Source organism: Bos taurus, chromosome 2 (genome assembly GCF_002263795.3).
Source record: "Bos taurus isolate L1 Dominette 01449 registration number 42190680 breed Hereford chromosome 2, ARS-UCD2.0, whole genome shotgun sequence".
NCBI lineage: Eukaryota > Metazoa > Chordata > Mammalia > Artiodactyla > Bovidae > Bos > Bos taurus.
In genome coordinates this window covers 39,004,205-39,148,383 of record NC_037329.1, presented here as the reverse complement: position 1 = coordinate 39,148,383, position 144,179 = coordinate 39,004,205, and the positions used below count along the sequence as shown (strand labels likewise).

At 38.6% G+C, this 144,179-nt stretch overlaps 2 protein-coding genes and 1 long non-coding RNA gene across 4 annotated transcripts; 1 reads left to right on the top strand and 2 right to left on the bottom strand.

Annotated features, from left to right (window-relative positions):
• Positions 1–74,800: 74,800 nt before the first annotated feature.
• LOC132342967 (uncharacterized) lies at positions 74,801–88,310 on the bottom strand. The gene is made up of 3 exons (XR_009491577.1): positions 87,236–88,310; positions 78,289–78,352; positions 74,801–75,258 (listed from the first exon to the last, which is right to left on the bottom strand). It is a non-coding gene; the product is annotated as an uncharacterized lncRNA (long non-coding RNA).
• GALNT5 (polypeptide N-acetylgalactosaminyltransferase 5) lies at positions 78,543–123,227 on the top strand. Of its 2 annotated transcripts, NM_001143859.1 has the most exons (10): positions 79,262–80,715; positions 94,048–94,214; positions 95,881–96,000; positions 103,313–103,448; positions 104,061–104,180; positions 106,753–106,870; positions 107,863–108,186; positions 113,399–113,479; positions 118,029–118,190; positions 120,559–120,699. In NM_001143859.1, the coding sequence occupies exons 1-10, from the start codon at positions 79,262–79,264 to the stop codon at positions 120,697–120,699; spliced, it is 2,823 nt and encodes a 940-aa protein (NP_001137331.1). The 2 variants fall into 2 exon arrangements, with proteins under 2 accessions (XP_010800268.1, NP_001137331.1); XM_010801966.4 differs by lacking the exon at positions 104,061–104,180 and having other exon boundaries at positions 78,543–80,715; positions 120,559–123,227.
• An 8,380-nt stretch (positions 123,228–131,607) lies between these two features.
• ERMN (ermin) lies at positions 131,608–137,069 on the bottom strand. Its single transcript, NM_001034799.1, is given in 3 exon segments — positions 131,608–132,599; positions 135,841–135,933; positions 136,575–137,069. Coding segments are annotated over 3 exon segments (849 nt in total). The 5' UTR covers positions 136,813–137,069; the 3' UTR covers positions 131,608–132,081.
• Positions 137,070–144,179: the final 7,110 nt, after the last annotated feature.

The window sequence follows — 144,179 nt, the reverse complement described above, 5'->3', positions numbered from 1 at the left end:
AATAAGACTGATCACCATTAACTGACCATATCCGAAATAATTAGTAGTCATAAGCCCCTCCCCCTTTACCAAATACTTAAAAAAAATAATTTTTAAAAAATTTAAGAATAAACAATCCAAGTAACTTTTGTTATCTACTAAACCATAATTTTTAAGTGTTCATGCAAACCAATACCTCCTCAAACTTCTGAAGTAATTGAACAGGTTATATTACAAAAAGTAGGCAAAATCTACTAAAGGTCTTTTTTCTCACCTTCAAAGTGGTTCTTCAAAGAAGATTCACAGTAATAGATAGAAACCAAAAGATTATTTCGTGTGAAATTTCCCTTTTGCTTTATTTTCCTCCATTCAAAAGAACACTCATACATTGGCATGAATATCACTTGTCTCATTATAAACAAGTATCCAAACAAATGATCACATTTTAAAACAACAAAGTGTGTACAAAGATCAGTCTTCTGGAAAATGTTTAAAAGACAGCGTGGATTTTTCCATTTACAGAAGCCTTATTGTTTATTCCTCTCCACATCTGCTGTTCATTTGAGTGACTTCCCAACAATTCAGTGAATAAAGGTGCCAAAATGTTGCTACTAGTAATTCTCAAGAATCTTCTTTCTTTGCTTTGAATAAAAGGTCTTCAAACACATCGAAAATTACTTAGTTTCATGTGGACCAGGATTCTTAACTACAAATCCTTAGTTTTGGTGACCCTATTTTGTGAAAACATGATGCATTGACATTTAGGGGGATTTAATCCCCACAGTGTTTAGTTTGTACTGTCAGAGCAGCTAAACCCAGGAAATGAGGACCAGTTCAACCTGGGTGTCACCAAGATTGCTATGAAATTTAGCAACTTCTCTAAGTCCTAGTTTTCTCATCTGCCTATAATTTTTATAACCATAATTGCGACATAAATGTCTCAAGGAAGCTTACTTACTGAAAAAAAGAAGGCAGGAAAGAAGAAAAGGAGAGATGGAAGAAGAGAGGGAGAGAGAGAGAACGAAGGAAAGAAAGAAAAAGTTTGTAGAAAATCATTCAGTAAAAGACAGTATTTTGTAACACAAATCCCAATCTCTCTCCGTAAATGTAGATTTTTGCATTTTGATTTTCCTGAAAAGAGGCACACCTTTATTTCTAGAATAAACAACGACAAAACTTTCCTAGTTTTGGAGCTGAAAATATGAAAGTAATGATGTTTTTGTCCCACTGGCGCAGATGCTTTAAAAGAACCTCCTACTTCTTAATCCCTCTCTCCCTATTCTTGCCAAGCTCTCTGGAAATCTGAGTCTTGGACACCCTCCAATCCCACATCTCATCCATCTGCCTGCCCCAGAGGAAGACATTCCGCAGGCTCTTTCCTTCACTCTATGAATGATTCATGTGTTAAAATCTTAAATACTAGCCGAACCATGAACCTAATAGCTTGAAAACCTGATCTGACGTCAAGGAAATGTGTTTTAGGTCCATGCTTCTAAAATTGGTTGTTGATCCTCGTTCCATCCAGAACCAGAAATTCCTGTATTAGGCAAGCAGAAGGCATGGATTTTTTTCCCTGAGATTCACATTTCTGATGAGGACGTCAACTCTGATATCAAAGTGGGTCAGTGGGCTTTTGTTGACCACAATATGTTTATGTTTATGCTAGGAAAAGTAAGTGGTAAATTAATTCAATTATTTTTCTCCAAGAAAAATAAGCCATACTGAAAAATCACTTTTACCATGTATAGCAAAATTACAAATTAAAACACATCTAGGGAGAGTTGATAACTAAAAAGAGTAGACAAGTAAGAATGATCCAACTAGAGGGTATGTCCAGTAAAAGGAGGCTGCCTTATTTAGTAGCAGGCCAATGATTTTTCTCTGGACACATGGAACTAGAGATCCCAGAACTTCCAGAACTTGAATAGAAGCTAGTAATCTTTATTCTTACTTGAAATCTCTCAAGTTTAAATTTTGGCTATTAATTGAGGCAAATGAAGACTATATGGGCTTCCCTGGTGGCTCAATGATGAAGAATCTGTCTGCAATGCAGAAGACCCAGGTTCAATCCCTGGGTCAGGGAGATCCCCTGGAGGAGGAAATAGCAAATCACTTCAGTATAAGCCAAAGTCTGGTGAAGACTGTATAAGCCAAACATACACATTTGTAGGGCATATTTGACCTGTTCTGCCAAGCAGCCTTCGACCTATAGCTTACTTTCTGTTATTTCATTTAAAGGTGTTTTAAATGTTGCATTGTTGTTTAGTCGCTAAATTGTGTCTGACCCTTTTGCAACCCCACAGACTGTAGTCTCCAAGACTCCTCTGTCCATGGGATTCTCCAGGCAAGAATACTAGAATGGGTTGCCATTTCCTTCTCCACGGGATCTTCCAGACCGAAGGATCAATTCCGCATCTCCTATATTGCAGGTGGATTCTTGACTGTTGAACCACCAGGGAAAACCTTAAACATTATAGAGAAAAAATTAAACAGAGCCCAGATTCTTTAAATCATCAGTAAAACTCTGTTGCAAGACTATAAAATAGTGAGAAAAGAAAATATTTACTTTGTGGAACAAGGAGAGAGTACAGGCCTCCTGTGAGTTAATGTCTTGTCTTCATCATCTGCTGGCTGAGGCAACAAGAGAATGTGATCTAAACTCTCTAAACTTCAGTTTGAGAAATGGTGATAATGATGAAAGTGAAAGAGGAGAGTGAAAAAGTTGGCTTAAAGCTCAACATTCAGAAAACTAAGATCATGGCATCTAGTCCCATCACTTCATGGGAAATAAATGGGGAAACAGTGTTAGAATTTATTTTGGGGGGCTCCAAAATCACTGCAGATGGTGATTGCAGCCATGAAATTAAAAGACGCTTACTCCTTGGAAGGAAAGTTATGACCAACCTAGATAGCATATTCAAAAGCAGAGACATTACTTTGCTAACAAAGGTCCATCTAGTCAAGGCTACGGTTTTTCCAGTGGTCATGTATGAAAGTAAGAGTTGGACTATAAAGAAAGCTAAGCACCGAAGAATTAATGCTTTTGAACTGTGATGTTGGAGAAGACTCTTGCGAGTCCCTTGGACTGACTGTAAGGAGATCCAACCAGTCCATTCTAAAGGAGATCAGTCCTGGGTGTTCTTTGGAAGGACTGATGCTAAAGCTGAAACTCCAATACTTTGGCCACCTCATGCGAAGAGTTGACTCATTGGAAAAGACTCTGATGCTGGGAGGGACTGGGGGCAGGAGGAGAAGGGGACGACAGAGGATGAGATGGCTGGATGGCATCACTGACTCGATGGATGTGAGTTTGAGTGAACTCCGGGAGTTGGTGATGGACAGGAAGGCCTGGCGTGCTGCAATTCATGGGGTCGCAAAGAGTCAGGCACGACTGAGCAACTGAATTGAACTGAACTGATAATAATATTTACTTCACGCAATTGTTGTAAGAAGAATGCATTGTTTACATGAATCTCACAGTCATAGAGTTCCTAAGACACAGCAGGAACTTAATAAGTGCTACCTACATTCTTGTTAGTGGGCTTCTCGGGTGACTCAGCGGTAAAGAATCCACCTGCCAATGAAGGAGACAAAGGTTCGATCCTTGGGTCAAAAAGATACCCTAGAGGAGGAAATAGCAACCCAGTCCAGTATTCTTGCCTGGAGAATCCCACAGACAGAGAAGCCTGGTGGGCTACAGTCCATAGGGTGGCAAAGAGTCAGACACAACTAGGCTTGCACACATTCTTATTAGCACAATTTTCATGATCATTTTGATAATAAACCTATATAGGTTATTTAGGAAACTAATTATATTAGCTAATATTTGTTGAGTCCTTACCAAATAACAGGCAAAATTCTAATTCTAATACTTTTAATCGTTAAAGCAATCCTACAAAGTAAATTCTATTTTTAACTATACTTTATACATAAGGAATGGCACCCCACTCCACTACTCTTGCCTAGAAAATCCCATGGATGGAGGAGCCTGGTAGGCTGCAGTCCATGGGGTCGCTAAGAGTTGGACACGACTGAGCCACTTCACTTTCACTTTTCACTTGCATGCATTTGAGAAGGAAATGGCAACCCACTCCCGTGTTCTTGCCTGGAGAATCCCAGGGATGGGGGAGCCTGGTGGGCTGCCGTCTATGGGGTCGCACAGAGTCGAACACGACTGAAGTGACTTAGCAGCAGCATACATAAGGAAACAGGTCCAGTTTGACTGATTAACATACTCTTGTGTTTGTGTTCAATCACTTCAGTTGTGTCCTACTCTGTGAACCCAAGGACTATAGCCTGCCAGGCTCCTCTGTCCATGCGATTCTCCAGACAAGAATACTGAAGTGGGTTGCCAAGCCCTCCTCCAGGAGATCTTCCTGACCCAGGGATCAAACCTGTGTCTCTTGCATCAGCAGGTGAATTCTTTATCCACTGAGACACTGGGAAGCCCGGTTAATATACCCGAGATTTCACAAATAATAAAGTGAAAGTTGGAGGCTGAGCAGAATTTAAACAAAGATGCCTGCCTCCAGCATCCATAGTCTTCCCCATTACACTAAATTTTAAAGTACACTATATTCAAATTAATCTTTGAAATTGTTCCAAGCTATAAAGGTCTTGGAATTTGGAAAGGCATTTCAAGAAAGAGTAAATAAGGCTCCTTCTGACTACAAAAGACCACCCCAAGCAATTCAGTGTAAATGTTTCTCTATTAAACTTGGAAGAAAAATCCAAATTTACTCTGAACTGTGCATAATAACCTGGGGAAGTAAGATAAATATCTCTCCTTCGTATGCATGTATATGACTCTAAATCTCTTGTCTTGATGTAAATTGAATCATTCTTTATATATGAGGAAGTTGTAATTAGTTAATAGAATTCTTTGATAATAGTTATGCATAATTAGTTTTATTTAGAAAAAGCACAGGGGCCTGCAAAAAGTATACATTATATATTTACTAAAGGCAGAAAAAAAGTCTCTTTCACTTAAGTCCACATCATTTATCATTTTGAAAAACTTCAGGTATTCAAAATCCAACCATCTTCCATTTCTTCTTTTTTCTGTCAGAAATTCAATTTTGTTCAGCTTCTCACTCCTTCCTATCATGAAAGGGAAGATGAGTTCTTTCCCAGCTCCAGAAAGGGATCCTGGTTAATCCAGAAATGGATTTCTTCTAGAGTTTCCTACAGATTTAGACACAAGCACATGACCTGAGTGGGCCAAGTCAGACTAAAAGCAGAGACTTGCATTCCATGCTAGATGTAAAGAGTGGCCTCTGGCTCCGCTTGCGGGGAGCAAGACTCATATACGTAACTGACACAGGGAATCATCTTCCCCTTGCTACCAGAGAGAACCAGACTCAAAAGAGGCCTCGTGCTTAAGATAGAAGAGAAGTTCAGAAAGATCTGAAGTTTTTCATGAAATTATTCATTCATTAGAGTTCACTGTTAAATTTTGTGTGATAATGCATGTGTGCTGAGTTGTTTCAGTTATGTCCGATTCTCTGTGACCCCATGGACTATAGCCCACCAGGCTCCTCTGCCCGTGGGACTCTCCAGGCCAGATTACTGGAGTGGAGTGGGTTGCCATGCCCTTCTCCAGGGGACCTTCCGACCCAGGGACTGAACCCACCTCTCCTGTCTCCTGCACTGGCAGGCAGGTTCTTTACCACTAGCACCATCTAGCAAGCCCTGATAATATATAAGCTTATTATTATCAGAGGTTTTTTGTTACTTATAGTGAAAATCATTCTATCTGATAAACCATAGCTTTCACATAATATATGATTAATGAATATTTTAAATAATTCAATATATTTGATTCAATATATTAACTCTGCCATATGGAAAACCAAAGAATTAAGATTCTGTGTCTATGGTTCAGTAACAACCATCTTTCTCATGGTCAGATGTAGTCACAGAATCTAAAAGGAACTTAAACAGCCTCTGCAAAGTTATGTTACTAACTTTCAACCTTTAGCCAGTGCTGGGAAATTTCTCTCCTTTCAAACTGATGTGCCCACAATTATAGCTGATATCTAATTTCCTTTGAAGCAAAAATATTTATTTCTCTTAATTAGTAAGTTCCATGAGGTCAGAAATCACATTTGTAAATATATGTCAAATGCAATTAATGTTTTCTCTTTCCTGTTCAAATTAGAAATAAAATTTTCTTAGTCTCATGCAAAATAAAGAGATATCAAATAAGAAATTTATTAATAATTATGTCTTAGTTTAATCCATGGTTCTCAGCTTTAGTAGAACAGTAAAATTATCTCTGGAGCTTTTAAAGAATATCTATGCCTTCCTTCCATCCCCAGAAATTTATTTTTTGTTGGTCTGAGACAGGACTTAGATATAAGGATTGGATTAATGTTTCTAGGTGATTTTAACAGAAGCTCAGGTTATAATGCAGTAGTTTAAATTATCTAAGTAGAAGTGTCCAAGCTATATCACTATTTCTTCTTCAGATGAAATTTCATCAGTGTCTCCAGGTAAGTACAATACATTTCCACATTATATATTTTTCAAAAGTCTCAAATAATTCTTGGTATAACCACATTATTTTCAAACAATTAGTTATAGCATCTGAGATATTATTGTATTATTTAAGCATTAAAGCTTTCTTTTTTCTATTTTGAAAACATAGAAGAAATCCAGAGCAGATTTCATGAAGATTTTCTTGTATATAACTATGTGAGTCATAAAAGAAATGCTTTGCTCACATTCCTGAAAAAAATTCAGAAAAACACTTTCAATATAAACAAATGACTCAAGGAAGTTAAAGTGCAGGTTGACTTTCCAAATCACTTCTTCCAGTATTTTCCAAAGTGTGATCTTCAGCCCACCTGTGCTAAAGTTGCTACAGTCACATCCAACTATTTGTGACCCTATGGACTGTGGCCTGCCAGATTCCTCTGTCTTTAGGACACTCCAGGCAAGAATACTGGAGTGGGTTGCCAGGGGATCTTCCTGATCCAGGAATTGAACCCATGTCTCCTGCATTTCCATTTTTAGAGTCACCTGGGAAGACCAGCCCACCTACAGCAGGTGCTTATTAAAATGCAGATTCCAAAGTCCCATCCCCGATCTACTGCATCAGAATCTCCGAGGAGGGAGCCTAATAAAGACATTTCAAATGAAACCACATGATTCTAACAAACACTAATGAACTCCAAGCTTGGGAATCAAAAATAATGGCATCCAGTCAGATTCACTATTCAAGAAATTGTTGAAATCTTTCTCTTTTTTAAACATAACTCCTTTTGACCCATTGAGATTCTTACACTTGATTAGGGGGAAATGTTTTAAACTTCCCATAATCTTTGCTGATAGCTTGACGGGAATTCAGATAACCTCTTAGTGATATCCTCTGTATTTAACTGTATTTACTACAGTATGAGAACACTACACACGTATTTTTAGATTAGTACCTAGGAAGGCAGTCATTTTGAAAAGACACACAAATATTCAGATCCTAAAGATTTACATTTGTCTCTTCAAAATGTATGAGTATAGACTTTCAAAAAGCATTAAAAATTGGTCAAAGTCCTTACCATGACAAAATTGACTCTTCCAAAATAAGCATTAATATTGACACTTTTCAACTTATAAAGCACTGTGTAAACCATTTCACAACACCCAAGAAGTAGATGCTAGTTTTAGAACATTGGTGACATGACTTGTCTCAAACCATGTAGCCAATGTGTATCAGAGTTAGAGACCTACAAATTCCTGCTTCGTAATGGCTACTGACTCAAAAGTATTTCTCTAATCTTTTGCCCAGAAGCCAAGGATTCATTCTGTTCCCACTCAGAGTTTGCCCTCTCCTCAGTTCAGTTCAGCCGCTCAGTCGTGTCAGACTCTTTGTGACCCCATGAACTGCAGTACACCAGACCTCCCTGTCCATCACCAACTCCCAAAGCCTACCCAAACTCATGTCCATTGAGTCGGTGATACCATCCAACCATCTCATCCTCTGTTGTCCCCTTCTCCTCCTGCCCTCAATCTTTCCATCAGGGTCTTTTCAAATGAAAATCGCATCAGGGTCTTTTCAAATAAAAATCACATCAGGTAGCCAAAGTATTGGAGTTTCAGCTTCAACATCAGTTCTTCCAGTGAACACTCAGAACTGATCTCCTTTAGGGTGGACTGGTTGGATTTCCTTGCAGTCCAAGGGACTCACAAGAGTCTTCCCCAATACCACAGTTCAAAAGCATCAATTCTTCGGTGCTCAGCTTTCTTTATAGTCCAACTCTCACAACCACACATGACTACTGGAAAAACAATAGCTTTGACTAGATGGACCTTTGTTGGCAAAGTAATGTCTCTGCTTTTTAATATTCTGTCTAGGTTGCTCATAACTTTCCTTCCAAGGAGTAAGTATCTTTTAATTTCATGGCTGCAATCACCATCTGCAGTGATTTTGGAGCCCAAACTTTTCATAAAAGGTCTCTTGTTACCACACAATGATTCCTGTATAGCAAAGATAAAAGAGTTCATCTCTGAACCCAGTAGATCACTGGTGATCTCCCTAAGCACTTGTTCTTTTCTGTCACTACGTCATCACCAAAGGCCTGTTTCCTGACCCCAATTATCAGGAATTCCTTACCATACATTTGCACAGTAGGACTGTTTCACGCTACATAAGGCATCATTACCCAAGAGGGCACCGTATCAGTAGGAAATCTAGCCCAGGCCCCTCTTAGCTAACTTTGACTCAAACTAAGACACAAATACCTTTTGGTAATTGATATGCCTACAGAGGGACACCTTTTAAACAGTTTGTTTGCCAGAGGGAAGCGCCTTCTTCTGATTTGTGTTAGAACACTGTATCTGCCTGTAGAGACTCAGACTATGTACATAGTCCGAGAGTAGGGGAAGGCTGGTGCTTTTTAAGGTTAAATTTTGTTTTCTTTTGTCTTCCAGGGACAGTTCTATAGCTTGTGGAGAACTGAAATTCACAAAGAAACATCCAGTTCCTTATATATTGCCCAGTCCAAGCTTCTGATGTAATTGCTCCTTCATTCACTAAATTTCACATTGAAAGTGAAAGTGTTAGTTGCTCAGTCATTAAGGATAATGAAATTAGCCTTTACCCAACTTTTCACAGCCATAAAACTGGATTTGCAGCTACCACTGAAGAGTTGGTGAATGCTATAAGAGCCATGGATAAAAACAGGCATTAAAAAAAAATCTATGTAATAATAAGAAATCCAGGGTTCAATGTTCTCAGACCTTAGAGTTGCATAAGACTCACCTGGGTAACTTGTGAAAAATGCTGATTCCTGATTCCACTCCAGCTCTCCTGATTTGGATCTGGGGTAGGGCCAGCTCTATCTCCAGGATTCTATGAAGTGTAGGGCTTAGGGGAGGCCATCTGGTTGGAAGAGGAAGCTGGGAGCTTTGCCACGAGGCTATGTTTGCAAAGCAAGCACTCTCTTTTTAACTTAGTGTGTATGTTACAGAGCACTATCGATATTAAAGTTTCCTAAATAAACTTCTAGTCACACTTTACATAAGAACGATTAAATTGGACATATTAAAAATATATTTTATTTATGAATGGAGGAAGCTGATGGAAATCAAGGCAGCTACAGCCCTAGGTACTAACAATGAATGGAGCCCAGGCATTTGAGTGGAGCCCAGATGTCTGCCCTTCTAGTCATCACCATGGAAGAGTCTTGTTTACTAATTCACTCATTCAACAAAATATTTACTGAATGTGCCAGGTATTGTTCTAGGTAAATTATTGGGATATAGTGATAAACATAATTAATAAAATAATTACTAAAAGTCCTTCCTTATGGATTATATTTTAATCAGGGAAACTAGGCAATAAACAATAAATATAAAATATCAGATATTGCATGGTATGTTGAAAGATATTTCTCATCTTTGAGAAACATAATCTGAGCAAGTAACACATTCCTCAGTGAGACACCCCATCTCCTCATATATATACTTAGATCATTACTAGGGCATTTCCCCAGGAGACCAAATTACTAGAACTAGAAGCAAACAAAATGTGTTTCCCCAGGCTTCAAAATGACAAATACCAAGTGTGTGTGGTTTGGGAGGCAGGCATGTGTGTGGGGGCTATAAGTGTAAGCTTGAACACCTCTTGGAGAACTATCAAATCTTATCTATATCTCTTTAGATTACAAATCCCACACCCTTTGCACTATACAATGCTGCCTTTCCAAGGAATGAAGCAAGCCTTGTGGAATCTTTGAAGGGACAATTATGAGCTGAACCAGTTGCATGCCTAAACATTTATGCAGTTAACAAACACACACACACATTTGTAAGTATAAAATAGCTCAATAATTCCTTTTTCTACAAAAAAAAAAAGATGCAAAATTCATTTAGAAAGTTAAAGAGAAATAAATTGACTTTACACTAATTCCATTAAATTAATCAGACCCAATGTCAGGACAATGTTATTTAAAGCCCTTTAATGATTTTAAAACAAATGGTCCCCGTAGCAGGAAAATAGCTAAACTAACATTGCTAAAATTAATTTAATTTCTTTGGAATTGAAATATTAAATGAACCCATTTGATCCTATTTACTTTTCAAACAATGTCAGAAAATACCTGAGGACCTCTCAGCAAAAATCTAACAGGATCCTTCAATCTGTTCATCAGTTCAGTGGAACTGTAATTGTATGGGAATTTGGTCGTAAGTCAGTTCTATTTGGTACATAGAAAAGAGTCTATTATCACTATGTATGTCTCTCTACAACCTTCCTTTGTGAAAATTCCAGGCTCAATTTATCAACAGCAGAAACTTACTTAGCATGGTTGTATATTCTATATATATTTTTTCCAACGTTAATGTGAGTCATCATAGCATATCTCCTTAACCATATGTGCTAGAGCTAAGGACAGACAGTTATTTTAATATTCCTGGCCTAGAATCCTTCCCACAACAAACACATTTGATGCTCATACATGGTCCCTTTCTTGCCGACACTCACGCCTGTCAAAATGGCATGGTGCCTACTCAACATATGGACTGCTAGCTTTTCTCACTGGGGCACAGTTGCCAAAGAAAGATGGGTTAAGCTGGGCACCCTGTGCAGCAAAGCAGGTGACAGCTCTCCCGTCCTCCATCATGTAGCTGCAACTGCTCTAGCCACATGCCACCCTCTAACCTCTCTTTCACGGTAAAGAGAAAAGGAGAGGGACCTTGAACAGTAGTAACCTCTTTCAGACAATTTCTGCTTACTGCCTTTGATCTCACTACCTTTTATTCAAAGTGAGGAATCTCTCCTCTGCCAAAAACATGCTAAAATTTCAAAATCATTTGGAAGCACAAAGTTGTAAGAAAACTTGATAGCCAGCAAAGGCTCTAAGTAGATGTGTGTGCATGCATGCAGGCTCACACACACACACACACACACACACACACACACACAGAGGAAATGTGTGTGCTTTCCTCCCCGCTGCTTTTCATTTTCCACCTAGAATAGAACAGAGCTGGGCAGCAATAGCAGCACTAAGTATTAAAGAAAGAACTGGGCGATTGTTTAAGTCTTGCACAAATAGAGCCTATCTAATTACGTTAATCCAGTGAATCATTTCCTCCTGAACCAGACTACATCCTGTTTGGTTAGCAATTTTTGTTTTAAAATTTCCAAATCAATTTTTATTTGTCCAAATGAGTTTGTCTTGGCAATAACAGAAAAGTATCAAGTTTCCCCAAACAAAGGCTTTTCCTTCATGTGCCTTCGTCATTCTACAGGAAACCCAAATAAGGTATTTGATCTGAGTCGGACTTCTGAGGCCAGAGACCACAAGAACTTTTACCAAACAAGTCCATCCGGACTTAAAGATACCTGATTTAAATTGTAGCCTGGAGTTGGTGGCCATGGATTAGCCAATTAATAATCTTTAATGACTACTCTAATGTCAGGTACCTTTACAGGAATGATTTCATCTGACCATGTCCACATCTCTGCAGGGTAGGAGTCATTTTTTCCATTTTAGAGATGTATAGAAATCTGATCAGTATTTCCTACATGGAAGGTGTTTGGCAGTGTTCTCTAATAATAAAAATAGCCAACATTCATTAAAGTCTTACTGTGCACTGTTCTAGAAACCTTCTGCATATCAGCTCATCTACAAAGTTATGAAGTAATCCCTGTCAATATTCATAATTTATAGATGAGGAAAAGACAGCAGTAAGAAGTTAACTGATTTACCCAAGGTTACAGATAATAAGTGGTGATGCCAGATTTCAAATTCAGTTAGTATTACTCTGGAATTATCATTCTTAACCACTGCTCTAACTGTATTGGTGATACTAACATGTATCTCTGACCATTCTTTAGTTTTGCACCTTGTTAATATTTTAAGGTCTAAGGCAAATGTTTCCTTTCTTTAAGGTACTGTTTTCATCTCGCTTCTCCGATCAGGGTCTCCTATGGCTCTGCATTCCCCGCAAAATAAAATCCAGATTGGCACCTTGGCATTCACAGGACTTCAAATATACCCTGGCCTCTATCAAACCCTCCACAGTGAATTTTCCAATTTGGCTATATATGCTTTATTCTTGACCATTTTACACATTTACTCATGTGATTTGTTTTGTTCCTTAATCCAAGATGTCCTTGCTATTTCTCTCTATCCATACAAAGCCTACCTTTCAAACCCATTTAGGTTCACTTCCTCTCTGAGTACCTCCCCTGTCTCTTCAGCCCACAGCAATTTCTCCAACCACTAACCGTCTGGGTTACTGGCCAATGGACCACGTATTCAGAATGCTTAGCCACAATGTCATCACAAGGCTTGCTCAGAATATTTATCACATACCACATACTGTTTTTAGGTGTATATGTGCAATCTCCCCAATTAGTACAGCCACTCTTCGAGGAGATGACTCATGTCTTGTATCTTGATGGTATGTTATAACACCTACCATATCGCTTAAGTGACCCCCATCTTTTGATCAGTCTCCAATAATTCTTTTTTTCTTTTGCCATTACTATATTCTGTACTCCTTGTGAGTGACTCTTAAGACTGCAGACAGTGTAAGGTCCGATTACAGAGTTGGATGTGATTACCTTACAAAAGGTTGCCTGCTAACCAGTACCATTTGCATCACTGTGAAAGGTCAGTACCCACGTGAAGATAAAAGAATTCCATAACACTAAAAGATCTCTCAAAGATGAATTCCTCCCAAACGTTATGTTTTGCAGAAGCTGAAAAGTTGCTTTAATTTCTTAAGAGTTCAGTAACTTATGCTGGGAAATGGAAGACCATTATTAAACTTATTTCATCTTTTAATATTATAGTGCCTGTCATTTGCATGAATAAATACATCACCAAAAATGAAAACTTGCATTATTCTAAGCAGTTAAGATTGTATATTCAACGTTCAACTTTTAATAGCCAATTGTTGCTTAGAATCAATCTAAAAGTTGACTCAGTCATGTGTGAGTAAATGTTAGTGGTATTCCTGGACAGGCTTTTCTGCAATCCTGCCAAGAGTCCAGAAAATTGACTAGTTGACTTCTCAAGTCTGTTTCAACTGATTCTGGGAATCCAGGATTCTTTGCCTGTCTACCCGTTTCTGGTTAAAGGCAACCACTTTGGTCTCATTTTCTCTCGAACACTTTGGAAGGTCTCCAAGTGTAAAATGGTACAACATATGTAGCCGGCAAGCAGGGCAGGCATAAGAAACACCATAAGGATACACTGAAGCAAACCTCAAGCTGTGGGATGCTGGGAAACAATCACAGGCAACACACCAACTTGGCATAAAACAATCAGAGAATGAGGTGGCTCTTTTTGAGCAAAAGCATAATACTGGCTAAGATGCAAAGAAGACCACACAGATAGAAATATTGTACTGAGCCATCCATCCTGCCAGTCAAGGGTAATCTTTGGAGGCGCTCAATGCCAAAAAGCTGATGGTCATTCTTTCTTTCCATTGGCATTCACATGCCCGAAAATACTGCCCCAAGATCAGCCTCTTTGACTGTAACCACATATCCCTGCAACTAAATGAAACTTGTTCTCCTTTTGCAGGCTTTTTTCCCCCTAGTAAATTTCTACTCATCCTTAAGAATGTAGCTCAAAAGCCAGCCCCTCAGTAACTGCTGTCTACCCTCAGAAGAGTTAACAGCTCCGTATTCTGCAGGCTTTCCGTATTTTATGCCATTTCATTTATGGCAATAGCATGTTAGGGCTCCCCAGGTTGTGCTGTGATAAAGCATCTGCCTGCCAGTGCAGGAGACACAATAGATGCGATCCCTGGGTCAGGAAGATCTCCTGGAGGAGGAAATGGCAACCCACTCCAGTATTCTTGCCTGGAAAATCCTATGGACAGAGGAGCCTGACAGGCTATAGTCCATGGAATCACAAAAAGTCAGATGCAACTGAGCATGCACACATATCATTATGCTGTTTTTACTTATATGCTATATTTATATACTTATGCTATATTTATTGATGGACCTGTCTTCTTGAATATACTGCAAACTCCTTTAGAGCAGAATTCATGTCATTTTTCACTATCATATCCCAGGTGACCATTATGATGACTTGCACATAGAAAATACTGCCTAAATATCATTAGATGAACAAAGGAAATTACCTATTTTTCCATTAGTCATTTATTCAATCAATAAATATTTATCAAATGCCTTCTCTGTGTGCCACTCCAGATACTAAAGACAGCAGCAAACAAGAAGCACACTCTTCCACCCTAGAGATTATATTATATTAGAAGAAGACAGAAAATATATATGAAAAATAGGAAGATGTTGATGTTGCATTACAATAAATAGTGAGAAAAACAAAACAAGCAATGGGCTAAGGAATTTAGAGAAAGGTTGTAATTTAAATACGATGATTAGAAGTGACTCACAGAGAGTATGTCATTTAGGTAAAAACTCAAGGAGATGAAGGATGGGGTCATAAGAATATTAGAGAAAAGCAAAGAGTAGAGGAAAGCACATGTGCAAAGGCCCCGGGGCAGGAAACTTTATAAGCACTTAATGTCTGTAAATCATTCCTAAGATATGTGATCAGTCGTTTCTGTCATTGTCCGACTCCGCAACCCTATGGACTTATGCCCACCAGGCTCCTCTCTCCATGGGATTTCCCAGGCAAGAATACTGGAGAGGCTTGCCATTTCCTTCTCCAGGGGATCTTCCCGACCCAGCAATTGAACCCTCGGCTCCCGCAGCTCCTGCACTACAGGCAGATTTTTTACCACTGAGTCACCATGTACAATGATTTGATCTAAAAGAGACTCAAACAAGAAAAATATTGGCATAATTTCTAATAAAGTCTCAAGAAATTCTTTGATCACATTTAAGGTAAAACAATTACTAAGCATTTTCTATTTACCTATTCAGTCAAATCTAAATTCTGTGTTGCCTGGGTAAAGCAACAATCTCTCTCATGGCTGATACATTTATTCATAGTGGGGAGAATTCCTTTAACCTCAATCAGACTAAATAGGAAAGTCTTAGTTTTCTTCTCAGACAGACCTACCTCTGAACCAGTCTTCAGCATGGTTTGACCAATAGGACCCTTTCCAGGTCATGAGCTTTTCCTAGTTCCAGATCTGTATAGGACTTTCCTTCCACTTTCCCATTTCTGACCTCAATCCCCTCAAATCTTGTGGCCCACCTATATATTTACTACCATGAAAATGTTCTCAACGGATCTTCAGAAATGCATAAGACTTGCAACCAAGGTTCCAAACATCAAATTCTGAAATCCACCCTATGGTTTACAGAATTCTCTTGCCATTGGCACTGACTCAGGCACCCACAAAGGTTGAAACAGTCAATCATAATAGGAGAAAATTGCCACACATTTTGCTTAGTGTTACTGTTTTCTTAATTATGTTCTTTTAAGCTGTCTCAGACACACATCTATAATTTCAAGTTATGGGGGAAAAGTAAGCTTCACTTTATATATAAGTTTATTAAGAATAATTTCCCTGGGACTTACTCTACGTTCCCAGTGTAACAGGCCCAGGTTTGATCCCTGGTCAGAAAACTAAATCCCACCTGCCTCAATTAAGATGTGGTGTGGCCAAAAATAATAATAGTAATTTTCCTATGAAGGGGTGTAAAAGAAGTTTTTATACTATAATCATACTAAAAGAAAGATCTTAACTTAGTATTATTTGATAAATAGTTGTATTTTCCAGGACAGAGAGCCTATAGTTTTCATAAAATTCTCAAGAGTATCAGTCATGTATTTTTTTAATATTAAGAATTAAAAAAAAAAATTTCCACATGTCAAAAATAACAGACCTATGAAATGATATTTGGGGGTGGAAGGCAGTGTGTACGTGCCCAAGTTATAGGCAATGTTACAAAAGAGATTGTGTACAACATGGAGGATATAGACAATATTTTAGGATAACTATAAATGGAATATAGGGCTTCCCAGATGGCTCAGTAGTAACAAATCTGCCTAGCAATGTAAGAGATGCAGGAGATGAAGGTTTAATCCCTGGGTCAGGAAGATCCCTTGGAGGAGAAAACTGCAACCCACTCCAGATTCTTGCTTGAAAAGTCCCATGGGCAGAGGAGCCTGGTGGGTTACAGTCTGTGGGGTCACAGAGTCAGACACAACTTAGCGACTGAGAATGAACAGTAGAGTACAGCCCTTAAGAATTGTTAATCACAATTTTATAACTTATAGAATATTGTACAGAAGCTATACTTCAATTTTCAAAAACAGAGATCATTATTCAATACTAATTTACATTTTAGTCAGTGATCTCTCATTAAAATATCTAAAAATGCCCATTAGAGGAACAAAGATACATTCCCATTCTTTTTTTTTTGAGAAATTATTTATTGGTTTATGATCAATTTATACTAATATATTATTTGATTTGTATATAAGTATTTGTTAGTAAATTATACAATATTTATCCCACACTAGGAGTTCAGTCATTCTCGACTAATCTAATATCTCTTTTTGATTTTATATTGGAGCATAGTTGATTAACAATGTTGTGTTAGTTTCAGGTGTACAGAAAAGTGATTCAGTCACACATATGTATGTATCTATTCTTTCTCAAAGTCTTTTCCCATCTTGGTTATTACAGAATATGAAGCAGAGTTCTCTGTGCTATAAAGTAGGTCCTTGTTGCTAATCTATTTTAAATATAGCAGTGTGTACATTCTTGACGGTATAGTTCTTTGTGAAAAGTTATCTAAAGGAGAAGAATTTTGGACATATGTAATTTACATGGAAGCTACAACTAATGGCTTATTATATTATTTTTAGAACTCTTGAATACATACACAAGATGTAAGTGTATCCTCCAGTTGTGGCAATTATAAATATTAAAAGCTCGAAAGCAGTTGTTTCAGAACATGGGAGCTTGGGAAGCTGCTCATATTTTCTTTTTCTACTTTTGTCTTAGGCTCACTTCACTGAATCTCAGGAAGATGTCTTAGTCCTTTGACCTCCATTTTCTCCCTATAACCTCTTGTAAATTATTTACTCAAGTCTATTCAGAGCAAATTTTTAATCTCAAGCTGGGTTTCTATTACTACTCAAGATATTCTATTAACTGCCTGACAAGTGTATACCCCATCAAGAGATACAAATTATTTTCAATATTGTCTTAAGGACTGCTAAGTGAATTCAAAGAATTAATCAGCAAGTCACACAATATATGTCCTATAAAAGTGAAGACACTCAGTCGTATCCGACTTTGAGACCCCATGGACTGTAGCCTATCAGTCTCCTCTGTCCATGGGATTTTCCAGGCAAGAAAACTGGAGTGGGTTGCCATTTCCTTCTCCAGGAGATCTTCCCAACCTAGGGATTGAACCTGGGTTTTCCACATTGTAGGCAGATGCTTTACTGTCTGAGCCACCAGGGAAGTCCATAGATAGATATAAAATAATTTAAAATTATATTTTGTTTTAGTGACAATCTCATTAATGTTGTCTTCTAGAATAAGGCAATGTTCAACAAAGGTGATGCACGAACCCCAGGGTGTTGTTTAATACAGTCTGTTAGATTTGGAAGGAAAATCAGCCTTGTATTTATACTTACATTTTCTTTCTTATCATGCTCTTTGTTTCCTATATTTTGTGTACATAATAGAATATAAGGTGAACTACAACATTTTATAATGTAGTAGACACTAATTAGTATTAGTACTAGTTTTTAATATATTGTGCTAATGTTACCATTACTACATTATTGTTGTTTTTGTGGTTCAGTGACTAAGTTGTGTCTGACTCTTTGCAACCCCATGAACTGTAGCATGGCAGGCTCCTCTGTCCTCTACTATCTCCAGGAGTTTCTCGAATTCAAATTGAAATTCAAAGTCAGTGGTGCTATCTAACCATCACATCTTCTGCCACCCCTCTTCTCCTTTTGCCTTCAATTTATCCCCACATCAGGGTCTTTCCCTCTGAGTCAGCTCTTTGAATCAGGTGGCCGATATATTGGAGCTTCAGCTTCAGCAAGTCCTTTCAGTGAATTTTCAGGTTTGTTATTAATAAAACATACACTATATTTTACATTTTCCAATTTTTTTATTATTTTTTTTTTTAGAGTTTCTTTCTTTTTTTTTTTTTACTTTACAATATTGTATTGGTTTTGCCATACATCAATGTGAATCTGCCACGGGTGTACACATGTTCCCAATCCTGAGCCCCCCCTCCCACCTCCCTCCCCACACCATCCCTCTGGGTCATCCCAGTGCACCAGCTCCAAGCTTCCTGTATCCTGCATCGAACCTGGACTGGCAATTCATTTCTTATATGATATTATACATGTTTCAATGCCATTCTCCCAAATCATCCCCCCCCTTCTCCTACAGAGTCCAAAAGACTGTTCTATACATCTGTGTCTCTTTTGCTGTCTCACAAAAGAGGTATTTTAATGATAATATCAAATTTATAGTATAGTTCTATACACATATAAATTATCTATGAAATATATAAATATGCATAGTGTGTAAATGCATGTTCAATAGCATGAATTTATTACTGATGGAGTAAATGATTGAAATCAGTTTGGAGACCACTGGTGCTGTAATGTGATGCTTAAGGATTCATTCAAAACACAAGCAAAAATCTAAATATATATAAAAAAAATCTAAATGTGGAGAAGCACAGTGGGTGAGGATAACGGTTGTTGCCATCACTGTTGACACCTGTGAAGTGGAATTTTAACAAAGCATATTGCAGGGTGGTTAACACAGAGGATTATGCTGGGGGAAGCATATGGGGGAAAGATGTTTCTTTGAAAAGAGCATGGAACACTTGAACGTGTCTGGTTGAGAACGTGTCTGAACAGCAGAGATGTGTACACATCTCCCCGTGCCTTGTTGGCCTGCATCTCTGGGAAGACTATAATTAAGAGCCGCAAGTTTCCAGTGAGCAAGGTAAAATGGATTGAAATTGGGACTGGGAAGCAAGCATGAAGAGACTATACATGAAATTCAGCACAGTGCCTCTAGTTCTAGAATGAGAAGGCAACATGAAAAGAAAAAAAAAAAAGGACTGGCACATTAGTGAGATCTCCAGGACAGGACTTGCCACACACTGACCTTGACAATGGAGACTTGAAAGCCACTGCACTTTGTTCCCATCTCAGAAAACAAATTAGAGGAATGACTAAAATACAAACAAAAAATTATGCTGATGAAACTACAAATATGTAAGTTATTCTTGAGTTGAAATACAATGAAAATTCTAGGTTCTGTCTCAGAGGACTAGGTGGTTAGATTCAACAAATTTTAGTTGCAGAAGGTAAACCGTCTTGTGTGCACATCTAAGAATCAATCTAATGATTGATTCACCCAAGATTGGAATAGAACATAGCAGAGAAAGACAGCATCTACAAAGGACCTGGTGTTCCACGGCAGACAGGCACTGCTTGAATCCTGGTACTCCCTGACCCATGTTCCTGTTATTGCACTCATGTTCCAAAACCACAGCATTCCAAAAGGGGACAGGCATAATCAGGCCCAAGAACGATCTGAAACATAAATGTGGCTCAATTTTTAGATGATATCAGATGTGGAAATTAAGAGTTCTTTAGCTGTCTTCAACTTAATGGAATTTTTAAAAATCTGTGTGTTGGTGAGTCAGTCTGCACACTGCTCCTTGTCTCCCCACCCCCGTGTCCCTTCAGATGCTCTATGGTGCTCTCTGATGCACGGTGACACCTGACACCCCAGGAGACGTTTCCTGCTTGCCTTCGTGTTTTTCCTCTCTCCTTCAGCTGTCATTCCTTCTTAGTTTATCATCATCATCGATAAAGCCTAGAGGTAGCTTGTCTGCCATAAATACCTATCTTATAAAGAAGGGAAAAAGCCTTTTGGAACACGTAGGTGGCCTGTCTTGTCCATTATTTGCCTGGGGAAATGTGAGAATTTGTAATCCCTATTGCTAGAGATTTCTGGTCATTTTGAAGCACCATTAAAATGATTATCAAAGCTTTAAATTCAGCAGTGAAACACATGATTCTCTTAATGACAAGGTCAATTTAACTGGGTGTCTGTCCTACGTGAAATATTGCTCATAACTTGCATCCCCCCCATGAAGTTTAATCTAAAATAATTTAAGTTGGAAATTTTAATTTTTTTTAATTTTTATTTTATTTTTTAATTTTACAATATTGTATTGGTTTTGCCATATATCAAAATGAATCCGCCACAGGTATACATGTGTTCCCCATCCTGAACCCTCCTCCCTCCTCCCTCCCCATACCATCCCTCTGGGTCGTCCCAGTGCACCAGCCCCAAGCATCCAGTATCGTGCATCGAACCTGGACTGGCGACTCGTTTCATATATGATATTATACATGTTTCAGTGCCATTATCCCAAATCATCCCACCCTCTCCCTCTCCCACAGAGTCCAAAAGACTGTTCTATACATAAGTTGGAAATTTTAAAAAAAAGCAGTGTATAGGAAATGAAACTTACGAATACACATCCAGGTCTGAATTTTATAGCAGAGATTACATGAAAACATAACCAATCAACAATCTTTATCAATTAAACAGATTTTAATTAGTCCTGTGCTAATAGGGAAATCTGAGTCATATCATTTCCAGCCCCATCTTTCAAGAAAAACTTGTTTAAAATTTGTTAACTTGATTTCTCATTTATTTTCATTATTAGTAAGGTGAAGCACTAGGTGAAGGCTTCTTCTTCTTTGCTTTGTCCCTGTGTCCTTGCCTAGAATCACAGATAATATCTCAATTGTTGTGATTATATTTACTGATGAAATGTTAATGTCTTACCAAATTCTCAGCCCAGTCAATGCATTTAATGCCCACTTAAGCTGGTAAAGAATCTGCCTGCAATGCAGAAGACCCCAGTTTGATTCCTGGGACAGGAAGATCTGATGGAGAAGGGAATGGCTACTCGCTCCAGTATTCTGGCCTGGAGAATTCCATGGACTATATAGTCCATGGGGTGGCAAAGAGTTGGATATGACTGAGCAACTTTCACTTCACTTCAATGCTAACTTACAGATGTGCATTCATTTGTCCTAGTCCTAATTATTTTCCAGTACTCACTGGGCTAGAAAATTTTAAAATTGCTTAATGTGAAACCACATTTCCACCTACTCTTTTCCTAAAAATTGTAAATACATGGCACAATGGAAGCCCTCACTCCATGACCTCAGGGAAACTGCATTAAACAGCACTTGGCACTGAGCATTCAATGTGTATAATCATTATGGCTGGCAGTGTGCCAATCCCAGGAATACACAACCCTCAGCATGCAAGGAACAACAAGTATGGCAGGCATCCCATTGAAGAATGAATTAGTGGGCCTCCTGGCCTTATCAGATTGGTCAGTAATTATCCTCTAACAAACTTCATCAGATTTTAGAAGAAAATGCCATTTGAATTGATATCACTGGTTGCAATTCATTATGTAAAAGCTACCAGTGACTACACTTTTACATAGGACTTGAACAATGCCCCAGTGGGTGGTGAACATTAATGTCATGTTCTCCTGCCTGTCACAGAAAACTAATCAAACTGATTGCATGGACCATAGTCTTGTCAAACTCAATGAAACTATGAACCATGCCATGTAGGGCCACCCAAGATGAGCAGATCATGGTGGAGAGTTCTGACAAAATGTGGTCTGCTAGAAAAGGGAATGGCAAACCACTTCAGTATTTTTGCCTTGAGAACCCCATGAACAGTAAGAAAAGGCAAAAAGATAGACCACTGAAAGATGAATTCCCCAGGTCGGTAGGTGGCCATTATGCTATGGAGATAAGAGGAGAAATAACTCCAGAAAGAATGAAGAGATGGAGCCAAAGCAAAAACAACACCCAGGTGTGGATGTGACTGGTGATGGAAGTACAGTCTGATGCTGTAAAGAGCAATATTGCATGGAAACCTGGAATGTTCAGTCCATGAATCCAGGTGAATCGGAAATGATCAAACAGGAGATGGCAAGAGTGAACATCAACATTTTAGGAATCAGCAAACTAAAATGGACTGGAATGGGTGAATTTAACTCAGATGACCCTTACAGCTACTACTGTGGGCAAGAATCCCTTAGAAGAAATGGAGTAGCCATCATAGTCAACAAAAGAGTCAGAAATGCAGTACTTGGATGCAATCTCAAAAATGACAGAATGATCTCTGTTCATTTCCAAGGCAAACCATTCAATATTACAGTAATCCCAGTCTATGCCCAACCAGTAATGCTGAAGAAGCTGAAGTTGAACAGTTCTATGAAGACCTACAAGACCTTCTAGAACTAATACCCAAAAAAGATGTCTTTTTCATTATAGGGGACTGGAATGCAAAAGTAGGAAGTCAAGAAACCCCTGGAGTAACAGGAAAATTTGGCCTTGGAGTATGGAATGAAGCAGGGCAATGGCTAATAGAATTTTACCAAGAGAACGCACTGGTCATAACAAACACCCTCTTCCAACAACATAAGAGAAGACTCTACACATGGACATTCACCAGATGGTCAACACTGAAATCATTGATTATATTCTTTGCAGCCAAAGATGGAGAAGCTCTATACAGTCAGCAAAAACAAGACCGGGAGCTGACTGTGGCTCAGATCATGAACTCTTTACTGCCAAATTTAGACTTAAATTGAAGAAAGTAGGGAAAGCTAGTAGATCATTCAAGTATGACCTTAATCAAATCCCTTAAGATTATACAGTGGAAGTGACAAATAGATTCAAGGGATTAGATCTGATAAACAGAGTGCCTAAAGAACTATGGACAGAGGTTCATGATCTTGTATAGGAGGCAATGATCAAGACCATCCCCAAGAAAAAGAAATGCAAAAAGGCAAAATGGTTGTCTGACAAGGCCTTAAAAATAGCTGAAAAAAGAAAGCTAAAGGCAAAGGAGAAAAGGAAAGATATACCCATTTTGAATGCAGAGTTCCATAGAATAGCAAGGAGAAATAAGAAAGCCTTCCTCAGTGATAACTGCAAAGAAATTGTAGGGAAACTGCAAAGAAATTGAGGGAAACTGTAGAATGGGAAAGACTAGAGATCTCTTCAAGAAAATTAGAGATACCAGGGAACATTTCATGCAAAGATGGACACAAAAAAGGACAGAAATGGTATGAACCTAACAGAAGCAAATGACATTAAGAAGATGTGGCAAGAATATACAGAAGAACTATACAAAAAGGATTGTCATGACCCAGATAACCACAATGGTGTGATCACTCACCTAGAGCCAGACATCCTGGAATGTGAAGTCAAGTGGGCCTTAGGAAGCATCACTACGAACAAAGCTAGTGGAGGTGATGGAATTCCAGTTGAACTATTTCAAATCCTAAAAGATGATGCTGTGAATGTGCTGCACTCAATATACCAGCAAATTCGGAAAACTCAGCAGTGGCCACAGGACTGGAAATGGTCAGTTTTCATTCCAATCTCTAAGAAAGGCAATGCCAAAGAATGCTCAAACTACCACACAATTGCACTCATCTCACACAGTAGTAAAGTAATGCTCAAATTTCTCCAAGCCAGGCTTCAACAGTATGTGAACTGTAAACTTTCAGATGTTCAAGCTGGATTTAGAAAAGGCAGAGGAACCAGAAATCAAATTGCCAACATCCACAGGATCATCGAAAAAGCAAGAGAGTTCCAGAAAAACAACCACTTCTGCTTTATTGACTATACCAAAGCCTTTGACTGTGTGGATCACAACAAACTATGGAAAATCTGAAAGAGATGGAAATACCAGACCACCTGACCTGCCTCCTGAGAAATCTGTATGCAGGTCAGAAGCAACAGTTAAAACTGGACATGGAACAACAGACTGGTTCCAAATAGGGAAAGGAGTACATCAAGGCTGTATATTGTCACTCTGCTTATTTAACTTTTATGCAGAGTGCATCATGCGAAATGCTGTCTAGATGAAACACAAGCTAGAATCAAGATTGCCAGGAGAAATATCAATAACCTCAGATATGCACATGACACCACCCTTACGGCAGAAAGCGAAGAAGAACTAAAGAGCCTCTTGATGAAGGTGAAAGAGGAGACTGAAAAAGTTGGCTTAAAACTCAACATTCAGAAAACTAAGATCATGGCATCCAGTTCCATCACTTCATGGCAAATAGATGGGGAAATAATGGAAAAAGTGAGAGACTTTATTTTGGGGGGCTCCAAAATCACTGCAGATGGTGACTGCAGCCATGAAATTAAAAGATGCTTGCTCCTTGGAAGGAAAGTTATGACCAACCTAGACAGCATATTAAAAAGCAGAGACATTACTTTGCCAACAAAAGTCCATGTAGTCAAAGCTATGGTTTTTCCAGTAGTCATGTATGGATGTGAGAGCTGGACTATAAAGCTGAGCGCCCAAGAATTGATGCTTTTGAACTGTGGAGAAAACTCTTGAGAGTCCCTTGGACTGCAAGGAGATCCACCAGTCCATCCTAAAGGAAATCAGTCCTGAATATTCATTATAAGGACTGATGCTGAAGCTGAAACTCCAATACTTTGGCCACCTGATGAAAAGAACTGAGTCATTGGAACAGACCCTGATTCTGGGAAACATTGAAGGTGGAAGGAAAAGGGAGCAACAGAGGATGAGATGATTAGATGTCATCACTGACTCAATGGACATGAGTTTGAGTAAGCTCTGGGAGTTGGTGATGGACAGGGAAGTCTGTCATGCTGCAGTCCATGGGGTTGCTAAGAGTCAGACATGACTGAGCAACTGAACTGAACTGAACTCCTGCCTGTAGGCAACCCGAGTCATCCCGACTTCTTCATCTTATCCCAATTCTTGGGGTAGCTTTTTCTTTTCTTTGACCTTAATCCTGGTACCACAGTTATGTGCCCAAGTGTTGGATTGATTCAACATACTGATCCCCCTTTTCAGTGTGATTTTAATCCTGTCTTCAACTTCAAATGCAAGGACTGTTCCTTATCATCTGTCCCCAGTCCTGACTCTGGAAGAGATTTCATAGATGTTGCTTGTGAACACCTAAGGACTAGGCATTGGTCAAGTGATAATGCTTTGTCAAGTGATAATGTTTGAGACAGCATATTAAAAAGCAGAAACATTACTTTGCCAACAAAGGTCTGTCTAGTCAAGGCTATGGTTTTTCCAGTAGTCTTGTATGGAATGTGAGAGTTGGACTATAAAGAAAGCTGAGCACCCAAGAATTGATGCTTTTGAACTGTGGTGTTGGAGAAGACTCTTGAGAGTCCCCTGGACTGTAAGGAGATCCAACCAGTCCATCCTAAAGGAAATCAGTCCTGAATGTTCTTTGGAAGGACTGATGCTAAAGCTGAAACTCCAATACTTTGGCCACCTGATGCATAGAGCTGACTCATTGGAAAAGATCCTGATGCTGGGAAAGATTGAAGGTGGGAGGAGAAGGGGACGACAGAGGATAATATGGTTGGATGGCATCACTGACTCAATGGACATGAGTTTAAATAAACTCCGGGAGTTGGTGATGGACAGGGAGGCCTGGGGTGCTGCAGTCCATGGGGTCACAGAGAGTCGGACACGACTGAGCAGCTGAACTGAACTGAACTGAACTGAATGCTTGAGAACTAGATGACTGATAACTGGTTAATCTACCTGAGGTGGAGTCTGTGGGAGGGACTGCTTCTGCTGCTGCTAAGTCACTTCAGTCATGTCTGACTCTGGACTTATTTATTCTTCCAGGCTTTAAAGTAGAATAAGAAATGCATTTCAACACCTTCCCCGATAGTAGGCATCCATAAGTCTTACAAACCAGGAACTGAGCTACTTGAAGTAACTTAAGGGAGAAAAGTAAAAGCCAAGTATAGTTAGGACAGACTTTGATTTGAGAGAAAATCATTAAAAACACAGTAAGTTCAGGTGCTCTCATAGCTCAGAGTCACACCAGAGCATCATGGAACTGAGAACCGTAGCAGATGAGCTGTAGGTGGTACTGTACTCAGGATCACTCTCTTGCCCTCACATGCACTTGAGGAGAAGACTGCAGCATGGCATCCGTTGAAATCTGACAGTATGCAGATCTTCCTTTCTCAATTTTGACAGGACAGTGACTGTGGACGACTGGGAAGAAGAAAATCATCAGTTATTTTTGCCTCAGCAATGTGTGCCGAAGAATCTTTTTGTTCCCTCAAGTAACTAGGCGTGGAAGGTCCCTGTCACTGATGTGTTAACCTGAGTATTTCATGCACTTCAGGTATTACTGACCTGAGATGGAGGCAGATAAAAAGTCAAGTTTCCTTGACTAACTTCCCTACAAAACATCCCTTTTTCACTGACAGGAGTGTGCTGATTGCTCAAATCTTTCTTAGAAGTAAAGAATTCAGGAAATAATATACTCAAGACGGTAATAGTCACCCAGTCATCAGAAGAAAGTAATCCCTGAGTCAGGAGTTGAAACTATGTCTTCTCTCCTCCACTTTTAGATGACTAAGGACTTTTTACTCTTACACAGGACCCACATGCCTCAATACAATCTTAATATATATCAACAGAAAAACCTGTCTCAACCCTCCACCCTGGGGAACAGGTAAATCAGTTGCTCAGTAGAGGCGGTCTTTAACAAAAGGTCAAACAAAATTGTTCTGGAGACTTTGGGAGACTTTAAGTAGCTGCTTAAGACAGGGAGCCACTTGCAAAGGTGAGTCCTCTATGCAGGGGTCTCCTTGCTGCCTCCATGTATGTTAGGTAACCCCACATCCCCCTCATTTGCCCGCCCTCTGCTTCAACCCAAACCCCACTCACACACAAAGCCTTGACATAAATTGAGGTAAGCAAGAGGTTATCAATTTAGTGAAATTTTGTTTAAAAACATAAAATAATAATTGTTGATTTAAAAAAAAAAGGACTATGCTTCACAGAGTTGGCATTCATTTTTCTGTTCTGCCACTGGGATCAGGCAAAAAGGTAGTCAGGTGGAACCGGAACATTTTAAATGTTTTGAGGTTGAAATTTGAAGTCAAGTTGCAACTATGGCTCTGGATAAAACTCTGGATTCTTTTTATAATGGTAACTTGTTTCCTGAACGCTTCCTGAAAAAAATTGGGTTGCAGTATCCCCAAAAACCCTGCCAGGCTGGTAGACGATGATTCTTTGTTCCAAAATAATTTGCTCCAGTGCCTTACATTTTAAATGGCAAGATATAGTAAAACTATGAAATACTTGATCTTTATGAAAATCTCTTAAGGCAGGAAATCTAAAAGAAGGCTAGCAGATTAAAATGAAAAAAGTGAGCAAAGCATTTCACAAGAAGGAAAAAAAGTCTTTGCAGAAAGGTTTTTGTTAACAGAACAACAGTTGGAAAATCAAGAGACAGTATACAAAGAATGCTTTTTTACAGCTAAGAGACTGAATGAAGGATATTTACAGGCTCTTCAACTTCCAAATCTTAAGATGGACATGACTGTCATGGGAAAGGAATAAACTCAACTTGGTACAAGCCAAGAAATCCTTTTAGAATAAAAAAAGCCAATGAAGAATGGAACAATGGCATCCATGCCAAAAAAAAAAAAAGTAAGACATCGTGGATATAAAACATAGCAAGTTTATATTTAGAGGTTTCTTTTTACCTTCTTGCTTTCAAACCCAAACACACTAAGAGAACCGCTTAATAAAACTAGCATTTCACAAACTCTTGTTTCAGCATCTTAATAAATAGGTCTATGATATGTCAGGGATTATATAATATACAGATGTTGGTTACGGGAAGGGACTCTCCCCAGTTGTGAACAGAAGTAACAAACACTGAGTTACAAACCCTGCTTAAAAACAGATAAAATGGATTGTCCCTGTGGATTAAAAAAAATGCTTTTCATTTTCACCCTCATATTAATATTTCTTACCCAAGGGTATAGGAAGTAGTGTGCTTTGGAAATGATAACAAGTGCTTTGAACTTTAATGATTCTTATAAAATTAAAGTCTTTTGTCAACAATTTTAGTTATTTGTGTTCTCAATAGACTTACAGAATACAAAAGCACCATCTTGTGGCTAAAAAGGAAAAGTACTTCAACACAAGCCAATGAATCACATTTTTTTTTCACACATACTTTTTATGAAATATTTGTCAAGTTTAATTTTAAGCGCTTGGTAACTTTTTTCTAAAACAGATGGCTAACTGACTTAATACAATTTAGAAACGAATGTATCTTTAATACATTTGTATATGGATATGATTCAAGATAACAAATCCCAGTATGTGATAACCATATGAGGTTGAAATTCCTTAGTCAAATTGAAACAAAAATAGAATTTAGCTTTAATAAAAAGAAAATTTAGTCTTTGTGTTTTATTAATGAAACTCTTAATTGATCATTTTAACTTAGAAGTATAGTCAGTTGTTTGTCCAGCAGGAAGTAGAAATTGCTCTCCCAGAATTATTACAAATAAAATTTTTTTAAATGTTAGCATTTGTATATGGTGAATTTCTTTCATAGGGAGAAGAAAATGATGAGATAAGAAAGACTGAAATGGCAATAGATATTCTGACACAATTTGACATAATAAGAGGTACAAAACCAGAGGATATTTTTGTCTTCTAGCAATACTGAATATCTTATACATTGCAATTTCATTACTATTTTACCACTGCTCTCACTTTAGAACTGGGATAACCAAAGTACAGAGACACCGAGTAAACTGCCCAAGTTCATAGTGCCGGGAAAAAGCAGGAGCAGAATTTGAATCAGTACCTCAGGACCCCCGTCCTCATTTTTCTAGTTCCCAAACCCTGTTCCTCAGCTATGGCTGGGATGGCTGCCCCCAAATCATCAGGAATGTTTTTCCAATTCTTGGAAATTTTGATTTCGTCGATAAGAACCTGAAGTCTGAGTCTGAAAAATTTCCTGTAATTCTAGTGAGAAAAAGCTAAAAATAACAGGCAAGATAAATATTGAGCAAAAAATTGAACATCAGTGAATTCTCTTCATTTTAGTTGTCTCAGAGTATCGCAATTCATAATGCCACTTTCAAAATCTACCAAAAATCACACCTACTTTAAAAGTTTTTCCAGATGAGTTGAACTCCTTTTGTCAATTACTCCTTTGTTACATAGACATGCTTAAAAATAACATCAACAACTGCTACCTATATAGAAGATATTATGCTGGATGTTTTAGTTTATCACTTTTAAATAATGATAAAATATACAATAATCTTTATTGCAAATTCCATATAGCCAACTGATTCTCATAGAATACTTCTGTTGACTTTTGTCCATCTCTTTATCTATAGCCAACCTATGGTTGCATGTGAGAAACAACCGTAGCGCCTAAATATAAATTGATAATTCTATTTAGGTTATTAAATAAAAGTGAAAAAAAAGAAGACATGTGTTGGACTTCATTCATTCATCAATGATTGCGTGACTATTTTGTTGAATTGAATAACTGCTTCAAATACTAGAAGACTATGTCCTCAGTTTCTGTGCTATTGACAATGTGACAATTAAAACCATGACACTTCTATATTTAATCCTTTAATATAATATTCATCATCATTTCCTTGAATATAGAAATCAGCCAAAGGATAATCCCTAATTTATATGGTCAGCAATTTGTGTACAGTATATAATATTGTATGTTATTTTCACCCTATGAATAACATTGACATAATGAACTTCAAAAACATGTAATGCTAAGGTGCTACAAAATAATTAGGAGGTCATGAAATTTTTAGTATATGTTACCTTTGATTTTAACATAATTTATTTAATTGAAAGTTTATATAATTTAATTTTTAATAATGACAATGTTTAATAATCAGATTTCCAAATTCCTGAAAATTAAGCAATCGGCTCTTGCAAGCCAATGAGAATAGATTCTACCATACTTCTAACTATTCACACTTTATAGATGAGAAAAATAGGTAATCCAAGTGTGATCTATCCTATGTCTTAAAGAATATAATACACAGATCATGATTAAAAACTCGGATCTCTTCATTTCCAGTTGGTACTTTTGCCCAGTCTCTGTACTATCTACCTACACGGTCCACCTGTATAACATTAGTCAGCTCTTGCTTATATATTGCTTTAAAATATTTTTCAAACATTTTTATGTGTGAAGTTTTATTCCTGTAATTTGAATTTTGTGTCCTTTTCCTTCTAAAATCTCCCATAAAAATCTGATATATTTTTACTGTTAGTAAACTCTCAAAATTTTGTTACTTGAAAAAATTCAACTATAAATTAATTTAAAGCTACCCGCTGTCAAATTTCAAGATAGCCTTTAGAAGTTAACTTAAAGTTAGCATTAGGTCTAATACAGAATACTATTTTCTTTTGGGAACCATTTTATTTCCAGATTTCTTTTTTTGAGTTATGTATTAACTGCTTTTCTTAAAGATCAGGACAGTTAAGGAATCTATGACAGAAGTCACTTATAAAAACAAAAAAAGGTCGTATCATTATGAAATTCACACCGGCAACAGGAGAGGTAAATAAGATAGTAAGAAAGATGAGTTTTTTAAGAAATTGATATAAAATAAAATTCAATTTTTTCTCTATTGAGAACTTAACTTAAATGTTTCTAAAGTCCATGTAAATTTTAAATCTAGTAAATTTTTCAATAAAGGAGCATTTAAACTTTGCTTACATAACTTTGTTTCTTCCTTTCTCACTTGAAATGGAAAATATAAACTTTCTGAATGTAATGTTAAGTGTAAAATTTTGTCTGCACTTTTATCTCACTGAGGAAAGTTACCTTGGTAAACATGTTGTAAATTTGAATTTGAAAATTAAAAATCAATAGTTTGTCAGCTACTTTGAAGGAAACTAACCCAAAATTATCCTCATCAACTTTTGATGAATAACAAAAGGAACTAAATAATTGCACAGCAATATAGCCACATTAATTATTTGAATTGTAATTTGATTATGTCTTACCCTTAAAATTAAAAATAATAATGGCTAAGCGTTGACATGAAAAATGACCCTAAATATTAGAAGATTAGTCTGTATGTAATATTATGTGAGGAACACTGAGTTTTCCCAGCCACTGTTTAAAATAGCCCTAGTCATCACTGGTCTACCATGGCTGCCTAAATTCCCATATTACTCTTTCAGATATTTCAAAAAGACAAGGCATGCAAACCAAGTTGTTACCACCCATTAACATCTCCACAGAAATTATACTGTCATATTAGCTAGTCACTCTGAAGAAACTACTCAGGAAAATCAAGTTGTGAAGTAACTGGAGTAAAGAAAATGGATGTCTATGAAGTTAAACATATAGAAATTTTCCATCACCTATGAAAGGCCACAGTGAGGGGAGATGGTTCTGCTACCCCTGGAACCATAATAAAGGGTCCAAATAGAAAAAAGGGCAACACTGAAACAGTGTTAAATTGCTAAAATACATAAGTTGGTAGAAATTTTGTTTCCCTTGGAAGAAACAAGAGGAAATAAAATTTTAGGTCTTTTATACTTTATATTTTATTCAACTTAAGTAAAATTCATTAATTCATAAGCCAATTGATTAAGATTTTATTATTTCACTAAAAGAAGATCAGCCCTGGGATTTCCTTGGAAGGAATTATGCTAAAACTGAAACTCCAGTACTTTGGCCACCTCATGCGAAGAGTTGACTCATTGGAAAAGACTCTGATGCTGGGAGGGATTGGGGGCCGGAGGAGAAGGGGACGACAGAGGATGAGATGGTTGGATGGCATCGCTGACTCGATGGACGTGAGTCTGAGTGAACTCCGGGAGTTGGTGATGGACAGGGAGGCCTGGCGTGCTGCGATTCATGGGGTCGCGAAGAGTCGGACACGACTGAGCGACTGAACTGAACTGGACTGAGAAGTTGTTTTATTTTTCTTAATTTTTGTTTTTTTAAACAAATCAAAGTCATTGTGTTTATAAAGAAATAGGTAAAACATTCCATCTGTCTTTTCAAGTAATAGAATGGGAATCAGTAATTAATTTCAGTTTCAGCTTAATGATCGGCTACACTTGATCTCAAGAGATAAGCTCGTAAGCCTAGGTTTGTCCCAATAGAAAAAAGATTTTAGATTAAATGCACCTGAGATACATACTATTCTCTCCTGCCCTTCTGGAATATCATAAGCAAATCCCACGCATAATTTCACTTTCTTCGTAAATACTTCAGCATATGTTTCTAAAAAACAAAGCCTTTTTTTTTTTTTTACCTCTAATCACAATGTGATTATCACAAAAAAGTTCTCAACATTGTCAAAATCCAGTTAATATATAAATTTTCCCTATTGTCTCATAATTTGTTTATAGTTTATTTTTTCAAATTGAAATTCAAAGACCACAGACTGCAATAGCTATTAAGTCCTTTTGAATCTATGTATTTCCCCCTCTAGCTTTTCTTTTTTTTTTTAATTTAAATTTATTTATTTTAATCTAGCTTTTCTTTATTGTCTTTTCCCCCAGTGTACTTACTGAAGAAGCAGAGTTTTTGCTAGTAGTATTTTTCATACTCTGGCTTTTGCTAATGGTATCCCTGTGGTGTCAACTAGCAAGTTTCTCCGTCTCCTCTTATATGAGTTGGTAGTAAGATCTTGAGGCTTGATAAGAATAATGTTCAATGTTTGGCAAGACTGCCTCACAGGTGATGACGTGTATACCTTACCTCCTACACACAGTGTTTTGAGTGTTTTGGCTGTTAAGATTGATAAGGGTGTCAGCTTGGTTCATCCACCTAAAAATTCCCATCAGCATAAGCTTTCACCTGTTTTAACAAACTTCAATAATCATTCTCCAAATACGTTGTTTTATTAAGGAAAGCAAAATGATGATATTTTGATTTTGTTATAGGATGGAGTGGTGACTTCTAAGCTCTTTCAAGCTGAACCAGAAAACAGAATTTGGAACGTTTTTCTTTAAGGAAGGATTCTGCTCACATGTTTTGTTTAATCTGCTAACCCGCTTTTAGACTTTTCTGGCTTAAGAGATTTTCATAAAGATCAAGTATTTCATCCTTTTACTATATCTTGCCTTAAAAATATAAGACACTAGAGCAAATTATTTTAGAGAAACAATTCTCCTCCATAAAAAAAAAAATCAAGAGAATGAGGAAACAAACTACAGACTGGAAGGAAATACTTATAAAACACATATCTGATGAAGGACGTTTATACAAAGAACTCTTAAAACTCAACAGTAAGAGAATGAACAACTCAAATAAAAACGGACAAGAAACCTGAACAGATACCTCAACCTGAGATGTCAAGTAAGTCCATGGAAATATATTTAATACCACATATTAGGCTATTGCAAATTAAAATGACAGTGAGACACCATAACACACTATTAGAATGGCCAAAATGCAAAAAGGATATGGAGCAACAGGAACTCTCACTTCTTGCTGTAGGGAATATAAAATGATACAGCCACTTTGAAGATGGTTTGATGGTTTTCTTAGAAAACTAAACATACTCTTACCAAATGATCCATCAATCTTACTTCTTCACATCTACACAAAGTAGTTAAAAACCTGCGCACACACAAAAACCTGCCCACAAATTTTTATAGCAATTTCATTCATAACTGGCAAACTTGAAGCAGCCAAGATGTCTTTGGGTAGATAAATAAACTATGGTATAATTAATAAACAATGGAATATTATTAAGTACTATAAGGAAATAGACTCTTAAGCAATGAAGAGACATGGAGGAAATTTAAATGCATATTACTAACTGAAAGAAGCCAATCTGAAAAGACCATACTGTATGATTCCAACTATGTGACATTTTGGAAAATGCAAAACTATGGAGACAGTAAAAGATCAGTGATTGCCAGGAGCTAAAGGAGGAACAAGGATAAATGGGCAAAGAACAGAGGATTTTTTAGGGCAATGAAAATTATTCTGTGTAATACTACAATGCTGGTTATATGTCATTACACATTTGTCAAAACTCATAGACAGTACCATACCAAGAGTGAACTCAAATGTAAACTGTGAACTTTGGGTGATGATGTGTCAATGTAGGTTCATCAATTGAAGTAAATGTACCCTGTGGTCCAGGATACTGATAGGGGGGAGGTTTGGGAGGGAGAGACAGAGTGGAGTGTAATGGGAATGGTGTACTTCCTGCTCAATTTTGTTGTGAGTCTAAAACTGCTCTAAAAATGTTTTTATTTTTTTAAAAAACACATATACAGAAAATGAAAAACCTCCCTTTATCAACTATTCAGTTACCCTGAGATACAATTCATACAAAAAGTCAAGATAAACAAGCTATTTCCTGTTACTTATTAGAATGATGAGATATTCTCTTGCATTTTTCAAAGGTTCATAGATTTTTAAATACTTAAATGAAATAACTTGTATGATAGCAGAATAAATATATAATGTATATAGCCCACGTCTTTATTTGCAAACAGGCACATAAAACTTTTTCAAAGTCACACTTATCTTTCATTATTATATCTTTAGAAGAATTATGTATATTTGTTGTTATTCAGTTGCTAAGTTGTGTCTGATTCTTTGTGTCCCAATGGACTGCAGCGTACTGGGCTCCTCTGTCCTCCATTACCTCCTGAAGTTTGCTCAAATTCATGTCCATTAATATACCTGTATTAAAAATGCTTAGTGACACCACCTGGTCAGGCAACCTTGAGACTGTACCTTAACCTATCTTCACTTTACCTTCCCCACATGTAAATAGGCATGATAATACCTAAGCTTTATGAAGAAGGCAATGGCACCCCATGCCAGTACTCTTGCCTGGAAAATCCATGGATGGAGGAGCCTGGTAGGCTGCAGTCCATGGGGTCGTTAAGAGTTGGACACGACTGAGTGACTTTACTTTCACTTTTTACTTTCATGCCTTGGAGAAGGAAATGGCAATGCACTCCAGTGTTCTTGCCTGGAGAATCCCAGGGACTGGGAAGCCTGGTGGGCTGCCGTCTGTGGGGTTGCAGAGTCGGACACGACTGAAGCGACTTAGCAGCAGCAGCAGCAGGAAGAGTAGACATAATGTATCTGAAATGTTGGTGCTTGACCAAAAAAAAAAAAAAAGGATTATCAAAAAAGACTTCCACTTATGAAATAAAAAGTCATAGGACAATCTACTTTATTTTCCCTGCCTCTTAAAAGACAACTTGTGGAACAACCTAAATAGGAAAGCATCTATCTAATGTTTACAGAAAGTCAGGATGTCTAAATAACATTTTCGATAACCTTTGTCAAGTTAGATAGTTCTTAATTGGTTGGGAATATTCTATTATTATTATTATTAAATAGACCTAGACCATACGGAGGAGCCTGGTAGGTTGCAGTCCATGGGGTCGCTAAGAGTCGGGCACGACTGAGCGATTTCACTTTCACTTTTCACTTTCATGCTTTGGAGAAGGAAATGGCAACCCACTCCAGTATTCTTGCCTGGAGAATCCCAGGGACAGAGGAGCCTAGTGGGCTGCTGTCTATGGGGTCGCACAGAGTCGGACACGACTGAAGTGACTTAGCAGCAGCAGCAGCAGCAGACCATACTTGGGTTTTAAAGACAGGAAGATTATCAGAGACCACTCATAAAGGGTTTTCAGCCTTGACATAATGAGTGCTATGAGCTTGATAGGTCTTTGCCTGGGGAGAGGACTTCACTCGTACGTTGTGCATGTGTGCAAAGCTCACTTCTCTCATGTCTGACTCTTTTGAGATGCTATGCACCTTAGCCCGCCAGGTTCCACTGTCTATGGGGATTCTCCAGGCAAGAATACTGGAGTTGATTGCCATGCCCTCCTCCAGGGGATCTTCCCCACCCAGGGATCTAACCCATGTCCCTTATGTCTCCTGCACTGGCAGGCAGTTTCTTTACTACCAGTGTCACCTGTGAAGCCCTTAGTATACTGTAGGATGTTTATTCAACAACTTCAGATGGTAAAGAATCTGTCTGCAATGCAGGAGACCTGGGTTCAATTCCTGGGTCAGGAAGATCCCCTGGAGGCCCACTTCAGTATTCTTGCCTGGAGAATTCCATGGACAGAAGAGCCTGGTGGGCTATATATAGTCCATGGGGTTCCAAAGAGTTGGACACGACTGAGCGACTAACACTTTCACTCTCATGCCTTTTTTCTACCCACTAGATGCCAGTAGCAAACCTCCCTACACATTTGTGACAACCAAAAAGTCCTCCGGACGTTGTCAAATGTCCTTAGGTGAGGGGAGGAGAGCTAAATCACTCCTGGCTGTAGAGTAATAGTGACCTTCAAAATGTAAAAGATAAAATCATCTTGACCTTTTCCTAGGAAAATTGCCCTCATACTTTAAACTTTTCCTGCTTTAAGTATGACAGGCTTTTTTTGACCAGAACTGTCTTTGTGGTTTTTCTCTGAAACTCACCCTGGTTTTCAACTGTATGGAAAGACAAGTAATAAAAGGCCAGGTACTAAATTATTTTGAACCTTTATACTCATATTTAGTTTCACTATTGTTCTACTATTAGCAGTTTGTTATGGCGGTAGTGATACTGACTATGCAGAGAACGCGCATGCTCTGTTGCTAAGCCATGTCTCATTCTTCGTGGCCCCATGAACTGCAGCCCACCAGGTTCCTCTGTCTATGGGATTTTCCAAGCAAGAGTAACTGAGTGGGTTGTCATTTCCTCCTCTGAGAGATCTTCCCCATCTAGGGATGCAGAGTAAGTATGTTCAAACATATTCTCTCTCCACACGTTGAACATAATCTTTAAAAATAAGATTTAAAATCTTTCAAATCATCAGTTTAAATAGCAAATCATAACGTTTTTATGCTGTATTTTGACATATTTTCAGTGGATAGTTTGAAGATCACAAAAATTAATCAGTTTTCCATAAAAAATAAACAAACACACAGTCTTCAAACAAGGACCTTATAGGAGCCCTAGAAGTAAATACCCCCTTCTTTCCGTCTAGCCTAGCCTCAAGACGCCATGAAGACCTCTATCTATTGCCATCTCGTGTACCAAGAATGACAAGCTTAGTCTGAATTAAAACTTGTTTTGATTAAACCTACAGCAAGCTGTTCACCAGAATTTCTAACAAATAAGCCCTTCTGTTCACTTGTTAGAGTCATAATCAACAAGAAGCCAAAATAAAAATGTTGTTAGCCCATTAGATTCTTTAATCACTGAAAAAAAGAAAGATTGAGAAGAATGAGTCACTGAGCTAGCAAAGAGTTAACCATTGGTTTAAGATGGGTCACATGACAAAAAACTAAAATATTTCTTCTCTAAAAGTCAATATTTAATACCATGCTATATGGTTATACATTTCAATGTCCATGTCAAAGATAAACCTATACACTGTTGTTCAAGACTTTCTCATAACAAGAGAATGACTTCTAGTGAGGGAAAAAAAACACACATTTAAATTAGTATTCCCATAACTCTGCTTGTGAAACTCAGTATCCACTCAATAAAAATCAGTCCTTATTGACCAATTACAAGGCATCAAAGCAATATAAATCCATCCATTTGACAGATTTGAGAAAATCTGGGAGAGGGAAGGAAAAACATGGAAAGAAGTAAAATTTCCTTTGACTCATTTTCCAGTGGCATCCCCCCACAAATGACTGTAGATAAAAAGGAATAACAAGTTTAATACTAAGTTCTAAGATAAATTTTCTCTTTGATCTTTGTGAGGAAAGCTTAGATATTTATAAATATTCCCTGTTAAAAAGATAAGGCTTTACAAGCGAGAAAATCCTTGAAGAGAATCATCTTGTATTAGATGTCACTGTTCATATAACTGCTAATAAAAGTAATAATTACAAAGATACCATAATTTGCACACATACTGTGTGCTTTAAATATTTAATCTTCACCACAAACATGAATGTGGGATTATTATCTCTGTTTATAGGTAAGAAAAATGAATGCTATATTAAGCAAGTATTTTTTTCAAAGTCATATACCCAGTATTATCAATTTCATAATTCACATTTTTATGCGTATATGTGTGTCCTTCTGAGAAATCTCCTCCAAACATGTAGCAGAAAGATTTTTCCCTATGTTTCATTATGGAAATTATTTTAGTTTTAGCTCTTACTCTTACATTTAGGCCTATAGTCCATTTTGAGTCTGATATGGGTGTTGAATTTCACTACTTTGCATCTAGATCCAAATTTTTCAATCTCATATTTTCAATAAAAAAATAATGAAAAAAAATATTATTCATTCTCCATTAAATTACCTTGGCACCTTTATCAAAAATTAATTGACTGTATATGTGTAGGTCTGTTTCTGACTTATTCTGTTCCATTGTTCAATGTATCTATCCTTAAATCAATACTACATTATTTTATTTAGGGTGACTTTATAAAAAAGTTTTGAAATCAGGCAGTGTGAGTCCCCTCTGTTTTTGAATATTTTAAATTATTTTGGGTAATATAGGTCCCTTGGATTTCAGTTTCTATTTAAAAAAACCCACTGGAATTTTGATGAGAATTAACATTTTATCATTATTGAGTATTCTGATCCATAAAAACATATTGCTCCCAGTTATTTGCCTTCTTTGTTTTCTGTCAATAATATTTCATTGTTTCCAGTATAATGGTCTTGCATATATATGTTTATACATACATTAAAAAAAATTTTTACTAAGTATTTGGTGGAATTTTATGCTATTATAAATGGCATTTTTAACTTCAATTTCCAGTTTGTTTCTATATATGGAAATATAATTGATTCTTATATGTTGACTTTTATATGCTTTTCCATATCCATTAATATAATGTTATGACCATTTCCTTATTTAGTCTTTTAAAATAGAACATTACAGTAACTGCTACTTAAATAATCAACCAACCTTGCATTCCTGGGATAAATCCAGGTTGGTAATTATGTACTATTATTTTTCTGTATTGATAGATTTAATTTATTAATTTTTTTGTTAATCGTTTTTATGTCTTTATGAGAAACACTGGTTTCTCATTTCTTATCTTGTAATATCTTTGTCTAGTTTTTCTACCAAGTATCAGGGTAATACAGACTTGATGAGTTTAGAAGTCTGTCCTCTCTTGTTTTTCTGGGAAGAATTTGTAAAAAGTTGGTAATGTACATCATTTCTTCCTTAAACATTCAATAGAATTTACCAGTGAAGATAGTGGAATTGGAACTTTCTTTGTTGAAAGATTTCTAACTACAAATACTACAAATGTAATATCTTTAATAAATATAGGACCTTTAGGTTATATGTTTCTTCTTTTTCTCTTTTGTTTCAGTTTGAATGCTTTCTATTGATCTAATTTTAAGTTAACCAATTCTTCCCACTGTTATATCCAGACTGCTGATAAGCCCATCAATTGAAATTTTCTTCTCTGTTAGCATGTTTTTCATTTCCAGCATTCTTATTGGATTCTTTTTTTATCTCCATATGCCTGCTGAAATTTCCCATCTGTTCATGCATGTGTTTCTCTTTTCCACTACACTCTTTAACATATTTAACATAGTTATTTCAAAGTACTTCATCTAATGTTCCATAATCAGGGTCACGTTCTGATTTGATTCTGTTGATTGTTTGTCTCTTGCTAATGGGTTATTGTTGTTGTTGCTGCCACTTTTTTACTCATTTTGTAATATTTAATCAAATGCAGGCATTGTATATAAAAGAAAAATAGTGAGATAACTGCTCAGTATTATGTAACAACCTAAATGGGAAAATAATTTGAAAAAGAATAGATATATGTGTATGTATAACTGAAAAAGAAATGTATTACAATCCCAGGCAAGGAAATCATTGAATTGTACACTTTAAAATGGGTGAATTTTATGATATGTGAACTATATCTCAATAAATCTGTAATTTTAAAAAGAAAAATAAATTGAGAAATAGTGAGGTCAATTTAAAACAGCAAATGGACACATTTCTTTATCTGCCAGTCCATGAGTGTGGAGGATGAGTCAATCTATGCAACAGTGGAACTCGGTTTTTGTTGTTGCTCTAACTACCTTTGTGCTAAGTTGCTTCAGTTGTGACTGACTCTTTGCGACCCCATGGACTATAGCCCACCAGGCTTCTCTGTCCTTGGGATTTTCCAGGCAAGAATACTGGAGTGGGTTGCCATTTCCTCCTCCAGAAGATCTTCCTGACTCAGGGATTGAACTCAGGTCTCTTAGGTCTCCTGTACTGGCAGATGAGTTCAACCAAGTTTTTCCATTCACTAGTGGCAGACAGCTTTTTCCTTCTACTCCTAACCCAGTGGGAACCAAACTTTGCTTGCCATCAGTCAGGGCATATGGAGAGTTACCTACCCCTCCCCAGTGGCAGACATCTTTCATTCATGTAAGAAAAAGATTCGGAAAAGCACCAGACATTGCACCTTTCCATCGATAGCAGGCAGTCACCATCCACATCCTGTACCACTAAAGAGTTCCCTTCAGGTTTCCTTGCTTGCCTCCAATCCTATTCATGAGCACACAGGTAGGGCTCCTGGACAAGCATTGGTGAGCACTGGCAAGCTCTCTTTTGTGTGGGGTTTTCAAGAAATCTAAATTGTTATGCTCAGTCAAATTTGACCTTCAAGAGTTTGCTAAAATTTTAGTTTGTATTAGTCACGGGTCTCCAGAGAAACAGACCAAACAAGATGTGTATGTGCATGAACGCATATGTGTGTGTGTGTAAAGAATTTTATTGTAAGGAATCGGCTTATATAATTAGAAGCTAAACAGTCCAGACCCAAAGGAGCTGATGGTATACTTCTAGCTTGGGTCTGAAGACCTGAGAAGCAAGAAATGATGCAAGTTCCAGTCCAAATCTGAAGGCTGGAGAAGACCAATATCTGAGCTCCAAGTCAGGCAGAGAAAAAGAATACATTTGTACTCGGCCTTTTATTCTATGCAGGTCTTCCCAGATTGGAAGAGGCCCACCCACATCAGGAAAGGTGACCTACTTTACTCAGTTTACCAATTCAAATATTAATCTCATTCAGAAACATCCTCACAGACACATCCAATAACAATGTTAATAAAATATAATAATAATAAACAATGTTTAATCAAATATTTGGGCATCCTATGGCCCAGTCAAGTTGACACAAAAAATGAATATACACACATTGGTTTTCTTCTTACCTGATTTTATGGCTGACTCCTGTTTTTTACTGTATTCTATCAAAGGCAATTTTTGCGTGGCCCTTATCTCCTTGGGGGCTTTCCAGGAGGCTCAGCGGTAAAAAATCTGCCTACCAAGCAGGAGACACAGGTTCGATCTCTGGGTTGGGAAGATCCCCTGGAGGAGGAAATGGCAACCCACTCCAGTATTCTTGCCTGGAAAATCCCATAGACAGAGAAGCCTGGCTGGCTGTAGTCCATGGAGTCACAAAAAAGTTGGACACAACTTAGTGACTAAACAAAAATACCTCCTTGGAGGGGCTTGTCATCTTTTGAAATTCAGTGACACTAATTGTCTTGAGTCTCTGATAAGTACAAACAAATTATGACTTTGTAAATTATCCCATGCTTTCATAGTTAGAGTAGGAGCAATCTATATTCAAAAATAGAAACAGTATTCCTGCATACTCCTAACATTCAAAGTAAAAAAGCTCCTGAATCAAGACATGTTCACTGAACACCTGTCAAGTTTTGTTTTTTACAACTGGAAAGATAAATAATAATGTAATAATATGATGTCTCTACTCAATGCATCACTAACATAGTGCCTGAGAATGATGGGTGGTGTAACAACAAATAATACCAATATTAATAGTTTAGTGAAAATAATTTAATAATAATATTCCTTACGCTAAGAACCTAGGTCACAGAAAATAGACCCAATTCTCACAATAAATATATTATTAAGAGCTCAGTAAAAAAAAAAAAAAAAGCAATTAACTGTTTTATGAAATTGTTATTTGAAAATTGTTTTAGCTCCTTTGAGAATTATCCCAGAAATGTTCACTAAAAAGTAATAGCGTCAAGGAAATTTTGTAGGCAGCAGCCGACTTCCACTTGCTTTTCTCCCCATTTTCCCTGTTACAGGCCATGGGAAGATGTCAGTGCAGTTGGAATCCTTAATAGAAAATGTTCACTCACTCTAACAGTTTAGCCACTCACTACAAAACAAACTAAGGGCCAGGGGTCAGTGCCAACAGCTCTTTTCTGTTTGTCTTGTTGTTTTTAAAATATGATATATGACAACTGTCCCCTGAATTTCAGTTTCCTGAAGACAATATGATAAATTTATTTCAACTATTCTGATGCAGAAAGCTAATTAAGTAAACTAGTTTAGCAACCGATCACGTTTCACTAATTTCAACCATCTGCTTCAACATTTGTTCCTATGTGCACTAGCTTTCATAGCTTCTTTCCTCTAATAGCAATTAATGAAATTGTTAATAAGCTACATATATGATATGATGTTGCAACAGTTTACCAAAGGATTACATTATGAGGCAAATTTAACAAATGTAGAAAAATGACTCTGATAATCAAATGTTGTACAACAGCAACTAGTTTTCTTCTTAACTCATACTTCTCAATTAATCGTCTAATTAACACACATTTTATACATAATTCATAATTTTAAACTCATGGTCATATTTACCACCCCTTTTTACATGCTAACTGCTTATATAAGACACATATTAATGAAACACAACCTCTGTGCAAATTCTGAGCCTTGATTTTGTTTTAATTCACTGAGCATTTTCATAACATTTACTTTCAATTATTGTGGAATGCATCAGGAGGCAAGCTATGCCACTATCCAGTTTCTATGCTATATTCAGAGAATGGTCTATGCACAAACATACACTTACATCATGATTTTAGTATTTTTAAATGAGATTAACTTATAAAGACCTTGAAACGTGAGTCCGATTGAACTACTTTAGCTTACTGCAATAGCTTGATACATTCAGTAACATTCATACAAATGAAAAATATAAAATATCATTAGACTTTACTAAGTATTGGGGCTTTATTTTCATGGCAATTTAAACAAATAAATATTAACATCTCTTTAATATGCTTGCATGAAATACATGGTCAGTGCTAAAAGTTCACCTCATCAATATTGTCTCCCTCTGGTTTTAGCTACTACTCTTGCCCAAATATACATGCCTATACAGTTGATCCTTGAACAACAGGAATTTGAGCTACTTGGGTCCACTTACACCAGGATTTTTTTCAATAGTTGATACTACAATACTACACAATCCATTGTTGGTTGACTCTACAGATGCAGAGGAACAATGAATATGGAGGAACCACCAATATGAAGGAGGAACCATCAATATGAAGCTATGAATTATATGCAGATCCAACTGCAGTAGGTTGCACCCCTAACCTCCTGGGTTGTTTTTGTGCATGCCCTCACCCATACTGAAAACTACTCCCTTCTCTCTGATGACCACCACCTTTTATTTCCATATACACAATCAAAATATTGTTATAGAGGGGAATAAAACTGGATATTGTGAAATATCCAAAACATCTTTACAAAGGTGCAAACTTTGTTTATAGATGTGTATATGTATGTATAGATGATCCTACACATTCTTCTTCCAATAACTTGTTTGGATAACATAGACCTAAGTTAGGAAATTTTTAAATTATTTTATCAATTTACAGTGAATGATATGAATAAGAAAATATATCTGAGATCATAATATAACAATGAAAATATACAACAAGTTTCCAAATGACTTGAAAATGCAAGTTGGGGTCTCAATAAATCATAAAATGGATACATTCATAGAATTATTCCCATCTTCCACCAAGCAGCATTCATCCTATGACTCAGGTATATGAAGACTGGACACAACTGAAGGACTGATTAAGCAAACTTACAAAAATCTGTTTAAAAAGGATATTGCAGCAACTCATTCTAAAGGAGGAGAGAAAAAGGCACCAATTTGGTTCAAGTTCAGAAACTCAGCATTGGTGAGGCCAAGCAAATGAGAAAATCCTCCATTCAGGGTATCGCTAGCTTAGTTCCATAAACACGTGTTTTTAATCTCCTTTAACCCATGAGGAGATTGAAGTTTAAAGAATTTTGGTCAACATCATAAAACTCAAAATATAACCATTAAATTTACAGCAACTTGCCTAGAAACATAACTAGCATTAATCTGTATCAGATCACTAATTATCCATCAATCATTCCCTGTTCCTCAATCAATTTGCAGATTATATTTGTCCTTCCCTGCCTAAAAAATTTAATACCAAACTATTGGGAACACCTATATATACTTCTCACAAAAAGCTTACTTCTCAGATTTTGCTTGATATTATAATTTGTGGAGATAAGCAAAAATACAGTATATTGATACAGTTGCATTTAGAGTGAGGATTGAAGAAATATAGTATGATACTAAGCAGTCTTGGTTCTCCTGTGTTTTACATGTTTTTGTATAATTTAGCAATTCTAATTTAAACTAATGTCATTTTACCATTGGTATATAGACATAATTTAAATAACAGAATAAAAATAAAAAGAATTCAAAACATAAGAACTACATCCTTAGAAGGAATTGGGAGCCATATTAGAAAGATTAAACTCAAATTGATAACATAATCTGGCCTCTTTAAATATGCCACTTTTTATGATGTAAGTAGCTTTCATTTTACAATGGATACTCCATGGCTTAATTAAAATAATCAGGTTTAAAATCCCCTGAAACAGAGGCAATAGAACTGAGAAACACTGTTTTCTTCAAATAGTGCGAGAATAAAACTGTTAATTTCTCAGTTGTGTCTGAATCTTTGTGACTCCATGGTCTATAGCCCACCAGGCTCTTCTGTTCATGGAATTCTCCAAACAAGAATACTGGAGTGGGTAACCATTCACTTCTCCAGGGGATCTTCCCAACCCAGGGATCAAACCTGGGTCTCCTGCCTTGCAGGCAGATTTCTTTACCATCTGAACCACCTGGGAAGCCCTGGTGTGAGAATAGTAGGGAGAATAATTCCACCCCAATTGAGGATTCACTGAAATTGCTCATCAACAAATTACTTCATCAGTCATGTCTGTATCAGTTTCACCACTTAAAAAGATTAAAGCCACTGTTTATATTTTGTATTTCATCCTAAGCAACATTCACTCTTAAATCTAGTGTCCACAGTTTTGAGAGCACACTAATCATAATTCTACAGTTTCTCAGTAACTCAGTGACAAAACTAAAATGTTATACCATGCCCCAATGAAAATAGAAGTTGTGCATGGGCCATGAAAAAGAAAACTTCTCTTCCTTACATCAAAAGAAAAAAGGAAAAGAAGGGAGGGAGGAAAGAAAAAAAATTGTGTCATGATTACATAGTATGTAAATATCACACCCAAAGTCATAAAACCCAATAAATCTGTATTTCACTAAGGACCAAGTCAATGATGAATGAGTGAAAAAACAAGTGTGCCCAGTTCAGGGCACTGTCACCATAGATAAGGCATGACTGACTGTCATGGCCCAGGGAAATTTGTGTTTTAATGGGTACAACTTGAGTGCCTTTTGATGTTTATTAAGCACATATGAGAGCTTCCAAGTTTGACTTGTCATTTTCTAACACTGTTTACAATCACAATTTTTACATTGTCTGAAATATTCTACCCCTTTCCTTTTTATTGTATAATTTTCTTACCTTTTTCCTTTCTATTCCAAGAAGCCTAAGGAGTGGTTCAAGTTAATTTTTTATCAATTTTACTATAGAAGATACATATCAGAAGACAAAGAACTCATTCATTAAGACCATAATAAAGAAAAAATAAACCATTTGGCAGAACCTGAAATAGTTATAATTTTTAAAATGTGGTAAAACGTAGCTGCAATATTTAAGCACCAAATTTAATCTTTAAACCAATTTAAACTGAAGCCAAGGGCAAAAGAAGATTAAAATGTTGGTGTCTAGTCCCCTAGCTATTTAGAGTCCTAAGAATGGAGCTTCCTGTCCCTACTGGTAGAGAACCCTCCTGCCAAAGCAGGAGACATAAGAGACACGGGTTCAGTCCCTGGGTGGGGAAGATCCCGTGGAGGAGGGCTTGGCAACCTACTCTAGTGTTCTTGCTTGGAGAATCCCATGGACAGAGGAGCCTGGCAGGCTAAAATCCATAGAGTCGCAAAGAGTCAAACGTGACCGAAGGGACTAAGCACTTAGCACATGGTGAGAAGCAGGATATAAGCAGCACCAGCAGCCACAGCAGAGGGCCCCTGAAACAGCTAGTCTTCTAGGCAGAGACTCCTCTGGTATTCTCATTCTGGCTCCATTCCCCTTTCCTAAAATAACCTCTTAATCTTGACCTCCATAACCTATGCGGTGGATAAAGACGGAGACACACACCACAAAACTGGACAAGTGCGGCTCATTGGCTGGCAGCGGGAAATCTGGTCCTAAAAGTTTCCTAGATCAGGGATCTAACTCTGCAGGCTTTGAAGGAGTAAGCACTTAGACCACCCCTTCCCTTGACCACAACTCCGAACACAGCCACTGAGCAGCCATATTTCATTGTGAGGGTGAGACGGAGGAGTTCCAAATTAGTGGCTTTGTTCATTAATAATACACCAATCATTTTCTATAATGAGAAAAATCTAATATGTCTAGCAATGTCAGGAAAAGCAACTGTTTAGCCTTTTTTTTTTTTTACCACATAAGTAAAGCAAACTTTTAACAATGACACTTCTGAAAACTATCTTTTTAAGAACAGCATTTAACCTGTAATGACAATTTCAGGGTTATCATTTTGATTATTAGTTACTGAATTGGGTATAGTGAAATAATACCCTAGGAAGGCAGGTAGAGCTGCATAAATGATCCCTAGTCACTGTTCTTTTACATGAAGAGTCTTGTGTCCTTCGTTTGAAACCTGCTATTATTTCTCATGACTGTCAATATGCTACCACTTTTCATCTGCTCCCTTACTCTCTATATGATTGTCTGGGTAAGGTTTTGAAAGTGTGCCAACCTCTCCTCTGGAGTAAACTCTGGACTGTCATTTATCATTTAGAGGACGGTTTCACTTACTCCCTGGTTCACAATTTGATTTCAAATCATGGGCTAAAATCTGCCTTTTGGAGCCATTCAGGTTCGCCATATTGTATATGTTATTGTTGTTTTCCCAGAGAGCATGATATGTTTAAACTAGATTGTCTTCTGTTACCATAAACAAGACATAAGAACTTGCCAAGAGTTTAATATATGGCCTAATAGCTTTAGAGAAATTCAAGGAACGTTGAAGTTTCATTCTCATAGGCGTCTTGGGTTTCCACCCAAAAATGTCACTTAAATAAGAAAAATATACCTATTTTCTTCATGACTAGCTCTGGTTATTTAAATCAGGCCGACTCAAATATATACATAAAACCTTAAAGCAAATCTTAAATATGCACCAAAGTTTATAGCTTTCTTCATGAGTTTCCTCTTAGTTATTCCTAATATAGTCCTTCATTTCAACTTTACTGAACCCCAGTCTTCTGAATCTGTGACCCTTAACTTTATTTCTTCTTCTGGTGTCTGAGTTTCAGGTTTTTTCAGTGAACCTGACTTGGATGTCCTTCTGGCTTTTGACTATGAATTACCTCTGGTAGAAATCTCTTGCTATAATAGCTCCAGGAAAGGAAGGAATGAAGGGAGAGGGAGGGAGGAAGAAAGGGAGAGAGAGAGGGAAAGAAAGGGAGGGAGGGAGAAAGAAGTAGCAAATAGATATCTAGTCACAGGAGCTCAGACATTCACCCTTTACACTTTATATAGAGAGAGTATTTAGACTTCCAATTTCAAAGTCACTGTTAATTAGAGCAAGTTCAACTCCAGCTGATATTTTGTACAATAGGAAGCAAGTTACTTTCTATCTACCAACAAAGTGGTAGATAGACACATGGAATAGGAGAATGGGAAAATTATTTCATGACTTTTTTCTTCATCATATGCATTTAACCACTTCACAGAATTAAGTGTGTGCAAACTTAATCAGAAGCATGTGAAAAATAGTGATTATTGAACAAGAATATTTAACTCTTCAAAAACATGAAAATTGCCAGCCACAATTTTTAATAACTTGCTGACTATTCTGTAAAGATTTCGAGGGGACTTTTCCTATTGTCTTAGAAATTCTGTTGAAGCTCCAATATGAAAATGGTAGGCAAGAAGTACATTTATCTTCTGAAAAATATACTACACACTCTGTGCTCAGTTCAGTTCAGTCACTCAGTCGTGTCTGACTCTTTGCGACCCCATGAACTGCAGCAATCCAGGCCTCCCTGTCCATCACCAACTCCCGGAGGTCACTCAAACTCACGTCCTTCAAGTCGGTGATGCCATCCAGCCATCTCATCCTCTGTCGTCCCCTTCTCCTCCTGCCCCCAATCCCTCCCAGCATCAGAGTCTTTTCCAGTGAGTCAACTCTTCGCATAAGATGGCCAATGTATTGGAGTTTCAGCTTTAGCATCAGTCCTTCCAAAGAACACCCAGGACTGATCTCCTTTAGAATGGACTGGTTGGATCTCCTTGCAGTCCAAGGGACTCTCAAGACTAGACCTGACTAAAAGATGGCAGAAACAATCTAATGATTCTATCAATTACAATGATCCACTTCCTACCTCTATAGAGTAGAAAATAAACTGGAAAGGGTTGTTGAAATGGTTCATCAAATAGTCTTGTGTCATTCATTTCCTTTCCCAACCTTTAAAGAAGAGAAAGAAATTACTTCCCAATCACAAGTGAAGAAAGTCTGAAGTGCCTTCAATTCAAACAGGCATTTAACTTCCCAGTGAAATATTTGCTAAGCTAAGGAAATCTTGCAGAACCAGAAGTAAATGAGATAATGATGTGATTGGAGAGTTTGCAAAGTGCTCATGGAGACCAGCAACACAGTTGAATGAAGAGATTGACAACTGCTGCCTGCTTAGAAAATGTTGAAGGCAAAGAACCTGGAGGGATTGTCAGAGGAGACAGTTCAGCTGCGAGATAAACCAGTCTTTTAAGCAGATGATGTTCTTAAGAAAATGTAAGCCTCCTCAGGCTGGATGGTCACCCACTTACAGTAGCTGGACTCAAGGCAAGTCAATGGGATCTTATCCAAGATGGCCGCCTTCTGGATTAAGGATCTCTAATAGAGTGGGGTGTTCCACCAGAGTCAGGAAGAATGTCACACAGAATTCACTGCTATGTCAGGGAATGGGAGCAGGTTCCGAACAAACTAGGAGTTTGTTATACTATGTTATACTATACTAATCTCCAGGCAAAATCATCATGTGTTTTGGACAAGGGACTAGTCAGCATTTGCCAAAGGAGTTTTAAAATTCCAAATATTAGTATCAATTTCAGATGATAGATTGTGACCAATTCTAAAATATGTTCTGAAAAAAATCTATGATGGACTAGGCTGCACAAACAGATCTGTGCTTAAAATAGCACCAAAAATCACATTAGAGCATTCTACCACATCTTGCACTATCAATATTCTACACCTGATGTGGCTCTAAAGGCTATGTAGTGAAAGACAGAACTATGAGAACAAAAACCTGAAGTGGTTGTTAACTTAATGAAATAAGATGTTGATTTAACATTAAATAGGGATATTTTACCCTTATGTCAGAAAGTGAAGAGGAACTAAAAAGCCTCTTGATGAAAGTGAAAGATGAGAGTGAAAAAGTTGGCTTAAAGCTCAACATTCAGAAAACTAAGATCATGGCATCTGGTCCCATCACTTCATGGGAAATAGATGGGGAAACAGTGGAAACAGTGGCTGACTTTATTCTTTTGGGCTCCAAAATCACTGCAGACGGTGACTGCAGCCATGAAATTAAAAGATGCTTACTCCTTGGAAGGAAAGTTATGACCAACCTAGATAGCATACTCAAAAGCAGAGACATTACTTTGCCAACAAAGGTCTGTCTAGTCAAGGCTATGGTTCTTCCAGTGGTCATGTATGGATGTGAGAGTTGGACTGTGAAGAAAGCTGAGCGCCGAAGAATTGATGCTTTTGAACTGTGGTGTTGGAGAAGACTCTTGCAAGTCCCTTGGACTGCAAGGAGATCCAACCAGTTCATTCTAAACTTGATCAGTCCTGGGTATTCTTTGGAAGGACTGATGCTAAGGCTGAAACTCCAGTACTTTGGCCACCTCATGCGAAGAGTTGACTCATTGGAAAAGACTCTGATGCTGGGAGGGATTGGGGACAGGAGGAGAAGGGGACGACAGAGGATGAGATGGCTGGATGGCATCACCGACTCGATGGACGTGAGTTTGAGTGAACTCCAGGAGTTGGTGATGGACAGGGAGGCCTGGAGTGCTGCGATTTATGGGGTCACAAAGAGTCAGAAACTACTGAGTGACTGAACTGAACTGAACTGAACTGAGGGATATTTCAAGTAATGACTTGGACTTTTGTAAACAGATGTTGAGGAGGACTTCTAAAAAATAGTATGACAATACTCCCAAAGTGGTAGATTAGCACAACTAAAAGGCAAGGACCCAGCCCAAGTGGCTATGCTCATTCATCCACTGACAGGCAGGGAAAACCCTGGGATTTATGTCAGGGTCAATCACAATACTAAATGCGATTTTTACCCTCCTTTCTAAAAATAGCCCCCTTGATTGACTATGCTATGCTAAGTCACTTCAGTCGTGTCCGACTCTGTGCGACCCCACAGATGGCAGTCCACCAGGCTCCCCCGTCCCTGGGATTCTCCAGGCAAGAACACTGGAGTGGGCTGCCATTTCCTTCTCCAATGCATGAAAGTGGAAAGTGAAAAGTGAAAGTCAAGTCACTCAGTCGTGTCCAACTCTTAGCGACCCCATGGACTGCAGCCTAATAGGCTCCTCCATCCATGGGATTTTCCAAGCAAGAGTACTAGAGTGGGGTTCCATTGCCTTCTCCGCCTTGATTGACTACAGTTAACGAAATGACAGTCCAAATCTGACACTTTTAAACAAAAATTAAAGGCAATACTTCTGAAACTAAAGTATTATTCAGTGCCAAATCTAAAAACAGTAAGAGATGAAAATGTGTATTGTTTAAGAGAGGGGGAAGATTTTGGATTTAAATAAGTGATTTGATCATGAGGTGAAATCTTTCACTGTGAACCACATACCTTCTATACTTTAAAAACCCATTGCTACTTTTCTAGACACAATTCTGCCAATTTTAGATCCTCCTCAAATGTCACAATTTTGATTTCTAAAATGATTTTGTTTTGATATGCCAAGTCACATCCTATTGTTTTCAAAGTCTTTTAAGTTTATCAAACTACTAGAAATGACCTTTTGAAAACAATACCTGGAATATCCAAAAGGAAAAAAATCTCTAAATTTGAAATTCACCTTAGGTTTAACAATTTGGAAAAATTAAGAGGGAATAACTTGGAGTTTTTGATTTTGTTTAACTCAAGGTTTAACTCAACTCAGGGGCTTCCAAACACCAAATGTGGGGAGTATTTGCTCTTCTTCCTGGTAGAGTTTGTTTTTTTTTTAAAGGAACCTTTTATAATCATCCTCATATTCTTATATTTTTCAGAAGTTTATTAAATACATAGATGATTGCTAGGTAATTAAGATATCCTTATGTCTTTCTGAGTCCTAGAAGTTTCAAAATATTTCAATTTTAGAGGTAAATAATGCCAAACACATTTTAAATTAATATAAGAGGGAAATCAGACTTCCCCAGTGACTCAGCAGTAAAGAGATGCAGGTTCAATCCCTGGGTTGGGAAAATCCCTTGGAGTAGAAAATGGTAACCTACTCCAGTATTCTTTCCTGAAGAATCCCGTGGACAGAGGAGCTGGCAGGCTACAGTCCATAGAGTCAGAAAGAGTCAGACATGACTGAAGCAACTGAGCACACGCGCACAGAAGAGGGGAAGAACATGCTGTGTTAATAGCTCAAGGTTTCAGTCGGGCATCTTTTGTGCCCTCTGCCCTTTTTGCTGTTTTTAGTATATGTATGGTAGATAAATGTGGCTCAGCTGTAGAAACACATCAGGACATGTGAAGACTAACTTGAGCTTCAGAATTTAAGGCTCCTCTGGTATCTTTCCTCTCCTGAGACCGGGCAGGACACACCGGGCGAGACAGGGTTGGGAATAAGTGAATTCTCTCTCTGAATCCTTTGTAACTAAGGAATGACTGTTTTTCTACCATCATGTCCAAATGACAAAGAAAAAAACTCAAAAAAATAAAAAGTTTGCATCTGTTAGGTACCACCTACATCTGCCTACGTATCTTCATGACGCAGACCAAGAACAACATGTGTATTTCACTAGCAGAGGGGGCTGGAGTTCATAGCATGAATCCCATTGGCAAAGACGTATTCTAGTGGGTTGAATTACACCCATCTGATAAACAACATTTGGGTTCACCGCAGGGAGGGCTTGGAAAGAGACAGGCTGCTCATGAGGAGATACTGACACTTGGGAGGAAAGCAGGGAGGAAATGCAGCATAACAAAATCCCATTTAGCTACTCAAGATGACTTCTCCAGCATGAGAGTATGCTGATCTTCTTGGAAGAAGTTACACAGATATTGATATGCTCAACTTAAAAAAAAAAAAAAGTTCGTTCTTCAAATACCTTCTTTTAGATTGTTTTTTCCAAATAAATATACCTGTAGAATTATGCTGCAAAAAAAGACTATAAAAACCAAATATCAGAGAATTTTAAAGACATTTGTGATAAAATCTTCCCAGATATTCAATTGGATTAAAACTAATTCCTCTTATCCTCCAACCTACTGAGAATTTGCTTATCCCCTAGCCCTGTTCTGCTCACTTTTCTTATAATAACCTATAATGGAAAACAATCTAAAAATATATATATACACATATGTATGTATATAATTGAATTACTTTGCTGTACACCTGAAATTAACATAATGTAAATCAACTATATTTCAATATAAGTGAACCTAATTCCACTTCTGAGTCTGTCTAAAACTTTGTGTTTGGCTAGGTGAGTTAGTGATCACTTATTTTTGAAGTTTATTTTAGCTTTTAAAGTGTATATAGTGTGTAGTATATCTGAAAGCAATCAATATTTTTTCTATTGACCTCTTACACAGCAATGTTGCTAAATCGACTTAGAAATTCTAATGATTTAGTTATAGATGCTACATAATTTTTTATGTAAGCAATCCTATCACCTGATATAAATACAATGACAATTCTATTTCTTTCTTCCAAATTCTCATAGCTCCATTTTCTTGACTCACCACACTGGCAGAGCCCTTCAAGAAAATGTTGAAAAACAGTGAATATTCAGTTAGATTTTTCAGTTCCTTAAATCAAAAGTAAATCTTTCAGCATTCCTGGTTCAGGATGGTATTTCTGGATTTTTTTTTCTAGATATTCTTTATCAAATGGAGAGTCAATCCCTTTCTAGTCACAGTTTGCTAAGACTTTTGATCATGAATAAGAAATTTATTCTATCATAAGCTTTTTCTCCATCTATTGAGATAACCACATGATTATTCTTTGTTAATTTATAAATGCACTGATTTTTTTTTTAATGGAAAACCAATTTTGCATTCCTTGAATAAACCCAGTTTAATCATGATGTATCCTTTTTGGATATTGCTATATTGGGATTGCTGATACTTTGTTTAGGGTTTTTATATCTATTTTCATGAGTAAGATTGGTCTGTACATTTTCTTTTGTATAATGCCCTCCTGAGGTTTTAGTGTCAAGGTTATATTTGCCACATAAAACAAGTTGATGAATGTTCCTTCTTTATTCTCTGGCAGCATTGATCTAAATTGATGTAGTTCTTTTAAACTGATAAAATTCATCAAAGATGACAAGTGGCTTGGGAATATTTTTTGTGGCAGAATTGGATTTTTTTCTGTTGGTTTAAGTTTATTTATCTTTTAAATTCAGGATTCAGTGTCTTTAGTAGTCAAATTATTGTTCTTTTTGTGTTACTTTTGGTCAGTTTTATATTTTGGGATCTTATCCATATTTAAATTTATTAATATGTAGTTCATAATATCCTCTTTTAATATTTTTAATTGCTGAAAGATCTATAATGTAATTTCTTCCATTTTTATATTGATTATCTGTGCCTTTTAACTTTTTTTTCTTCATTCTTACCAAATGTTTATCTGTCTTAGTCTTTGCAAAAAAAACAAATTTTGGCTTTGTTTATCCCTATAGTATGATTGATTTTTATTATATTATATTATGCTTTATTATTAACTTTCAGTGGATTTAACTTGCTTTGTTTAACTAAGTTGTTGAAACTGATGCTTGCTTTGTTGATGTTCAGTCATTCTTTTTTAACATATAGACATACAAATATATATCAGCTTCCTTGGTGGCTCAGATGGTTAAAAATCTGCCTATAATGCAGGAGATCTGGGTTCAATCCCTGGGTGGGCAAGATACCCTAGAGAAGGGAATGGCTACCCCTTCTAGTATTCTTGCCTGGTAAATCCCATGGACAGAGGAGTCTGGAGGGTTACAGTCCATGGGGTCACAGAGTCAGACACGACTGAATGACTAACGTGTTCTTTCACTTTTCATACATACATATATATATATATATATATATATATATATCACAAGTTTGGATGTGTAGTGTTTTTGCAATCATTTATACATTTTCCATTTTTTACTTTGATTTTTCCTTTGACTCATTGGTTACTTGTAAGTACACTCCTTTAATTCCAAATACGTGAGAATTTTATGGTAATCATGCTGACTAGTTTCTAGCTCAACTGCATTGTAGTCTGATAAGATACTCTGTTTTCATTCATTTAAAATATTTGAGACTTGATTTGCAGTCTAAAATAATGTGTCTCTTGTGAAGGGGTGGGGTGAAGATGGCAGAATGAAAACATCTTGAACTCACTATCTCCCGCAGACAGGGCAAAACTACCACTACGCTCAGGGTAATTCTCTGAGGGCAACATGAAGACCAGCAGAACAGCCCTTCCACAATTAAGAATATTAAGGAAAAAACACATTGAGATGGGGAGGAGGGGCAGAGATGCAACCTACTCAGTATTCACACCCCCCACAGAGGACTCACAAGCAAAAGGGATATCTCAAACTCCCAGTACTCCCTAAGGAGCAAGCGATTCAAGCCCCATACTAAGCACTCCCCAGGGCTGGGGTTTGGCACCAGAAAGATGAGCCCCAATAACTGGCTTTGAGAATCAGCAAAACTTACCACCCAGAGAGGCAGAAGTTTGTAGGTAGCCAAGACTCTGCTCTTAAAAGACTCATGCAAAAATTCACTGACTCTCAGAAAGAGAAAAACAAATATGTATTAACACACATATATGGAATCTCGAAAAATGGTACCGATGAATATATTTGCAGGATAGGAATCGGAACACAGACAAAGAATAGACTTGTGGACACACAGGGGAAAGAGAGGGTGATATATGCATACTTATGGCAGATTCACATTGTATGGCAGAAACCAATACAGTACTGTAAAGGAATTATTTTCCAATTAAAAACAAAACAAAGCTCACTGACTCTGGATCAGCAGCCCTTACCTGACCTCCCCTGTGTTGACTCGCTCACAGTCTACCGGCAGCCACAATGATCAGCCATTACAGAGGGCTGGATTCATCTAAAAGCCAGCTCAGCATCTGCTATTGGCCAGACCCATCGTCAATCCCTGAAAGAGAGAGGTGAAGACAGCAGAGATTTGTTAAATCATTGTTCAAACTTTCCATCAGTCGCCAAGCTGAGGGTGGTATCAGCCTTATTATTGGTGAAGGGGTCGGCAGACTTTATAGCAGTATGGAGACAGTCAGCTGATTCATCGCCTGGAGGATTTATGGAAAAGGAGACTAGCAATGAGGAATGACTGGTGCCCTCTCACAGTAAGCAACACTAGGTCCTCCCACGTAGGGCTTGGCCTGCAGTAGCCTCATGTCTGCAGGCTTCCAGAAAAGCTGATTGTGGGGCCATACTCTCCTCATACTGGTCATATTGGCTATGGCCAAGACCATTACTAATAAGTGAGCCAATCAAAAATCAAACTGGGTCACTTGGTAAACCGATTACAGAGTTGCTGTGTGTGTGTGTGTGTGTGTCAGTTGCTCAATCCTGTCTGACTCTTTGTAACCCCATGCACCCAGGTTTCCTGCATTGCAGGCAGATTCTCGACTGTCAAGCCACCAGGGAAGCCCAAGTGTTGCTGTTGAAATAAGCTATTTTCCAGATTTTCAATGCGGGAAACCTGTCTTCAATCCCTGGGTCAGGAAGATTCCCTGGAGAAGGAAATGGCAATCCAGTCCAGTATTCTTGCCTGGAGAATCCCATAGACAGACAAGCCTGGTGGGCTACAGTCTATGGGTTCACAAAGAGTTGGACATGACTAAGTGACCAGCACACACACACAACTGCAAGAATACCTCTTAAATTGTATTAAATAATTAGTTGCAGCCTGATAAGTGTTATAAATTGCTCTAGTAAGTTGGGGGAAGAAAACCTCTATGTAGCAGATTGAAAAAGCACCTGATATTCTAGCTGACCTGCCAAGACTGCCCCGGCATGACTCTGGCCATTACCCAACTCCAGCTTCAGCTCTCCCAGCAAGACTGCAGCCCTCAACACACACAAAAAATCACAGCTGTCCCTGGGCCCCGGGACACTCCAAGAAAAGCCTTGGTCTGTGCCCATGGCAATTTTAGCCCTACTGCCAAATCTACCAAGCATACACAGTCTGCATAGAGTGCAGTCTACACAAGGCCATGCTCCTAAGATGCACAAAGATAACTGTTCTAATTCACAGAAGTTAACAGAAAGTCAAACAAAATGAGAAGACAAAGGAGTTCATTCCAAATGAAAGAACAAAATATAACTCCAGAGGAAAACTCTAATGAGAAGTCATTTACCTAAAAAAGAATTTAAAGCAATAATCACAAGAATGCTCACCAAACTTGGCAGAAGAACATAGAAATACAATAAGAACTTCAGTAGAGTTAGAAAATATAAAAAAGAATGAATCAGAACTGAAGAATACAATAACTCAAATGAAAAATACACTAGAGGGAATCAACAGCAAATTATTAATAGGTGATTCAGAAGAACACATAAGCATCCTGGAAGATAGAATAATGGAAACCACCCCTCTTTCAGAGAACTTCCAGATAGTTGGGACAAAAACTTATTCCATTTTGATATTGCAAGCATTTAGCACGATACCATGAAGATGGATACTGTGGATGAATAAATGCAAAAAGAGGGAAAAGGAAGGCCATTTCTCCAGATACTTGAGGATCATAAAATGTTCTCCTGCTATGAAATTCTTTTCTTCTTGAGTGATGCAATACACTTGGACTAGAGGCTTTAAACTGTGTGCAGTACAACATCTGGAATATCCTGACAGCAAGTAAAGTAGCTGCTGTTGGTGTTCAGTTGTTAAGTCGTGTCTGACTCTTTGCAATCCTATGGGACTGTAGCATTCCAGGCTCCTCTGTCCTCCACTATCACCAGGAATTTGCTCAAATTCGTGTCCATTGAGTAAGTGATGCTATCCTACCATCTCATCCTCTGTCATACCCTTCTTCTCCTGCCTTCTATCTTTCCCAGCATCAGGGTCTTTTCCAGTGAGTCAGCTCTTAACATCAGGTAGCCAAAGTATTAGAGCTTCTGCTTCAGCATCAGCCCTTCAAATGAATATTCGGGGTTGATTTCCTTTAGGATTGACTGGTTTGGTCTCCTTGGTGTCCACGGGACTCTCAAGAGTCTTCTCCAGCACCACAATTCAAAAGCATCAATTATTTAGTGCTCATCTCTCTTTATGGTCCAAATTTCACATTCATACATGACTACTGAAAAAACTATAGCTTTGACTATATGGACCTTGGTTGGCAAAATGATGTCTCTGCTTTCTAACACTGTTTCTAAGTTTGTCATAGCTTTCCTTCCAAGGAGAAAGCATCTTTTAATTTCATGGCCGCAATCACCATCCACAATGATTTTGGCACTCAAGAAAATAAAACTGTCACTGCTTCCACTTTTTCCCCTTCTATTTGCCATCTTGAAGTGATGGGACCAGATGCTATGATCTTAGTTTTTGGAATGTTGAGTTTTAAGCCAGCTCTTTCACTCTCTTCTTTCACCCTCATCAAGAGGCTCTTTAGTTCCTCTTCACTTTCTGTCATTAGAGTAGTATCATCTCGATATCTGAGGTTGTTGATATTTTTCCCTGCAATCTAGATTCCAGCTTGTAATTCATCCATCCTGGCATTTCAAATAATGTACTCTTCATAGAAGCTAAATAACCAGAGTAACAATATATAGCCTTGTATATTGTATATATGTGCTGTGTGCATTCTAAGTCATTTCAGTTGTGTCTGACTCTGTGCAGCCCTATGGACTGTAGCCCACCGGGCTTCTCTGTCCATGGAATTCTCTGGGCAAGAATACTGGAGTGGTTTGCCATGCTCCCCTCCAGGGGATCTTCTTGACCCAGGGATCAAACCCACATGCCTGTGGCTCCTGCCTTGCTGGTGGATTCTTTACCTTTGAGCCACCAGGGACCTTTCCCAATTTTGAAGCAGTATTTTGTTTCATGTCTGGTTCTAACTGTTGCTTCTTGACTAACATACAGGTTTCTCAGGAGACAGGTAAGGTGGTCTGCTACTCCCATTTCTTTAAGAATTTTCCACAGTTTATTGTGATCGACACAAAGGCTTTAGAGTAGTCAATGGAGCAGAAGTAGGTGTTTTTCTAGAATTCCAATGTTGACAATTTGATCTCTGGTTCCTCTGTCTCTTTAAAACCCAGATTGAACATCTGAAAGTTCTCAGTTCATTTACTGCTGAGCATAGCTTGAAGGATTTTGAGTATAACCTTGCTAACATGTGAAATGAGTGGAATTGTACAGTAGTTTGAACATTCTTTGGCATTGCCCTTCATTGGGATTGGAATGAAAATAAAGTAGATAATTCTATGTTAAAATGAAATGAGAAACTCTTTTTAAAAAGAAGAGAAAAGAAAAAAAATGTCTATTTCTTCCAGTTATAAACAGATCTCTATGTTAAACTTTCAATAACAATTAGTTAATATGTCACTTTTTTAATTAAAAAATTAACATTTTGAAAAACGTGGAGGAAGGTAATTTTTTTAAATGAAGTTTGTTTGACAAAGCTCAGTTAGATAGCTGGTCATTCATATTTTCTAACAAGGAGTCCCAAAGACAACACTATACTTTTAAATTTTCAGTTCTTGGCCTGAACCCTGAAAATTATTTCTGTTAACATGACTAAACATTCCCATAGTAAGTACTGTAGACTGAATTTCTGAATAAATACACACATGTTCCTGTCTTTTTGAACAGCATGTCCTTCCTTGAGAAAATAGTCACCGCTATGTAGATTAACTGATTAGTTAAGTCCATACGACTCCAAATTTAAAATAGCATGAAGGGCTATATTTTCAAACTCATAAGTAAGGAGTTTTTGATTTGCATTGAGAGGTGCTTCAAAGTGTTAACAATAGCAGAATAAGACAAATCATTCTCTGTGACTAAGGAGTTTCTCCAGCTAATGATTGAGAAGAAATCAAAATGTATCCCAATATTTTAGGGAACCTAAAGAGAACAAGGAAAGAGAGATCAAGTTTCTCTGTTTGATAGTCTTGTGGTCTTCGGTGGTTATGTTAATACACTACAAGTGTCTGTGTACAACTTGTCTGACTGCAAAGAGGGTCTTCAAAAGACTTTAAAAGTAACACAGGTAACTTCTATTCAAAATGTAAAATGTACTTTTGCCACAGAGTGGAAGCATGTGACCAGAACAATATCATCAAAGAAGAAATAGTCACAGCACTCTCCACCCACCTAACTCAACCTCCTGGAAGCCAGTGTTGAGACTGGCCTTAGGTCAAGAACAAGAAGATCTCATTTTATTCTAATTAATATGGAGAAGATTATTGTGGTTTGTCAGAGAGAACTTTGAGTTGAACAAGGTATATAAGAAGATAGTGAAAAGCACAGGTTAAGGAGATGGAGTAATAGTCAAGCCAAAAGTGGATAAATATTGTACTTATATACAGTGCAAAGTTGCAGTATTACACAGCTCCAAGGGCACCATTCTCAAAGAACAAATTACTGATGACTCCATAATCATGCAATTCATTTCCCCTACGGACTTCGCCGGTGAGGATACATGGAATCATGGTCAAGACAGTAAATGCTCCATCTGACAGGACAAAGAGTGAATGGTGACAAAGTCAAGAGTTTAGTAACTACAGTTGCTGCTGTAGATATGTTAGAACATAGGAAGACTGCAATAGGGGCTGCTGATTCTCCAGTGCAGCTGTGGCTCTTGTAGTTCTTTTAAGTAAAGCACAAAAATTTATAGCAAGCTCTGAAATTGAAGAGTGAGAAGCATTAAATTTGAGTGAGGAAATTCCTTGATGTAACTAAATCAGTGACCTCAGTGGGCTGAATGATTTAAGGAGAGGCCAAAGGCCTTGTACACAAAATGTCACCAAGGTCAGCCACTATATGCCATTCCTCCCATGTAGGCTATGTTTGGTTTTAACGTTAAAGGGCCTTTGAAAGCAAAGGTACACGGCAGCACCCTGAGTGTCCCAGTCACACAACAATGAAGATGACTGCTTGTTGACTTTTCTTTCCAGGCTGGGCTCCTTCAGAGACAGAAAGATACAATTTAGTGAATGAAATTCCTCTTAAAATCAAATTCTAGTAAGTGCTACCACCCCATTGGAGCTGGAAGTTGAGATACACATGAAAGAAAAAAATACATGATATTATACATGTTTCAATGCCATTCTCCCAAATCTCCCCACCCTCTCCCTCTCCCACAGAGTCCATAAGACTGATCTATACGTCAGTGTCTCTTTTGCTGTGTGGCAGATTCATTTCGATATTTGGCAAAACTAATACAATATTGTAAAGTTTAAAAAAAAATAAAATAAAAAAGAATTATTTCCTTAAAAAAAAAAAGGAAAGAAAAGAAATAATTTAAAATTTTGGTTTTCAGATCAGATCCGATCAGTCACTCAGGCGTGTCCGACTCTGCGACCCCATGAATTGCAGCACACCAGGCCTCCCTGTCCATCACCAACTCCCGGAGTTCACTGAGACTCACGTCCATTGAGTCAGTGATTCCATCCAACCATCTCATCCTCTGTCGTCCCCTTCTCCTCCTGCCCCCAATTCCTCCCAGCATCAGAGTCTTTTCCAATGAGTCAACTCTTTGCATGAGGTGGCCAAAGTACTGGAGTTTCAGCTTTAGCATCATTCCTTCCAAAGAAATCCCAGGGCTGATCTCCTTCAGAATGGACTGGTTGGATCTCCTTGCAGTCCAAGGGACTCTCAAGAGTCTTCTCCAACACCACAGTTCAAAAGCATCAATTCTTCGGCACTCAGCCTTCTTCACAGTCCAACTCTCGCATCCATACACGACCACCGGAAAAACCATAGCCTTGACTAGACGGACCTTTGTTGGCAAAGTAATGTCTTTGCTTTTGAATATGCTATCTAGGTTGGTCATAACTTTCCTTCCAAGGAGTAAGCATCTTTTAATTTCATGGCTGCAGTCACCATCTGCAGTGATTTTGGAGCCCAGAAAAATAAAATCTGACACTGTTTCCACTGTTTCCCCATCTATTTCCCATGAAGTGATGGGACCAGACGCCATGATCTTCGTTTTCTGAATGTTGAGCTTTAAGCCAACTTTTTCACTCTCCTCTTTCACTTTCATCAAGAGGCTTTTGAGTTCCTCTTCACTTTCTGCCATAAGGGTGGTGTCATCTGCATATCTGAGGTTATTGATATTTCTCCTGGCAATCTTGATTCCAGCTTGTGTTTCTTCCAGTCCAGCGTTTCTCATGATGTACTCTGCATATAAGTTAAATAAACTGGGTGACAATATACAGCCTTGACGAACACCTTTTCCTATTTGGAACCAGTCTGCTGTTCCATGTCCAGTTCTAACTGTTGCTTCCTGACCTGCATATAGGTTTCTCAAGAGGCAGATCAGGTGGTCTGGTATTCCCATCTCTTTCAGAATTTTCCACAGCTGATTCTGATCCACACAGTCAAAGGCTTTGGCATAGTCAATAAAGCAGAAATAGATGCTTTTCTGGAACTCTCTTGCTTTTTCAATGATCCAGCGGATGTTGGCCGTTTGATCTCTGGTTCCTCTGCCTTTTCTAAAACCAGCTTGAACATCAGGAAGTTCACGGTTCACATATTGCTGAAGCCTGGCTTGGAGAATTTTGAGCATTACTTTATTAGCGTGTGAGATGAGTGCAATTGTACGGTCGTTTGAGCATTCTTTGACATTGCCTTTCTTTGGGATTGGAATGAAAACTGACCTTTTCCAGTCCTGTGGCCACTGCTGAGTTTTCCAAATTTGCTGGCATATTGAGTACAGCACTTTCACGGCATCATCTTTCAGGATTTGGAATAGCTCATGGACCCTGAATTCAGTTAAGTTCAGTCTAGTCGCTTAGTCGTGTCCGACTCTTTGTGACCCCATGAACCGCAGCACACCAGGCCTCCCTGTCCATCCCCAACTCCCATAGTTCACCCAAACCTATGTCCTTTGAGTCAGTGATGCCATCCAGCCCTCTCATCCTCTGTCATCCCCTTCTCCTCCTGCCCTCAATCTTTCCCAGCATCAGGATCTTTTCAAATGAGTCAGCTCTTTGCATCAGGTACCCAAAGTATTGGAGTTTCAGCTTCAACATCAGTCCTTCCAATGAACACCCAGGACTGATCTCCTTAGGACCCAATCTTAATCCCCAAAATATGTTGTAAGCACTTAATGTTCTTCACTGGTGGCTCACATGGTAAAGAATCTGCCTGCAATGTAGGGTCCTAGGTTTGATACCTGGGTCTGGAAGATCCCCTGGAGAAGGGAATGGCTACCCACTCCAGTATTCTTGCCGGGAGAATTCCATGGACGGAGAAGCCTGGCTGGCTACAGACCATGGCAATGCAAGAAGTCAGACATGACTGAGCAATTAACACACAAACACACACAGCAGCACTTAATAGACTTTACTTTTTAGGGAAATTTTATTTCCATGAAAAAAAAAAATTAGAGGAAGTACAGAGAGTTCCCACATATTCACTGTCCCACACATGCACAGCTTCCCCCACTATCAAGATCTTGCATCAGCATGGTACACGGTGTTCTCTTAACTTAATAAATTTTAAGATATCTCTTCTTGATGAAAGTGAAAGAGGAGAGTGAAAACGTTGGCTTAAAACTCAACATTCAGAAAACTAAGTTCATGGCATCTGGTCCCATCACTTCATGGCAAATTGATGGGGAAATAGTGGAAACAGTGACAGACTCTATTTTGGGGGCTCCAAAATCACTGCAGATGGTGACTGCAGCCATGAAATTAAGACACTTGCTCCTTGGAAGAAAAATTATGACCAACCTAGACAGCATGTTAAAAGGTAGAGATATTACTTTGCCAACAAAGATCCATCTAGTCAAGGCTATGGTTTTTCCAGTAGTCATGTATGGATGTGAGAGGTGGACTATAAAGAAAGCTGAGCGCCGAAGAATTGATGCTTTTGAACTGTGGTGTTGGAGAAGACTCTTGAGTGTCCTTTGGACTGCAAGGAGATCTAACCAGTTCATCCTAAAGGAAATTAGTCCTGAACATTCATTGGAAGGACTGATGCTGAGGCTGAAACTCCAATACTTTGGCCACCTGATGTGAAGAACTGACTCATTTGAAAAGACCCTGATGCTGGGAAAGATTGAAGGCAGGAGGACAAGGGAACAACAGAGGATGAGATAGTTGGATGGCATCACTGAGTCAATGGACATGACTTTGAGTAAGCTCCAGGAGTGGGTGATGGACAGGGAGGCCTGATGTGCTGCAATCCATGGGGTCACAAAGAGTTGGACATGACTGAGCAACTGAACTGAACTGAACTGAAGATATCTCCATCCTCTCCATGGAATTTGTGGCACCTAGCACATGGAAGTTTCATGTGCCAAAGGTTGATCACAAATGCATACATGAAAGGCAAGAAAAAGTTGAACACGTCTCAATATATATTCTTAGAAAAATACAGTAGTCATATCATGAGGGAATAATAGGATTCATTCCACATATTATCATATGCATTTGTATTTCCCTTCAAAGAGTCAGTCAAAGTAGAAAAGAGATGGGACAAAATCATTGTAAACAAATAGGAGACAATCCATTGAAAATGTTGTTTATCATTCCCAAAGTACATACTGTTATGAAGAATTTGATTGACTCTGTCTTCATAATACAGATTAAAAATGAAAAGTAATCAAATTAATGTCTGGGATTTTTTTAAGCAATTTTTTGGCACTACAATGTTTTAATAGATTCTGCTTAATCAAGTGTGCCTTCTTAAATTGACTTTTAACAAAATTATCATGAAAATCCATTATTATAACCTTGGGATTAGTCAAATCTTGAAACACCTTCTGAGTTAGTCTTAAAAAGATAAAATAATTTTTATCAGTGCAGGGTTAAGAATGCTCTGTTGTATGAATCACAACATTTCCAAGCATGAGAAACTGAAGAAAATTTTTTTCAAAATGTCATAGTCCTCTCATATATTGTAAACATATTTTTGTATCCGTTTATTGAGCAAATGCATAGGAACAAAATTCCTATGACTTTAAATGAATTTTTATTTTGTTAATTACAATGCTGTATTAGGGAAATGGTTGAGTATGTATTTACATATGTATGAAGAGGAGAAAGAAAGGCAAACTGGTGTTGTCATGTCAGTGCTCACTGCACATATATCCATGGTAATACCATAGCAGCTTCACAACTTCCAAGTGTCTATAGGTCACACTTTTGTAAGTATTGGTTCATAATGTTCTAGTTTCCAAAGAGCTAGTTAAAGTATATGGAAACTCTCACACATTCAACCTGTATGATGAATCCAAATAGCCCATTCCCAGCCATTTCAGAAAAATCAAAATCATAGCTGACACTTGTTGAATGTGTTTTATTGCCTATGCACCTCTAAGCCCTTGAACTGTTAATTCATTTAATCTTCACAGCAGCACTGTGGGGAGGTCCTCTTATTACCCTTCATAATACAGATGAGGAAACAAAAATCCAGAGAAGTTAAAATGCCTGTCCCAGATCACAGAGCTAAAGAGGGTAGAACCAGAATTCAAACCCAGATTGTCTGTCTCCAAAATCTCCGCCTCATCTACCTCAGTTGGGTAGATATATTTTGGGATGGCATAATTCTGGATCAGATGAGAGTGTTCCATACAATGCAGGACATTCAGCTTTCCTTCCCTCCTCCCATCCAATGCCAGCAACAGTCCCCCGTCGTTGTGACAATCAAAAGTGGTTCCCAATCCCCAGCTCTTACAGGCATCCACTTGGAAGAGGACTCCTCTAGGTTAAAAATACAATAAGCCTTATTCTCCAGGCAACGTGACAGCTCACTGAGGGTCTGCACGCACACACACACACACACACACACACATGCGTGTGCACACGCACACTCCAGTATACACACACATATTCACATACTGATACACAGCTAGGATCTTCCCTTCAGGGAAAAAAAAAATGTTAACCAAGTTAAACGCTTTCTTCCTCATGTTATTGTCTCAATGAAGACTGCCTTCCCTCCATCTCTAATATTTAGAGGGTACAGGTAGGATGAAGGAAAGGTAAGGAAAATAGAACAGAAAAAAAAAAAAAAAAACCTAAAAGCAAGAAAAAGAAGTAGGTGAAAACAGAAATCAAATAGAAGACAGAAGAAATTGTATGTTTAGTACCTATTGAGATAGGACTCACTGCTCATAAGTCACTGAATAAAATAAAAGCAGTCAGAAAACCAAAACCGTTATCAGACTCAACTCCCCTTAAAAGGTGTTTGTTCATACCCAGAAAGGTATGAATATTTTAGAGCCATTGAATTTCAGAATGGAGGTGGCCCAGCAATAGCTACAGTGCAAACCCCTCACCAAATGGAAAAATGCCCCCTGCAACTTCTGTAGCAGATGGCCACGCAGCCTCTGCCACATGTCATTTCCAAGAGTAGGCAGATCATTATCTCCTTTTAGAAGGGATACATGTCTCTTTTGTGTAGTACTAATTGTTAGAAAGTCGTTCTCATTTAGAACAGAAATCTGCTATGCCTCGGCCTCATTTCTAGCCTCTGGAACCATATGGAATGAGTTAAATCCTTCTTACATGATATCTCCCCAAAATTTTGAAGCAGTTATTATGTTGCCCTGTGTCTCCTTTTACCCAAAATAAACATGTGCACAGCATAGCATCTGCCCCTCAAAAATCAGTATACCTGGTAGTATGACCAGTGTCCTCAAAAACCCTGTTTCATTTCCTTCTCAATAATAATCTTTTTTGGAGCACTCAGAACCAGCACATCTGGTGTGTATTTGTTTGGGAGTGCTCTGTGAACTCTGTACATACATATGTGTATAAATATGAACATGTACACACAAGCATAAACCACACATGGAGTTTGTATGTTTGCACATAAATATATAGACACATATGTGTGCACACATGTAAAACATACACATTGCTCATCTCTCCTTTTCTCTCGAGTATTTCTTCTTTGCATGGCTCCCATCCAGTCCAAGTTCATGGAGAGAGTTCATCTATTTCCAGGCTTATTTCATTCCCCTGGAAATAAGGTGGGGACTTTAGGGTTATATTTACATTCCTTAGTTCAACCATGAGCAGATGCTTGCATGTTCCTATCTCCTACATGCCCAGCCTTGAGTAGCTAGCTAATCTTCAGCTTCCAAGGGGAAGAAAAACACTTAGAATTCTATATCAGAGGAGCTGAGTAACTCTGAAGATGTCATCATGTAAACAAAATTCAGGTCCTGTGATAACTGCAAGCCTGACATTAATCTAAATCCACTTGTCTTTTCCTCTCTTCGTTTTATTTCCAGTCAAATATCTCTTCCCATCATTTCTGGTTAGTTCATCACTTGTCCGTTTCCTATCCTATTTTCAGAAAGCAGAAAAATGAAATCCTCCTCCTTTGATATCAAGGAAAATGTCCAAAGGGCCATGAGTTCAAATCGCTTTCATTTCTCGTATTGTAATTTGAGTTTTACAGTTCAGTACTTCAGCAAACCTCCAATGCAAGGGTTGTTTCCAGGTTATGATAATGTAATTGGATCCAAAGTCATTGTCATCCTTTCATCCCACAGAAAGTTATTTTGATCTTGCTCCTGGGGGCAGAAATTGAGTTGGAGGTGGTGGGGAGAGATATGAAGCAGCCTCTAGCTCTTTTTCAAGTATTTCATTTCATCCTCCTTCTTCACAGCACACAAAAGTGCCTTCAAGTGCCCTCCATAGTGCCTGCCTTCTTCCCCTCCCACAAGATTTCTATCTCTACTCCTTCTCCACTCTTCCTTCTCTACTCTTTGTTAAAATGAAGGCTACAGAGAGAACAGAATGGTTCCAGGGTGGGACAATAAGAAGAAGACAAAATCAGGACATGTCCTGAGGGCATCTTTGGTACAGCACCTGGAATTGGGCAGAGGTGGTCCCAGCTGAGCACAGAGGGCTCCTCGGGGCTCGGGGCAGAGGGATGGAGCCAAGCACTCATTTCACTTCACCTGACGGTTTTGCTCTGGCCAACCCCTACAGAGACTCACTCAGGTCTTTGTTTCTTTAACTCAAGCCTTGCCTATGAGTCGTTGAAACTTAAGTGGGTGATATTGGAGAGTAACTGAAGATGAATCCAATTTCTGCCAAAAGAGACAGAGGGGAAATTTTTAGATCATTAGTGACAGGTTTGTGAAGGATAAAGTCCCTAACACGCCTGTGGTTATTAGAGAATATTTCCTTCCACCAAGCAAACAAAGAAACACCCAACAAAACCCTAGTATCTGTAGAAACTACTAATGCCTCAAGAGCCAACCCTTCTGCTTCCTATAGGAAGCATCCCACGACATCCTCCTCTCCACCACACTGGTTAGAAACCATCAGTCCATACCTGCTTCTCTATCACCCTGTGTCATTCCGTTCACGGACACTATGGACTGTCTACACCCCACTCTGTTCTGCTGTCACTCAGTGTGTTTCCCCTGGATTAGAGGCATCGGTTTAAAAGTCAGTGGGATGCTCCAAGCTCTCTGACTGTCTTTGCTCCTGTGGTGAGTTAGCTGCACTTCTCTCTCTTCATAACAACTGATTCCAACATTCACCAAGTGTCTTGTCCCCTGCCTACCAACTCCCAACTCCACTGTCTATCTCGTGCTTATGTAAAATCATTGGAAGCCCATCGTGTACAAATTCCCTGAACTTTATTTCCTTCAACTCCTCTCATTTTTATCTGCCCTGGAACAGGTACAATTTCAAAATGAAACATGCCCCTAGTCATTTCTAAATTGAGTTAAATAATCCACCTGTGTTCTTAACCTTATTTCCTGTCTCCTCTGGGACCTCACTTTAATCTGATAAGGCTTTACCTACTCTTTGTCTTCAACCTCCCCACCCCTATGCCTTAGTCTTCAAAAACATTCAAGTCTAGCTCATCTGAAAATAAAAAACAGTTCATCAAGCCACTGATTAAACCCCTTTTATTTCCCTATTTATTAAAAAATTATAATATAAATGCATTTATAAAAGAGATATAATTTATTTATTAAAAAGTATTCTCTTATTTATAAAAAATTTTGTTACAAAAATTATGTGTTTAGAAGAGATATTACAGTGCAGTGTATGCAGTTTTCTCAGTGAGGTGTTATCACCTTCAAGAGGCCAAAAATTAGTTTTTGGGGGATGCCTCAAAAACATTCTACAATATTGCAATGGGTTCTGGCCCTCCAAAGCTTAGGGTTAGGGTTAGGGCTAGTGTTAGAAATACAAAGTAGTATTTCTTAGCATTTAAATTCTCTCTCTTCAGGGAGAGTTTTAAATTAATTTTTCTCCCAAGGAGTGGGCTCTGATAATGAGAAAGAGATGGAGAAACACTGATGTAGAGGATCCAGATCACATCCTAAGTCCACATCCTGAACCCACCACTACTTGGCTGGCTGTGTGACCTTTGACAGGTTACTTTATCTCACTGTGTCTCAGTTTTCTTACCTATAAAGTGGAGATATCAGTACCTAAATCATAAAGCTGATTTTAAGTAAAGACTACATGAGGTAATATAGGTAGTGCTATAAATGTTAGTCCACTCTTTCAACCAATTGAGTCATATACACAATAAATTGGCTAGGAAATCTGGACCCTGCCTACCTTTTCATCTCCTCACTCATTCTACTCTAGCTACACTCACATTCTTATCAGTCCCCAAAATGCCAGGCTTGCTTCCAATTTCAGATCTTGATTTTTCTGTTTTTACCATCTGGAATCTCTTCCCCCAGATTTTCTCATGGCTCACTCACTCTCTTACTTTATTCAGGTTACTGCTCAGATGTTACCTCTTAAAAGAGGTTTCCCTGATTTATATTCTCTTTTCTTTCCCTATTTCCTTTAACTTTCTTTCTAGCATGCGTGAGTACCTAAAATTACACATTTTTGTCTGTTTATTTTGTTGTGTGTGAACTGCAAGATGATGGAACTTCTCTGGTTTAGTCACTATTGCATTCTTGGTGCCCAGAACACTGTGAAAAGTATTATTGATTGAGTAGTAGACTCTAAAGATACCGTGGTAAGTAAAAGAAATTCAGTCTTTGCTTTCATGGAACCTAAAATCTAGTGAGGGGTCAGACATTAAACAAGAAAATATACATTAATGCTTAAGAAATAACCACAATTACACAAGAGCCTGCTTTCCCAGATAGTCCGAAGCAACACAGTACAAGTCATAGATTCTGCATGGCCCAGATGATCCCCTCTGACAGGACCGCAGATCCTTCTTAGGACAGAGACCTAGGACCTGATTTCTTGTAAAACTTCAGACTATACTAATGGCTAGTCCCATTTTTGTCCTATCTGAAGTGTTATTAAACTAAAATGTTTGTCTTCTTGTTAAGAATTATTTTTATTTTTCATTTCTTAATGCTTTATAGAGGTATAATAGACATTCAGTGAAATGCATGTTTTAAGGTGTATGACTTGATAAATTTTGATGTTGTGTTACACAGGAAACTATCACCAGGATCACAATAATCTATCATATTTAAAAGTGCCTTTGTGTCCCTAATAGATAGCAAAATTAATTCATTAAAAATGGACAAAATGTATGAATAGGTCCTTTATCAAAGAATTTACGCAGATGACCAACAAGCATATGAAAATTTGCTCGATATCATTAGTTATTGTTATTGTTATTGTTGTTTAGTGGCTAGGAAAACATAAATTAAAAACCACAAATTGATGTAACTGCATACCTAAAAGAAAGACAAACATTAAGAAGCCAAATGTTGTTGAATTTGGAGCAACTGGAACTCTCATACAGTATTGGTGGAAATATAAAACTCTGTTGATATAAATTTTTTGGAAAATACTTTGGCAGTTTCTTAAAAGTTAAACATACCCTAGGCTTTTAAAGATGGGGTAGAGGCATTTAGTTGGCTCAGTGGTAAAGAATCCACCTGTAAATGCAGGAAGACACAGGTGACACAGATTTGATCCCTGGATCAGGTAGATCCAGTAGGAAATAGCAACCCACCCCACTATTCTTGCCTGGAAAATTCCATGGGCAGAGTAGCCTAGTGGGCTACAGTCCACGGGGTCACAAAGAATTGGACACAACTGAACAACACACAACTGAGCAACTGAGTGACTGAGATTACACACACATGCAGAGGCATTTATAGTGTGCTTTATCTGTATTCTAAGAGTTTGTATATTTAATAAAGCCCATTCTTTTACTAGGAAATGATTCTGTATATCTAGAAAAATATCTTTTAAACAGTCTGCTGCTGCTGCTAAGTCACTTCAGTCATGTCTGACTCTGTGCGACCTCATAGACGACAGCCCACCAGGCTCCCCCGTCCCTGGGATTCTCCAAGCAAGAACAATGGAGTGGGTTGCCATTTCCTTCTCCAATGCATGAAAGTGAAAAGGGAAAGTGAAGTCGCTCAGTCGTGTCCAACTCTTCGTGACCCCATGGACTGCAGCCTACCAGGCTTCTCCATCCATGGGATTTTCCAGGCAAGAGTACTGGAGTGGGTTGCCATTGCCTTCTCTGATTAAACAGTCTAAACACCTACAATTAAAGTTTAGATTTTAATCCATGTCTGATTAGACTGTTGGCAAGAAGGGCAGTGAAAGTGAATAGGGAGCGTTCATTCTAACTGGTGTCCCAGCCCACAGCTTCAGTTCAGTTCAGTTCAGTCGCTCAGTCGTCTCCGACTCTTTGTGACCCCATGAATCTCAGCACGCCAGGCATCCCTGTCATTCACCAACTCCTGGAGTTCACTCAGACTCACGTCCATCGAGTCAGTGATCCCATCCAGCCATCTCATCCTCTGTCGTCCCTTTCTCCTCGTGCCCCCAATCCCTCCCAGCATCAGAGTCTTTTCCAATGAGTCAACTCTTCACATGAGGTGGCCAAAGTACTGGAGTTTCAGCTTTAGCATCATTCCTTCCAAAGAAATCCCAGGGCTGATCTCCTTCAGAATGGACTGGTTGGATCTCCTTGCAGTCCAAGGGACTCTCAAGAGTCTTCTCCAACACCACAGTTCAAAAGCATCAATTCTTCGGCACTCAGCTTTCTTCACAGTCCAACTCTCACACCCATACATGACTACTGGAAAGACCATAGCCTTGACTAGATGGACCTTTGTTGGCAGAGTAATGTCTTTGCTTTTGAATATGCTATCTAGGTTGGTCATAACTTTCCTTCCAAGGAGTAAGCGTCTTTTAATTTCATGGCTGCAGTCACCATCTGCAGTGATTTTGAAGCCCAAAAAATAAAGTCTGATACTGTTTCCACTGTTTCCCCATCTATTTCCCATGAAGTGATGGGGCCCACAGCTTACCTACTACCAATTCTCCATATAGCCACTAGTTTTCTATTTAAAAACATGAGTGTATCACACTCCAACTTTAAAAAAGCTCCAAATGCTTCTATTCCCTGAAAGAGAAAATTTCTAAATCCCAACTTGACCTAAGAGCATATCTCAACCCAGGTGCAGCCAACAATCTGTGCCTCATTGCTTGGCAATCCACTATAGAATCCAGTTATTTCAAGCAGTTATTCATCCATGTCATTCTCAAGTCTTTCTCCCTCAGTGCTTTGAGGCTGGTCTTTCCTCTGCTGGAATATTCTTCCTAAGTTTCCCCTTCCCTATCTGTAAGGTGAATTCACACTCAATCATTACCACCAGGAAGCCTTCCCAACCACCCTGATAAATTATTAATCGTTTCTTGTTTTACCTTTCCCATTTTAATATAAATGTTTTCCTTTGCCACTAAATCAAGTGTAGGTTTTGATCCATTCATATCAAACTCATTGATACTCTAGTTAAGAATTTAGATTCCTGTGCCTTATATCCAACCTCACAATTGTTGAGAGTAGAAGATGAGAATCTGTATCCCTGCCCATGAGATTTTTTGATGTGAAAAAATTTGAAATTAACTACATTAAACTGTGAGTTTTAGCTTCTTAGTTTTCCTAGAGCCTAGTGCACAGTTGGAGAAGGAAATGGTAACCCACTCCAGTGTTCTTGCCTGGAGAATCCCAGGGACAGAGGAGCCTGGTGGGCTGCCGTCTATGGGGTCGCACAGAGTCGGACACGACTGAAGGGACTTAGTAGCAGTTTAGCAGTGCACAGTTGGTACTCAATAAAAATATGCTCACTATATACGTGGTTACATATTCCACATGTATTTCAATCCCAGCATGTTACTATCTGAACTTCTTTTTTTCCCAAACTATCATTATTCTTCATACTTTTTCTGTCTGTATTAGTGCAGCCTTTATCAAAGTCATCCTGAGCTATTTTCCTTTTTCCTCCAAATTTATAGTTAACCAATACCAATGGCTCTGTTAACTTAGTATCTGAGTTAAAAGTCTTGAGTTCATTCACAACCTGTTTCTTAGGGCAATTTTTTTCCCCTTCTGATAACTAGTACAGTTCTTTATCCAAGGTGGATACTCAATAGATGTCTTATTTTTAATTTATTAAGTTTTTCTTAATCAAAATAAAATATTAAAAAATTTAAGTTGGTGAGGGACCTATGAAGCACAAATGTTGGCTAGACTCCACTCTTCAAATATTAATGAAACTTGAGGTCTAAAGCACAGTGTATTATCTTTCAGTGGTAGAGGGCTTGCTTTCTTCAAACTCGGGCTAAATGGATTATGATTTACCACCACTAACATGGGAAAAATTTTCAAGGGCATATGTTGGAGGGAGGATCATAGCAGTCTTCATTCTCTGGGCTTTAGACAATGAGGCTGTTTGTTAACCAGCTTCCAAATCTTATAAAAAAGTATACATGCACCAGTGCTTCTATGGCTGCAATTGTAGTCATCCATCTTTACTGGAAGAATCAGTTTAATTGTAATAAAATTATCATTTTTATATTTATGCCACCCATGGATTTTATAAAAACTTCAGCTTTTGAATTATTGTTTTCAACTTTCTTTTTTTCATAAAATTTGTTCACAAGACCATCTTATTTTCTTGAATACAATTTCTCTTTTTACCAAAAAAAAAAAGAATTCTGAAAGAAAAAAATGGTCTTATTAAAATACAAAAGCAAAATGATGTTTAATATTTACTTAGGTTTCCCATTCAAATTTCACAAGTGAATAATTTCTTCATCCCATGTCTTTAACTGGAATCTCCAAAGTTAAATCTAAATTCAAATTTAGTGATGCATCTGTAGATTCTCATTATTCTGTAAAGAATATACATTTAAAGGTATTGTCCTTGTATATCTTTTATAATTAAAGGTAAGCAATTGAGTAAATATTATAAAAGTCAATAGCTATTGGTTATTCAGAATATACTTTACATAGTCAAAAAACATTCAAATATTCTGAGAGAGTTATTTTAGATACAAATCCAGGGAACTGAAACCAGCACTTCTAATATTCCACATTCTGATGGGGGAAATTTGAGAAGAGAAATTTTTAAAAATGTTTATTGAACTCCTACTGATTATCAATAAGAATGATTCAGAGATACTCACCATGGAAGCAGAAGAAAGGTACATAGATTCTACTATGTGTATAACTGTCCTGCTAAACAGTTTATGATTTGGCCTAGGAGAATCCAGTGTCAGGCACTCAGTAAATTCTCAATAAATGATAGCTATCAACATAATCATTCCTATAGCAAACAGATAAAGTTTAAGGACAGATTCTTCTACTGATATACTCATTTTACAGAAGAAGAAACTAAAATGTATTTTTTTAATTTTTTACTACATGCTGCTGTTAAGTCACGTTAGTCGTGTCCGACTCTGTGTGATCCCATAGACGGCAGCCCACCAGGCTCCCCCATCCCTGGGACTCTGCAGGCAAGAACACTGGAGTGAGTTGCCATTTCCTTCTCTAATGCATGAAAGTGAAGAGTGAAAGTGAAGTCATTCAGTCATGTCAGACCCTCAGGGACCCCATGGACTGCAGCCTTCCAGGCTCCTCCGTCCATGGGATTTTCCAGGCAAGAATACTGGAGTGGGGTGCCATTGCCTTCTCTGTTTTTACTACATAGGTGGACTCAAAATTAGAATTAGGGAACCACCTTCAAAAGCCTCCTAAGGACCACTTCATAGCCCTAGGGTTTTAGAATGATACCCACTTGAACTAAGTATGCGCAGACCCTTGTGAAATTTGACCAGGTAAGTCTACCACTGGGGATGTCAACCAGGAGTACCTAACCCACTTATATAATTAGTTCTCTTCTGGTAATATGGAAATGAATACAGCTAAGCCAAACAAGAGAATCTTTTATTTATATGAAAGTTCATCTGTTGGATAAAGTGTATTTTGACAACTCTTAAAGGTAAAAGTTGTTAATTTCTTTGTTTTCCATTCTTTTTTATTCCTACTTTGTCATTGCTGTGAACATTATGGGAGTCCAGCTAAAAGGGGAAGAAAAAGAGGAGAAATTTATAGGTGGTGGGGACCACCAGTAGAGATTTTTTACTGAGTTTCTGAAGATACTTGGTATTGAGTCTATAGAGGGGCTTATAATCAACTTCTGTCATCCTTACGATTCTCACAGACTCGCTGGACAAAAGATGTGGAAAATACTGGGAAGAAACCTTGAGAGAAGCTCTTTCAAGTGTGACATATCGGTGGTCATGTGTATTAATGGTCAAATCAGTGCTTGAGACGGGTCTATCATTCCACTCCTTCTTTTCTAGGAATTTCAGCAGTGTTTCTTTCCTCTCGTATACTCTTTATGTCTTATCCTGAATTCTATGTCAGGGGGAGAGGAAGACTAAGGCACAGTTAATTAGTAGCTTTACTTAGGGTAGATAAGCCAAGATTTTCCTTTAATTTTCTTAACATTTTCTCTCCTATTGCAAGTAATTTATGTTTCAATTAATATGGACAGATTAGAGAAAGAAAGAGGAATAAATCATTGTTCTTAGATCAAGTAAATACAGAAGACATAGGATATTTTTCAAGCAGTGTTTTAAAGCTGTCAGACATAGTAAGGGTGTAACAAGTGTTGACTTTTCAAATAGGAGTTTGAGCAATTACAGCTGCCATTTGGGGTGGGGATATGATAAGATAAGACTTAAATATTGGAAAGTATTTTCAAAGCATTCTATATTCATAGTCTCAAAATATGTAATGCAAGCCACTTATCCATGACACTGAAAAAAATTTTCCTACTTTATTTGGGAAGGTGGATCCTAAATAGTTGTGTTATGCTGCAAAGGTTCTATTCATGGTAGTTTTAAGGTCATTGGGGGCAGAAACAATATCATCTGCTTCATGCTTTGAGCATATAGGGAGTTCTTAGTGAACAATTGTTTATTGATTCAATCCATAATAAAAGGCAAATAAGAACAGCAAGAAAAAAAAAACAAAATGCTCAGATGTACTTCTTGTCCTATTGCCAAAGTCATGTTTAGTCATCAGTCTTCTATTCAGTGTTTGTGAAGAACAGGTATGCTTTCTCCCACATGCACCCCACATTCCTATCACAACAAAGTATCAGCAATATTATTAATGGCAGTGACTATCATTTAGAGAGTACATTCAAATGACAAGAACTTAATTTTCTCTAGTCTTTGCATTCATCTACAAAACAGAAATAATTCCCTTTTGTATAGCTAATAAAACACATAAAATGAGCTACCTTGTAAGGTCGTACAGCTAGAGAAGCAGTGCTGTATAGTATTTAAGCACATGGACTGTAGCATCATATACTCACTCATTCCAAATCCAACTACTGCATCGTTTTTTCACCTCTCTAAGTTATTTCTTTTTGCTACAAAGTGATGACTAGAATCATATCATTCCCATTGGATTGTTGTGAAGATTGAATAAGATACTCAATGGAAAGAGTTTAGCAAAGAGTTTGGGGCATATGGGGTACACGCATACACATAATCCTGACTTTCCGATCATGTTGTTGTTGTTGTTTAGTTGCTAAGACATGCCCAACTCTTTGTGACCCCGTGGACTGTAGCCCGCCAGGCTCCTCTGTCCATGGGACTATCCTGGCAGGAATACTAGAGTGGGTTGCCATTCCCTTCTTCAGGGGATCTTCCCTACCTAGGGATCAAACCCAAGTCTCCTGCATTACAGGCAGATTCTTTACCACTAAACCACCAGGGAAGCCCAATCATGCTGGTTCTTAGAAATGCATGCTTCCCATAATTACTATGATCATAAGTAATCTCTAATCACTTCTATGTTTTTGCTAATTTATCTGTTTTTCACCATCCAGCTAGTATTTCTTTTTCTGGAACACAGTATGAACAAAGATAATTATGTTCTTGTTTATCCTTCAAGTCTAAGGATAATTTCATCAAAAATCATCCCCAAAGAATCCAGGATATAGTTCTCTCATACTATTTACTCTGTGTTTTATGGTACTTATTACCTATCTATGTCCCCCACTAGATTGTGAGAGCTCAAAAATAAGAACTAGGTCATTCTTACTCAATATCTCTCAACACCCAAAACAAGGCCTGAGTGATGGAACAGACTCAACAAAATGTTGGAAGGATGGGTAAATGGAGGCATGGATGCATGGAGGAAATGACTCAGCCACCAACGCTGCCATGGGTGCATTCCAAACTGGAAGGTAGGCATTGAGTGAAAAGAAAAATTGGAGATTCAAGAAACACATTACCATGCCTGCATTTATCTGGGTTCCTTCCCATGGGGTAAAATACAAACTTATTTTGTCTATGAAAGACAATGTGTAAGTATAAAAAAATTCAGAATCTTTCCTTCCTATAATCCCAAGTCTATGGGAGCCTAAGTTTATCTCAAAGCAGGGACACTATACTGCTCCTAACACTGCAGTAATACGTGGCATCACTATCTGTAGATCATCCAGAGGCCCTGAGAGAACAGTGCTCCTAGGCAGTGCCTCTCAAACTTTAGGTGAGGTTAAAATGCAGACTCTTGAAAAAGAACAGATATATGTATATGTAGAACAGAATCACTTTGCTGTATACCTGAAACTAACACAGCATTGTAAATCGCCTATACTCCAATATAAATCACTTATATTCTAATATAAAATATAAATTAAACTTATAAAAAGGCAGATTCAGGTTGAATGGTTCTGGGAATGTATAGTTTTTATTAGGTTTTACTCTGGGAGAAAATTTCACAAAAATTGTGGGCAGTGTTCAAAAACCCAAAAAATCACAGTGAGGCATTTTATTCTAGGGCAACCAACTCCAGTATTTTTGCCTGGAGAATCCCCATAAACAGAGGAACCTATCAGGCTACAGTCCCTGGAGTCGCAAAGAGTCAGACATGACTGAATGGCACATTAGAAAGATGCGGGAAGCTTCTAAAAACACAGTGGAGACCAGTGGTCATCTTTACTCCCCCCACATCAATCGATCAGAATTTGGGAAGATTTCTTCCGTGAGATTCCGTTACAAAGCTGTGAGAACCAGGGTTCTACCTACCAGTCCACCAGCACCACTCAAGGGGCTGATCCAAATTTCTGATTCAGTCTGCAAACTGTTGCATCTGCGACAAGATAAGTACCCAAACAGAGTAAGAGTTTAGAAACTTCTACAGCAACGTGACAAATTAAGTTTACGTCTACTGAATCTAGCAATAAAATAGATGAATTCGTTTAAAACAAAAAGCTGACTTCCAAAGAAACATTTTGATTACCCTGCCTCAAAGAGGCATTCTGAATAAACACCCATCTCTGGTATGGAGGATTGCCCGGACCCTTCTCTAAGCTGTTACTTCTCAAAGCTGAAACATGGAGGCCAATAATTGCTGGGGCAAATTACTTGGAGACCTGGGTACAACAGGGTTAATAAACAGGACTGTGGTAGGTGGGGTTACAAACCAGGAACACATGCCCTCCAAGTTAGATAGCTTTCTTTAATTGCTCTGAAAACAAACACACTCTCACATAACACGGAAGGTGAGAGCTGAATGAAGTTTTCTGGGTAATGGCTTGAAATGTTTTCCTTATGAGAAGTGGTGTTGAGTTACAGTGTGCAGACCGAGAACTGGGAGGAGAGAAGCCGCAGCCCCAGCCGGGCCCCCACCTTTCCTGGGGCTTGTAGGAAGGTGGACATGGGCTCATGGAGATGAGATGAGTGATCTGTTGAACTGTCTGGTGGCTGGAATCGACTGCTCCCAGAGTGACCAAAGGGCAGTATCGAGCAGGGCTTCACCAGGGGCCAGCTGAGCAGGCACGGATGCTCTGCTGTGAAATGCCACGCAGGCAGAGACTGACAAGCCGTAGGAGCTGAGCTCTCCCCTTGGACGGCTGCTTCCTGCTGTGTTCACGGGAGGGGGGCGCTTTCTGGCAACTTGGCTGCTGCAGCTACTGCTACTGCTACTACTTCAGCTCCCTCTCCACTCAAGGTAAGCAGGCTCAGAGGGAGGGCAGGCTGCAAGGGAAGCCTTTGTACCATGAACAAGATCCGAAAGTTTTTCCGAGGAAGTGGGCGAGTCCTGGCATTTATATTTGCAGCTTCTGTCATCTGGCTGCTCTTTGACATGGCAGCTCTCCGCCTCTCATTCAGTGAGATCAACACTCAGATCCTGAAGGAAGACATTGTTCGGAGGGAGCGGGTAGGGTTCAGAGTTCAGTCAGACCAGGTGAAGAGCCTTGACAGCAGCAGGACAGAGATGAAGCCCCCATGGAAGGGACACGGGAAGGGCGTGTGGGGCAAAGAGAACTTTAGGAAGACTGAGGAGAGTAAGCTCAAGGTCGAGGATGATTTGGACCAAACCCAGAAGGAAAGAAAAGTACAGAACGCCCCGGGAAGAGGCAAGGTTGCGCCTTTGTGGCATCCTGCATATAGGCAGACTCACCCAGTGACTTTTACCAAGTGGAAGACAGAGGGGCGAGACATCCGACCTGCAGTTTCCTCTCACCCCATGACACCAAAGCAAATGACAGCTCAGGGGCTTGAGAAAACTCCATTCATTGCAGCAAGGGGAACTCCACTGGCCAAAATATCTGTGCACACAGGACCTGTCGGTATAAACAAGCAGGGCCCGAAGAGCCATGGTCTCAACAGTGACATATCAAAGCAAGCAGCTGAGAGGTACCCCACTGTGACTACCAGTCTTAGTAATGACAGATTAAAGCAGAGGTACCAGGCAGGAGTAAATGAAAGAAACTATCCTGCCAGCCCACCAGTGCCAAGACCCAGGGAAGCCATAGCCTTAAATAAAACTGAGACTCCGAGCAAAGAACTGAATGCAAATAGACACAAAGCCAATAAGAACCTTACCTTTTCCAAGTTCATTGCCAATTCAGATCGCTTAAAGAAGCCATCTATTAATGAGATACAGTGGGGAGGCTTGCTGAAGGATGACAGAGCCAAGGTGGCTGGTGGGAAGAAACTCAATTTGTCTGAAAGCCATGTAGTAATTATAACCAAGGAGGAGGAGCTAAAGACAGACACCAGAGAGGTCCCCAATTCCAACACCAAAACTACATCTACTATAGTATTGGGCAAAAGCCAAGAGAAACGCATTGGCATGAAGAACAATGAGGCATCTTTCTCTTCACTTGCTCTACAGAGAGCAGCAGTGTCTCAAGCCAATCAAGCCTTAACTGAGGGACAGGAGTTAGGAAAGATCAACTTAACTGCCAAGACCCGGCCTGCACAACTCAACCAAAGTCAGACAAAAGCCCTTTCACCTGAAGATGGCAGAATGCACCGTGTGTTAAGAATTGATGCGACACTTTCTCCAAGGGACCCCAAAGCTCCAGGTCAGTTTGGACGTCCAGTAGTTGTTCCGCACGGAAAGGAGAAGGAGGTGGAAAGAAGATGGAAAGAAGGAAATTTCAATGTCTACCTCAGTGATTTGATCCCAGTGGACAGAGCCATTGAAGACACAAGACCTGCTGGGTAAGATCCATTTCTCTTCTCTTTCCTCAGCCCCAGGTATTTTGGGTCTTATACAGAAAAGATTTATTTCTAGATACTTCTGTGTGATTTTTGGTTGCCTAGAGAATTAGAGAAATTGTAATCACTAGGCAGAGTTCAGATAGTCTACCATCCTCCCAAAGAAAAGTTCTGCCATCAGCAGACCCGATGAACTCTCTTTATTCCTTAACTTCTCTGAGACTTTGGCCCTCATCCCCATTAGCTCATGGTTCTCTTCCCTTTTCTTTAATAGGTATTGAAAACCTACTAAAATGATGAGATGAGCTCAATTCCTAATAAGATGTATATGAACAGTAGAGCTTAAAATGTAATTTCATTAAAACAGTGACAATGAAGTGAATTCTCAATTTTGGAACTTTTTATTACCAGCAAGTTTGTCAGGAGTCTATTTGGAAAAGGAGCATGGGGAAGGAGGCTTCTAGGCCTCTCTGGAATCATATTTTTAGCAGCAGAATTCTGCCTAATTGTGAGTAATGATTATCATAATAGCAAGTGAAGAAGTGACTCTACTCCCTAGAATTTAATAGCCTTTAGAGATGAGGATGGTAGATAGCTCAGGAGCTCAGTGATGCAGGAATAATAATGTTGGAAAAAGTCAATCAGCTAATAAGTAGCAAACACCTGCAAGACACACAAGAATATATTTTATATTTCTAGAGCTTCACTATCTATGAAGCAACTGCATACAAATCACATGAACTTCATAAGAGCCCTACAAAGGAGGTGGCACATATTATGGGTTCAAATGAGCAAATGAGAACACTCAGGAACTATGTCGCTTTCCCAAGGTAACTGAGCTCTACCACTGCCCAATGAGTCTTCATGAACCAGGTTTTAAAGAATTAAATTCCTATAACTAAAAGGTAGATCACAGAACCTGATCTGATTCAAACATAGTTGGTTCCTGGCTCTTTTCGGCTCACTCATAAATGAAGGTATGAGCCATATGTTGTAGCCACATGTTTAGTTCCCATTAATTGTTAATACAGCTTCATACATGCCTTGATATTCGATTCCTGAGCCAAACAAGGTTTGCCAAGAAGTTGAAATTAGGGAGTGTCAAGATTCAGACTTACAATATGTAGTATGTAAATAATGCCCTTGTTTGGCCTATGTAAAAGTAAACAACTCTTCTTTGTGATCTGGATATCAGTCTTACTAGGAAGAAGGCTGGAGAAGGAAATGGCAACCCACTCCAGTGTTCTTGCCTGGAGAATCCCATGGATGGAGAAGCCTGGTAGGCTGCAATCCATGGGGTCGCACAGAGTCGGACATGACTGAAGCGACTTAGCAGCAGCAGCAGCAGCAGGAAGAAGGCAGTTAGAGATGTGCCTGTATTCATACTGGTAAGAAGGGCCTCGTCACTGTGATGTTAATCATTTTCAGCTCTTAGCCATTGACAGACGTCTATCGGCCATGCATTAATCACCTGTTTAGAATAAACACTCTGCCATTCATGTTCCTCTCCCTGGTGAAACTCACAACCTTGAGGAGAACACAAATAAACCTAACATCCCAAAATAAAAATAAAGAAACTGAGGCCCTGGGAGGCTGTATTGTGTTCATAGAGCTAGTAATTATAGAGAATGATTAAAATACATGCTCAAAATTATGTTGTGCTATTAATCGCCCATCTCTTGCTAATTACTACAACAAAAAATCCCCCAAATTATGTTGGACCAGCTCTGATCTGAAATCCTGTATATCACATGTCAAATATATCACATATATTTATGATACACTATATCACTATACTGGGGTTTCGCATGTGGCACAGTGATAAAGAATCTGCCTGCCAATGCAGGAGACACAGAAAAGGCAGGTTTGATCCCTAGGTCAGGAAGTTCCCTGGAGTAGGAAATGGCTACCCACTCCAGGATTCCTGCCTGGGAAATCTCATGGACAGAAGAGCCTGGTGGGCTACAGTCCATGGGGCCCCAAAGAGTCAGACACAACTGAGCAACTGAATACACACACATATCACTAAATTACTACATATATACATTTATATGGCATATTCAAATATGCCAGTATACAGCATATACTATATATGCCACTATGAATGGCATATTACTATACATACCCTATGTAGCATATACTATATGGCCATATACTACCCATGACAACTTTCAATACAAAATGCCAGGAGTAAAGTAGCTTTATTTTAATATCCCTTCTGTGGTCTGGCAGACTGCTATGGAGCTTGGGGGAAAAAAATCAGACACTGCACAGAAGTCCAGGCTTCAGTTACAAACCAGAGAAAGGGCAATTGTATGAGAGCCAAAGCAAGCAATAATGATGTTATCGTCCATGTGATTTATTGGAAGCTCAATGGCTTCCAGTGCTCGTTATTTTCTAAAATTTGATCTCTGGAAGCTAAGGGTTGCTGCCCAGGAAAGTCACAGTCAGGCTGTCTTTTCTGAAGGAGGCTGTCCCAACTGTAGGAGAAAGTGACACGTGTGCTTGAGAGCATGAGTCAGACAGCGTGTGGCCAGGGCCCCTCCCTCTTATCACACAACCTACCTTGGCTAAATATAGGTGCCCCTAGCAAGCTGCCTATCTGATGCTCTACTCTCCCAACAGGACGGAGGTGACAGTTTAACCAACAGGGATGCTATGTACAGAGCCCCTTTTGTGCCATTCTTACAGGAAAGAGAATAGATTATTTTTCTTTTCTTTTATCCAAACACTGACTACAAGTATGTGAAAATTATGTATTCAAATGGATAAAGGTTGGAAGGAAATACATTTGGTGTTGGTGAAAAGGTTGGTGAAAAACATTTGATTCTTCAGCTTGGCATGATTTAAAGTTGTCTTATGTTGATTTTATTTTTTTCCAGCTTTGCTCAAAAGGTATATGAGATGCTTATAAGTACACACTTACAAGATTTTTTGAGATAATAATTTTTAAAAGTCTGCATGGGGGAAATGCTATATAATATAGTAAGAATATATGTATATGTATGTGAAAGAGAGGGGGGAGAAGAGAAAAGAAAGAAGCCAGAAAGAAAAACACCAATACAGCATACTAATGCATATATATGGAATTTAGAAAGATGGTAACAATAGCCCTGTATACGAGACAGCAAAAGAGACACTGATGTATAGAACAGTCTTTTGGACTCTGTGGTAGAGGGAGAGGGTGGGATGATTTGGGAGAATTGCATTGAAATATGTATAATATCATATATGAAACAAGTCGCCAGTCCAGGTTCGATGCACGATACTGGATGCTTGGGGCTGGTGCACTGAGACGACCCATAGGGATGGTATGGGGAGGGAGGAGGGAGGAGGGTTCAGGATGGGGAACACATGTATACCTGTGGCGGATTCATTTTGATATATGGCAAAACCAATACAATATTGTAAAGTTAAAAAATAAAATTAAATTAAAAAAAAAGAAAGAAATCTCTAAGAATGCAGAAGAACTGGGCTTAAAATTAGTTGTAGTAACAATCCACTGAACCCTTTAAAGTTTAAGAGATCTGGGGACTATCTCCCTTACTGCTTCTTTCATTTCCTCCAAATCTGTGTCATAACTGGCTATTGAATATACATTGAATCAAAACAAGGATTAAAAATCATAGGTTTGCTAGTATGTTTGTTTCGATTTAGTTCCCCCCTGGTAAAGATAATAAGTAGTTACTAGTTCTTAAGAATGATGATTTAACTGATATGCTAGGATGAGGGTAACATGGAGAAGAAGAGAGAAGCAGGATTTCTAGGACAACGTCTCCTGCTCTTGTTCTAAAACCAGACTCTTTAAAACCTGCTCTTCCCTCCTTTTCTCCTGAGTCCCAAAGAACCATTCTAAGGTGTTGAGATGCAGTAGTGGCCTTTTTCAAAAGCACAAACCCCTTTCTGTCATCAGCGTTATTTTACTGTCCTTTTTAGTGCCACCCAGATTTCTACCCCTTGCCCTGTGGCTATCACTTATGGTGTGTGCCGGTCTCTCCAATGTGGGCCTTTAGCATAAGGATAGTTAGTCTCATGATCTTTTTCTACACATCAAGTTCATTACTACCCACTGATGTTTTTCTTAACTGGTCCCTTCCCACAGCTTCCTACTATCCTCACCTTGTAGTCTTCACCCCCAAACATCTTAACCTGACATTGCTTACCATCTAACTGTATCTCACTTCCACCTGTACCATGATTTGACTTAACCTCTGTACTTCAGTGACCCTTAATGCTCTTGTTGTTACTAAAACACTCCTTACTATGTGCTGTTCACTAACCAGAGCCTTGAGAATCTGTTTCACCTTGTCAGTGAAATTCAAAGCTTCAGGAAGAAACTCTGTCATTTACTTCATTTTGTATCCCCTTAGCACAGAGCACCAGTGGTGAAGAATCCGCCTGCCATTGCAGGAGATGGGGGTTTGATCCGTACGTTGGGAAGATCCCCTGGAGGAGGAAATGGAAATGCACTCCAGTGTTCTTGCCTGGGAAATCCCATGGACAGAAGGAACCTGGAGGGCTCCATCCATGGGATCTCAAAAGAGTCAGACATGACTGAGTGACTAAACAACAGAACTGAGCACAGGGTAGGGCACTCAAAAGATTCACGTTTATGCAATATGGTTTTAAAGACAAGTTTCTCTTAAATGATTTTTGAAAATTGACACTATTTTTTTAAAAAAATGAATGACAGATACCTATTCAAATTAGGTTGTGAGAAGTCACTTTACAAATTAGTAATAATGACTTAATAGTAACTTCCTAAATTTTCATTTTGGATATATAGAATATGTTAGTGTCTTGTTTAAGGTAAATATGTCCTCTTCTAACACTATGATCTATTCATTAAGTCATGTTTATTCACTAATTCATATTTCTGTTGTTGTTTGTCATGCATTTTAATGTTTTGATTTTCAATAGATGAAAATCTCCTTGCTTCATTCATAAGAAAGTTTTCTGCCCATAAGTAAAATGCAATTTCATTTTTGCCTAGAATTTTTGCCTATAAAATATGCTTCAAATAAAATACTTTTTTGACAGTCATTCCACATTTCCATATTTAACCCTTTCTTTATAAAAAGATAATCCTTGCAGTTCCTAGTCGTATTGAAGCTTGGTTTAGCCAGCAATAATCAATACACCCACACAAGATTTACTAAGATAGAGTCTTGCCTACTGGAAATGCAAGCCAGTTCTCCTTAGAGAGGTCTGTCCTGTGGCCTGCAGCTAGAGGGAAGATGAAACTCCAAAAAGGAACCTATTTTAAGAGTGCACTTCCTGAATCTGCATTTAGAGAAAAATGACTCAAGGACACGTTTGCTGCCAGCATTTAGTTTTTTAGAGGACAGTAAGAATTACAGCGTGCTCCTCCAGCGCTGCTGCGTCGTCATGATGTTAGTTCATTGTTTAATTTAATGCTTTGCTTTTCCTACAGTATTCTGGCAAGCCCCTCTATAAAGCAATTAAAATGGGTCTATTCTCTTAGCCTAGAGCTGGGACTGTCAACCAATAATTTGATTCCTTCCTACACAGCTAAAGAGAGTTTTCTTTTGGCACATATGAAAAGCAAAAGATAGCACCATGCATTTGCCACAAACCAGTCTAATTCACTGAGGGAAAAGAAGAACCTTTCTAGATCCTTAGTTTCTATCTGCCCTGTTCTTCCAATCCTAGTAAGGTCCAAAACCACAACTAATGAACTGCTGGAGGAGGAGCTGGAAGAGAGAAAATAGACTGATTCCAGAGCTCTCCATACTTCAGGCTTCTAGATGTGTGTATCAGGCTGAAAGAAAAAGAAACTGAACAGTGAGATGAAGCTCAATCTCTTAGTTTTACATTGGATTAATATTTCAGTTGGTGAAATGAGATAGCTTTTGTGATTTCAGTGACTGGAAAAGCTATGACATCTCCCTAAGAAACCAAACAAGGGCAGAGGGGGAGAAAATCTCAGAAGATGGATTTTAATAGGTTGTTTCCTGCTTTTTCTTCTATAACTGTACACAAAGCAATGTTGCGTGTTGCTTCTGAATTGTGTGTGTGTGTACACATTCATGCACATTTGTGTGTTTGTGTGTGTTAGAGGGCAGTGTGCCATTTCACTAAAAAGCTGTATCTGAAAGCTGGAAATACACAGCAGAATTTGTTTAAAAGGTGCAAGATAGACCATAACAAAACAAAGGGTAAATGTGGCCAAAAGATGACTATAGAGTTTTTGATGTTTTTAGTTATCACACTCTCCTCACAATTGGGGTGATAAGGAGAGAAATGATCAGAAGGTATAAAACACACTTCCGCTACTGACTTGAAGAGAAAAAAACAGGTAAGAAATGACTAATTAATGTAAAACTGAGAAATGGTAAAACAAATCAATGACTTTGTCTCCTAAATACAGCCAAAGACCTAGAAATATTTATGGGAGAAAGGAATTGGTAAATGTAGAAATTTGAACCTGCGTACACTTCTTGGTACAGACCTCATCCAAGGCCCAGTTTAACCATCGTAAAATAATTCATCAAATTCTTACAGTGATATTGCAGTGAGTACTCTTGTCCCATAAAATAGCTTTCTTTTGGGCTGTTCTGGGTGAACCATTCAGAGCAGAGTTTCCTAAGAAGAGAACAGTTTTAGGTCAAGGCTCAGAAAATTGGGGAAAAGTAGCAATATTTAGAAGCTCTGTTTTGTTGTTTGCTTTCAGAAGGAAGGGAGCATTTTAGAATCTCCTCTATGTTTAAAAAAAAAAAACAATCTATATTTTTCTACACTAAAATACCTTCTAAATCGGCCCCACTTCTAAAACATTTGTGTATGGATATGTGTGAGAAGGAGCTATAGAGAGAGAAGCAGAGTATTCACAAAGGGCTTTACTACTTGCCTTCTCATTTGTTCCTTAAACCCATCCCTCAAGACAGGTACTGTCACCATCCCAGCTTCACCGAAAGAGAAGCTGAGACTTAGAGAGGAGGCTGAGGTCTCAGATGGCAGTTGGTAAGGTGGTTGGCACAGTTCATTCTATTCCACATCTGTTTGCTCACTGCTTGTCATAACCTGGGCAGCTGGGACCTTTTATCTTCCATGTACATCATCTTACCTGATCCTTAAAACAGCCATACCAGATTGATAAAGTGATACAGATGAGCAAACAAAGCACATAGAAAGGTAACTTGCCCAGGGACTCACAGCTCATGCATGGCAAGGTTGGGATCCAACCCTTAGTCTTCCTCACTCAGCAGTAATTCTATACCCCAGGCTGGCTCTCACATAGACACCTGCTCTGCCCTCATGGCAACCATCCTATCTCCACCTCTCCCGAGATTGTCCAGGTCTCTCTCAATAAGGGATCTCTCCCTTGCTGAGCCTCACCAAAATGGTGCCTATTATGCTCCATGTAGTGATTGTGTGTGTATGCATTTGTGTGTTTTATATGTGTGTGTTTATTCTAACCAATCCTCACAGTCACACTATGAAAGACATACTTTCGTATGTGATTTACAGGTCAGAAAAGTGAGACTCTGAAAGAATAAATGATAAATCTGCTGTCCCAGCAAACTAAGAGCAGATTCGCAGTTCAAAAGAAAGTTTTCTGTCCAATTCTAACACTCTTTCCATTGGATACAGCTCCTCTCTCCTTTGTTTCCCTATAATCATATGACTTGAGCAGAAATTAAAACAGCTGTCTTCCTTATACTCGGGAGGGAGTGGGGAATAGAGTCAGAGGTATTTGAGGAGAATTAGTTTTGCACATCAGTTATCTTGTCAGGGAGAAAATTTATAGGAAATCATCTTCTATTCAGCATTAAGCAAAGATGATTCTTTAAAACTGCCCAACAACCACAGCTTAGCAGTGAACAAATATCTCTGAGCTCCTTTCTACTCTGCCATCTCACATCTGAGCATAGATCCTGCCTTCAAGGCAAATAGAACAAAATGTTCCTTGGAAATAGAGTGAACTACTCAGGCAAGGATGAGAAAGGCTGAGCCTGGCCTGAGAGAGGGCACAAGTGTTTGAGCTGCAAACTGAAGGGAGTTAAAGACATAGGGGGAGGGGGTAAAAAGAGTGATCCATTGAGAAACAGGGAAATCTGACCTGAGATGGGGGAGAGCAGAGAGGGTGGATATGAGACCATAGAAATAAGCATGAGTCCAGACCAAGTAGGACCTTGTTAAAATGCTTCAAGGACCAATGGGAAAATACCCAAAGACTTAAAACCCAAAACAGCAATTTAATTTACCTTTTCTCAGATGTCTTCTGACCCAGAGGGAAGCACTAATGGGTGAATGAGGCTAAAATTGCATAGAGCATTACAGAATATTAACATTAGATAAAACTTCCTTCAAAAGATCTCTAATCCCACCCCTTACATTACAGAGAAGGCTGAGGAGGGAATGACTTGCCCAAGGTCCCAGGACCCTCCAGGAGAGACAGAACTACCTTCACAGTGCTCTAACCTCAACCTAGAACTATTTCTGTCACATCACGCCACATCTTGCTTTCCCCCCTCCCATCCATCCCCACTCTGACAGCTGCCTGCTCAATAGACTATTGTCAAAGTGGTGAATGCTGTGGCTGGTGGCTTCTATTTCTAAGCTTGAGTCCAGTAGCTTTGACAGGTAGACGGTTGCCTCAGGACTACAGATTCAGCCTTTGGAGTGTGACTAAAATCTTCTCAGTGATCACGGGTGATTCTGATTAAATGTCAGGGCTGGGCTTCCCTGGTGGCTCAGATGGTAAAGAAACTGCCTGCAATGTGGGAGACCTGGGTTCTATCCCTGGGTTGTGAAGATCCCCTGGAAGAGGGCATGGCAAAGCACTCCAATATTCTTGCTTAGAGAAACCCATAGACAGAGGAGCCTGGTGGGGTCAGGGGGTCACAAAGAGTTGGACACAACTAAGTGACTAAGCACAGCACAGTCTACTCTTGAAAGAACAAAACCTAAAAGTAAAAGTTTTATAGAACAACTATACCCCCTTATCAGTGAGAAGAATAGAAGAAGCCGAATAATTCCAAGGTCTTACAGAAAAGAATATAATTCTGGACAGAGCTCCTCAGATAGATGCTCTATTCTCTCTGTGATCCTCCCGAAGATACCAGAGCTTGGGGAGGGAAGGCCCCAGAACGCTCACACTGAGGCAGTAGTTGAATTGCAAATAGAAGCTGAGAGAATATTCTCCTCAACCTTCTGTTCAAACCTGCGAACACTGAGACTTGACCCACATAGTCCATTTTGACTGTTTTGGAATAAAAATGAAAAATTCATAGACATGAGGGAATATTATCATCCTCTCAATCATCTGATTTGAAACCTTCTTTATTCGATAGGATACATTCAAAGCAGTTTAGTGGCTGAGCCGTCAGCACACACAAGGCAAGAAGGCAAAACACATCACTTTCTGAGTCTCTTGGTAAATGACGAGTCCTCGATGGATTTGGATTAAAGGACTGCCTGGGAAAAGGGCAGTGCACCCAGTCAAAATGTGTGCATGTGTTTTGTGGATAATCATATGACCTTGCCGTTTTTGTTTTTTCTTTTTACCATGGAGTTTACAAAGTATTTTTATCTCTATTGTCTCATCAAATTTTTACAGACAGTCTGTGATGAAGGCACTGTGATTTCATCCTGAAAATGAGGAAACTGAGATTCTGAAAAGTTCTGACTTGCCCATAGTCATGCAGTCAGGATCAGAAAGGTCTAAATCTTGAGTTCCTTGTCATCCTCCTCAAGTTCAGGTGTGTCTGTCTCACCAGAGTAGTGTATCCACATGGGCAGGACAGTAGAGTCCCCACATTAGTCTCCATTTGTTTTTAGTACTTGAATTGACTATAGTAATCTTTGGGTTAGTTTGTAAGTATAGCACAAGGTCTGTAGACTCTAAATACCTCACTTGTGCCATGCATGGGCATATAGGATACAAATATGATTTCTTAACCTCAAAAAAGCTTTTAAACTCAGAAGTATCTTGTATTAACTTAGACTTTACCTGAGCTGCAACTCTTCCTTCCAATATAGCAGAAAGGTTTCCAATGGGCAAATTGGAGGAAAGGAAATTTGCTTCAGTTGGGTCAGTGTCGGATAACATTTAAATAGTTTCACCACCTACGGGAAGTCGATGACAGTCAGTGGGTAAGAATTTTGTAAGAGTTAATAAGACCAAAAGACTTTCCAGTTTGACACACTGTGCCTTTCAACAAAACAAGCATGCTGGGTTTTCTAGACACCTGGAAACATGTTTAACCTGTTTAGTGATGCAGAAAACCAGGTAGCTTTATATGTAGAGTGGCCAAGCATCTCAGCCACCTGAACCAAGACACACTACAAAGCTTTGTATTTGAAACCCCCCACATCGCCTTCTGTGTCCCTCTTCCCATCTTTAATGTCACCCTCTTTTCCAGGCACCGTATGACCTGTAAACATAATCTTCCACAGGATCACCCTCAATGTAATTCCCCAAATGCGTCTAAAATATATATTTGTTCATAACTGGCAGAGGTGCCATCTCCTGGGATAGAAATCTACATATTCATCTAGTGAAATTCTTCGTGATCAGTCCTGATGGGGAAATTAAAGCATCACGTAAGTAAGGTTGAGAGGTGAGGAGGGACAGATTATTTGGTGAAGAGTGCTGCCTTTCCCAAACCTCTCAAATTTCTGAGGGTTCTGTCAACCTCTAATTTCAGAGTGGCTCACATTACCTCCTAGAACTTTCTTCTGAAAGAGACCAAAACTCTATTGAATTATACTATGAAAAGATCCATCGACTTTAGCCTGCTTGCCTAATTCTCCCCAATGTATTTTCATTTGTAACTAGATGTTTCTGAAGTCAACCACATTTTAATGATAAGATAACTTTGGGACTTCACAACTAAGGCTTGTTGATTCACATAGCTCAGGCAGAATTTATGCAGCTGACCCTTCCTTTTTAGAACTGATTTATTTTTTTCAGGGGCAAATGTTGTGAAGAATATTTAGGTGTGAAATGAGTATTTCCCATTCATTTACACTATAAAATTAGAGATGAGGGAGTCACAGAAGGTCATTGATGTTTTCTATACTCTTCTTTCATTCAGGCTAATCAACTCCTCTTTGCTTTACTTTCTCTTACCCAGCTTAGAGCCTAAGGTGGGCTATTTAACCAGACTACACTAGTACCTTCAAAATCTTCCACCGCTTTTGTTTCTACCTCATTTTCTCTGATGATCCCCAGATCTGGATTAAACCATCTGTTCACATTTCCATACACAGCCTTCCTAATGAATGGTGCTGGGTAGGTCATTTAACTTCTCAAGCTTCAGTCTGCTCTATTTGAAGAACAACATAATAGTATGCATTTTAAGCAGTTGTTAAAAAGATTGAATTTATGTACATAATAGTATTTTACCATGCAAATGGTACTTTACCATGCAGTAAAGTGCCATGCAAATGTGTTTTTTCTATGGTTTTTACTCATATATTGTTTTATTTGTGGACTAAGCACAGTGCCATTATGCTGTCTCACAGAAATGCCTGCTTCCACAAAATGCCACATCTACTGCCAGCTGCTTTTATTCTTGTGGACTTACAACTTCCTGAATAGCTATTACAGGAACCAAACTGGACCAGAGCTTGAGTCCCAACTCCACCATTGACTAGCAGTATAATCATGGCATAGTCTCCCCATGATTTCAATTATTCTTCTATAAAGAGGGAAGAAGAGATGCTGTTGGTTTGAGGTTTAAAATGAAATAATGCAGAAGGCTGATAATATTTATTTATGATCATCATAATTTAATTATTACATTACAGAGAGTGTCTGAGTTAGAAAAATGGCAAATACTCTTTGTGAGTGTCCACTGGGTACCATCATGTGAAGAGTTACCCAGGCAGGAGATGGAAGACTGCCAGCAGTGAGGCTTGATGCACTTCAGGGTATGGAGAAAACCCAAGACCAATTACAACCCACCTGAATACCAACTCCCACTATAGTCATGTTCTCATTTCCATGCCAGCAAAATGATTTCAACTGTGGCTACCCTGGAGCACAAAGAGTCTCAGCAAGGACCCCTTAAATAGATACGGAAGCTATCTATTTAAGAGTTTAAGTAGTGTATAATACATATCATATATATCCATAAATACATTCACATGCAGTGGGAAAGAATATTTTCTTTGGCACTTGGCAGAAGGCCAGTTGAGAAGGCAATCATAAACGGCTTTGTAGCATTAAGTGAATTAATGTTAATTAAGTAACATTAAGTAAGAGAATAGGAATGTTCTCTTGTGGTCTATAACCTAATTGGGAAAGCATTCCTCAGCCCAGAAACTGTGCTAGATATTTTATTTACATGCATTCTCACTAAGCTGTAAATCTCTTTTCAATAAGGCATGTTACCTCATTTTACATATGAGGAAACTGAGGCACAGAAGGATTAAGTAAAGAATCTAGATGACAATTTGAAAAATTTTTGGTGGTGAGCTTCAAAATAGTGTCTTAACCACCTATAAAGCCAGTGTCCTTTCCACTACAGGGTGATGTCTTCACAGGAAGTTCTCATGTCTTGCATGGTTAGGCCTCTTAGCAACAATTGTCACTGGGTCTGTCAACATGCAGGAAGCAACAGGTTAGACCCCTCAGTCGAGAAGATCCCCTGGAAGAGCAAATGGCTACCCACTTCAGTATTCTTGCCTGAGAAATCCCATGGACATAGGAGCCTGGTGGGCTACAGTCCATGGGGTTGCCAAAAAGACAGAAATAACTTGGCAACTAAACAAAAACAAATATCCTTCCTCTGCTCTTTATTTTATTTATAACTCTCTCCAACAAAAGTGCACAAGAAAATCATCATATAGATAGATGGATAGATAGATAGACGATGTGTGCATGCTAAGTCACTTCAGTCATGTCGGACTTTTTGCAACCCTATGGGCACAGGCCAGCCATGCTCCTCTGTCTGTGGAATTCTCCAGGCAAGAATACTGGAGTGGGTTGTCATGCCCTTCTCCAAGATAGATGATAGATAAACAAAGAAATAGATGATAGACGGATTGATGGATAGATAGGTAAGTAAATAGACGATTGATAGATAACTTGAGTGTATGTGTATTTACACACAATTGCACCTTGTGGATTTTTCTTAGAGGACTTACAACAAGAAACATTTATTTTTTCATAGTTCTAGAGCTTGGAATGGCACCAGCGGGTTGGGTTTCTGTGAGGCCTCTTTCCTCAACTTATAGACAGTCATCTCTCTCTGTGTCCTCAGAGAGAGAGAGAGAGAGAACTCCATTTCTGCTGTCTCTTCCTCTTACACCTTGTGGATCTTGTTGGCACACTTTTTGTGCTCTGCTTATATTCTGGCCCAGGTGTGCAGAGCAACTTGTTCACAATAACCTCCCAACCACCAGTATCATCATGTGCTTTGTGGATGAGGTGTGGTCCACTCTCCTGAGGTCTGTACATAGCGTCCTCAACCGCTCTCCTCCCCACCTCATCAAGGAGATTCTACTGGTGGATGACTTCAGCACCAAAGGTAAGAAAACTACTCCCTGGAAAATCAAAGTTTGATGCGAGGCAATAACAATTCGGATACAAAAATTACAGGATAATTTGATAAAGAATGAATGATTTATAAATGCCCAATCATTGTTTGATACTGTGGCTTAGAGGCATAAGTCCAAGCATCTGTGAATTACAGAAAGTCATCTCAACCACCCATGGCCTTGTCCAGCTAGTCACCGCAGACTCTCCTTCAGCTGTGACTTCTCTGTTGTGTAGGAGTGATTTTCTAATTACAGGTCTTTGGAGATGGGTACTTTGAGGTCCTGGAGACCAGAAGATGTTCTCTACAATTGCATAAATGCCTTTTTATGAAATCTAACAAGCAAAGATACCACAATTAACAGAGTTAGTTATAGAAGACAATGAAATGTAAGCCCTACGGCTTCTGCTTTATTATATGTTCAGCTAAGAGTTGAGAAGACAAGTTGCCAATGGGACCAGAAAAATGAGGTTCTAACAGAGTTCAAAGGCAGAATTCACCACTGTCTTTACTTTTTTGTTTATTACAGTGAAGAATCTCTCTCTTTGAACTGTAAAAAACTGGGTATGTAAGTGGTCCCATGACTGCCAAAGGTCCTAGACCACATTACAAAAATCCCCAAATGCAACCCACTTCAGAAAAACTTAAAAAGTAGCAAAGAGACAGCAACCTTAATAGAACACTTTAGCCTTGGCCATGACAACAAGGACACGAGCCAGTTCTCACTTCTCTCTCTTAGAGTGCCTACCAGGGTCACACTGAGCTCCAGGAGCAGGGAGATATATAAGGAAAACTGGTTGAAAACGTTGAGAAGTAGTCTTGAAAGCATCAACAGAAATAGAATCTAGTTACCGAGCAGATAACAGTCCCTTTAGGAATGGCCTATTCAGATTTTGTGGCCCTGAAGGATCTATGCTGCTGCTATTGCTGCTAAGTCTCTTCAGTCGTGTCCGACTCTGTGCGATCCCATAGACGGCAGCCCACCAGGCTCCCCCGTCCCTGGGATTCTCCAGGCAAGAACTCTGGAGTAAGTGAAGGATCTATGAAGTCCTCTTTAAGAGAAAGATGACACAATTGGTAGGAAATCGAGCAGCAGAAGTATTCACAGAAGCCATTCCTACCTGGGATATGTCAATACCTTAATCATACATAGAAGTAACTGTAAGCTACATAAATATACCACCCCCCCACAAAGAGCAAGAAAGCAGAGGTATGATGGAGAGTGTCATAGTAGGAAGTGGTAATGGTCTTAGCCAATTGCAGTTGCAATATCTTTCTTTTGCAAATTTTTCAATTTGCATACAATGCATGGCCTCTCTCCTAGGTCTTAGAAGAGGCCTTTACAAGGGGAAAAGTTTGTGCAGAAACCGAGCTTCATTTATTTCAAGGTAAATTTGTACCTGTCCTGACAAATGCTCAAAAAAAGTGAGCCCTTCTCTTGGTAACTCACCTACACTGAAAGGTGGATTTGAGTTTTAGGAAAACAGAAACTTAGAGTATTGAACCCAAAAATCCATTTAAGAAAATGACATCATGGCTCAAAGGATAAAATATAGTGACTATGGTAAATATCATAGTTTTGGGTATTTGATCTGATCTTATTTGATCCAGATCTTATTTTTAAAGTATTTCCTTGTCTAATTTCTCCCTGTTATAGACTACCTAAAAGATAACTTGGATAAATACATGTCTCAGTTTCCAAAAGTTCGGATTCTTCGCCTCAAAGAGAGACATGGCTTAATAAGAGCCAGGCTGGCAGGGGCACAAAAGGCAACAGGTAAGAAGCTGCTAATTTTTTGTTTTTGCTACATCTTTATTTTAGTTTAATCTTTTCCAAATGCATATCAAATTTGAAATAATAGTACAATGAGCACTCCTATGTCCATCATTTCATTCCACCAGTTTCTAACTTTTTGCAATATGAATCCCACTAAACTGTTTCAATGACACACTGAGGGGTCACAACTCTGAAAAACTCCAGCTAGGTACATTTTAATTACTTGCCACTATTCAGTAGAGGGTATATTCCCAAACTATCACAGAAGGACATTCTTTTTCCTAATTAACATTGTTGTGGACCCCTTTATGAATGATAATAAAAATGAATTACCTAAAAACAAAATGGGAAAAATATTTAACTATATACACAATTATATATACATATATCTAGATATATACATAATTACATATATGTGGGTATGTGTCTATTTGAACACTCATATATATGAACTAGACAACAAATTAACAATTACTCTGGCAAGCTGCTGTGAAGTTTCAAAACATGTGTTCTCAATTTCTGTCCCTGTCTCCCTATGGGTGGCAGTGTCTATGACCCACACTTAGAGCAGCAATAATGGAGGGCTGATTTCTGAGTTTGGAAAGAAGCCGAAAGATCTATTTGAATGGAGTTAGAAATAGACTCATCTAAGGATAAATTCAGTGGCCCTAAAGTGCACCTGACCCTGTGGGGGTTTAAGGAAATTCAGGGTCCTGCACCAGCTTTAGTTCAGTTCAGTTCAGTTGCTCAGTTGTGTCCAACTCTTTGCGACCCCATGAACTACAGCACGCCAGGCCTCCCTGTCCATCACCAACTCCCAGAGTTCAATTAAACTCATGTCCATCGAGTCGGTGATGCCATCCAACCATCTTACCCTCTCTCGTCCCCTTCTCCTCCTGCCCTCAATCTTTCCCAGCACCAGGGGCTTTGCAAATGAGTCAGCTCTTCGTATCAGGTGGCCAAAGTATTGGAGTTTCAGCTTCAACATCTGTCCTTCCAATGAGCACTCAGGACTGATCTCCTTTAGGATGGACTGGTTGGATCTCCTTGCAGTCCAAGGGACTCTCAAGAGTCTTCTCCAACACCACAGTTCAAAAACATCAATTCTTCAGCACTCAGCTTTCTTTATAGTCCAACTCTTACATCCATACATGACTACTGGAAAAACCATAGCCTTGTCTAGACAGACCTTTGCTGACAAAGTAATGTCTCTGCTTTTTAACATGCTGTCTAGGCTGGTCATAACTTTCCTTCCAAGCAGTAAGCGTCTTTTAATTTCATGGCTGCAGTCACCATCTGCATGCAGTCATTTTGGAGCCCCCAAAAATAAAGTTAGCCACTGTTTCCATTCTTTCCCCATCTATTTGCCATGAAGTGATGGGATCAGATGCCATGATCTTCGTTTTCTGAAAGTTGAGCTTTAAGCCAACTTTTTCACTCTCCTCTTTCATTTTCATCAAGAGGCTCTTTAGTTCTTCTTCACTTTCTGCCATAAGGGTGGTGTTATCTGCATATCTGAGGTTATTGATATTTCTCCCGGCAATCTTGATTCCAGCTTGTGCTTCTTCCAGCCCAGCATTTCTCATGATGTACTCTGCATATAAGTTAAATAAGAAGGATGACAATATACAGCCTTGACGTACTCCTTTCCCGATTTGGAACCAGTTTGTTGTTCCATGTCCAGTTCTAACTGTTGCTTCCTGACCTGCATACAGGTTTCTCAAGAGGCAGGCAGATAGTATTCCCATCTCTTTCAGAATTTTCCATAGTTTATTGTGATCCACACAGTCAAAGGCTTTGGCATAGTCAATAAAGCAGAAATATACATTTTTCTGGAACTCTCTTGCTTTATCGATGATCCAACAGATGTTGGCAATTTGATCTCTGGTTCCTCTGCCTTTTCTAAAACCAGCTTGAACATCTGGAAGTTCGTGGTTCATGTGTTGCTGAAGCCTGGCTTGGAGAATTTTGAGCATTACTTTACTAGCATCTGAGATGAGTACAATTGTGTGGTAGTTTGAGTATTCTTTGGCATTGCCTTTCTTTGGGATTGGAATGAAAACTGACCATTTCCAGTCCTGTGGCCACTGCTGAGTTTTCCAAATTTGCTGACATATTGAGTGCAGCACTTTCACAGCATCATCTTTTAGGATCTGCAATAGCTCAACTGGAATTCCATTACCTCCACTAGCTTTGTTCGTAGTGATGCTTCCTAAGGCCCACTTGACTTCACATTCCAGGATGTCTGGCTCTAGGTGAGTGATCACACCATCGTGGTTATCTGGGTCATGAAGATCTTTTTTGTACAGTTCTTCTGTGTATTCTTGCCACCTCTTCTTAATATCGTCTGCTTCTGTTAGGTCCATACCATTTCTGTCCTTTATTGAGCCCATCTTTGCAAGAAATGTTCCCTTGGTATCTCTAATTTTCTTGAAGAGTTCTCTAGTCTTTCCCATTCTATTGTTTTCCTCTATTTCTTTGCATTGATAGCTGAGGAAGGCTTTCTTATCTCTCCTGGCTATTCCTTGGAACTCTGCATTCAAATTGGTATATCTTTCCTTTTCTCCTTTCCTTTTTGCTTCTCTTCTTTTCTCAACTATTTTTAAGGCCTCCTCAGACAACCATTTTGCCTTTTTGCATTTCTTTTTCTTGGGGATGGTCTTCATCCCTATCTCTCGTGCAATGTTAGCCAAGACTGTAATTCAGGGACTGTTCAGGGCCCTCATTGAGCAGGGCTGACCAGCCTAGTGAGTCCTCCCAAACTCCCCCGGAGCACTCCCCAGCCCTCACAGGTAGAGTACAGGCAGCAGATGGCTCTGGGTCTGAAGAGTCTCTGTAATCAGAGATCTACATTGATGCCACTGCAGAATCTTTTCTAGAATGCATAACCAAACAAAAAGATCAAAGATAAGAATCTGAATCCAGAATCTCATAGGCCTTGAGCTACTCATTTATCCTTTAGGATTCAGGGAAAAAAGAAGAGGAACCACAGGCAAAGTTGAGATTAGCTAGTCGAGGACATGGGAGAAGGCAATGGCACCCCACTCCAGTACTCTTGCCTGGAAAATCCCGTGGGCGGACGAGCCTGGTAGGCTGTAGTCCATGGGGTCGCAAAGAGCTGGACACAACTGACTGACCTCACTTTCACTTTTTACTTTCATGCATTGGAGAAGGAAATGGCAACTCACTCCAGTGTTCTTGCCTGGAGAATCCCAGGGACAGGGGAGCCTGGTGGGCTGCCGTCTATAGGATGGCACAGAGTCAGACATGACTGAAGCGACTTAGCAGCAGTAGCAGTAGCAGTAGCATTAGCAGCAGTCAAGAACATGCAGAAGCTGAAGTCGAGTTGGCCTCGTTTTGGTCTCAGAGAGTCTTTTAGAGTCTTCCACAAAGAAATAAGGGCAAATCTGTAACTCTTTAACTTCAAGCAATTTCCCTCCACATTCAGGCTCCAGGGCATGATAGATTCTTTCTCTCCATCTCATTCAGTCATCAATTGTTTACTGAGAATGAGGAATTAGGTCAAGCAGGATTTCAAAAATTAAAAGACAGGCCTTGGTCAGTGGGTCTCAAGGGAAAGTCTTTTACATAAAGGCAACAGAAGTAAAAAGAAAAGAGGTAATTTGGATACAAAAAACAAGCCAGATATCATGATAGTGTTGAACACACCAAGCCAGTTATAACCCTGACAAGAGCAGCCTGCAGGTGGGCAGGTTTGATAGTGCTCTGATTCTGGAGGGTCAGAGTAGAGATCAGATTCTCATTTCCTATATAACACGGCAGTTAGCAAAATAGCTGTAATGCTGTGAGCATTCCAAAGAGTCAGTTGGCTAATGTTAAATATGTGGACAACAAGTGACATCTAACTTCCAATGCCAATGCTGACATTCCCTGAAGAGCAACAGTCCTTTTATAAATTTCTACAACTTGTTTCTTCTGCAGGTCAAACAGGTAGCTTCCTTAGCATCACTTATAAATCATTCTTTAAAATTAAGTGAGCAGCAGATCCACATTCATCAAGGAACTCTAAACACAACACTATCACCAACCAGTGCTAGCAGCAGTATCCTAAGCTGGTCAGCTAAATCTAAGGGGGGTCGATGCTCAACAAGGAGCCAAAGCTATTTGGCACATTGAGCATGTCTGAGTTGGCACAAAAAATTGAAAACTAAGTAAGTTACAACCAAACCCATCTGCAAACAATCCAGTATGTCTGGAATCTACTCTCAGAACAACCTTCCAGGTAGTTATCAATATGGAGTTAGTTATTTTGAGCTCTAGCCTGAACAACGGTTGAAAACCAGTCATCGTAATAGCTATCTATTAGGAATCGAGGTTATTAGGTATACTTTGAAATATCTCCATAATGTAAAGCTCAAAGAGATTAAGTAATTTATCCAATGTGGCCAAGAAAAGTAGAGCTACGATGAAGACAGTTCTGGGGAAATTCAATCCTATGCCATTTCACCATGCCCACAAGTGGGGAAATAAATGCACGTTTGAGGATCCATCTTGCTGCCACTAGGGAAAGGCAATCTAGTAGAGACTAGACTCTTTAAACACCTCGACTGAATGGACCAGGATAGGAGTGGTGAGAAAGAAGACCATCTTTTATACATTCTATACAGCCAGACAATTTGTGTTTAGTTGCTCAATCATGTTTGACTCTTTGCGACCCCACGGACTGTAGCCCCTGCCAGGCTCCTCTGTCCATGGGGACTCTCCAGGCCAGAATACAAGGGTGGGTTGCCATGCGCTCCTCCAGGGGATCTTCTCAACCCCGAGATCAAACCCAGGTCTCCTGCATTGCAGGCAGATTCTTTACTATCTGAGGCACCAAGGAAGCCCAATAGGACTAAGCAAACATACTTGTATACCTTATACACCTAGATGAACCCTAAAAGCCTTCCCAGGATAAGGAGAAGTCTATGCAAGAGGGCACCCTTAGAAAACAATAGCTTCCATTATCAAGTAATCCATAACTCCTGGAAAATAGGAACCCCCTCCCCCAATCCCAGCATGATCAGGAGATGTAACTGCACCTCCAAGAGTAGTAGATGAGGTAGGGAGGGGGCTTCTGGCTAGCACAGCCTGTTCCTATCTAAAGAGACATCTCAAGACCATTTCCCATCAAGACTTTGTCTAAGGTTAGTCCCTTCACCTTTATGCAAAAATTCCATTGTTAATCAGGTAATTAGTAAGATCTATTCATTAAGAAGTAGTTTAGAGATTTCAGTGGATAATAATCTATTATTCAGGTATTTATTTGCACCTTTTTCTTTGCCTGCTGCTGTCTTCTGCTTTTACTTTAAGCTTTCCCATACTCATATCTCTGTCTCTTTCTCATTTGCAGGGGGTGGGAGGAGAGAGGCAAGAGGGTGTATGCAGATATTTTCTAGTATCAGGCTGCCACTTAGCTTTGCAAACTTGGCAAAGTTGCCTAAGTGTTTCATTCCTCATAAATGCGGATAAAACTTAGACCTATACTTTAGGTTTGTCACAAGGATAAACCTTAAATAAGACAATAAGACAATCATTCAGAATGTTCAGAACAGTATCTGGCACAGAGTAAGCATCAAATCAAAAATCAGTGATGTTATTGTAGGTTTTTCAGATGCTGAGGGGTGTAGCTAAGAGTCAGAGTGGTCAATTAAAACAATAAACCAAAGTAAAGGTAACAGTCAAGTCTTCGAGCACTTCCTGCAATCACATAAGTAAAAAGTATAGGTAGGAAGCCAGACAGAAGACAGCACTGACTCCCTCAGTGCTCCGTATTTTCCCATGGAAGAATGGGCTGGTGGATCGGAGCAGATGTGTAGATCATCTTACTGACCAAAGAGCCTGAAATAAGGTTCCTCCTGTTTTGGAGCCAGGGGGCCAGGATTAAAGAAAGGGAGAAGGGCTAGTAGTAAGAAAAAAATGTCCTGAAGATCTACCCATCACCCACAAGGTGAGAAAGAAGTCTTGGCCTGAGACAGTCTCCAGCTGGGTGAACCTGGGTCAGGAATGCAGTTCTTTATAAGTGCATGTCCAGCTAAGGGGCTGGGGGACCTGAGTCCTTGACTATATCTTCCTTCAGAGACTCTGGGGCACAAACTGTGAACCAATTCTGTGTGGAGATGGCAGCTTCCCCTCAAGAGGCCTGCCAGGTAAAGCTTTTGTAATAGCTTTGGGCCTCGGCTTCCCAGGTGGCACTAGTGGTAAAGAACCTGCCTGCCAATGCAGGAGACAATAAGAGACGTGAGTTTGGTCCCTGGGTCAGGAAGATTCCATGGAGAAGGGCATAGCAACCCACTCCAGTATTCTTGCCTGAAGAATCCATGGACAGAGGAGCCTGGTGGGCTACAGTCCATAGGATTGCACAGAGCTGGACACAACTGAAGCAATTTAGCATGCATACATGCACGACTGGGTCTGAGATTATACATAGGATTCTGGCCAAGACCCAGATTCCTCTGGTTATTATTCACACACACACACACACACACACACTCAATCCACTTGTACAGAATAATTTGGAACAATGTAGACCATTGCTAAAATTTTCATTGGAAATAAAGAGTGTTACTTCACACAACTAATAGAACAAAAAGAATTCATAATTATTCCTGTCCTCCAAGTTTCTTTTCTCTTCTCCTGTAACTCTTTTTTTTTAATTATGGTAAAATACGTATATAAAATTTACTATCTGAGCCATTTTTCAAGTGTACATTTCACTGTAAAGTACTTTCACATTGTTGAGCAACCGATCTCCAGCATTTCTCTTGTGAAACTAAACTCTATACCCATTAAACAATTCCTTGTTCCCCCTCTGTAACACTTTTTAAACTACCTCCTAGTCTTACTAGTTCCCCCACTTTAATTTCTTTTCACTGTAATAATGTGGAATGATTTTTCCTCTTCATCATTTCTAAGGCTAAAGTTGGAATCTCAGATTCTTCCTTGTCTTCCACAAAACAAAGTTGCAGTCCTCCACCACCAAGAGTTAATGGGATTTACCCTCCTTAGAAAGGACAAAAGCAACTACCTTTAATACTAAATATTCCCTTCAGAGCCTTGACTCCTCATTCTAAGTGGCTTATCAATTTTTTTTTTCAACCATAAATGATACTTGCCCCAAAAGACTACTAGAAACCAACTTTTTTTCATTTCACTACAGAATGAAATTAGAGGGACAAAGAAGAAATTCAGTAAGAAGAAAAGACTACTATGCTTACAACCACATTTCTGGAACAATCTCCAGAACTTATGAACACGAAATACACACACTAAGTATATTGCATTTTCAAATTGTTTTTTTCTGGCTCTCTAGGTGATGTGTTGACATTCTTAGATTCTCACGTGGAATGTAACATTGGCTGGTTGGAACCTCTCCTGGAAAGAGTTTACTTAAGCAGAAAGAAAGTAGCCTGTCCAGTAATTGAAGTCATCAATGATAAGGATATGAGGTAATATTGTCATATTCCACAGGATACTTCTAAGTGACTTTTTAACCAGTAGCAGAAGGTAGTGGTCATACTCCTAAAATGTACAACTTTGCAAATCTAAGTAATACATGGTTTATCTGTTTAAATAAATTGAAATAATTGATATATCATGAGATCAAAGCAGATCTATCCAATTGTTTATTTGATCATCACAAATTCTTAACCCTAAATGTCAATAAATACTAATACTCAGTGTCCAGGACTCTCCTCTTTCTATACAGCTGAACACCCAAATATTTATTTTTCTTAAGATTAGTTCTTCTTTTTGTGGTGTGTATATATACATATATACATACACACATATATATACATATATATATACACATGTATATTCTTAAGTAGAGTCTTTTCCCCCTCAAAATGGCCAGAATATTATTAAAAGAAAAGTATGTTAAAAGCAAGCAATCCAGCACTAATGCTAATTATATCCATATCTCTCATTGAAATGTTATTAAAAGCTTTGTGGTGATCTAAAATCATCTTCGCAAGTGCTTGTTTCGTCCACGTGCACAACACGTGGTGTCAGGCTGATAATGTGAATGACCTCAGGTAGCATTTTTTTCCCTTGACTAGTTACATGACAGTGGACAACTTTCAAAGAGGCATATTTGTGTGGCCAATGAACTTTGGTTGGAGAACAATTCCTCCAGACGTTGTTGCAAAAAACAAAATTAAAGAGACTGATATAATAAGGTAAGTGTGTGAAACTTAAGACGAGGAGGGAGTCTTGTATCTTCTTACAAAGGCACAGGAAGCAATTCCACAAAACAGGCATAAGCTGTCATTTACAGAACACCAAGAATTACAGTTCTAGCCGACAGATTGACCAAAAGCAAAAACCTTTCCTGGGAAATTACTCGTCCACAGCCAAAACTCACCTTTTAAGTGGGTAATTATATCTTATTCAGCCCTCAACTCGAGAAATTCACTGATACTATTTCTGTTCTCTGGGATTTGCAAACTATGAAACATAAGCCACTTAAACGTGCTGCATAAATTCTATATAAACACATATAACACTGAAGTAAACATGAGTGAAAATTAAGAATAAATAATAGTAATAGAAATATCATTCTAATTCTTTTTGAGTCTAGTCCTATACTGTCATTGGGAGGAGTGCCAAATTCTGTGAATAAAGTGAGAAACAGACACAGACGCTAGATGCAAATTGAAGTTGGGGCTTTATTGCTGGAGAAACTGGATTTAAGAACAGATTTTAGACCTGAAGCTAAAGTGGGGGCTTCCTAACCCCTCCCCCAAAGTCTAGATCTGTAGGACAAGCACTCTGTCAGCCTCAGGCAGAGCAGCAGGAACCCTGGAGCTTTCCTTATCGGAGAAAGAACTTGAGCAGACTTAAGCCAGAAAGTCCCAAAAGAAAGTCCGAGCCCAGCCTGTACGTTGCAGCATCCTTTCCCTGAACTCACCCCTCCAAACAGTGCCTTATATTTTTCCAAATGTGATGTTTCACAGTTGACACTCCTAACAAGTGAAGGAAGAGTACGACCATTTATTAAGCACTGTGCAACCTCTCTATAACTCTAGGAGGGAGATTGTGGTTTTTCCATTATAGAGATAAGGAAATAGAGACCTAAGAGAGTTAAGTAATTTTCCTGGGGATATTTGTTGCTGTTGTTCAGTCGCCAAGTTATGTCCAACCCTTTGCAACCCCATAGACTGCAGTACACCAGGCTTCCCTATTCATCACTGTCTCCCAGAGTTTGCTCAAACTCATGTCCATTGAGTTGGTGATGCCATCCAACCATCTCATCCTCTGCCACCATCTTCTCCTTTTGCCTTCAATCTTTCCCAGCACTGGGGCCTTTTCCAATGAGTTGGCTCTTCACATCAGGTGGCCAAAGTATTGGAGCTTCAGCTTCAGCATCAGTCCTTCCAGTGAACATGCAGGGTTGATTTCCTTTAGGATTGACTGGTTTGATCTCCCTGCAGTCCAAGGGATATACAGCTTGCAAAAGAAGAAATTGGGATTCAAATCTGAATCTGCCTGGATATAATATACTTGCTCTGATCCTACACCTAAAGAACCTCTTTGCCTTTTTCAGACTCCAATTCTGAGAGTCAATGTAGTGATTGAGTTCAAATTTATTCAATGTAATGTTAGAGAATGCATTCTGGATAGTCTGGAAAGGACAGTTGGGATTCAGAAAAAAAAAAAAAAAAAAACACATAAATCATGGGGGAAGAGAGCTAGGTGTGGGGTGAGGTTTACATTACCATTGAGATTGCTACAGAGCTTCCATACAAACCTCTTTCAGCTGGCTCCATGGCAACCACCATGGGACATGATTACTGCCTTTTCTAACTGCTGACTCAACTGTAGTTTCTCTTCCCCATGATCAATAACAGCAGTGAAGACTCCAGAGTCGGACTCCTTGGGTTTAAATCTCAACTCTACTATGTACTAGTGGTGTGAGCTTTAAAAAGTTACTTAACCTCTTTCTGTTTCTGTTTCTTCATTTTTATATTAACACTAACAAAAGTAGCTACCTCTTGGATTGTTTTGAGAATTAAATCAGATAATAGTATATATAAAGTGTTTTAAAAAGTATTTGCCAAGAACTTCCCTGATGGTCCAGTGGTTAAGCCTCTGAGCTCCCAGTGCAGGGTTCCATCCCTGGTCAGGGAACTAAGAGCCACAGCCCTGCAGCCCAGCCAAGAAGGAAAAAAAAAAAAAAAAAAATATATATATATATATATATATATATAAGTGTTTGCCACATAACAAGCTGTTATAACGTTTCTATATTGTTGATGCAGTAGAGTGGAGAAGAGATCTTAGAGTCAAGCCAGATCCCCTAAATTTGAACCCCAGATGTACATCCCACAGACCGGTGGGTCTGTAAACTTGGGAAATTTTCTTGCCTTTTGGGGCTGTAGTTTCTTAAGGGTAGATACTCAAAGGATTTTTGTGAGGCCTGAGTTAATACATCTATAACACTTAAAACAGTGCCTGACTCATCTTTCCTAAATAGCACTAAATAACTGATTAAAAATAACATCTTTGGAGAATTTGTGTTGAAGTGTCAAAGCCAAGGAAGAATCCTAGTTCTAGACCCTGTCTTTGCTGCCTCTAATCAAGTTCTGCCACAAGAACCAGGGAACTTGTCACTTAGGTGTTCTTTGTGACTTTATCCAAGACCTCCCTGCATGTGGTAATTATTCTAAAATGCCTCTTGTTAGGGAACACTCCCTAAAAGTTGAGCTCCCCTGACATGCAAGATTTAAAAGCCAACTTTTCTTTTTGTAGATGTCCCGTCATGGCAGGTGGATTATTTTCTATTGATAAAAATTACTTTTTTGAACTTGGAACATATGATCCTGGGCTCGATGTTTGGGGTGGAGAAAATATGGAGCTCTCTTTCAAGGTATCGCTGAGTGTTTCTCAAATTATCTTTACAATTAAGAGTCTAGTACTTTTAAATGGTTTCATTTTACTAATACAATCAGATATATGACTGCCTCTGGGAGGAAACTTCACAGAAATATTAGGGCCTCTGGATTAATGTCTTCATATCCCAGATTGAATTTGGAAGAATCAATAACCCTCATGAAATTTATTACCATTCCCTCATATTTCACAACACAGTTTCTGCATCTGAATGTGAGGGAAATAATTGTCTGCCATTTAGTGAAAAGGCTGTAGGATGAATATTTGATGCAAATAACTCATATATTTTTCTAATGTATTAGAAGTAATGAAATTATTTAGTAATAGGCCATCTTGGAGCGCACAGACAGAAGAATAAAAAGAGCCACTACAGCAGGCCACCAAAAGGCCATACTACAGCAACTTAGGGAAGTTCAGATAATGCTGGGTATTTATATAACCATTGATTAATAGCTGAGAAATCAGTGGCGGCAGCCATAGTGCAGAGTATCCATATCACCTGCTTTCCTATGGAGTTGGGTGTATATAGTAATACAGGTGTGACTTTGAGCCCTTGATCAAGAAGGATGGTCTTTAAGTTGTGTTCCACAAGTCAGGTAGATCATCCCAAATGTGAGAAGGGGATACTGAGAAAATGGAAACATACACTCTTTTCCTTGATTCTACTAAAGCAGGAACTTGTGTTACACATTTTATACATAGGGATTCTGTGAGGATTTCTTTAGCGGGGTGGGGGGGAAAGATTTACAATTCAGGAGAGGAAAAGAGAAATATATATAATTTAATAATCCTAAAATGGTTCACAGCAATAGAATAAAATTAAATAAACCTGTTGAGTTTAATTTTCTGTTGAAAAGGATATTAGAAGAGTATTACTCAACAGGGGGAAAAAGTCGCCAGATGGTTTTTTCGTTATTGTTAATTGCCCATGATTTGTGGACAATCATTTGATAACTGGTACTGTTCCAGGTGTGGATGTGTGGCGGTGAAATTGAGATAGTTCCCTGTTCCCGAGTGGGACACATATTCCGAAATGACAATCCCTACTCCTTCCCCAAAGACCGGATGAAGACGGTGGAGCGGAACTTGGGGCGGGTGGCTGAGGTCTGGCTCGATGAGTACAAGGAGCTCTTCTACGGCCACGGGAATCACCTCATAGATCAAGGGTTAGACGTCGGAAACCTTACCCAGCAGCGGGAACTTCGAAAGAAGCTAAAATGCAAAAGCTTCAAGTGGTACTTGGAGAATGTTTTTCCAGACTTGAAGGCTCCCATTGTGAGGGCGAGTGGTGTGGTAAGTTCAAGCAGCAACTTCAAATCTGACTTTGTGAAAATACAAGGTAAAAACCTTTTTGAAAATGTGTGGGAAAGAATGAATTATTACTTTATAAATAAGTACCAAGTATGAGTGCAGAGGAGACAAAGTGTGGTTTGTCTTGACTGCCCATATTAGGTAAAGTTGAGGAAGGCTTCCAGGAAGGCATGTTTATTGATTAATTCAGCAAACACCCACCAACTGTCATGAAACCAAGCATTATTTAAGAACTGGACTACAGGGTAATGAATAAAGTAGATTGATCCCTTCTCTGTGGAACTTAAAGCTGAGTAGGATAGAAAGATAATAAAGAAATAAGCAAATAAAGTGTAAATTAAAAAATATAGTAGCTTTTAATCAGGGAAGTGGCCACAAGTGATGAATTTTTCTTAAGAGTAGTCAAATCTGTGAAGACATTGAAGGTCAGGTCTGAAAGACCAAGAGTCCACCATACTGTAAAGAAAGAGAGCCCCAGGCAAAGGATGTCACTTATGCAAAAATTCTGACATGTGGCAGTTTGAGGCATTCAGGAACTAGAAAGAAGGATGTTGTTATCAAGGTTTGAGAAGGCAGGAGGAATGGCACCAGATGAAGGTCAAGAGGGAGAAGGAGTTGGATCCCACAGGTCCTTGTGGGCAGAGTAAGGGTTTTCTCTCTCTCATCTTTTTCTGTCTCTTCCTTTTTTCAGAATGCAATTGGAAGTTACTGAGTAGGGTTAAGCAATGGGATGACATGGTTTATTTAGAGTTTTATAGATTTCAAAGAGGGATTGAAAATAACAGAAATTGTCAGACAACAGCAGAGAAAATTCCACGGCTCAAAATAACATACTAAAAAGAAAGAAGTCAAACTTGATAGGTTTGATAGAGTACAAAGCTAAGAAAAAATTAAGGAAGGAGAAAAACTCTTTTAAAAAAGCCATTTCAAACCCATTTTAAGAGTGAGACTTAATTTGAAGAGGATGGCAAGAGATGAGGATTTTTATCATATAATAAGTTTAGAGATGATTAGTCAAGCCTTGACCTAGAGGTCTTCCCTGATCATGCAAAATTTTAATCTCTTTTACTATTTTATTTCTCATGTAATTTTTACTTATAAACATTCCCAGTGCTGTTTTCTTTTTCTTCTTGCAAAATTTTCAGACTTGGCCCTCAGTAAGCCTGCTCTTTTTACACCATTTTTTTTTTTTTTTCAGTTCTCCCTAGCAAGTGAATTGTACAAACCAATCTTTCTCTGCCTACCAAATTTCCTGATAATAAGACACTTAGGCCATTTCCCTTGATGGTATAAGGGAGATTCTGGAAAAGTGGGAAAGAGAGAAAACCAGTCTAAGAATTTGTTCTGCTTTCATAAAATTCAACTGACGCATAAGTATATGTAACCGGTTTATATATAACATAATTGCCCATTTTTGTAGGTCAAAATGCAATAACTGCTACTTCAGAGGTTCAACTTGATTATTTTATCTTAGATAATTCTTTAGGAAGAATACCCTGAGTTTATATACTGTTCAAGTAACATGCCTGTAAGATAAATTTACATTTTTTTAAACTCTATTCAGCCCACCAGGCTCTCCCATCCCTGGGATTCTTCAGGCAAGAACACTGGAGTGGGTTGCCATTTCCTTCTCCAATTTCTTAAGCAGGATAAAAGAAAAAGACATTCTCATCATAGTAATTTTTTCCTGTCCTAAAAACACAGAATCTCAGTAAGAGCATTACTGGACTTTAACCACCAGAGGGAACTAAAAAACTGTCTTTTGCCTCCTCTTTGAGGTTAGCTTGTCTAATAGTTTCCATTCAAATTTTGAAGAACTCTTCTAATGAAAGTGCTTTCTCTTGATGCCTGAGCTACAGTACAACAAAATGCAGAAATGATTTTAATAAATTCTTTCTTTCTGTTTTCCTCCTTATTTGTTGCCTTCCTTAGACAAATTTTAATAAAAATGACATTGGTTCCCTCCGAAACAAGAAGTAGGGAGCATTATTACCATTAAAAAAAGGACCTTTCTCCAGGAAATTCAGAGGAAGGTTAACTAAATCATTGTTTTGGATAGATAATCTTGTAAAGTTCCAAGAAACTGAAATCCAGAACTTGTTGTTACTTGCTCCATATCATTCCTTCTTTCAACCTACACACCTAGGAAAGTTTGACTTTTTAAAAATTGGAATAAATCTTTTCTCACTGAACCAAAAATATTTTACAATAATAAAAGAACCTCAGCAATAATTTGAACTTATATTGGATTTAACTCAGCAAACAGCTTCTAGTCTAGTATTTACCAATTCTGGGATAAACGGTAGAAAACTCCAACTTCCTAAATTGGAAAATGAAATAATTCAAAATGATTATGTAAAATTTATACATACTTCCTGATTTTAAAATAAGATTGATATGGTTTACAATAAAAGCATAGATGTGTTAAGTGAGAGCCCAGTTTTCAAAACTATTCCTAATGAGAGAAAGAATATCAATTCCTTAGCACTTCATAGACCATTTCTATATGAATGAAGGAAAGCTGCTGCTACTGCTAAGTCGCTTCAGTCGTGTCCGACTCTGTATGACCCCATAGACGGCAGACCACCAGGCTCCTCTGTCCATGGGATTCTCCAGGCAAGAATAATGGAGTGGGTTGCCATTTCCTTCTCCAATGCATGCATGCATGCTAAGTCGCTTCAGTAGTGTCCGACTCTGTGCGACCCCAGAGACAGCAGCCCACCAGGCTCCTCTGTCCCTGGGATTCTCCAGGCAAGAACACTGGAGTGGGTTGCCATTTCCTTCTCCAATGAATGAAAGTGAAAAGGGAAAGTGAAGTCGCTCAGTCGTTCCCAACTCTTAGCGACCCCATGGACTACAGCCTACCAGGCTCCTCTGTCCATGGATTTTCCAGGCAAGAGTACTGGAGTGGGGTGCCATTGCCTTCTCCCATGAAGGAAAGCAGTTTCCCCAATAATTTCCAAAAGGAGGGAAGAGAAACATATCTTCAAATGAAGTGGGGGAGAGGAAGGCAAGGAATAGAAAATATTTCTCTCCTTCTCGTGCCATTTAGTTCTTGGAAGAAGGGATTGTGAGAAATAAATACAAAGCAATCAATTAACCAGGGGTTCCCAAACACTGTTCTGGGCAAAGTTGTGCTGTCAAAGAGGATTCTGTGGTCACATGTATTTGGCAAACTCTTGTACCGCATTCCCTCTGCACTCAGGACCGGAGGTTTTGAGAGGTTCTTGAGTAGGGCAGCCTGGTCAGCTGTCCTGAAGCCAGAGTTTTCCAAACTCACTTGAAGATATTTTCTGCATGATCTACAGGTACAGGAGTTTTTGTTTGTTTTGTATTAAGATCAACTGGGACACCATTTCCTTTCTTTCAACTCCAGGCTTATTCTACCTCCATACACGACTGTTAACTCTCTTCCCTGAAGGTTATGGTGGTGGATTCCTCCTGTGGGTTCTGACTGCTCCCACTAATGATGGAGTGTGTGTGTGTGTGTGTGTGTGTGCATTTGTGCATGTGCTCACTCACTCATGTCTGATCCTTTGCAACCCCATGGACTGTAGCCCACCAGGCTCCTCTGTCCCTGTACTTTTCCAGGCAAGCATACTAGGGTGCATTGCCATTTCCTTCTCCAGGGGATCTTCCCAACCCAGGGACTGAACTTGCATCTCTTGTGCCTCCTGCATTGGCAGGCTGATTCTTTACCACGGTGCCACCTGGGAAGCCAATTGTCTCCTCCCAAATCTGGCACTTTAAATTGTGAATAGAGCTTCCTTTGAGGATTTCTGTTGGAGAGTCTGTTCTTCTAGAATTGTTTTGCATGCGGGTCACCCCAGAAACAACAAAACTGGTAGATTTTAATGTTTGTATGTTTGTTTTTTTCAGTGCTTTGAGGGTTCTGTCAGGGTTCCTAGTCAATGCAAGTGGTGTGCGCATCTCAAACTCAAATGAAGGTTGATGTACGGTTTCAGATTCCCTTGGGAGAAGCTTCCTCTTTGTCTTCCAGTGCTAATGAATAAGTTGTTTTTCCCTGTACACCATTCCACCCAGGGCCTAACGTTTTAGCTTTCCATCATGTGTGGAAGACCTCAACTCTAGGTTTTTTCATATTCAGTATCAGTCCCCTGCTTATCAGTATTTGCCATTTTACCTCTCGTTTTTAGGTTTTGTTCTTCACTTTATGGAAGTGCCCCCTACTTTCTTGTAGGAAAAATTAAGCATGTAAAAGTGCAAACCAAGCCACTGAGCACTGTATTATGAAATCTGACAACTCTGTGAGCACCCCAACTTGCATCCTACAATGCTCCTAGTTAGAGCTCTTGCTTAGTTACCCTGGAACAGGAGGGGACACAAATGGTGCCCCTGGCCACAGAAACCACCCCACTTGCCAGCACAGGACGCTTCCCTGAGTGTAGACGGAGCTCTACACAGCTCTTCAGAAGTCTGAAAAGTTCAAATTGTGTTATACTGTTAACCCACCTTCTCTTTAGACCTGCCCAGAATGTCAGAGGGAGCAAGGGAATCAACATTTCTCTGCATTAAATGGGGACTTACAGACAGCTGCCTCCATGTTGGACCCTGCAAATCCATTAAAAACCTGGGGGCTTGCCAGAAAGTGTCTTTAAGCTTGGCTCCATACTAGCGTTCGTGACTTCCCTCTAATGAATTGTAGCTTGCCTGAGTCATTAGGAAGATTCTTACCGGGGGTCAGCTGGAATCTGCTGTTTTTGAAAGACTCAATTTATCTATGATTCAGTGCCTAAGCAGTCAGATAGCTTAGAGGGGTCAGCCAGGGAACAGAGCCCATAACCACTGCTTTGATTAAATTGCACGTATGTGCACTGACTTTTAATATATGCATCAGACAAACTTAAGACAAGAAAATAACTGCTTTTCATGCCACCTTTTGCTCTTTTCCTGTTCAGCATTCCAGGAAAGGGTTAATTAAAAGCTTCTGTGTGTTGGCTCTGTGGCTGAATCACAGGCCTAAATTGACAGATTGAAGCTGTACTTCAGCAAGATTACATTATGTCCCTGTTAGAGATAGCAACCAATAAAATCGTATAGTGCTAAGTAATGCTAAGCTATTAACTTAACTACCTTTAACCTTATTATTGTTTTATATTCTGTGTTTTCTGAATGTCTTGTTCTACTTTAAAATATTTTGTTCTTAATGCATATTTTATGTTTTGCTTCCTAGCTTATTAATGTGGCCTTGGGTAAATGCATTTCCATCAGAAACACCACAGCCATTCTGGAAGACTGTGATGGGAGCAGCCAGGTACACTGAGCTGGGGTTTTCTCTCTCAGAGTCGGTATAGCTGTGAGTGCTAGTGCGGTTGATAGGTGAAGGGTATGACACCTGCATCACTCACTTGAGATGTCCTTTTTGCCTATGGAAACAATAACTAATTTTCACGTTTTTGTATCATCATAAGGTTGGTGACATTTAGGGTCCACCTCTGTATGTAAAAGACAGTGACAAAGGGAATAAAGGTGGATACTGTAGTCAACCCGCCATGGACCCAGTTCTGGTTCCACCATTTGTAAAAATGCATTAACTGCAAATTCCTTAACCCTTAGGTGAATGGCAATGATGATAGTGCTGGCCCCAAAGCTGTTGTGAGGATGGAATTAGATACTACACAGGAAGCCTATAAAATAATATCGAACATTTGGTGCTCTATAAATATTCACTGCTATAGTAATAAAGACAAAAATGAGAAAAGTAACACATCACATATAAAGACAAAATGATAAAAATAAAGTCATACAAATTCTTAAATAATGAATCTAAGGGAGCACCCGTCACCCGTCCTTCCCCCTCCCCTACCCAGGCACTCCTAAGGGAGTAATGCAAATAGCACAATTCATGATCCATGGTGGAAAACTCCATGGCCGAACTTCAACAAATCTGAGCACAGTATTTAGGGGAGGGAGTAGGGCCTGGGAAAACAGAGCCCTGACTCTGTAGAGCTCTGAGCAATGACACCTCCCTCTCCAACATATGCTCCTGCCCACTCTCATTCTGTTCGGACAGTTATCAACTTGGCTGCTATATTAGACTCACAGGAACATGGATTCAGGAGTCGAACTCAGCCCCCTAAAACTGCAGATAACTCTTTGCCAGAGAAATTATTTTGTGATGGGAATCTAGGCTTGCTTTGCTTTGTGTTAGAGATATTACTTTATTTTCCACTATATCCCATGTTTACCTCTTAATTCAAAGCTGCTGCTAGGAAAATAAAAAGATATTTTTGTCATCTCTGTTGATATAATTCAGCCATGGATTGTAAACTTGAGTTAATGGAATTCTTTCTTAATTAAGAAAGAGGAGACAGAAGGGAAGATAAAAGTGTCAAAAAATAATTGAAAGAAATAATTTTCATGCATTAAGAATTCAAAGAGAAAATCAAGTCAAAAAGTATAAGACAAAACCATAAATAGTCCAAATTATGTGAAAGCAAACTATTAAATAATATGTATCCTTCAAGACTGATCATTATAGTGACTTTTTTTGTCTGCTTAATCAGTATTTTACCTGAAAACCCAAGTTCTCAATAACCACTGAGTCTTTCAACGGGCTGCTAGGAGATAAAAAGTATAAATCGTGTAGCCCCTGCTCTCCACAAACGTCCATCTTCCTTTTTTGTCTTGTCACTCATTTTTAAATTCTGCTTCATTGGGTTGGTTTGAATAATTAAACGTAAAGGAGCATGGAGGAAGTTAACTTATTTTTGGCAGAATTAACGAGGCTTTGACTGTGTAGATCACAATAAACTGTGGAAAATTTTGAAAGAGATGGGACTACCAGACCACCTGACCTGCCTCTTGAGAAACCTATATGCAGGTCAGGAAGCAACAGTTAGAACTGGACATGGAACAACAGACTGGTTCCAAAATAGGTAAAGGAGTATGTCAAGGCTGTATATTGTCACCCTGCTTATTTAACTTACATGCAGGGTACATCATGAGAAATGCTGGGCTGGAAGAAGCACAAGCTGGAATCAAGATTGCCGGGAGAAATATCAATAACCTCAGATATGCAGATGACACCACCTTTATGGCAGAAAGTGAAGAGGAACTAAATAGCCTCTTGATGAAAGTGAAAGAGGAGAGTGAAAAAGTTGGCTTAAGGCTCAACATTCAGGAAACTAAGATCATGGCATCCGGTCCCATCACTTCGTGGGAAATAGATGGGGAAACAGTGGAAACAGTGTCAGACTTTATTTTTGGGGGGCTCCAAAATCACTGCAGATGGTGATTGCAGCCATGACATTAAAAGACGCTTACTCCTTGGAAGGAAAGTTATGACCAACCTAGATAGCATATTGAAAAGCAGAGGCATTACTTTGCGAACAAGGTCTATCTAGTCAAGGCTATGGTTTTTCCAGTGGTCATGTATGGATGTGAGAGTTGGACTGTAAAGAAAGCTGAGCACAAAAGAATTGATGCTTTTGAACTGTGGTGTTGGAGAAGACCCTTGAGAGTCCCTTGGACCGCAAGGAGATCCAACTAGTCCATCCTAAAGGAGATCAGTCCTTGGTGTTCATTGGAAGGACTGATGCTGAAGCCGAAACTCCAATACTTTGGCCACCTCATGCGAAGAGTTGACTCATTGGAAAAGACTCTGATGCTGGGAGGGATTGGGGGCCAGAGGAGCAGGGGACAACAGAGGATGAGATGGCTGGATGGCATCACCAACTCGATGGACATGAGTTTGGGTAAACCCCGGGAGTTGGTGATGGACAAGGAGGTCTGGCTTACTACGATTCATGAAGTCACAAAGAGTCAGACACGACTGAGTGACTGAACTGAACTGAACTGAATATTAAGCCGTTGACTGTAGGATTCCTCCATAAAAGTTCAAAAGGAATAAAACCCTAGGACTGAACCATCAAGCCCTAGCTTCATCTTACTTAAGATGTCTCCTTAGTTACTAACTTTTCAGTCAGTTAAAATGTCCCTTTTCAATAAATCCTTGTATTATGACACACATCCATGCTTCTCTAATTCAATGTGCATTCAGGTCATCTGGGGAGTTTCTTACAATGCAGATTCTAATTCAGTAGGTCCATCATGGGGACTGAAATTCAGCGTTTCTAACTAGCTCCCAGGAGATGCTAATGTTAGTCCAGGGACTACTGTTTGAATGGAAAGTTCTACCACAATAACATACTTGATAATCTAAATTAAATTCCAATCACATTACAAATGATGCATTAGATGAAAGTATTAGGTAGATTTTAGCAACAGAATATAATATTTTTCTTTCAATATTTACATTGGTTTAAAACAACCTCAGATATGCAGATGACACCACCCATATGGCAGAAAGTGAAGAACTAAAGAGCCTCTTGATGAAAGTGAAAGAGGCGAGTGAAAAAGTTGGCTTAAAGCTCAACATTCAGAACACTAAGGTCATGGCATCCAGTTCCGTTACTTCATGGCAAATAGATGGGGAAACAGTGGAAACAGTGGCTGACTTTATTTTTGGGGGCTCCAAAATCACTGCAGATGGTGATTGCAGCCATGAAATTAAAAGATGCTTACTCCTTGGAAGGAAAGTTATGAGCAACCTAGAGAACATATTCAAAAGCAGAGACATTACTTTCCCAACAAAGGTCCATCTAGTCAAGGCTATGGTTTTTCCAGTGGTCATATATGGATGTGAGAGTTGGACTGTAAAGAAAGCTGAGCACAGAAGAATTGATGCTTTTGAACTGTGGTGTTGGAGAAGACCCTTGAGAGTCCCTTGGACTGCAAGGAGATCCAACCAGTCCATCCTAAAGGAGATCAGTCCTTGGTGTTCATTGGAAGGACAGATGTTGAAGCTGAAACTCCAATACTTTGGCCACCTCATGCAGAGAGCTGACTCATTTGAAAAGACCCTGATGCTGGGAAAGATTGAAGGCAGGAGGAGAAGGGGACAACAGAGGATGAGAGGGTTGGATGGCATCACCGACTCAATGGACATGAGTTTGGGTAAACTCCGGGAGTTGGTGATGGACAGGGAAGCCTGATGTTCTGCAGTTCATGGGGTCGCAAAGAGTCAGACATAACTGAGCGACTGAACTGAACTGAACTGAAAACAACAAATTTCCTACAGACCCAGTCTTTAGAGTATATTGACTGGGCAGATAGAACGAAGTTTAAAAAAAATTTATAAAAATTAAAAAGACAGTCCCATTACCTAAAACACTATTTATTTTAGACATTGGCAACTCCCCCAAACTGGACTTCTCCAAGAGGAGTTGCTGTGAACTGGGAGATATTAACACAGTGCAAACTGGTGAATCTTTGTGCTATCAGTGAAGAAAGATTTTTAACCTTTCCTATAATAGAACACAGCCTCTAGGAGTCCAATTTTCTAGTATTAAAAAAAACAAGCATAGTAATTCCCATCGAAGTCATTTAGGACTGGGACTTGGCTCTCCCTGTAGCCCCAGTGGCTAGGGGCCTGAATCGTGTGGTGGTTTGAATGCTCCAATACTTCAAATACCAGGTTAGCCTGGCACTCAGAACACTTAAAAGGGCACCCATTCACAGACATGTAGTAATTGTACTAAATATTGTTTTATTATTGCAGCTAACATTTATTGATGTCTTACTGTGTGCTCACTATTGCTATCCAACCTAAAAATTAGAAAAATGAGATTAGACAGGGTAAATAATACAGCCATACTATCAGAATTGAAAGTGGCCATACCAAGATTTTGAACATGAAACATCTGACTAGAGTGCCTATATTCTTAAGCATTACTAATAAAAATGTTTAGCAAAGAGTTTGCTGCCGAAAGTCACCTTCTCCTTATACATTTTCCCCACAGCTTCAACAATTTAATTACACCTGGTTAAGGCTTATTAAACACGGAGCATGGTGCTTAGCTCCTGTGCCTGATAACGGGGCCCTGAGGCTGCACCTTTGTGATAACAGAAACAAAGGGCTAAGATGGCTGCATAAATCAACATCAGTCTTCCGTCCAGAACTGGTAAGCAAAATATTTGTACCTCTTCCTTACCACAAATCCAACTTTCCATTAAATGCAACATAAACCCTCCTTGTCAGCTTCCTCAATCAGAGGCTTTAAATGTGTAAGGGACAACAGAGGCAGTGTAAAAGTTCTTACACAGAGATAAACAGATTTTTTTAATATATAAATTGTTGAGTCCTTTTTTATTCTTTTAACAAAATTTACTTCAAATCAGTTCTTTTGGTTATATTTCTGTTATCATCTTTGTTTCTGAAAGCCGTTTGCTTCTGAAAGTCAGTTAGCAATGCCAAAAGTCAGGCTTATGGCTTAGAACTGGTTCTCATTGATTACCAGAAAAGTTAATAGGGAGAGTAGATGGGGAAAGCAAGAAGCAGTGTGCTTCCCCAAGCCCTGCGCTTAGTATGAATCTGTCTCCACTTCCTGCCTCCTTTCCTTAGAGAGATTTTCTCATGTCCTCTGGTTCCTCAAGACTTAGGCTCTGGAGAGTCTAAGGGTGCTGGAGTCTCTGGGTGCTGGAGTCAGTTCCAACCAGCTTGCAGGTGCTGACCGTGTGCAGCTCTTGCCAACTTCACACTCAGTGATGTCACATTGGTGATTCGAAACCAACCATGACAGGAGTATTTACAAAACCCCATGCTAGAAATCAAGGGATGGTTTTCCAGAGGTCAAGTTGTAGATATTAACCAGAACAACCATGCCCTATCCTATTTGCTGTTCAAGTACTCTGCTTTCCCCAATCATATTTTAGTAAGATACAAAGTCATAAGTTTTCTGTAGGATCTTTGAGTGGCAGGAATAATTTCAGGCCTCCCTTCTCAAATTTTCTTCTGTTTCACTAGCGGGTAGCCACCAAACCCACTGAATGAGTAGTGAGTATGTGGAGACCATCATTTTTCTCAGGGATGACCCCAAAGTATGCACACTTTTTTCCTTGGGGTGTCTCCATTCTTTCTGATGTCACGGCCAGTGATTGCTTTCTTCATGACATTTTTTTTTTCCTGCTCAGGATAAAATTAGGACCTAAGCATCACACTCTCCAATCTTCCTTTCCATACCTCATCCTTATTATATTTGATGGATCTCTTTACAACTCACCAGCAGATTATTATAGCTAATCCAGATCTTCTCAGTGTCATCTTTTTTACAAATCCTTGAGGTTATTCAAGTATCATATTTCTAAAATTCTAAAAGAGTGACAATATTCTGTTTTGTTTTTTTTTTTGGCTGTGCTGGGTCTTCTCTGCTACAGGGGCTTTCTCTAGTTGCAGCAAGCAGGGATCACTCTCTAGTTGCTGTGCATGGGCTTCTCATTGAGGTGGCTTCTCTCGCTGTGGAGCACAGGCTCGAGGGAATACAGACTTCAGCAGTAGTGGCACCTGGGCCTATTTGCCCCATGGCAATGTGGAATCTTCCCAGATCATGGATCGAACCTGTGTCTCTTGCAATGGCAGGCAGATTCTCAGCCACTGGACCACCAGGGGAGCCCAAGGGTGACAGTGTTTTTGTAAGAGTATCTTTAAAATAAATTATTATAAAGTCACCTCTATTTGATAAAATTTTAGAGCATTTCAAAACTTGTGTGTTTGTTAGTGGTTCAGCTATGTTCAATTCTTTGCAACCCCATGGACTGTGGCCTACCAGGCTCCTCTATCTATAGCATTCTCCAGGCAAGAAGGATTAAAATGACCTTTGTCACAGTTATGGATATTTGAGAGGATTGATAGGTGAAAAAAGTATAAACTCATGAGCAAGTTGTAAGTAGGTTATTGATAATTTCTAGGATGTTTAATAAGTATTAATCAATAATAGAACCCTCTGAAATACCTGTGACTTCTTCTAGTTATATCTGGACTTTCTGGACATTGGGCATTATGTTCTATCAGAGAACATGGTAAGGAACTCGTAAATAAAATACATCATTTCTAACACATTTTATTCTAAATTTTCATTTTAAGGCATGAACTTAAGAAATTAACTAACTCATTTTTTGTGATGGTGTTTTGTTTAGTTTTTTTTTTTCTTTACTACCATCCGTGAGGGAGCCAGTCACCATATACAGTAAACACCATCTGGAGATATTTCCTTTAAATAATACAGTTATCAGCCATATCATCAGAAAATTCATCTTTTACTTCATGAAGAACTGAAAGTTGTAGCTTGGAGAGTGTGAGAATTTAGTTTAAGATAAAGACAAATTTAATACTGTCTAAAGTCTGGTTTATGTTATTCATCTATTTCAGGGGAATTCCTAAAAAATAAAAAATGAAATCACCTTTTTTAAAAATTGGTAATTGGTTTTAATTTCTTTACATCACAATTGTTAAATTCAGCCTATGGCTCATTATCAGATCCCCTTTCTTTCCAGGTGAACCACCTTGTTTTTGGAAACTATCATCAGTTGTTATGCTTGGAAGGAGATTTTACTCAGAAGACCCTGAAAGTTGCACCTTGTGACCCAGCAAAGCCAGATCAAAAGTGGAAATTTGAAAACTATTATGAAGACTGAAGAGGAAGTGATATTTTGATCTAGGAAACCCACTAGACACTGTGAATTCGACAGTGAATTTGGTGACCATATTTCCCCATGCTAGTTTAAAAATTTCAAAATTAATAACATTTAAATGGAAGATTTTTTTTAAAAATCACAATATTTGAGATACCAAAATTTAACTCAGGGAGAAAAATCCAACATTGGATTGGAGTCCTTCTTCAGCACTAGGTGGCCTTTTAAATTGCCTGCTTTCTACTCTCTGCTGGAACAAAGCCTGCTAGCTGTCCCATTCCATCTAACAGGTAACCAGAAATGAAGACAGAAGAACTTGGAAAAGTACAATGATATTCAATGATGGCTGATCATAACCAGCATTTTTGACCCACAAGTAGGTATAATTAATGAGAAGCTGGTCCTTTATTTGCCAGTTTTTCATCAAAAATAAAAGAGGTAGAAGGAAAGAAAGAAAAGAAAAATTACTTGAGTTCCTAGACTAAAAGAACTCAGAAACACACAGCTTTCACCTTGATGAAATCTCTCCCAACCACATGCATGTTTACCTAATGTTAGAAATAATATTAATATAATACTCCTTGATGGCAGGGTTTTGATCTAGATGACTGTATAATGTTTTTCTTACTCTGAGTCAGTGGAAAATTTCTAAGTGAGGAAGTCAAATGCTTATTCAATTCTAGACATGGATGTTTCCATTCATTTTGTGCTTTTAAACTGCACTTTAAAAAATGGCCATACAAGTAGCTTCTAGATTTATGTGGATATTAAACAAGAAAAAAAATGGAAAGAAATACAGACTGCATCACTTCACACAGTAGTAACTGAAAATAAATTTCATCATTGAACCTACTCTAATATAGAACCAAATAAGAGGAGTTAAAATGAATAAAGCAGAAATAGAGCACTAAAAATAAGAAAGTTCTCTTATGTGAAAATCCTACTTTATATTCAGTAGCATTCACACAGATGAAGTATGCTAAAATAGGCTTTACAAGTTTTCAAGGTAGAAATAAAGTGAAGGAGATGTAAAGAAAGGGGAAGAGAATGATAACCACAGTGAAGAGAGTTAAGAGAAAACTGTCCTAGATTTAGCCAAAATAAGGAAGGGGATCTTGCACCTCTGTGGGGGAGAAAAGAATAAATGCCTAGATGCAGACCTAAAGATAACACTGATAAGTTTGGAGAAAATCCCAATATTACTTTGATCCAAATTGAGTACCTAATCTTAGGTATGCCTGCTGCTGCTGCTAAGTCGCTTCAGTCGTGTCAGACTCTGTGTGACCCCATAGACGGAAGCCCACCAGGCTCCCCTGCCCCTGGGATTCTCCAGGCAAGAACACTGGAGTGGGTTGCCATTTCCCTCTCCATAGGTATGCCTAAACTTAGTCATACTGAAAGATATCTTAGAAATTCTGATAACCTTTGCATTCATTTGGTAGAAATTTGATGTCTAGCAGACACATTACCTATCTAAAAATCCCAGGCCAGTTAGTAAGAGAATCAGGATTAGAATTAGAATCAGAATTAGATTAAATTAGATATCTGGAATCAGGATCTCCAAAAATGGGGCCACCAGCCTAACCAAAATTGCTCCATGACATTCTTAAAAAAAAAAAAAAAGCATAAATTTTTTGGTTGAGGTTGGGTGTCTGGAGAATACTCATGCTACATGCTTGTTAATATTTGTAAAAAAAAGAAAGAAAGAAACCTGTGCAATTGAGTTGATGGTGAAACTTGGTATCCTTAGTCTGATTTCCTATTAAAACTTTAATTTTAATTCCCAATTAATTACACAAAAACAGCAATAACTAAGAATTGGAAGGGGAAATAGTTTTGAACATTTGTATCATATTTAAGATATTTTATGTAAATAATTGATATTGCAGATGAGATGAGAAAATGACTAGCAAATGAGATCATTCTTTTCAAAACAGCGCCATGTGGGGGATAAAACATAAGTTAGTTGCCAAAGGACTAATTGAGTTGCTGACCAAACTCAATGCGCTGGATGCCCTATGCAATTCTTTGTGTGAGTGAAAAAATGTTGAAAGGTTTTCTGCCAGTCTAATGAATCTCTTTTTATTCAAAAACAGTTTCCACCATAATTGTCAACTCTATTCAGAAAAAGATGAGTTATGTTTTGGATAGGTTTATCTTTGGGCATACCAGCTGAAGAAATTCAAATGTTTTTGCTCAAAAGAACCCTCTGTGACCTGTTCGGTGTATTCTCCTCCTGGCTTTACCTTGACATACTTATTATGTGAAGCTATATTTGAATCCATATTGTCAGTATAGCAAAGAAGTATTTTCATACATCACATGTTTGTTCTTGGGTAGAATTTTTAAAACAGGTTTTACCGTGTTTTTCCCACTTACTCTAAGAAGCAAGGCAATAATCAGTAGTTAGAAATCATATGGGCCTTAAAGGAGTATGGACTAATTGTGAAATCTACTACCAACATTCTTTTAAGCAATGTGCTCTAAATTTTTGTTTTCTGAAGACTGTAATAAAGGTATAAATGCCTCTAGATATTCTGGTACTTCTAATGATAAACCCTTGGATGAGACACATTAGGGTCTTAATCAGCCCTGAGTTCTTCAATAAGGGGTTCTGTTCTTAGGGCCTTTATAGAGTTTTCTCTGGATTAGCTTAAGCTATTTATTACCTTTCCTAGAAAAATATATTTGCATCTTATTACCTTGAACACAAGCATAGTTGATAATATTTTACAGGTCTTATTGGCTCAAAAACTAATTTACCAAACCATTTGAGTACTTCTGAGCCTTCCAGTTTGCACAATTCTTTTCTCATTTTCAACCACTACTCTCCTGAAGGATGACACAGCTGTTGTTGGTACAACTGTGTTTTATCACCAGCATCAAATTTGCTCAGTTCTGCTTGATGATATTCAATCAACTGTCTTTCACAAGGGCGAAAACTACCATGCACCATGATCATAATATATCATTCAGGTCAGTTCAGTCGCTCAGTTGCGTCCGACTCTTTGCGACCCCATGAATCGCAGCACGCCAGGCCTCCCTGTCCATCACCATCTCCTGGAGTTCACTCAGACTCACATCCATCGAGTCGGTGATGCCATCCAGCCATCTCATCCTCTGTCGTCCCCTTCTCCTCCTGCCCACAATCCCTCCCAGCATCAGGGTCTTTTCCAATGAGTCAACTCTTCGCATGAGGCGGTCAAAGTACTGGAGTTTCAGCTTTAGCATCAGTCCTTCCAAAGAACACCCAGGGCTGATCTCCTTCAGAATGGACTGGTTGGATCTCCTTGCAGTCCAAGGGACTCTCAAGAGTCTTCTCCAACACCACAGTACAAAAGCATCAATTCTTCTGCGTTCAGTTTTCTTCACAGTCCAACTCTTGCATCCGTACATGACCACTGGAAAAACCATAGCCTTGACTAAACAGACCTTTGTTGGCAGAGTAATGTCTCTGCTTTTCAATATGCTATCTAGGTTGTTTATAACTTTTCTTCCAAGGAGTAAGCGTCTTTTAATTTCATGGCTGCAGTCACATTAGCTTTCAACTAATTTGGTAATACTTTCTTCAATATTAAAGCATCTTTCCTTTAGAATCACCTTCAAGATTGTAAAGGGGAAAATATACCAGTTATAGTGTAGGAATTCAATTTTCCCAGTCAATCTTGATTTTATGGATGGCTTAGAATGATTTTCAAGAGGCTGTCATGCAAGAGAAGGGAGTTGAGGTACACCAGATGGTACCGTTTTTGTTTTAATATCTTTATCTTTCACATTCAAACATAGAAAACAAATTCCATCTCAACAGAAAGTCCACCATCTTGAATAAAAACAAGGAAATTACAAGAAATAAAGAGAAAGGAGATGGGACTAATTACCTTGAGTACCTACTATGTGCTAGGCATTGTTTGTGCCTCATCTCAGTCTGTGCACAACTCAGTGAGGTGAGTCTCCTTCTCCTCATTATGCAGACGAAGATGATTGAGAGGGATTGTCTAAAGGCATCACACTAGAAAGAGTTAAAATCCAGATTCCATTCTATTAGGCTAAAAAAAAAATTTAAAAGTGAGCCTCTTTCACTAAACGATGCTTCTATGATTTTTTTTTCCTCTTCTTCCTTTTCCTCTTCTTCCTTTTCCTCTTCTTCCTTTTCCTCTACCTCTTCTCCTTCTTTTTATTTTTCTTCTTCTCCTTTTTTTTCTATTTCTTCTTTTATAAGTAGGGCAGGCAACTCAGGTGGGCTCAGTTAAAATCCTTTGGTACAGAGTCACATCTTTTTAGTGATGAGATGTGATTTTTGGTGATTTGATGTGACCTTTTGGCCAAATCTTTTTGGATGTTGAACCAACAGGAAATAGAGGCTTCACTCCTTACTGTTAAACAACTGAAGTGTAGGCTTAAGGATAATTATACTCACACACTTCACAGTGGTCTTATCTCCTGACTTCATGCAGAACTTATTCCTTTCCATTTCCTAGAAGAAGTATGAGAGAGAGAAGTGGACATAGAGAGATTGCTTCTCTGTGAATGATATTACCAACTCTTTGTTCCCTTAACCATTAATCAAAGCTGACAGATTGCTTAATTTGAATGCAGGTGGGAAGTGGAAAATCAGAGTCCAAAAACCAAATCTTGTAACTTTCACTTCACTGTGTAGATTGTCACCAAAGTGCTTTTACAAAAACCTTTGCATGAGTGTATTCAACAATTGCTAGAAACCAAGATACCTTGACATGAGAAAAGGAACACTAACCACAGCTTTTATATATATATATATATATATATATATATATATATATATATATATTGGACAAATAGTCATTCCAAAAACAGCTTTGAACAAGTCATGTAAAAGAGTATCTCCAATCCTTTGGCCACCTGATGCAAAGAGTCAACTCATTGGAAAAGACCCTGAAGCAAGGAAAGATTGAAGGCAAAAGGAGAAGGGGATGACAGAGGATGAGATGGTTAGATAGCATCATCAACTCAATGGACATGAATCTGAGTAAACTTACGGAGATAGTGAAGGACAGGGGAGCCTGACATGCTGCAGTCCAAGGGGTCTTAAAGAATCGAACATGACTTAACAACTGAACAACATCAAAAATATTATCTAGTCCTGGTGAAGTTTAGTGGATGGAATTTCAAGTGTTTCTGGTATTTGTGTCTAAAATAAAGGAAAAAAAATACCATCACACTAAGATTTAATGCCCCTGCTTTCAACCTAAAGAGTCAACCGGTAGCTATCACTATGACTGGGGTCTCTTTGAAAGTTTATGTGAGTCTTTGCTTTCCAAAAACACAAAATTCTTATTTTCCAACAAATAGAGCAACTTCTAATACACTGAGTTTCTAATGATGTTTGCCATTGAATAAGTAGTAACAAATAATTTCTTTGAAAACGAGGCTTTCCTATTTTGTTATTGATGGATGGATTTTTCCCAGTCAAGGATGTTGGTCCTAAATATCTATATAAAGTCTTTATATTAGATATTGAAACTAAAACATATATATAAATGGCTTCACGAATACACAGAAGAACTATACAAAAAAGATCTTCACGACCCAGATAATCATGATGGTGTCATCACTCACCTAGAGCCAGACATCCTGGAATGTGAAGTCAAGTGGGCCTTAGGAAGCATTACTATGAACAAAGCTAGTGGAGGTGATGGAATTACAGTTGAGCTATTTCAAATCCTGAAAGATGATGCTGTGAAAGTGCTGCACTAAATATGCCAGCAAATTTGGAAAACTCAGCAGTGACCACAGGACTGGAAAATGTCAGTTTTCATTCCAATACCAAAGAAAGGCAGTGTCAAAGAATGCTCAAACTACCACACAATTGCACTCATCTCACATGCTAGTGAAGTAACTCAAAACTTTCCAAGCCAGGCTTCAGCAATATGTGAACTGTGAACTTTCAGATGTTCAGGCTGGTTTTAGAAAAGGCAGAGGAACCAGAGATCAAATTGCCAACATCTGCTGGATCATTGAAAAAGCAAGAGTTCCAGAAAAACAACTACTTCTGCTTTATTGACTATACCAAAGCCTTTGACTGTGTGGATCACAATAAACTCTGGAAAATTCTTCAAGAGATGGGAATACCAGACCACCTGACCTGCCTCTTGAGAAACCTATACGCAGGTCAGGAAGCAACAGTTAGACCTGGACATGGAACAGACTGGTTCCAAATAGGAAAAGGAGTACATTAAGGCTGTACATTGTCACCCTGCTTATTTAACTTATATGCAGAGTACATCATGAGATTCGCTGGGCTGTAAGAAGCCCAATCTGGAATCAAGATTGCCAGGAGAAATATCAATAACCTCAGATATGCAGATGACACCACCCTTATGGCAGAAAGTGAAGAGGAACTAAAAAGCTTCTTGATGAAAGTGAAAGAGGAGAGAGAAAAAGTTGGCTTAAAGCTCAACATTCAGAACACTAAGATCATGGCATCTGGTCCCATCACTTCATGGGAAATAGATGGGGAAACAGTGGAAACAGTGTCTGACTTTATTTTGGGGGGCTCCAAAATCACTGCAGATGGTGACTGCAGCCATGAAATTAAAAGACGCTTACTCCTTGGATGGAAAGTTATGAGCAACCTAGACAGCATATTAAAAAGCAGAGACATTACTTTGCTAACAAAGGTCCATCTAGTCATGTCTATGGTTTTTCCAGGGGTCATGTATGGATGTGTGATTTGGACTGTGAAGAAAGCTGAGCACTGAAGAATTGATGCTTTGTTGGAGAAGACTCTTGAGAGTCCCTTGGACTGCAAGGAGATACAACCAGTCCATTCTAAAGATCAGTCCTGGGTGTTCATTGGAAGGACTGATGCTGAAGCTGAAACTCCAATATTTTGGCCACCTCATGCAAATAATTGACTCATTGGAAAAGATCCTGATGCTGGGAGGGATTGAGGGCAGGAGGAGAAGGGGACGACAGGATGAGATGGCTGGGTGGCATCACTGACTCGATGGACATGAGTTTGGGTAACTCCAGGAGTTGGTGATGGACAGGGAAGCCTGGCATGCTGCAATTCATGGGGTCGCAGAGTCAGACATGATGGAGTGACTGAACTGAACTGAACTGATGCTTCTATATTTTATACTTTCAATTGACAGAAAGTAAAACCAAGAGTTTCTACAAATAAATAAAAATTTTGAAATGTTTGGGATATTTTTAAGTCTCTTTTAAGTACACAGCTTTGTCTGCATCTGGCCTTCTGTACGAAAAATTCTCATGTGGACTTTTACTCTGGCTATTATTTTCCAGATGTGAGGAGTAACCAAACTAAATTATCGGGATCCTTGTTATTCAGTTTAGGTTTATACATATGTCTTAATTCTTCTTCAAACAACTGCCTGAATGTTGCTCAGTTCAGTGGCTCATTCTTGTCTGACTCTTTGCAACCCCATGGACTACAGCATGCCAAACTTCTCTGCCCATCACCAACTCCCAGAGTTGCTCAAGCTCAAGTCCATTGATTCAGTGATGCCATCCAACCTTCTCATCCTCTGTTGTCCCCTTCTCCTCCTGCATTCGATATTTCCCAGCATCAGGGTCTTTTCCTACAAGTCAGTTCATCATATCAGGAGGCCAGAATATTAGAATTTCAGCATCAGTCCTTCCAATGAATATTCAGGACTGATTTCCTTTAGGATGGACAGGTTGGATCTCCTTGAATTCCAAGGGACTCTCAAGAGTCTTCTCCAACACCACAGTTCAAAAGCATCAATTTTTTGGTGCTCAGCTTTCTTTATAGTCCAACTCTCACATCCGTACATGACTACTGTATGGAATGTTCCTAGTTTTATACATATTAGCTATAAGAGGTGGGCATAAAAAAAAAAGAAGACAAAGGTTAAATTAGTGAATTTTGTTATTGATTACCTAAGTTTCTAAGTAAATGTTCAATTACCTTTCAAATTCATATCTAAAACTCTTTCAAATTGGTAATTAATTACAAAGCTCTTTGATTTTATAGTTTCGCATAAACTTGGGTGATTTCCACTACTCATTACTACCCATGTGTTTATGTTGATTGCATGTTCTACTTACCTTGTGTTCTTCACACATTTTGGTATTCATATTTATTATGTTACTGTGTGATATTTTATAATATTAGCAAATGTTTGCTATACTTTTGACATTACTTTTTATAGCCCTCTTACTTTTATGGAGCAGTGAAAGTTTAGGCTTTAAAAGAAGTAGTGCCTTTCTCATATGGTCAGACATATTTCTTCTTTATGATATGCTGATGTTTCTTCTTTTTCTATAATTCTCTATTATTACTTATTTTAAATGTTTTCTTATCATTTTGAAAAACTTAAATGCCCATTCTCCATTTGAAAATGTTCCAAAAGTACTACACCATGTAAATACATAAAACGATTACTATAAAAATGTCAGCATAGTTTACAGCAATGTTTTACCTTAGAGACTACAAAGATATATATATATATAGATATATATAGATATATATATATGTTCCGAGTTGTTGGAATTAAGATGCATCTCAAACAATAGTTCAGTTCCTGTAAAAATGATAGAAATGTTTCATGAGCATTACATGTTTACCCATCAGAAATTCTTTCTGCAATTTCATATACAAGTATTTTAAGACCTTTTTGAAATAAATAATGCAAGTGAGTTAAAATAAGGTGTTCTCTTGATTTTTGAAAAAGCATTTGTTGATGGTCTTAGTAGCTGCTGATGTGCGAGGGTTCTTCTAAATTTTAAAAGGCAACTAGAGAAAGTAAAATCTAGACACCAAAAAAAACAAGGATACAAACTTTTATTGAGAACAAGCAAACACAAAATTCTTTGTTTAAACTGTTAATAGGTAGATCGATAGAGTCTGATGTACATGCTGTGTTTTTAAAGGTAGCATTATATGAAGGGTAAGTTTTATATTGACTGAGAAATAGAGCTGTTATTACTTCCTGTTCACCCAGCATCTAAGGAAGATAAAAAGTCAGGCAAGAAATATCAGCATTTTCATAATAAATCGGTTCTCCCTGCTAACAGCTACCAGAGTCCTTCTTCCATCCCTGAACCTTGAATCCCAAAGGCAGTCAGCCTTCACATGGAGCTCCCAGTTTGTATTCTTAATGTGTCCCATATGCTTTTCAAATGTTGAAGACCCACCCACTACAGTTGGAACCAGACCTGTGTCTTTTCCTAAGTTAGAAAGAATCACAGAGCCACCTATCACTGTTATGTGCTTCTGGTTCCTTCATTCTGGGCGATACAGAACATGGCAGCACAGGGCAATGAGCACTGATGCCAAACGGTAGTTTCAATGCTCTGCAACTATGCTGCCTCCTCTGTGAGCATTAAGCATTTACTCATTGAACATACCCTGCAATAGTCTTGTTGACGAAATCTTTCATAGTTGGTTAATAATCTGATAAGATATCACAAAGCTAAAAGGGCCAGGGTTACTATATTTTGGAGCCCAATCAGAGATAGTTGATTGGCCACATCAAATGACCACAGACCACACACCTCACTCAAGTTCCACTGGAAGTTGCCACCTCTGCTGAAATAATTCAAAATACAGGCTCTGTTGATTGTAGGTTAACAATGGGTCCTGTCCTATGATGGATAATACAATACTGTGCTTTGAAGTTAAGTAGAAAATTATAGGGGTCACCAGTAATCCAAAAAAGAAAATAGGTTGTCCAGGTAAAAAGATTTAAAGGCACTAAATTAACAGATGACTGTCCTAGTGCATCAATCTTCTACTTAAATTTATCAATAAAGACCTGATCTTCCTGACTTTATTCTGAAAACTTACATTGTCAAGAATAAAATGTATAGATTCTATAGACTAAGCATGACAGACTTTGATATGGTCAGGCTATAAAGTATCTGCTTGAAAAAAACAAAAGGAAAAATTCAAAATTGAGTCTCATAAACACTTAATAATAGTGTATGATACTATGGAAACATATTATATGGCAACAGAGAATTAAAGAAAGTGCCTTTAGAATGTGTGGGATTTGTTACACATAAAGAAGCAAAAATCTGAGAAGGGCTAACCCAGGGCTTTTCACAAAATGAAAATAAGTAAACAAAGGGTTGAATAGTACAATGAAGACTGTATTACAGTCAGACAATAAGGAATTGTCTTTTTATTCCCAGGGCCAAAAAAATGTCTTTATCTGTGGTGACAGAAAGTTGAGGGTAATATATATAGAAGCATGAAATGAAAAATTATGGATCTAAGAATATAAATATAGATTCTCCCTTTTCATAAATATTCAGTACATTATTTGACACATTGGTTTGAGTGAAGCTTCACAAGCACAGTTTTAAGCATCTTGATTTGGGCTGAGGTCCAGTAAATTATATATTCCCAACAACCATCAGAGCTTTCTCACTAAAAATACACACTCACACTCTACTTTGAAAATATTCTAAGATAATTATTTCCATTTTCATAGTAACTAGTACAGTTATGACTAGAGTTGTCTCAGGTTTCTAAGGAAAGAAAATTATTCTGAGATTCTGTTAATAAGAGAAAGTGTAGTAATAGAGAGGGGTATTTTCTTAAAATTGTGCTAAAGCTGTCATTTTCATGTTTAATGACTTTAACTGTGCTAGACAAGATTTTGTTTTCAGTTTCAGAAATAAACTATCTGATATAACTCTTTAGTCAATTGCCCACAAATCTTCCAACCCCTCCTTCTAGCAATCTCACAATGGGTTTAATTCATCTTGAGAGCATAAAGCCAACATTTAGTAAACAGAATTTTCCTGACTGACAATTGCTCAGCCCCTCTAGTGAGAAAATTTAGTGAATGGTAACACCTAGGAAGGCGACCTATACAGAATTTCACTCCATAGATGCCAAGCAAAACAACTTAAAATCTGAAGGTAATAAGAAAGGCAAAGTATTTTGCAAAGTTTATTGCCAGAGTCTATAAAATCACATTTTAAATAAAGAGCGATTTGATACCAGACTTTCTATTCCCCTCAAGGTACAGGAAGAAAGACACAAAAAGAACTACATTTCATTTCAAATAGTACTCTTTCCTTTGATGACTACATTTCCCAGCATTGCTACTTTTAAAGCCAAACTTTTAAATGTTGGATTTCCCAGTGGTGCTCGCTGATTAGTGCTTAACACATAAGGCTATATTAGTGAAGTTTTAAAAAACAAATGTCCGAGAACGAGCCTAAAGCTTTTTGATTTGAGATTACAACACTGAATTTTTACTAGGGTTATTTCCACATTACTCTACAGTGAAACAGAGATTCAGCTTCCACTTCTTCAAAGGCAACAACTCAAATAAGGCAACAAAGATACACATCAGGAAAACCGAATTAGTTTTTGCTTTAGTGGGCATGAGAACGTCTCAATTCCAGTTAGTTTATCATAGACTCGAATTCATCGATTCTTTGCTTGGTGTTCCCCTTCCTGATTTTCCGGTAGGATATCGTATTGTATCTTGAATAAGCATTTCTGGAGAAATCACCCTTCTTCCCAAAGGTCGGCTGCTCATCAGGTGTGACAGGTTGGGAACTGGGGCTGCTCAGTGGGGAGTCCTCACTTGCATCACCTTCCTCTTTTAATTGAGTATCCTCTTCATTTTTTTTCTTAAATTCTATCACGCGAACTTCATCTTCATCATCTTTGCAATCATCATCATCATCGTTATTAATTTCTTCATCCCAAACCTCTTGCTCCTCATCCTGCTTAGAATGTGACAGGTCAACCTGGCTCGATTTCTGAAATCCTAACCATTCAATTTCAGTTGCCTGAAGAGCTGTGTTCTCCAGCTCCTCATCTTCTCTCTCCTCTAGAGGTTGTTCAGAAATCCTTTCCTTTTGTCTGCTTATTTCTTGGTTGCTGCTGCTCAAAGGAATCTTCTCCCACTGATGCCCTGTAGCAAAATCAATTGGTAGTTGATATGTGTAGAGATTTCAAAATACCCACATATTCTCCTGATTATATTACTGTACAACCATTTTCCAGCATATATTTTATGAGATATTGTTCTGTGGGTTATTATGTTTTACACAATGGAACAGGCTACCCTATCAAATTATCTCAGAAAACACTGCATTAAACACAAATAAGCTTCCTCAGAATTTATCTGAACCTTTAAAATGCTAATGAATATTAGGATCCAGCAACCCAACCTCATTTTACTATGGAAATTTTTGTTATGGACGACTGTTGCAAGGTAGTCAAACCAGTCAGTCCTAAAGGAAATCAACCCTGTATATTCTTTGGAAGGACTGTTGCTAAAGCTGAAGCTCTAGTCCTTTGGCTACCTGATCCTAAGAACCAACTCATTGGAAAAGACCCCGGTGCTGGGAAAGATTGAAGGCAAAAGGAGAATGGAGTGGCAGAGGATGAGATGGTTAGATAGCATTATTGGCTCAGTGGACATGAATTCGAGCAAACTTGGGGAGATAATGGAGGACAGAGGAGCCTGGTGTGTCAGACACAACTTAGCAACTGAACAACAGCTAGCAACTGAACAACTGTATCTAGTGAGACTGGTATTCCATAAGACACACTTTTAAAAATCCTGTCTAGCTTATCATGACTGGGTATATGAACATGTTAAAAAAAAAAAAAAAAAACAACAACACAGGACCTATTTCCTAAACACACATGGATAGTCCTCAAAGAAAATTAGAAAAACATCTCCCAGTGAAAAAAGACTTCCTTCCAACAGTAAAAATAATGAAATAATGACTGCCAATGACTGGTCTCACTCAGAGTAGCAAATTCAGTATTTGCCACCATGCTTCTCAGAGTTGTCCTAAAATAGCAGGTGTAGAGAAGGAACAGGCAACCACAGATGGCCAAGAGACAGGTGCTGAGCTAATCAAGGCACCGAGTCCACCAAAGGACACACAGTGCAGTCTAGGATCTGCCACTGATTGCTAGCGAGTCAAGATTTAAAAATCTCATTGAGGTCATATCTAGCTAATGCTAGATTAGCCTACTATTTTAGACACGTCCTTAGTGGACAACTAATTAACTCAAGTGGTTTGGTACCATGTAGTGACTTTAAAAAGGCTCATTTAATTCACTGCAAATTTCACTTTTCAAACAGATCCTATCAGCATATCCTCAATAACATTTATTGAGCATGCAAAAACCAATTAATAAGGAGAGAGTAGAGACTGTTTTCAGAGCTTTCACCCCTAAAGGACTTTAGTGAGAAGCTTCAGCCTGCAGTTTGCCTGACTCAGGGTTGTGTTCACTACTCTCTTTCAACACCATTGTTGCTTATTTGCTAAGTCATGTCCGATTCCTTTACAACCCCATGGACTGTAGCCTGCCAGGCTCCTCTGTCCATGGGATTTCCCAGACAAAATACTAGAGTCTTTAAATAAAGTGAGAGGCACTGTTTCTCTTTGTCTTTCTCCTCCACAGCTTCCTATTTTCACTGAAAGATGTTAACAAGTCCATTTCCATCAAAGATTTTTCATTCTCTTTTCATTTTATTTTCCCAACTATAATTGTAAAGTTACACAAACAGATAGAAGTGAAGATGGATCATCACTCCTCATTCCTTGTGCACAGCTCCTATAGGCCGCTGGTATCCAGTCAGTATTCTTTACATTATAAATACACATTATAATGTTTACTATAATTTTGTTTGGTTTTCTTTTTTTTTCGCAAGAACCGAAGAAACTGATCTTTTGTCTCTTATTCATGACTCGGGCATAGAGTTGTCATGCATGAAATTACTTCTGTCTTTAAAGTATAGTATTTTTCTCAGTATTTTTAACATTTTCCTATTTTCAACCCAAGAGTATTCGCTCCAGAGACTTTTTAGCTGTTTGCCACTGTGAAAATAAAATATACCAAAATGTGTCCTTCTAACCCTACAGCAGAAACATATGTTCCACCAAACACAAAAGGATTCATGCAGGGAAAAATTCACCCTGAGACTATCCACTTTTAAAAATCAAGACTGCTTTTATTCTTTATTTAAAGAAAATGAAAGATCTTAGAGAACTATTGTCTCCAGCTGACCTTATGGTCAAAAATTTGAAAGGGACTCTAGATAAAAGTTGAGATCTCTGTCTTTGAGAGTTTGCTTGCTCATTGGCAGCAGAAGGGTTAGGGCAAGAGATTATTTAGTTCATCTCATAGAGTTTAGGTCTTAATAAATTAACTGTGATAGTGTAAGAACTTGACAATGACTGCTGCTTATGACATTATTCCTTGAGGGACTATACAGTGGACCACTGTATGCAGTCAGCAGACAGTCTGAGAGGTGTCCAGACAAGGTGGACAAACTCAGGAAACTGCCAACAACCTTGGCATCTACTATTTTATATGATGTTCTAATATTTCAATCAATAATTCTTCAGTGTTTTGCTTGCTAAGGTCCTAAATAAACTAAGTCACTTAGGTCTACCAAGCTGGTTTCAATTTTGAGATAAGATGTTTATGCCTGCAAGAGATGATATGAATAATTAATTAATAGATTTTTATCTTGCACTTTATTTGGAAATTATTTGAATGTGTTTCCTTAGAAGTCTGAAACGCTTTGTGTCTCTTAGACTCTTGAGCTTATTTGTAAAATAATATAATCATTTAAAAATCCATGTTCTTTTTACTCAGGCATTTTCTGAAAGGACACAATTAGAATTAACTTCATCACTCGGAAGATTTCTTTGACAAGAATTAGGTAACAATTTTGTACTTACATCAGAGGCCTAGAATTTTCCTATAGATCAAATAAATTTATAAGATTATTTTAAACTGTATGCAATGGTAAACTTTTAGGATAAATCCATTTTTGAAACATCTACAATTTGCAAGGTGGCTGACACAGACTTGAAGACACTAAATCAAAAGGAAAGGTTGATACTGTTGACTAACTTATTAAGACACAGATGTCATATCATCAAGTCAAAGTGTGCCAAGCAATTATACAGATCCATGCAGTTTCAGTCTTAAAGAGTCTATAATGCTTTCTAAGGTAGAACCCACAGATAAGTCCAGACTGCCTTATCTGCCTAAAACAGCATGACTTCAAAATGACTTCTGGATTCCTTTTTTAATACCACACTCACACAACATCCCATGCAAAAACTGTCCTCCATATCCAGTCAAACAATTTCTGTGTACAAAATGGAAGTTCCTCTTACCTTCTCTCAATGCCATTTTATCAACAGCTGCTTCTTGGAGAGAAAGATCTGTGAGAGCCTTATGAACAACATAGAGCTTCTCTTCTGGTTTTTCTGGAGGGAAAAACCCCATAAGATAAATGTTTTAACATTTAAGTAGTTTAAGATAAATAAATTACCAATTTAGACTCTAATGAGGTAGATTTTTTTGTGTGGTCACTAAAATAACTATTTCACTCTTCCAACTCATTTCTTCACTGAGTTCTTTACTTGTAAACATAATGCTAATCTTTTCTTTAATGTCTATATAAGGTATAGTACCATGAATTCTGATACTTTCAGGTAGATTTAGAAAGAAAAATTGAATTTATGAATTCCCTTTAACCAAATAATAATGGAGCTGCCCATATAATGATAAATAACAGAAGCTATCATTTAACAAACAATAATTTTCACAATAACTCTACAAATATCAGTACTATTATCTACCTCTTCTAAGGAGACAACTAAGGCTTCAGGAAGCCAGGAAAGTTGTCCAGGATGACAGAACTCTCAAATAAATGAGCTTGGATTTGACCCAAGGCAGAGGTTTAGTCCTTATGCTCTGAAGCCCCAACAGGATAAGGGGCCACATTTGGGCAAGGACAAGAGTGGAAGGATGTGCCATTTACTCCTTCATAACAGCTTATCCAAAGCCTCCTGAGTGAGTTCACAAATCAAATCAAAGCAAATTAGAGAGAAGGAAAATGCTTTACCTTTCAGAATCTTCTCATCCATGGACGAGCTGAGCAGTATGTCCTCTTGCAATTTTTCACTTTTCTCCTGATTTCTTTCTGTGGGTACATCCAGTCTAGGTTCTACCCTGCAGTGTGGTGGGGTGCCATCCACGTCACTGGCTCCTTCTGTGATTTTAGTAATCTTCTGTTGACCGTTTTCAGGGGGTGTATCCCCATTACACTCCACCTGACTGAATGTCACTGGTACGTCTGTCATAATGTACAGTCGAGTCCCACTTGGAGAGAGCTTTGGGGAAGATCCTGGATCCTTGATAAGTTCTCTTGCCTTCAAATCCAACTCCTACTCTAAAAACACAAATTATTTACTTTAGTGCATAATAACAAGCTTCTTTTCCTAAAGGTATCCAGATAGAGAGTAGAACAAAAGTAATAGAACTTGTCAGATTTGCACCAATCCATGAGCAAGAATCCAGCCAATCACCACCTTGTTTGTTGCTCAGCAGTTCCACTTGCAGAATTAATGGCAGTCTTTTGATTTACATAAGCAAACAATCCGAGGCAATCAGGCTTTTGTGTTGGCATGTAGAGGGGGACTTTCAGCTTGTCAGTCCCCCTCTGGGAACAGAGATTTTTGTGCCTTTTCATAATGGTCCTTTGTCATTTTCCTTGTAACAGGAGCCACAATTGTTCCACAGCTTTAATCCAGAGAGAATGACCACCTTGAGGCATATTAGTTCTGTGTAACCAGCTTAACATTTCCAAACAGATTTTGCTCAAGTAAAACCTCAGCTATTTTGTAAAGGACAATGGCATCATTTCTTATTTATTAAAGAATAAAAACAGCTTATCAAAAACCTGTAAACAAGGCAACTTTATTGTACATCGCTCTGGCTGCAGATTCGATAGTATGCTTTCAGAACCCACAGAAATAGACCTAAGAAAAAACAAACACAAATTCTGCCATTTTGCTAATATCAAAAATTTTACATTTCAGAGTAATTTATTTGGTCTATAGCTTCTTATTTTAGTTTATTCACTTCTATAATAGCTCAATTCATCCTGTAAAACCCTAGAATAATTGCCTCCATGAAATTTTCCCTTTCCCCAATCAGAATTACTTTCAATATCCCCTACTGATGTTGTATGATGCTTATAAAATGATAAGATACCAACACTGTCTACCCTTGGGGGAAACAGGTGATTATATAAAACATCTGTAACCTACCACTCCTTCCTTCTTAAAGTAAGATATTAATTCTTTATTTGTATGTGGATTTCTTGTAGACAATCATCTGTTCTTATTTTTATTATTGTTTTAATTCCACCATGGTGCTTTCTCTTTTAATTTTTACTGGAGAGTAGTTGATTTACAATGTTGTGTTAGTTTCTGCTGTACTGCAAAGTGAACCAATAGAAGTATATCCACTCTTTTTTTAGATTCTTTCCCCATATAGGCCATTACAGGATGTTGAATAGAATTTCCGGTGCTATACAGTAGGTCCTTATTAGTTATCTATTTTATATGTGAAAAGCCAGTTGCTCAGTCTTGTCCAACTCTTTGCAACCTTAGGGACTATAACAGGCCAGTCTCCTCTGTCCATGGAGTTCTTCAGGCAAGAATACTGGAATGGGTTGCCGTGCCCTCCTCCAAGAGATCTTCCCAACCCAGGGATCGAACCTGGATCTCCTGCATTGCAGGCAGATTCTTTACCTTCTGAGCCAACAGGGTTGCCTATTTTATATATGGCAGTGTGTATATGTGAATCCCAATCTCCCAATTTTTCCCTTCCTGCTTTCCCTCCTGGTAACCATAAATTTGTTTTCTACGTCTGTAACTCTATTTCTGTTTCATAAATAAGTTCATTTGCACCATTTTTATGTTAATTCTTCTTTGTTGAATTTCATCTAGTGCAAAATAATTCCAGAGCCTTTGTTCATGCTGCTCCCTCAGCTTGGAATACCCTTCTCTTCCTCAAGGCCAAACCTCTAGCCTAATCGGCTGCTCTAAGTGCTCAACTCTCAGTTGAAATACTATTTCTTTAAAGTCACTTTTCCTGACCCACAGGATTAGAATGGGACTCCTGTTACACGTTATCTTGTCCTTCAGAATGCTCTTCACAGTTGTGATTAAATAAGTAATTGCACAATTATCTGCTTAATGTCTCTTTCACCAAGTAGAATCCGAGCTTTATCTGGACAGGGACCATGGTTAACTTCTTTACATGTGTCCCCAACATGTAGCATCTTCCTTGAAATAAGTAGGTATTCAACAAAGAAAAAAAATTACCATTGAGGAAATGAATAAATGTTACTCCCTAGAGGATACATTTTGGATCTTTTCTAAAGGGAAGAGGAACAGAGGTTAGAGGGTAATTGTGCATATATCACCTTTAAAACTGTGTCTAGGGCTAAGCCCATTAGGGTCTACATCAGTGATGACAAGTACAAGGCACTCTGGTCTCATCCCTTTCTCCCATATACTTGGCAGACATCTCTGAGATTCTAGAATTCTCTCCTTTGACATTTCCAGCTGCTCTCTGTTTAACACACTGATTATTTGTTTCTGTACAGGTGGAAAATAAATTTCCCTCTACCTGCTTCTGAAATCTTGTCTGAGATCAAGCAATTTATCAAATTAATCTATCTGTAATAAAAGATAGATTCATAAGAAAAGTGAATAGAGGTTTAAATATCTTGTTAAAAAGTAAATTGAGGCATTTAAAAAATTTTAAGAGGTTTTTCTGAGCAAAAATCAATTCTAATTGAGTAACGCTGAACTAGAAGTGGCTAGGAGCACTCCACAGGGCAGGACATGTTGAGACTTTTACAGAGAAAAGGCAGAAGGGAAGTAAGGAAATTACTGATTGGTGGCTCAGATAGTAAATTATCTGCCTGCAATGCAGGAGACCTGGGTTCAATACCCGGCTTGGGACAATCCTTTGGAGAAAGAATGGTTATCCACTCTAGTATTTTTTTTTTTTTAATTGAAGGATAATTGCTTTACAGAATTTTGCTGTTTTCTGCCAAACCTCAACATGAATCAGCCATAGGTATACATATATCCCCTTCTTTTTGAAACTCCCTCCCATCTCCCTCCCCATTCCACCCCTCTAGGTTGATACAGAGCCCCTGCTTGAGTTTCCTGAGCCATATAGCAATTCCACGGACAGAGAAGACTGGCAGGCTACATTCCATGGGGTCGCAGAGTTGGACACAACTGAGCAACTAACACCTTCACACTTTCATAGCTTCAAACCTATTTGGCTATTTGTGACTGGTTGTCCTTAACATTTTGATCTTGTAAGCTTGAAGCATTTACATGCTTGTCCTTTGGTTTGCTTATGTAGGCCACCAGAAACTAGACCCACATTAGGCCAAGGGCCACCTTGTTTAATTACTTGAACAATGTATGTGCTGCGTGTGTAGCTCACCAGGTTCCTCTGTCCAGAGGATTTCCCAGGCAAGAATACTGCAGTGGATTACCAGTTCCTACTCCAGGGCATCTTCCCAACCCAGGGAAGGACCTGGTGTCTCTTGCATCTCCTACATTGGCTGTGGATTCTTTACCACTGTGCCACCTGGGAAGCCTTTTAACAATAATGCCTCATATGGGCTTCCCAGGTGCTTAAGTGGTAAAGAATCTGCCTGCCAATGCAGAGACACAGGAGACATGGGTTTGATCCTTGGTTTGGGAAGATCTCCTGGAGGAGGAATTGGCAACCCACTCCAGTATTCTTGCCTGGAGAATCCCATGGACAGAGAAGCCTGGTGGGTTCCTCTGGAGTCCATGGAGTCACAAAGAGTCAGACATGACTGAGCACACATGCATGATGATCATGAAGACATATGGGAGACCCAGGGAAACCGAGTAACTCCCTAAGATGACATAAATCACTCCTTAATTGCCATCTCCAGCTGAAATCAAAAGAGAGAAAGGTGTGTGCCGGGGGTGGAACAGGGAGCCCAGTTTGAGGTTTCCAGGAAAGGCACAGTAAAAAGGGATATGGTTTGTTGTGCAGATTTAAGTGGCTGCCGTCTCCATTGACAAAGAGTCGTTGTGATTTAGAGCCATTCTTCTCTTCCTGGTATAGAGACACCTTTACAAAGGGAGATCCTCTTTATAAGTGTCAATTTCCCTTACAAAAGATAACATTCTATTTTCTGAGCTTCTCCAGTGTCTGCTACTTCCTAAAAATAATTAGCTCAAAATAATCCTTATGTCAAAGAGACATATTTGGGGATGGCATATTCTAATGTTCTTCATTTGTTTGTTTTTAATATTTTTATTTACAAACTTTCACATAGCATTTATTATATGTCGGGCACTGTTCAACTGCTTCAAAAATAAAAACACATTTGATCTTCAAAACAGCTCTGTAAGGAAGGTGCTATTATTAGCCTCATTATGCAGAATAGAAAAATTCAGCACAGAGAGATTAAGAAACTTGCTCAAGATCACACAGCTCAAGTAAACCTACTGTTGAGAGTTTGGAACTTAGATGAAGCTGAGAACCATCCCTGGTCTGGGTGCTGATGTTTCCTTGGGCCCACTAAGGGCTCCACCACTGAGCTCCACCAACCTGATGAATTAACTGCCAAGGCTGCAGAAGCAGCTCTAGCCTGGAAAGGGCAACAGACAACCTGAAATAGTATCAAGATCTTCCTGAGACAAACACCCAGGAGCTAAGGATAGGGTTGGGAGGATCAGGGAGTTTCCTCCCACCAGGTATGACAGAGCTATTCTCTTAATTCAAGAATCAGAGTCCAGAGCTTCAGGACCAGGTTTGTCCACCCTCACTAATTTAGAACAGTCCAGGATCTAGGGCAAGAAGAAAATACTAGAGGAATCAGATGAGGGGATGCAGAGATTAAGACCAATGCTAGGAATATTCGGGTTCATATTAGATTGTGAGATCCTGAAGGGCAGTACTAATTCAACCGAATTCCCAGCAGTAAACACAGAAATAAAGAATTGCTCACATTAGCCATAAAGTCCTATCTCCAACGTCTGTCAGTTCTAGACTGCTAAGCACTTTAGTTCAGGGACACAGCAGATTTTGGTCTCTCTCTCTCTTACTCTTAGACTTCAATGATCTTGTAACAACTTGCAACTTATAGCTTAGTTTTTATGGGGATTAAAATTTAGGGGCCAAGGATTATGTATTTTCTAAACCTTGTGTTTAATTTTTCTGGCATTAGAATTATTTTAGATTTATAAATATAAAAAAAAGATCTAGAGTTCTATCAGCCTCAGCTAACCAGTGTGTTCACGTCTATAAAACAGAAGCTAAAGTGTTTGGTAACATGTAAGTTTTCCTACAAGAAGATGGCAACAGAAGAAACATTTAGCTCCAAGATAAATCTAACTACCAAATAAAATATAGAGTATTTTATACAAGACGCATGCTGTCACCACTGTTTGTAACAACCTATGATTTTTAAAGTGTGTTAGAATTTGCATTAAGGATTCTCAATTCAAATACTATTACATAATCTTCACTGCATGAAACATAACTTTTTAATTTTTTTGAAAAGTCAAATGTTTTTATTAGTGTCATTTCCAAGTATTTTAACTGACTTACCTCTCTTTCCCCTTTAAGCCTAGTATATCCAACATTGCTTTATTAGTTTGTGCATATATTGTAATAAGTAAAATCTGCTTGGTCTAGGCCACAGCTGAACAGATTATAACTACAAACTAGTGAAGAAAAATAAATTCACTTCAGTCAGAATATAGTATGACATGTCAAGCCTCAATTAACATCAGTATACCAATTTGACAGCTGATCTAATAATCAGAAAAGTATATTTTTGTTTCAAGTATTTGTGAGATTTTTCCACGTACACTTTTTTCCATAATGCTTTTCAAAAATAAGTCTATATGGTTTTTCCAAAAAGATGTATAAAAGATACTTTTCCAGTATGTTAGTCAGAACAAAGCCTAAAGCAATTCTGTATACTTCATAGTGCAAAATCACCTATTTTGAGTTTAAAAATACGGTCAAATTATCTTTTGCATTTGTATTTTTTTCCTTAGAAGGGAGACTCTGGAAAACATATGTAAACATGACTTTTTAAAAGAGAATTTACTGGAGTATTTTTTTCTTTACTTATTCTTAGTAAAGGATGTCATATAAATGTAACCATTCTGAAATATTTAATGAAATATGATAATGAAAGAATCTTCACATGGGAATGTAAAAAGTATCAAAATTACACTATGTAAATATCCACATTTCACTTGTCAAATGCCAAATGATTAATGTTAAGGCTATATTAGGTCCAGCTAAGGAGGTAGAATAACCTAATTTGGTTCACTTAAGGGACCAATATTCCAAATTGAAGGGACAACCCAGCTAACGTGAACTGTTATGGAAGTACAAAGTAGCATAACATCATAAAATCAATCAGTAATCACATATCTCACTTCAAAAAACAATTGTCTACTACCTAGCATAAATTAGATTAAGCTGACTATCTTGAGCCATCTTCATGTGAAGATGCCATCGTCAGCTACTGTGAAGCATCAGCCATTTATTCGGGCAATCCAAAAAACGTGGAACTCAGCAGTGGCCACAGGACTGGAAAAGATCAGTTTTCATTCCAATCCCAAAGAAAGGCAATGCCAAAGAATGCTCAAACTACCACACAATTGCACTCATCTCACATTCTAGTAAAGTATTGCTCAAAATTCTCCAAGCCAGGCTTCAGCAATATGTGAACCGTGAACTTCCTGATGTTCAAGCTGGTTTTAGAAAAGGCAGAGAAACCAGAGATCAAATTGCCAGCATCCACTGGATCATCGAAAAAGCAAGAGAGTTCCAGAAAAAAACATCTAGTTCAGCTTTATTGACTATGCCAAAGCCTTTGACTGTGTGGATCACAATAAACTCTGGAAAATTCTTTAAGAGATGGGAATACCAGACCACCTGATCTGCCTCTTGAGAAACCTATATGCAGATCAAGAAGCAACAGTTAGAACTGGACATGGAACAACAGACTGGTTCCAAATAGGAAAAGGAGTATGTCAAGGCTGTATATTGTCACCCTGCTTATTTAACTTATATGCAGAGCACATCATGAGAAACACTGGGCTGGAAGAAGCGCAAGCTGGAGTCAAGATTGCCAGGAGAAATATCAATAATCTCAGATATGCAGATGACACCACCCTTATGGCAGAAAGTGAAGAGGAACTAAAGAGCCTCTTGATGAAAGTGCAAAAGGAGAGTGAAAAAGTTGGCTTAAAGCTCAACATTCAGAAAAGAAAGATCATGGCATCTGGTCCCATCACTCATGGGAAATAGATGGGGAAACAGTGGAAACAGTGTCAGTCTTTATTTTTCTGGGCTCCAAAATCACTGCAGATGGTGACTGCAGCCATGAAATTAAAAGACGCTTACTGCTTGGAAGAAAAGTTATGACCAACCTAGATAGCATTTTGAAAAGCAGAGACATTACTTTGCCAACAAAGGTCTGTCTAGTCAAGGCTATGGTTTTTCCAGTGGTCATGTATGGATGTGAGAGTTGGACTGTGAAGAAAGCTGAGTGCCGAAGAATTGATGCTTTTGTACTGTGGTGTTGGAGAAGACTCTTGAGAGTCCCTTGGACTGCAAGGAGATCCAA

Bases quoted from the DNA above. Each gene is read 5' to 3' on its own strand.
- GALNT5 (NM_001143859.1), top strand. From the start codon at position 79,262: ATGAACAAGATCCGAAAGTTTTTCCGAGGAAGTGGGCGAGTCCTGGCA. The intron at 103,449-104,060 runs GTAATATTGTCA...TCCCTTGACTAG, and splicing joins ATCAATGATAAGGATATGAG to TTACATGACAGTGGACAACT. The intron at 104,181-106,752 runs GTAAGTGTGTGA...TTCTTTTTGTAG, and splicing joins AAAGAGACTGATATAATAAG to ATGTCCCGTCATGGCAGGTG.